The 143778-nt window shown below is 41.7% G+C and overlaps 2 protein-coding genes and 1 long non-coding RNA gene across 9 annotated transcripts; 2 read left to right on the forward strand and 1 right to left on the reverse strand.

Moving 5' to 3' along the window:
* Positions 1-1059: 1059 nt before the first annotated feature.
* Positions 1060-8146, reverse strand: LOC130150748 (uncharacterized). The gene is made up of 3 exons (XR_008822359.1): positions 6384-8146; positions 2750-2852; positions 1060-1364 (listed from the first exon to the last, which is right to left on the reverse strand). It is a non-coding gene; the product is annotated as an uncharacterized LOC130150748 (long non-coding RNA).
* A 317-nt stretch (positions 8147-8463) lies between these two features.
* On the forward strand, positions 8464-102027 carry OSBPL8 (oxysterol binding protein like 8). 7 transcript variants are annotated; one of them, XM_056341986.1, is made up of 25 exons: positions 8573-8605; positions 39169-39272; positions 50585-50722; positions 62849-62977; positions 63449-63691; positions 70161-70231; positions 74513-74593; positions 75361-75462; positions 76698-76901; positions 81479-81563; positions 82709-82880; positions 85262-85496; positions 86903-87087; positions 87820-87901; positions 88597-88695; positions 89153-89249; positions 89593-89691; positions 91100-91197; positions 92775-92864; positions 93446-93582; positions 93905-94090; positions 96662-96749; positions 97146-97248; positions 97858-97963; positions 98220-102027. In XM_056341986.1, exons 5-25 carry the CDS (start codon positions 63550-63552, stop codon positions 98353-98355), a joined length of 2598 nt encoding a protein of 865 aa, XP_056197961.1. In that variant the 5' UTR covers positions 8573-8605; positions 39169-39272; positions 50585-50722; positions 62849-62977; positions 63449-63549; the 3' UTR covers positions 98356-102027. The 7 variants fall into 7 exon arrangements, with proteins under 7 accessions (XP_056197958.1, XP_056197960.1, XP_056197961.1 ...); XM_056341983.1 differs by lacking the exons at positions 62849-62977; positions 63449-63691 and adding an exon at positions 44580-44616 and having other exon boundaries at positions 8464-8605; XM_056341985.1 differs by lacking the exons at positions 62849-62977; positions 63449-63691 and adding an exon at positions 44580-44616 and having other exon boundaries at positions 8464-8605; positions 50588-50722.
* Positions 102028-102606: 579 nt separating this feature from the next.
* On the forward strand, positions 102607-104867 carry BBS10 (Bardet-Biedl syndrome 10). The gene is made up of 2 exons (XM_056341990.1): positions 102607-102817; positions 102890-104867. The coding sequence occupies exons 1-2, from the start codon at positions 102633-102635 to the stop codon at positions 104835-104837; spliced, it is 2133 nt and encodes a 710-aa protein (XP_056197965.1). The 5' UTR covers positions 102607-102632; the 3' UTR covers positions 104838-104867.
* Positions 104868-143778: the final 38911 nt, after the last annotated feature.

Below are 143778 nucleotides of genomic sequence, written 5' to 3' on the forward strand. Positions count from 1 at the left end.
CTAGTCGTCACTTGAAAAGTAATTGCTGGACACAACTCTGAAAGCAATTGGTCTTATTAGTCACTGACAATCTCTCTTTGAGTAGAATAACACCTTTAATACCGAACACACTCAAAAGCAGTAGAAAAAAAAAATTACTAGATTCTAGCTTTTCTGTTTTCTCGAAGAAAGATTACCCATATAGGCAAGCCAGTTACCAAATGATAGAGACTGATACTCCTGATTAACACAGTATAAATATTACCCATTAGACCTACTCCTCTAATTAGCAGTAATAACAATTCAGCTAAGAAAGGTCAGTTTGGAACTATGACTGAGGGATTAAATCACCTTCCTGAATGCCTGATTTCCAGGTATCACCTTGAGACAAATCAATACTGAAATAACATTCATAAAGTAGGAGTTCCTTTCAGGAGGGAGCAATGTTTTTGGTCCTGTCAATACATTTTATGTATTGACACCTTAATAGCAAGAACATTTACCAGCTTCACTAGATTTTTGTATACTGTTGGAAACTTTCAAGGTTTTTTGGTTTATTTTTCTAGTTAGATGATTTGACTATGGATCCCCCTGCATTACACTTTTTGGAAAGACTCTCTGCTCAAGCTAAACAACAATTTTAATTTATGGCCTACACTTGGACTTCTATTTGTTCAAAAGTCTGTTTTTTCACAGCACACCTGCTCAGTGTGCTGCTTGTACAAGACTAACTTCTTTTCAGTTTGGATTTCCATACTTTAAATTTAACAATAGAGGAAAATTAAAGCCAGCATAACTACCACTACCAGAGAACCTTCATGTTCATTTCAATATAGAACATGGAATTAAGGATACTATCACGTTACCTTTAACCCTTTTCTAAAACCCACAGGAGCCACTGACAACTTTTCTGATTTTCCAACCAGAGTATTAAGGGTAGGCTATATCCTTACCTTACAGATGTTGTATTTAGACAGTATCTTCATATTTACTAAGGCATTACTAGATTTAAGATGTATCACACTGACCTCCTCCTATTCAGAAAGTTCCTCAGGTAGAAGAAATCAGGGTAAATTGACATGTTTTGTTCTGATTTATTGATGCCAGATGTTTCTCATTACCTTCTTATCTTCTAGTGCTTACACATAGATAATTTGTCTATTTCTAGGAAGGGAAAGTGGGCTAAATGTAATTCCTTTGGTTGTATTTGTCTTCCCTCCCATCCTTTCAAAGATGGACACCGTGATTTCCATTTTGCAGGACTCTAGAATTTCCCGCATCCTTGATGCTGTATATTCTCTTCTGCAAATAAATAAAGGGTTCAGGACTCCTGGGCTGTGGCTCACAGAGAAGTTCCATGACAACTGTACTTCCACAAATAAAACCTAAAAGGAAAAGACAGTTCAGATATTTCATGAGACAGAAATGCAGAGCTATCTGGGCAACCTCCAAACTAGATTTGCAGACAGCAAGGTTATAGCAGAGAGGAATGACAAGAAGTTTCCTGTAGCTGAGGCAATGGTGAGTATTCACGTCGTATTTCATTTGTGAAGTTTCTAGCTATTAAACATATGCCAAAACGAAGGGCATAGCTCTCAGCTTATCAAGACCAGCTTGTCGAGGTCCAGATGTGAGATACTGGCCTTTAACATATTAAGAGGGTAAAAAAAACATGGCGAAGAATGAAAAATAACATTGCATAACATGGAAAGGACTTAAAAACACATGGGTGAGTTGTTTTTACATAGTTTTCTATACATCAGGCTTTCTTATGACAGAAATAAAATGTCAGATACCACAGCAGCTGTGTGGTACAAGAGCTAAAATAGAGAAAATTGCCTGACTTGCCTTTCTCTGATTAGAAAAATTTTAATAAGCTTCTGACAGGCTGGAGAACACATAATCACAACACACATTTGCAGAGGTGGATGGAGTCTTGATTCAATTGCCCTACTGCTAAATAAAAAACTTAACAAGACTCTGAGAGATGCCTGTGCTTTGCACTGAATTAATGAGTGCTTGTCTGTGAGAGGAAAATGAAATGTGACAGTAAACTTTTTCTGACAAAATCCCCCAAGCATTGACTATATAACCACCTTGAACAGTGAATATGTAAGTTTTGTTTTCAGTAATTATGTGCTAGAGACCAAGCATTTACAAGCCAAGTGAACTTAGTTATTTACTGAGAAAATGAAGGAACTGAGACATGGTCAACCCTGCTTAAGGTTAAGATGAGGCCTGGAAATAGAATATGCTTTGAGGATTATGCACTAAGGACATACAACATAAAGATATAAAACCTACATACATTAAGGGTATGAATCAAGCTAACAATCAAGGGTCAGTCAGGAGGGAGGCTTACAGCCAGACATAGCCTTTAATTCACAATCTGCTAAGGATCAAATGCAGTTGCTCCTTCAACTAAAGCATTGATCTCAACAGCTAGTCACAAGGGGACCATATTCATAGCTGTCATGGTCTAGCTGAATGGGCTTGCTTAGCCAGCAATGGATAATAAGTCTGAGAAAAGGGAGGGCCTGGATACAATCTCAGTTAAAAGCACTTGATTTTGTCTAAGTTTGGGCCATAGAATGGTATTGCATCCAATATAGTAGATAGCTGTTGAAAAAATAAGGGGGAAAGAATCATTCCAGGGAATAAAAAGAACCACAAAAGGCATCTGAGGAGAGAGTCTTGATAAAAAGCCTATTATGGAGGGACCAGCAGACATTACCCACTGACTTGACAAGAGACCAGAAAGAAGCCTCACAGCTATAGAGGTCCCTTTGTCCCCCACAAGTAGGTTATCTCCTTTTGGAAGACAGGCTTATGACTTTGAGTATGTTTTCTTCCATTCTGTACAAGAGTCCACACTGAGGAGGAAAACACATGTTAGCAAAAAGCTCTGGAAAGGAAGGTTCAACCTGGAGTCGGCATGTGGTGAAGGAATTGTGCCAATGGATTAGCCCCAGCCAGCATCTCAACCCCGTGCAGCTGTTCGCTCACTCCCCCGCAATGGCACGGGGAGAAAATCAGAAGGGTAAAAGTGGGAAAACTCATGGGTTGAGATAAAGACAGTTTAATATGGAAAACGAAAGCCACACATACACACAAAGCAAAATAAGGCATTGGCAGGCAAGTGTTCAGCCATCTCCAGGAAAGAGGGCTCCATCATGTGTAACAGTTACTTGGGAAGACACATTCCATAACTCTGAACATCCTCCCTTTCTCCTTCTTCCCTGAGCTTTTATTGCTGAGCATGGTGCCATATGGTGCGGGATATCCACACGCTCTCCCGGTCAAAATCAGTACACAATGGTACTCCAGTAGTCTCACAGATCTCTGTAAAAGCTGCTGCCTTACACTCTTGACAAACCATGCAAATATGGAGTAAATGCTAGACCACTTACACTCCTTCCACTCTTACACCCCACCACTCAAAGTTAGGGTGTAGCAGGTGAGGGGCTTAATGGCAAGCTTTGAAAGAACAAATGTTGGGATCAGATGGGAGTCCCTGATTGCAGTATACATCTGAAAACAAAACACATGGATGGCAGCAGTTAGACAGGTGGGATAGCACGTGCAGAAGACTACCACCACATAGTCCCTCAGCTGTGATCCTGGCCATCAGCTTTGTAGCCATAGCTCATCATCTTTATGATGGAGTGGTGCTTCTGCAATAATGTTCTGTGAAGAAATCCAGTTGTGATGGCCCAGTCACTGTGATGTACCTCTAGGTCCTGGACAAGGAAAAGACTGGCATCACAAAGTCTTGATGTAAAAATACCCTTGGAAGTAGTGGAGATGACTTTGACCAAACACTCCACACGCATATGCAGCACCTGAAAGAATCCCATCCTCTCAGCATCAGCTAACAAGCTGAGAAGAACTTACTGGATTGATCTCAACCTTACAGTAGTCATGTTCAGCAACTCACTTTGGTTTTCTGTGATACCATTACAAGAACTAGAAGTTTCTCCCTCTGCAGTGAGTATGGTTTTACTTTTTTAGATGGGAGGTGTGTGTGATATTAATCATTTAACTATTTTTAGGCAGAGGAAGATTCATCTACATTTCCACCTAGGAAAAACTGCCAATGTGATGGTGCAGAACAAGCCCTATACTCTTCATCTGCAAAGTTCAGATCTAGATTCATTAACAACTGTGTACTCTTGGTCTGAACAGGTTTTGGTCAATATTGCTGTCAACCAGATATAACTGTATTCTAAGAAGTGTACTGGGGCCTTTCACCTTCTCCCCCTTCAAGACCCTGGACAGTCTGAACTTCCCAAAACAAAAATAAATGTTTCGCACCTAGGAAAGAGCTAGTCTGATGCTGCCACTTAAGCCTGATGCATCTGATATTGGTAGAGCGCCTTATAATGAAGAGGTATGAAGTTCATTATTGTCAAGGGTTATTTCAAACCCAGGAGAGAACTGACATTCTATGTAACCTGAATGTTTTACATCCTTTATGTACATTAACCCTTTAGTGCAAGAGTGGATACATTTTTGTTTTCTGTTACCTCACAATACCAAATACTAATACAAAGACTTCTGAGAAAGCTGACTGCAAAGGTATGCAAGCTAAGTGTCAGGTGCAACGGCTGCCTTAGGTCTCTCTGCTGCCAAGGATTATTGGATTAAAATCCTACTGATACAGCTAATTAGAATCTTATCAAGCTTAGTTCACTGTACAAGAGAAATGTGAGGTTCTCTATGTGAAAGTTGGAGGCTAAAAAGAGACACACAGGGAGAAGGAGCTTTTCCAAGAGAGCAGAGGAGCTGATACAGCAGATATTTAAAGAGAACTTGTAAGACAAGAGCATACTGAAAACTGCAAAATTGACAAACCAGATCAGGGCTAAGAATACGTGAATACTGGGATCCAAAAGAATAACAATATGCTGGTACTTGAAAAATGCCTGAGTTGAATTAAAAATCCTGTAACATCATGGCCTAAATAACTAAATATAATGCAGAAGAGCAGGACTGACATATTGCATAGAGACAAGCTTGGATCTAAAGGCAGGAGAAACATATGTAATGGCACTCTGGAGTGCCAATGCCTCTGACAGAATGAGTAGTTCTAGCATCTTACAAAATAAAAGTGTCACCTAATGGTGGAAAAATAAGTTTGAAAATTTTTTTATGTTAGTCCCATGAATGACTAGAGTAAATTATGGATTACTGTGGACAAAAGTCATTTCATAAGGATAGCATTAGTAACATTAGTGAGCAAACTGAAGACAATGAGAATTACTGTAATGTAAATTAGAAATACTCCAGATACCTGCAACACAGCTTTTAGGACCAAAGTTGAAAATCAGAAGGTCAAACCATTATTATGGTTTTATTTCATATATTACATATATTTTACGTCAGTAGTTCTAAGCTTCAGAACATTTATTCTAAGATAGCCATGCATTATCAAACTCCGTGATAAAAAGGCTACTACTAAACAGTCTTTATCATGAACAATGTACTCACAACAAAATAATAATACATTTTAATTAGAATTTTAATTTTATTAACGTCACAATGCAGATAATTTCTCCAAAACAGAACAAAGCAACCGTGACAAGTGTTCAGTGGCTGCAGAGCTGCCTGCTCCATAAGCAGCAGAGGGCAACGGAGCACCTCTGAAACTGGTTTTCTTTCCATAAAAGAGGCTAAAACCATTTAAAATGCACATTCAGCTAAAAAGTCTTCTGCTGCTCTGCCCAAGCCCAGCTGATTTTAATTATAACCAAGCTTTGTTAATTATAACTAAACCCAATTTTGACTTTTATTTTTAAAAACTTTTTCTTGAAGCTGAGAACAAAAGCCTCAGATCTCTTTGAGAGATGAGGGAAGCTGAAATTTCCAGGAAGAGCAAGGAAAGGTGAGCTTCCTGAAAACATAAAACTGCTGTATTTTTCATATTAACGTTCTTAACACAATATTTCTAGTTTATTTCCAGGTGTTGGTTGGGTTTTTTTTCTAGTTTTCAGAGCTGTTTGCACCTACAGATATAGCATGTAGTATGTGTTACCACTGGATAATAAGATAACACCTAGCAGAATTACAATGAATAATCCCCTAGTGACTGTGCAAGTATATTATCTGAGAATAATGCAGATTTTCTTATCTTCTTTTCTGAACAGAGCTTGCTTGTATTCCCATAGCATCTACCAGCTCTAACCATAGCCCACAAAGATATGCTCAACCACAAACCAAAACACTCTGCCTATTTGTCATTCCCTTTCAGCTCTAAAGTACTTTATCCTGTTTTCTGAACAGGCAGTAGACAACACGTGGACTTGGGAAGGAACTGTGATAAGCTCCCACACCCCAGGTGGACATCATTCTTGCCTGTGGCTGAGCCTCACATCTAGCATGCAGCATATAGCTCTTCTGCTTACCATTTCACCCTTTCTTTAGCAAAAGCTGAGTCAGGAATGAGCAGCCATAGGTAACTGGGGTGAAAGGCATTATTGCAAATTTTATCCTGTAAGGAATAAAGGAATTAGATGAACTCTTTGTGAGTCCTGAGTGCAGTAATAAGCCTTAATAGCTCTAAATAGCCCCACCTTCAGCTTCTACTCACACCCATGGGACCAGGAACTCTATTTAAGCTCAGCCCTGGGCCTTCAGTCCTTACTGGAGCTATGCAAGAAGAGTACTGCTTATCTAGTTCAGTTATCACAGACAGGAACACAAAACCTGCACAAAACCAGGAAAGCACTCTTAGGAATGAGTAACAGGAGTTTACTGATGACCTCCAGGAGAAGCAAAAAGCACTGTATGGGGTCACCTGGCATACTCATGAAGTGAAGCAATTCCAAGCTGCGGCTGCCTGGTGTCGTATACTTTGTGCATCTGAAACTGCACCTCGTTCGTGGGTGTTTAGCATGATTTGAAGAACTCTGTGTTTTTTATGGAGCTCTCAAAGTGTGGAATATGGTGCCCTTAAAAACAGCTTTAAAAGAATTGCTCTGTCATGGGGCAAGACATGAATGAGTCATGAATTGCACATGTGAGCAGGACTGCTTCCCAAAGGTAGGCTCTGTCCCTTTGCTAGACCACGACCAGCTTTGTGAATTAAAGCTCTACAATAAGAAACTCCATGGGTGTAACTCTTGTCGGAGTAAATGGTCTCATTCCAGGGCCCTCCTTTGGGGAGAAGTATTGTTTAATTATAGAAAGCTTTGTACAAAGAAACTTAATCTTGAAGAGAATATCTCAAGTTGGAAGGGACTGATAAGGAACATGAAGTCCAATGATGAAAACAGTACCGTTCTCTGTATTGTACAACATTTTATACCTCATTGCTAAGAAGAAAAAGCAATCTTCTGCAGTCAGGAGTATATGCATATCTTTCTACAGAAGTATTAAAAAGAAAAAAGTACTGAGGAAAGAATACTCAGCCTTTCAATTAACTTAGATTTTCCAGGGAACAGAATGAAAAGAGAAAAGACTGTGAGTGGAACATTAGCCCAAGATAATGGACTGCAGGCGACACTGCTACATAATTGAGGTACAGCAGATAATTCTATGAAAAATAGATTGAGCTAGAAGGCTTATTTCTAGAGTTGGAAACATGAATCCTTTGATGTTTCTGCGTCATTATTCAGCAGGTTAGCGCTGAAGGCGCCAGACATTTTCTGACAGTAATTTCCCTTGAAATAACTGGAAAGAAGACGCTCAGTGTTTCACAAGTTATGTCAAAAGGCAGGTGATGAAAACCTGAGGTACGCATTGATCTTAAGTATGGCAACATGTGTGAGCTGCTCACGGTCGTTTCGTTTTACCAAGGCTATGTTTAGAACTGCTAGGAGAGGACACATTCAGAGATGGAAAAAAAATTAAAATCCAATCCTGTTAGTATGTTGATGGGCAACCGTGTGTCTTGCTGATTTATAGGTATTGTTCAAAGCCTATTTAATTTCCACTGTTACTACTTTTTGCCACAGTTATTACTTAAAACCACACATGATGATTAATGCAATGCTGCAGTGCTATTTATGGCTGTACTTTTCCTAGCGCCCTGCACAGCTCACGGCTGCTACTGGAAGGCACAGTGCCGTGCGGCATCGCACCGTGAGCTGCCGCAGCTCCCTCACAGCTAGGCCCCCCTCCCTCCGAGCGCCACCCAAAACGTTTTGGCTTTGCCCGTCACATTATATTGTCCCTCCCGTTCCCTGAGGAACGACCTCAGGGCCCTCGTTCCCCCTCAGCCGCTCACGGACCCAACCCAGAGCCGTGAGGCTTCCGGCCGCCTCCGCCTTCCCCCGTTACCCCCCGTGAGCCCGGCACACGGCCCCGGGGACATCCCCCTCCCGCGGCCCCGGGTCCAGCTAACGGCCGCCCTCCGCGCGGGGCGCGCACGCGCTCACGGCCGCCGCCTGGCGGGGCGGGGCGGGGCGGGGCGGATGAGCGGATCAAGCGGCGACCGGGCGCCGCGCGGGGAGATCGGGGTGCGCGCGCGCGCGAAGGAGCGGTCGGTGCCGCGCGCAGCAGGCGGAGCCCGCGGCGGGGAGGGGAGGGGTCGCGGCCACCGCCCCCCCCCCGCCCGCCCCGGCCCCGTCCGTCCCGTCCCGCCCCTCCGTGCCGCGCCTCCCGCCGGACCTGGCTGCGGGGAGAGGTGAGAGCGCGGCGGGAGCTGCCCCCCTGCCGGTGGGGGGGCGGGGGTCCTCCGCCCCGTCGGGCCCTGAGCCGGCCCCTGCGCCCCAGCCGCAGCGGCGGGTCCGGGGCGCGGGGCAGCGCCGCAGCCGCCGCGGCTGGGGACGGGGAGGGGGGGGCGGTCGTGGTGCCACTCGAGTCCCCCGCCGTGGCAGGAGGAGGTGGCGTGGCGTCACGGAGCGTCGCCGTGTGCCGCCTCCCCGCGGGCAGCTGGGCGGGGGGAGCCTGGGAGCCCCGGGGTCCCCGCTACCGGCGTGGCCCTGAGCCCTGGCGGGGGGCGGTGGCTGCGGCACGCCGGGGCGGCTCCGCGCTGGCGCGCCCGGGGAGCTGCGGTGCCGCCCTGCGCGCCAGGGCCGGGGCGGTCGGGGTTTAGCGGTGCCGCGCAGCTGGGCTCGGTGTGAGAGCCTAAGGCGGCCCCGCGAAGCCGTGCCTCCCGGCGGAGGGCTTCCCAGTCCCCTCCTGGTCGACGTGCTTTGGTCGGTCGCCTGCCTTAAACCTTGGGCCCGCGACTTGAAAACCGTCGGGTTGAGTACCGAATGCGGCGACAATTTAGCTCCTTTGATTGCCGGTAACCTCCTTCCCCTCTCCGTGGGGAGGCATCTTCTGATTCAGCGATGCCCCGGGGGAGCGAATCCTAAATCCCTGTTATTGTCACTAGCCCCTTGTTGCTGCCAGCCGCTCCTCCGTGTCTTCATTAGCGGGCCTTATAAATGGCTCGCTTCCCAAAGAGCGCGTTCCCGTGTTGTCTGAAGGCGTTTGGCTTAGCCTACTCGGCGGCATTTCAGATGAGCTTCTTGAAATAATAGCCTTCCTAAGTTGTACGTTACAGAAATGCTGTGCAGAATGCCACTCCTGACAGGAGGAAGGCCATCGGTTCCTGCGTGCCACAAAGGCGTTTCTAACATGCGATATGGCTGGTTGCGATCTACTGTCCAAACAAAACAGAGTTCTTGGGACTGAGGATAGGAAACCTTTCAAAACTGCTCATTTTCAGCTGGAAGTTTTCTTAGCTGCAATCACTTCAACTAATCACAGGAAATACAGATCTACTTGATCCATTAAGTGGCAACACAGTTGAGGCCCTGCTGATGCTTGTTTAGTATCAACCTGACTGTTGAAGTTTTGAGAAGACAGCAGCTGATTCCGGGTTGTTAGTCCACAGCAGATGCCGTGGGCAGTAGAAATGTGTGTGGGGTGTTGCTTCCCGCTTGTCTTTGTCAGGTCTGTCGTCCAGCTACTGAGAGTTTAGAGTTGGTACCATCCTGGTCTTAAATTAAGAGGAGAAAAAGGAGAAGAATTTGATTTCACTTGCTGGCTATCAAGTAGCTGTGGAAGGGGCTGGTGGAATTCTCAGCGTGCTGTTTCATTCCAGAGTTCCCTGCAAGATTCTGAGGATGTTTGTTGTTTTAGACATGTACTAGTTTTTCATCAGAACTCCTCAGCTTTGAAGTTACTTGTTTTGCAAATAAATGACTTTCTACAACTCAGCTGTAGAACCTTCCTTTCTAGATGCTGATTTAATGCGGTCTGCTTCGAAATTGAAACTAGTTGAGATATGTGATTGTAGTTATTTGTGGGCTCTTCGGCTTCTTTTTTCTATTGTTGTGGAGTTCTGGAGGTGTAAGTAAACTGAATTTGTCAAGACTGATATAACTTAGACCAGGTGATGAATAGATCTTTTCCTACTTTAAGCATGGGTCAGGGAGAGAGCTCTTTTTAACCATGCTGCTCTGCCAAATTAGTTAAAACCTGACTTCTCAGTAAAGGGCTATCCAGCTCATATTCCTGCCAGAAGTGTGAATTTCTGGGGTGCTCCAAACTGTTTTATAAGTGCTTGTTAAAGTTTCTTAACTTTTACATCAGGAGGAATTTTCTGACAGGAGGAATCTGCAAGAAAAAACACGTTGGACTTGTACAAGTTTTACAGGGAACTGAGTTGGGACAAAGTCAGACTGATGTGCTCCCATTTTTTCATTAGTGCTTGCTGTATTATCTCAGTGTTTTACTCCAAAGGGAAAAAAAATGCTGAAATTAATAGAAAGCAATTTTTGGGGAAAAGAAGTTCATTGAAGATTGTTCTTTTTTTTTAGATTGCTTTTTTAAAATTCTGTTGAAGTGATCAAGAAGGGTCTCAGGTGATGCACTGCATCTTTTTTCGACTTTTTTTTTTTTGACTGCTCTTATGCTTTCAAAGAAATGTTTGTGCAAAGACCTAGTATAAGAAACTGTGCATGTGTTGTATTCTGTGAAGTTGTGTGCCAGCCCCCTCTCCATCCAATAAATCTTTGCATAGAGCACTCATCCAAGTTTTAATAAACTGTGTCAAGTCAGTTATTAGGCTTTTATCTCTTCACTGACTACTGTTTTACTACCTGTCCCCTTGCTGCATTTCCCACAACTTCTTTTCGTGAAGCATGCAGGGGAGTTTTCTAAGGGTTTTTTCTCCCATCTCCCTCCCCATGCTGTGCAAATTCTGTCACTTTAGGCTCTCTGTCAAACAATTTATCTGTTAGTCTCTTAGGCTTCTGTTTCAGAACAGGAAATTAAGTTTTTGCAGAAATTACATGGCATCATATAGTTAAAACTTCCCAATGGTGTACGCAGTGGGTTTTTGGTTGTTTCTTTCTTTCTTTTTAATAAACCTACATCAAGCTCTGAGCTACTCAAGAACAGAACTGGGTTGCAGAAGAACAACTTTTAGTGTTCAATGAACTAGAGAATTGTGAAGTAAGACAAGAAAGGCCTTCAGTGAAGAAATATTGACAGCTGTTTTCTGGGAAACAGGATAATCTTACTACCCTAAAAGTGTGGGGTTTTCTTCAGTACATGTAATGTGATAGAAGCAGTACAAATTCACAAGTTGGTGATCCTATTCCCCAAACTGTAATGTGGAAATCTAGGTCAGGTGAATTGTGGTTCGTAGTACAGTATGCTGTTAATGAAGATCTTGCTTCTGTGGCAGATGTACTGTTGGGGAGGAGGGGAGCAGTAGCTGAAAGCTTTTTGTGGTGGGTGTAGAGTCCCTGTTTTTACAGGAAATGAAACAGCATAGTTCCTCACCTAGGCTGTGTCAATGCATTGGTGAGGAAGTAAAAAATACTGCTTCTAAATGTCAGACAATTCTTTACCAGTGACCTGTCTTTTTTTTTTTTTTTTTAAACCCCTCCCATTTTGATGGGGTCATCAAGATGTTGAATCAAGAAAGCTTTTCCTATTTTGTTAGCCTTTACAATTAACTTTTGTTATAAGGAGTAGCTGATGCTTCTGATACAGTTCAGAAATCCATCTCTTGAGATACAGGAGGCGATGGGCGCAGTCTTGGTGTTTTTGTTTCTTTGTTTTTTTGTTTTTTAGACGAAACAGAAACCCCTCTACAACAACAACAAAAATTTTTTTTCTCAAACACTGTGATTCATTTTAGAGGACTGTTTCTGCATTTTGCTTGAGTAATTTCTTTTGCTGTTGTCTTGTGTTCTGGGTAAAATTGATAACCTGTGTTTAATTTCAGCCTGTCAATAGTTTCCTTCCTTGGCTCTGCTGCCTACAGCTCTTCCACAGAGAGTTTACAGCTGGAGCGATGTAAAGGGCTTTGTAAGTCTCTGGCTTCTGTTGAAAACGTCTGAGCATATATTGAGATTAGTGTGACTTGCACAAGTTTTCTAGGTGTTGGAAGGTCTAATTGTAACCAGGAAGCAGGGGCCGGAAAAAGTCGCTTTGAAAAAATTAGCACTTATGATACTGGGAATTAGTAGAGAAGATATATTGTTGCTGCTTTGTGGACTTTGACCCTGGACTTGAAGACTCTGTGTGGCTTTGGGGATGTTTTTATCAATTAACTCCTGATCAAGGAAATGGTTTCTCTGCCTAAGAAACTCCCATCAGTTTAGACACAGTAGAAGCAGCTCTTGTGTAGCTTTGTCTCAAAGGCAGCACTTGGCCAGCTTGTGGGAACAGCAAGTAGCATGCTTTTCTGGTAATTTGTCTCAATTAATTATTTTTTGTGATTACATACCATGGTAGAGAGACTTGTAGGAACTTGATGTTTTGAGACTGACATTGACTTTTAAAAGGGAGGAGTTACATGAGTGTTGACTGAGCAAGTGATGTTTAGGAAACAGTGCTCATAATAGGGCACTGATTAGCAGCAGATAAGTTACTCAGAAGTGTGTTATTCAGAGTAACTGGTTTGGGATTGTACACAGTTGAAATCTGGTGCAGTATTTCACTATGTTTGTTATAAAACAATGTTTTATTCCATCTGTATTCTACAAGAAGAAAATCTGTTGCAGATGTAACGTATATAGTAGCATAAGAAGCCTCTTGAGAGCAGCTAAAACTGTTTGACAGATGTTAAGAGGCATTTGGGAAGTGCGATTTTCATTTTGAGGAAGTAGCCTGGACTTCTTGCGTTAGGAGGGGAATAAATAAACCTAATTTTCTTCACACTCTTAATTATGGATGTGAGGTTTTATCTCAGCTTGTTCCCTCAGCACAGGATGCAGCACTGATCCTTTATCCACTAAAAATATTACATCTGTCTTTTTGGAAGTTCCTAAGGTTCTAGTGACTTTGACGCATTACAGGAGTGTGTGTATCTGATCTTTCTCTTTTTTTCATTCAACTGTTCATTCATTCATTTGAAAGTGTTCTCACTGCATCTAAGCTTGGGCTAGTTCGTACGCTATCTGTATGTTCATGTTTTCCAGTGCAATAATTCTGTTACTTTCTGTTTGTGTTGTAGTACTGCAGAAGCTGTTAATATGACTGTTCAACTGAGATAAGGCAAAACAGCTTGTTTCTTGCAGAATTATGTTTTGCTTGCCTGTAAACAGAAGCCACAGTATTCTAAACATTTATTTAAAAGACCAGCAGGTTGCTTTTTAAAAGGCTTGGATTTGGAAGTGCAGCTATATCATTTAAACATGTCAAAAATATTTTTATTGAATTTAGTGTTCTTGCACAACTTGGGGAGGCATGCATGTTGTAGGTGACTTTATTGATTGACAGTTTTAGCTATTTAAGAAATTACGCATCAGAAGAAAATAGGTTGGTTTTAATATTCTTGTGATTAAAGCTGATAGTAAGCAGATGGTGTATTAAACTGAGTTGGGTACTTGCCTGTGGCTTGGCTGTTACTTATCTAAGGAATGTTTTATTTATCTGAGGAATAGCTTTTAATAAATTGAAGGATACTTTTTACCTCTCCTTTCCCCTCCAAACTAGCGAATAACACCTGTAAATGATTTACTTGACTCTTCAAATAGCAGAAGCATCATTTCAAACCTGTCTTTGTCTCGTGTACAGTACAGAGGGCCTCACCTCAGTGGTTGGCATGTTTTTCTTCAAAAGGCTGTTCTTCAGATGTTGTATCTCTTATAGATGATTTGGAGAGTTAAGGCAAACAGCTTATTACTTATAACCAGGTGATGCTATCTGGAGCGTTACATTGTTGATACGATATTTGTATGGCAAATTATAGGTTGAGTTGGTGTCTAGTTCATGAATTACAAAAAGATTCCTGGCTGTATTCTAAAGGAGAAATGTGACATTTTAAGATTCTTGGAACGCTTAACTGCCAGATACACAGCAAGTTCCTTTGCTTGAAATTTTATGTGGATTTTTTTTCCCTAATTACTGTTAAGACATGTAGTAAAAAGAATACTTTTACATTACAGAAGTGAGTACTATTTTTAGGTAATGCATGGGCAATGTTTGCTTAAATATTGCATTGAGTGATCTCATTTTTAGTTAATATATTCAGATTTTATAGTCTTGCAGTCTTAGCAAGTTTAGAAAAAGTACAATGCTGTAAATCTATGATTAGATACTCCTCAAGCAGCACTGAATTAAGAAACGTTTACTTGAAAGCTTAGCTTCCCTTGTCTAGTTGTAGCACGGTGAAAGAGATCACTTGATATAAGGATATGTGATGGTGGATATAAGTGCTTTTCAGTACTAAATAGCATATTTTTTTTCTTTATTCTTGCATGTTTAATTCTGATGTCAATATTTGCTTAGGGGACACTGTTTTTTCTTTGAAGCAGGCCATAGCATGAGAGGCCCTCTGTGGTCTCTTTCTGCAGGTAACATGAATACATGGATGCCTGGAGTTAGGGAAAAATATTGCTTCTAGTCACACAAAGCTTTTGAAATAAATCCTGATGAGTTTGTCACGCCCTGCACAAGCTGTTCTTTCCAGACTGATCTCAGAGGTGGCAGCCCGAGAGATCTGCTGTGGTGTTCTCCTCGGTGTGCGGGGATGTGTGGTGGGGAGGAGGGAGGTAGGGGTCTTATTCCATGTGTGATAGGATGATGGTGCTGCCAAGAGAAGGAGGCAGTTTGTTTGCAGTGGAGGTTTTAGTGCAACTCATGAACCTTTATGCTGCATAAAGCAAATACTGTTCTTAAACACAGAAGGGATAGCTAGGATATTGTTAGGTATTAAATCAGTGAGTCTGCATAAACTGCAGTTCGTTGTTCTGCAACTGTGGGAGTCAAATCCTGCAGTGCCATACTGTACCAGGAGAGCGGGTTTACCATTGTTCGTTACTGGAGAATTGGTCTAAGAGAAGGACTACAGCCTGAAAACAAATATTTAACATCTAGAAGATCACTAGTCCCCTTCCTTTGTGTGTGACTTTACCTTTGTCTGATAAGAGCTCCATTGTAAGACTTTTGATGTAAGCAGTTTCTTGTGCATAACTGAGAGCTCTTTTGATATTTTAGTATTTTTTTCCAGTGGAAAACGATCACAAGAACAAGTTTTATTTGTGCCTCTGAACTGAAGTGAGCCAGTTTAGACATCCATTCAGAGTAGTGCCATCGACTGCATAATGCTTGGGAAATCATTGAATTGTTTAGGTTGGAAAAGACCTTTAAGATCATCAAGTCCAACCGTTAATGTAGCATTGCCAAGTCCACCGCAAAGCCATGTCCTTAAGTGCCACATCTTTGAAATCCCTTCAGGGGTGGTTACTCGAGCACTTCCCTGGGCAGCCTGTTCAAGTGCTTTGCAATGAATGTATTGCAACTTAATGCATATAGTGCAGTCTGTGTGACTTGGGCCTGACCCCTGAGTGTGAACCATTTCACTCTTTCTTCTTCCTCATCCCCAACCTCATATGTGTAGCATGAAAATGAGACCACTTATTTGCTTGATGGATTAATTTATTTGTTCTTTCTTAAGCAGTTTACCATTGGTTCATCTCCCAACTTGTAGGCAGGCACAGATAATCTTTGTGCTCCTTGTACGGGAAGATGGCAGCAGTGCCAGCTCCTTGCCTGTACTGCCACCTGCTCCCTGGCTGCTGAACTTGGAGCTGCATTTGTCGGTGTGCTTGACCGAATGCTGGCTCCATGGCGTTACAACTGGGAGCTAAACTAAATGTCATTTCTAGGAGTGGTGCTGGGTGGAAGTGAGGTGGATGCCTGGGGAGGCTTTGTTTTAGCTTTTGGTCACTTCTAGGTGAAGAGAGGCTGTGAAGTCAACCAAGCACTTTAGAAAGTGGATCTCTTTTCACCCTGAGTAGGCGGATCTATAATTTCATTTTTTTGGAAGAAGTCACGTGCGCTAGTATGACTAATGCCAGTGTTACCCTGTTTTTCCACAAGTCTTGGAAGCTGCTGCAGCGAGGGACTATCAGAAAGTCAAGATTACTGGCTGGTTTTTTTTAAGTTTTTTTTTTTTTTCGAAGAAGACTCCGTAACCTTAAAAAAAGATATGTACTTGAAATACTTGAAACACACTGATTTTGTTAATGCATCGTCCATGTATAAATGTGGAATACGGTATCCAAAGACATCAAGTTGGTAACTAAGGGAAGCGTTAACTTTTTCTAACATACTAGTCCTAGGAATATAGAAGTGGTCCTGAGTTGAAATACTAACGTGATGAAAATGGCAAGAGTTGAGAAAAAGTGGCACAGCTATAGCTCCTTTTACAAAACAGTCTTTGAGTAATTACTAATATGTTTAATCCAAGTCTAGAGGAAACAAATTTGTGTAGAAGCTGAAGCCAAGTTGAAAGTAAAAGAAAGCTCAAAAATTATTTGTTGAAGACCTCAAATAATGGCTAGTGTGATTGGGAGGAAAACTGCAGAGGAGAAGTTGTTTGGGCTTGGGTCAGAAACAAGCATCAGCTTGGTTTGAATTTGAATAGCTTGGTCTCTTTCCAGCTGACATTGGCACATGGAGATACCGTGTACCAGCTAAAATTTGTTAACGGTCCTTACAGTGTAAAACTGAGGTAAATGCAGTGAAGATTTGGCTTTGACTACTCTCTGTGCGTTTGTTACATGCACTATACAGCCAACACACGTTTATTCTGAGTATAGTGTACTGGATTCTGTCTCATATTGGATAACATGTTAAATTTTGCTAGTACGAGCTGTACAGTTGAGTAACAGTTATGCTGCAACAGAAGTAAATGCAGAAATGCTCTCTTCCCTTAACGCTCATCCTTCTTAATGCTTTCTTCCCCCTTTGGGAGGGGAAGAGATAGGTCTCTGCATCAGAAGCTGTCATTTAGGTCTTGTATTGGGGAGCCAAGATCCAAGGTCTACAAGAAGAAATTTCAGGATCAATAATAGTATTTAGACTTGAATGATTTCCAGCTCTCCAGACTCCTGACCATTACTAGTTCCCTAAATAAGATACATGCTCTTCTGCTATTTCCATTTCTTACGGGGAGAGCTTACAGTGCTCTCTGCTTTTTTGTGGTATTACACCCCCCCACCCCCTCACCGTACTCTTTTCAAGTTCAGGCGGTATCATGAAAGTGGTGGTGGTGTGGAGGAGGGGGCAGAAGGACGATTGAGAAAGGCTGTTGAATTCTTACCTGAAGCAGCAGCTAGGGTTAACTTAGTGTGACTGAACTTTGGCCATACTTGTAGCTGATGTCTAACATACTTCAGGTGGATGTAAGGTGCACATCACTAGGGGAGGAGTATCTTTTGTGAGTAAAGAAGACTTGCATTGCTTTTCGAACCTAGTGGCATCTACCCTGCCAATGTTGAGGCAGCCTTTTTGCTTCTCCTCCATCCATTCTTCTGTGTAAGTAAGATGGTGAGAGCCTTCTATTTGTTAGCTTTACTGAGGAAAAGATATCTGGGATTACTATTTTTTTCTTGCGAGGTATGACCTATCTGCTTTCTACGGTAATTCCAGCTACACTACCTGTTCCAGTTTCCTTGATTACTGACCATCTTTCCCCTACCTTGGTCTCTTACGTAGATAGCAGTTAAATTGCTGCAGGGAATTTTCTGTCTCATTTCTTGTAACTCCATCTGACTAGTCATGGCTTTAGCTGTTTTTTCAGAAGATTGTAGTTTTAGAAGAGGACATGATCATAATATTGTATTTCTTCCAGATTGCTCAGACACTGTGGAGGACTACTAGCTGGGGGAGGGGACTGATTTTTTTTGTGGGTTTTTTTTTTTTTTAAGCAATGTGCTTGCCTGTGTTATATAGACAGTGGTATGTGCTGTTTGTATGTGATACAGACAGTACCTATGTAGTATCTGCTTTACTGCAAGGGCTTGCTTACTCTGTAGAACATAATTTGCATGTATACATTTGTGCATATAAAAGAAGTGTACTAGTCATACATTAGAAGCAGATAACCTCCTGTAAACTACTAACTAGCAAACCTCAGCACGGGGCTCTTGGCTAGGTCTGCAGGCTAACACAACTGTAGGGGGTAGTGGGATGTGAAGTCTTTCATATTGTTTACAGTCTCCTTGAGAAAAAGCAGCTTTTGTATGGATAAGCAAAACAACTTTGATTAATCTGTATGATGCAAGTTGTAGACTTTGAAGGTACCTCTGCTTTGATTACTGTCTTTAAAAAAATATATTTCTAAATTGACTCTGCACAATACATGAGAAGAAGTTGCAATTCTAAGCCAGTAATTATGATTCAAAATTTTTACTAAAGATTTTGCTAGGCTGTCCATTATGACCAGTTGGAGGCTGAAAGATTCATGTAACAGTACATATTTCCTGTACTGAAATTACAATTTTGTGAAGTTTCTTTTGTGATTAAATGAAAATCTCATCAGTAATTAAATTGTAATCTTTGTGATTGTAGAGAGAAGTCAATGAGCTAACATTTGAATCTTCTCTTGTATGCAGGATTAAGGACCCCACACTAACCTAACGGTGAAGATTTGCTGCTTGCTGTTTTTAAAAACAGTATTTTGATTCTAGCCTGCAAGTAGCAATGTAGTTAACTGTCACTAACCTGTGCTGCCTTGGAAAGGACTGGATAAACCTTAATGCAATACCTTAAAATACCAGTGAGAGAGAAAGCATGAGCTCAAGAATTGTGATATTTACAAGCAAAAAGAAACTTCTGTCCAAATGCCAATTCTGTCTATTTGAATAATGCACAAAATTACTGAATGTGAGAAGAGGTTTTAAGATGGGTTTTTGAAGTCATTAACAAGAATGAATGTTCTCCGTTGATGAAAAAAGTTCTTCTTTCATTAAAAAAGAAAGCCTGTTGAGGCAAAGAAGCACAGAGTAGAAAGCTCATACATGCTAATCAAGGTAGAAAGCAGAACGGAGAGCAACAAGCTGCCCTATAAAATGAGGGAAAAACTGGTGAAAAATAAACCTGAGTGTGTGTGTAGATGGCTTTGTACCATGTCAGCTACTTGAATTAAATATTAACTATACACAATTACTGTCAGTCTTTTAAAGAACACTGCTCAATACCCCTCTCTGTGTTAACAAGAATATTTTCTTTTAAGTTCAATAATCAGTGCCTTTCAGTGTCATCAGCTCTGGTTCTCAGCTTGGAACAGGAAAACATGCTTGCGTTTAATGTAAACTAAAAGAAGGGGTTTAAGGAAATGAGGCCTGTGGTGTAAGAGGGTTTGTTTCTTGGTGGTTTTGCTTTGTTTTGTTGTTTAAGTTTAAACAGACCTCTGTTCTGGTCTCTATCAGATCACAGGTTACAAATCGTGCTACTTTGGTTTTCAGAGGCGTGTCCTTGTTGAATTAAAACAAGCTTTAGTACTTTTCCTCTGGTTTTGGTATATAAACAATATTTGTCTTAAGTGAACTTTAAAAAGTTGTCCTTATATATCTTATTGTTGACTTCTAATTTCTTCCCAAACAGAGCTTGATTTATATCAAAAAAGATTAAAAATCTGGTAGGTGGTTGTTATTTCCAAGGATAATAAATCAATTAATGTATGTTGTAGCATTTATTAAGTATAAATATTTTTTGTTAATAAAAAGTGACCAGAACAGAATTTTTATGCATAATTTTGGACTATGTGTTTTATTCATTATCGAATTTTAGATATTTGATCTCTTTATGAAATGAAGGAATCTGGTTGATTTTGCTTATCTTAAGCCACTGTCCTCTGTGACTGACATGTTTTTTGTAAATACAATCCACTTACGAACAGGACTTGTCTTATTTCAGTGTGTGTATATATATATATACATTACAAGATAACCTCCATTATATTGTCATTTAAGCAGCATAGACAGAATCAGGGCTTGAATAGAATAAGGTAAAAGTCAACACTGGACTATATTGTTTCAGTTGCTCTGTTCTGTGAATGGTTCAAAGTATCACCTGTAGTATTTCATTTGAAAAGAGAAGAAATTATTTATCTTTACAACCTATATAGATTAAATGTTTGCCAATAGGAAGCTGAGAAAAATAGTTTGCAGATGTTCTCTTTACCTTCCTGCATTGTAGTTCTTTTTTGTTGCACTACTCTGTTCCTTAATTATTCTGTGTAATAAATTGTGGAGTCCTCCTTCTTATTACAGGTACAAGAGTTCATTATGCCTCTGAAATTGTTACCAGCATGAGAATTCTCATGCTGTGAACAGTTAAGAATCATATCTTTCTATAATAATTAGTTATTTTTCAGCAGAACTCACAACAACCTATGCATCAGGTTACTGAAGATCCAGCAGAAAAATTACACTACTGCATTAGTCTGCTTTTGGAAAAGAGGACCAGTAACTCTTCAGTGACACTGTGGTCAAGCAGTATTGCTGAGTAGCAACAGGAGGCTCAAGTCTCTCACATCTCTGGCTCTTTTTGGTTTTGTTTTTAATTTTAAACTTCAGGAGGCTAAGGCATGTTGCATTTTAAGTAATTAGTGCAAAGTTTGATTGAGTATTGTGTGTGAGAACTATAGACAATAAATTGTTATTTTTTAAAAAAGCGGAATACAGAATGTTGTCTGGCAGTTCACCTTTTGTGAATTTAGTATGTGCAAAGGCATTTGTGCTGGCGGACGTGGTAGAGGAAAGGGAAACCAGAGTGACAAGAGACCTGATGTTACTCTCACTGTATAGTGTCCAGAAGCAGTAGCTGAAACATGTCTGAGGTACTGCACATAAGTTTGAACTATTAGCCATTGTAGGCATTTTTGTAGACATTTTTGTGGGTTTAAAAAAATGTGTTTTCAGTGTTAACAATCAATTTCCTTCAATCACTTTGGTGGCTTTTTTTTTTTTTTTTTTTTACTTAGTCTCTTGTAGATGATTAAATGTAAACTGCTTGCTGAGTGGATATTTCTTAAAAATGCAGACTTAAGAAGCTTGGGTTGTCTTTCTTGCAAGATGAGTAGCATCTGTAGTGATTCATACAGCTTTAAGGTGTTGGGGGAAGTAGAAGCAAGCTCTTGACTCGTGGAATGATTTTCCGAATATAGTTTAGTGCCTTGGTATTGAATTTGAGCCTCTGTGAATTCTTAGATGGAGGGAAGGAAGAGAGGTGTTAGGTTGGTTGGTTTTGGGTTTTGTTTTTTTTCCCCAGGATTTTTTTGTTTGTTTGTTTTTGGTTGTTTTTCCTGCTGAGGGAGCAGCTGGTGTTTTCATGACTTGTAACTTGCTGCAGCAGATCTCCTGCAGCCTGCGCTGTGTGTTCTGCAGCAGGGCAGTCCAGACAGTGGCAGTTCTAGAGTAGCAAAAATTAATTGCTGAACAAGTTTCATGTTGGTAAAAACTTGGAAAAAGACCAGAGTGAAGGAAGGCATGTGTGTGTTATTGGGGTTTGACCTTGCAATCTGAAATTGCACTGAATCCTCACCTGCTTCTCCAGTGTCAAGGGTCCCAAGAGCTGTCTTGGAGGAGGAGAGAAGAGATGATGAGGCTTTTCTGCTACCAGTTATGGGTGTAGTAGATAGAGTTTCCCAGCTTCACTCAGTATCTGCTGTCTTCTTCTGACACAATATTGCTGTTGCCATCTATAGTGGGTAACAGCCTGCTTGAGCTCTGGTGGGCTTATTCTCTATCCTGTTACAGGATCATGTTTGCTTGAGATTTATTCTATGTATTAAAAAAAAAAACAACAGGTTTTTTTTTTTTAAATTTCCATGTTTGTCCTGTTGTAGCCATCTTTTAGACAGTTGCTCTGTGTCATTATCAGTTTTAGTTATAATTGACACTTTAAAAAGCCTTTTCTCCATCTCCATTATCAGGTTTCTGCTTGGTTAACCATGTTTAGCATCACACACAGCTACCTTGTTTTACCATCTTCTTCCACGTCCGTAATAGTTTTCTCTTTAACCCCATGCACACCTTTTTTTATTCTTAAGCATATAGTAGCATATTTGTTTTTCTTCTTGGCTGCTGTCCTAGCTGTCTTAGCAACTCAGAAACCTAGGTGCGTTCTTCTCTCGTTCTTCTAGTTTTCTTTACTTTGTCTGAAGAAAAATACAGATATTCACTGGTTTAAGCTTGTCAACATACATACGTATTTGCTGTTGCGACATTTTAAATGTCTCTGCCTGAATCCTGTGCATGGCAATCTTTGCTGCTTAACTTGCAAAGATCGTGCTATTGTAACAGCGTGGGAGAAGAGAAGCTGCAGTGCAGGTGCTTTATGTCAGCGTCTCCTCCCTCCCCAGACAATTACAAGCATAAGCTGTACAAGCAAAAATAGTAACACTCCACTCCTCCCAGTACTGTGTCCAGGGAGGCTGTTCTCAGCATAAATTTGTTTACTAGGACCAGCCCTGGTAGGAGTCCTGCTGCTGATGCTCTGTTAGAATGCGGTGATATCAGTCTGCTCTCCATTGCAGCCTTGGACTTTGTGTTCTTAGACTGAATGGAGATGCTGTGTTACTGTGTCTTGGCTTCTGCTCTTCCTTCATCACCGTTTCTGATGTCTCATGCCTCTTGTATTTCCCAGCAAGCATTTTGTTGAGTAGCAAAGACAGTAATTTTGATCTTAAGAGAAGCAGGCTGTCCTTCCTCATAGGAAATGGAAATGCTAGTCTTTTATGAATTCTGATTTGTGAGCATTATGAAGAAAAGCTTGCATGCTCAGTGTCCTGGGAGAACCTGCTTGAGCTAGTGTTTATGTACTAGCTTGAGATGCATAGTGAAGCTGACAGCTAGGAGAAAGTCTTTAGCTGAGGGAGCATTGAAATTACTGTTGAGGTGGTTCCTAAAACTACTGACTTGCTAGTGATTGAGCTGCTTTTATACCCATTATGAAATAAACATGAACCCACCATGATGGCAGCATGGGTTTTTCATAGTTGTGCTCTTATTTTCAATCTGCTTCTGACATGTGTAGCAGAATCTATTAATAACAGAGTTGTAGCCATGGGATATAGCATGCTTGACTTTTCTCAAGGAATTCCAGGTAAAATTTTAGAAAGAAAGGGAGTTGGAAGTCAGGGCAGTATATACCTGAATGCATGTCACGTATGTGTTCCAGGAGTGAGCGTTGGTTCATTTTTGTGAAGCTCATGCCATGTGTGTCATGAAGTGGACAAAGTCACCTTTCAGGCAAAAGTAACTGTTTCTGGCAGGTTCCACATGGAAAGCATGTTGCTGACAGACTAGAACCACCTTAAAGGAGTTGGAGAGATTAGTGGGAAACTCGGATGTTTGCTGTGCTGGCCAGTATTTTCTGGGAAGTGTGCCCTGATTCCAGGTAAATTGGAAGCCCAGAGGATCCAGATGTACCCTCCTACATTAGAACAGCACTTTCTAGTCAGAAGTTGAGATTGTTACAGGAAAACATATTTTGATTTTGGTCATCTGAACTTAAAAGTCTGAGTGTGCTCAAATCCCACATGTAGGAACAGTTGATTGCGGGTCTCTATTTTAAGGATGTTATCACCTGCAGTATATTAAAATTTTTGTGTAATTGGCATTATGGTGCATGTCTTACAGTATATTCTAAACCTTACAGTATATTCTGTATGTTGCACTACTTAGCACCGGGTTGTGAGGTGAGTTGTGTAAAATAGTGCCATCTGCAGCACAACTATGAGCAATAGCTGTCAAGGGTAATGACACAATCAAGGTAACTTCTAGGAGTTAAAATGCTTGACACTATGTCTTAACTTGACATGAAGATGATTCTGACTTTTAGTCACCTCATAAAGGGGCCGTTTTCAAAACTGATAGCTAATTCAAGCTTGTCTAAATACCTGAACAGATGTGTATATTTTAAAAAGAATTTTAAAAATGCAGGGGAAAAAACCCCCTTGATGTCACTGTGAAGTCCAGTAGTGAATGAAGTTATACTAAGACATAACATGTAGCTCACTGGAAACAAAATTCTGATGTTAAAACTGAGTAGTAGCTCTAAAATGGTGGTAATCAGCTTAGATTCACTGGAGAAACAGAAATCACTTCACCTGTTTCTCCTGTTGAAAAAGAAAATTTGTATTTCTACCTAGTGTTTTAACTGGAAAAAAACCCCATGAATTTGTATGCGCTGACACTTAAACACTAATAATGATGATTAACATGAAGGAATAGATGCAACAAGAAATCATAAAGAACCAGATTTTTCATCCGTTGCCATGATGTGACAGCCTCCTATACAGAATTGCATGGAAAAATTGTAATGTTATTACAGGAGCAGAGTTTCATACTTTGCTTAAAATCTTTTAGTATAATATGAATTTCAAGCTCAAACTGGAAAGTGTGGAAACCAAGAATTATAGTAATCTATTTTTAAGCAAACCTACAGAATGTTTTTGGTCTGCATCTGTGACGATTTTCATGCAAAATAGCTCTTGTTCAGAGTCTAGATACTCTGAAAGGCTCTAGGATTCCTATCAGTTGTTATAGGTAAGCATGAAAAGGCAAAATCTAACTTCATAGCCCACCTAGCTCACCTTCATCCTTGGTTTCTGTGCCTAAACCTTCAGTGTTGGTAGGATAAAAGACTTCCCTTCATCAACCTTAAATATTCCAAGGTCTTCATGGAGAATGGAAGAATTTTTCATTCTTTTTGAAGTGTGTTTTATTTATGAATTATGATTTTTTATTAAAACAACTAACAGATAATTGATAGTGTCTGAGACAACTGGGTTTTTTTTTTTTTTTAATTGAATGCAGTATGCCATTCTCCAGTCCCAAAGTGGGTAGACTGCTTAGCATTTTAATTGGCTTTCAGGCTGAATTCAGCTTTAATGTTCAAGGCCAAAGAGAGGGTTAATGAAGGTTAATTATACTTATCAACACTTGGAGACAGTCGATTCTTATTGTATGTGAAGTGTTGGCACAGTGCTTTTCTCCTTGGGGGGAAATTGGCTTATTATTTCCTGATGTAACTGGAATACTTGTGTGCTTATCTTAGTTAGGTGGTTTTGATAGATAAGCTTCTCAGTTATTTTACAGTTTGGTGCTTTAAATGGCATTGAAATATCCAAGCGGCTATTACCTTAAAACCTGGATTTTATGAAGTTAATAGCATTTCTGGAGCCAGGTCTTAATTTCATATTCCATGTGTGTTAATGAATGTCACAGACTTGCTAAAAGCTATCATAGGAACGTAAAATGTGCCATTGCATTAGGAACTACCAGCTTACTGTATTTTTTTTCTCAAGTTGTGATCGTTAGGAGGAGAGGACAGATCATCCTGCTCTGAATTCTGTTGAGGGCTGCAAAACAAAGGAATGAAATCCTTTCTTATGAGAAAGATTATGCATGCATATGTGTTTTTGAGGTTAAGGGGCTTTGCACGCTTGTTTTCATTGAAATCAGTATTACATGTGCTTTTGCTTGACAATTTTGGAAAAAAAACACCCAACCAACACAACAAACACAGCAAACCTTTATTCTTCTACACATTCATTATGAGACTTCTTGGAGAGATCAGCTTTTAAAAGTTAAAGCCCCTAGTTTTAAGTACAGTATATCTGTAGAAGTTCACTGGTTTGTATCTGTAACCACTAGTTTTGGATACTGTCCGGGTACTCGGTTAATGCATTAAAAATGCAGGATGTGAGATTTCTCCAGTCACCCCTTTTAGCATAGCACATAGTTGGAAACATGTAGTGCCAGTTATAGCACTCCTGCAGGAAATCTGAACAGGTACACTCAGTTTTCCTCCTGACGTCTCAGTGGAGTGTGTGAAAATGAGCATCAAAGATGGGATGTGCCCCAGGATGCAGAGTCTTGGCTATGAGTAAGTTGGGACAGATGTTTCTGTTGAGTTACAGCTCTGAGACCTGTGCTGTTGCTGCCTAGGTTTATTTACGTCATAAAGCATGGAAATTAGTGTTTCATTCTTTCCCTAAAAGCTAGAAATGCATGCGTAAGCTGCCTTCAAGGGAATAAAATGTGTAATGTGATACTTTCAGGTGTAGTTAACTGCTGTGGCAGAGATACAGTGTATTGAATTGCTCTATGCTAGTATTATCTTGGTAGTTAAGCTCACATTATCTTGGTATTGTGTTTGATTTTAAATATGAAAGTAAACTATAAAATGCTATTAAACTGATAACTCTTGTCAGTTTTGGTGACAATATTGGAATGAGATAATGCTGTGAATGGAAAGATATAGTTTTTCCTCTTTCAAAAAACTAAATACAATCTCTCTTGGAAGTATTCTTTCCATTAATTATGGTAAAACCACAAGCATTGCAACCTTCCTTCCAGATGTTTATGTCTGTCTTCTGTTTGTCAGTGGGCACCCAAACTGCACAACATCTCTTGCATCACACCAGTTCTGATTTCCTTTGAGTAGTCAGGGGATGGATGGAGGGTGGTAGGGAAGCAGACTTCAAAACTTAGTATCACACAGTCCTGCGGGATTAAGCAGCTAAGAAGATAGCATTCACCTTAAATCACATGCTCAAGCGATCCGATGGCCCTGTTAACCCATTCTAAGGGAAAGAGAATTCCCAGTACTTGGGAAAGGCAGGAGAAGGTGCCTTGTTCTTTCAGTATTTCTTTGGCCTCAAATGGAATAATTGTCTGTCCAGGATGCTAGGGGTTTTTTTTCTTCTCTGAAGCATTTCTAGGAACTTCCAAAGAAGTGTCAGGACTTTGTTTTCCTGGCTGTGCTGTATGAAGTGACCTTGCAACCACTCCCTGGTTGTCAAAAGAATAGAACCCTATTATCCCATGACACGTATACCATGACATGTACTTTCTGTTCTGCTTAATGAATTTAATATCTTCTATATTGATCCCCACAGTATTAAATGTACCCTGATAATATGTGGTTCTTGCTACAAAGAATTTTGGTGTCTCTTTACAGTACCAGGAGCAAAAAGCATTCTGCTCTTCAGAAATGGGATGGCTTTGGGAACAAGTATGTTCAGCTCCTGTGCTTGAGGGCTGGCTTTGAGCTGTGAAAGGCTTGGCTTCTATTTTCAGCTCTTGCAAAATTTTTTTATATAAGTTGCCTGTTTATTGCTGCAAATAGTGTGAGCAGTTGCCTAACTTGGATTAGGCAGTGATCATGAGCTGATTTGAAGGCTGCAGACTGTAGGTAGGTTGTCAATTGATGATGTTTGTATCTCTTCCATAGCTGCTTGTTGTGGCAGGCCAGGTGCTTCTCACCATCCAAAGAAATGTTGTGAGGCAGGAATGTGTAACTTGTTGAATAGAAATGGGTAGGGAAACAAGAGGTCTAGTGCTAGGTCATCTGCCAAGTCTGTAATGTGACAGTATTTTACAGTTCATGTGGATCAGGTTATGTTATTTAAATGCTATTGGTTCATCCTGTTAAACTAAAAGCTATGTGAGACTCTTGCAGCAGTTCCAAATCAAAGTTAATCAGCAGTTACTCAGTAGCTTCAGAATATAAGCTTGGACGTTTGGTGCTAAAAGCACTGCTCCTTGTTAAGCCTGAGCAAAAGCTGTTTGAAATGGTTTGTGACTTAAAAAAAAACCCCACAAAACAAAGAAAAAAACAAAGAAAACTCCACTTCCCCCCCAAATACCACCCAAAAACTCTCAAACCAAAAAACATACACCCCCCCAAAACAAAACCAAAACCAAAAAAACCAACAATGAAATATCCTAATTGCAAACATGTAGAATAGCACTGACACCTAAAAAACCAGAAGTTAGGTTTATCAGCTCATTTTAATTAGGCAAGCAGTAAAGTGAAAAAACCCAAACACCTGAACTTGGCATAAACAATGGAAATCTGAATTAGAATTTCTAAATCTTTTTAATAAACCATGATGTGTAAGCCAGATACTATGGCTGCCTGTTTGAACCTGCTGCTACTTTAAGTTAGAATTTCTAGGGTTTTTCCTATTGCACTAGGCTTCTCTGACCTTTTGTTCTTAAATTCTCACACAGATATCCTGTATCATGAAATTGTGGAAACTACCTTATAGCACTAGCCAAAAGAAATCCAAATGAAGGCCATCTCTTGTGTCATCAACTCTATTTTAATATCAAGAAGAGACACTATTGCCAAGACAAGAAAACTAAATTGTACATGAGAATAAACATTAGGTTCCTGTTTGAAATATCCATGTTTAATCCTGCAGAAAGTCCATTTCATAAAAAACCTCTAAAACACAGTATACCTATACTGCAGCTAAGCACAGCTTGACTGAGACTTGTTTGTCAGGCTTAAGTCTTCTTTCATGCTTTTAATCCTAGAACTTGCATTGATTTTTCTATTTTATGTATCTCAGGTTAGAGCAGAAATTAGAACTGTAGTTACTCTCTTAGCTGAGCCCCTGTGAAGTGTGTTCATGGTTCTCGTTAGCAGGAACCAGAGAGGTTATCTCAGTTCTTACTTTGGTGAAACTAAGCCATCGTCATATAGAAAAGTGATTCTGTACTGGTAGATACAGGGGTGGGAGCTCTGGATGAGGAAAGGTGTTCTGGTTTATTCATTTCACATTAATACTATTCCTCAGCAATGCTCGCTAACAAAAAAACTATTGCCACTGTTATACCTGTGGGAAGCCTGTTATTTCTAAATGAGTGCAGTTAAATGGCATCACACTTGGAATTTGAATCATTGTGTTTTTCTTGGGTAGATCTTACTGAGTCACCTAAATGATATTTTGAGGTTGTGGTTTGTTGGGTTTTTGGTTTTTTTGTAGTGCATAGAACCAAGTGCCTCCCCCACCCTTATGAAACTTAGTGTCCTTTCAACAGGTATGAAAATTTATAAGAGCTCTTAAGGTGTATTTCACCTCTTTAAAATGAGTTAGCCATCCTTTTTAGTTCTGAGAAGCAGCAAAATGCACAGTGCAAAGGAAAGATTAAAAACCTAGTAGAACTGCCACTTGGAAAATGGGTCCTTTGCACTGACTCAGTTTTGGAGGTATATTATTCATTTTATGAATTTTGGGGTTTTTTTTGCTGTACACGTGCATTAAGATGATTCTCTTTCCCTTCAACTCTTTATTTAACAGTAACTGCTTACATTGCTTTGAATTTGAGAACCCTAGTCACATTTGGATCAAATTGAACTTGATAGCATACAAATACAGAACAAAAGGATAGCTTGTACTTCAGGGAGCTTACAGTCAAACACTGACAGTTACTGGTTGAGCTTTGAGATACACTAAGAAAAGTAAAGATTGGTATCTGCTTTGGTTAGTTATTGTAATTTCTGGGAAGGCTGTGGTGGAACCTCATGTGATACCAAAGATCTGATACTGTAGGTCACTTACAGTCACCTCCTTACACGTTTCTGATTTTTTGAAGGTGTATGGGTTTTGGTTTTTTTTTTTGGGGGTGGTGTTTTTTTCAGAGGGTACATATAGGCATGAATGTGGTTATTTGAATTTGCTTTAGTTGCTTTGGGTCTGTGTCTGTTGTCAAGGAACATACTGAGAAAGATTTGATCACTTTTGAGGACAGTCATCCTGTTTGTCCAGGTGTCTGTAACTCCTGCAAACATGAGGGAGAGACTGTAGGTGAGAAAAGTGAGTGGCTTTCCTCAAGCAGATGATTGTGTAGTCTTTTGGACACAGTCTTGGAAAAATGTTCTTGTCTATCCCCCAGCAACAGAGACTTTTAAAACATAAATGGTATTTTAACACAAGTAATACATGCTCTAATGCCCCAGATAGTTGCTTGGTGTTCATATTAAAACTGCAAATTGTTTGTAAACTCCTAGTAAGCAAAATGTTTTACAATGACTGTCTGACCAGGTACATACTCTGAAATTGTGACAAGCTGGAATCTTGCTTATTTTTGTTATTATTAAATTATCATTAAATATTTACTTAAGTCAGCTCAGAGAGAAGCGATGTAGAAAGTCAGGTGCAGTAGCTTTTGATGTGGCAATGAACTGCCTGTATGATGATGCGTATTTGTCCAAGCAAGATCACTGCAGATTCTGAGATGCAGAAACTTTACAGTAGTTTAAGCTAGCTTTTTACTTTATTTGCAATAGGTAAAGAGCACTCATCTAGTCACATGTCATTCATCTGGCAGTTAGTAATTCACTGATCTGCAATAGTATGATTACTTGCAATCACTTTATATATAATCTCAGAATAGCTCTGTGAAACTTTATTCCTTACAAAGTCAATTGTATTCTTGACCTGCACATGAGACTTAAAAACTTTTTGTATGATCACATTATAACCAAGATGTTTAGAGGGTTCCACCACTGAAGGTAGTATTCTGCATGATGTGTAGTATTAAAGTAGACCTTCAGCATCCCCTTATTGAGGCTTTTTCAGCACAATGAATGAGTTCTTATATGCTTAGTGTTCTTCATAGGCTTGAAATAGTAACTATCCTTTTTTTTTTTTTCCTTCCTTTTTAATGCTTTGACTCTGTATTTAACAGTAATGTCTGTCAAGGGGAAAAGAGAGAAATGTTCCTTTTAGGAAACACAAAGTTAGATTTTGTTTTGGAAAGTTCCTTACAGAGGAAATCCAGATCTATCTTGTTCCTCAGGATGGCAACTGATTCCACTGCGGCATCAGAAATGGAAGGACTTGTTCTGCCACCTATCCATCTTGTGTGTGGAAACATCTGTGCTGACTTATCTTACTTTTTCATTTCAGAAAAACTTTTAACAAAAACATTGCTTTTCCTTTTGACTTGGCTTGACTCCCATCATTTCCTGCAGTAGTTTCCAGTCTGTGTTGGGTGAGTCAGTAGCTGTAGACATAGTCCATGCTTTACACAGGCTATTATGGTTGGAATGGGGGGTGGGTTAAGAGGGGGCCCTCAGCTGTTTTTTACCACTGCCATGCCAGACCTGCAAGCAGAAAGGCAAGTTGCGAAGTCCCATGACCTAGCTTAGTTTAAATGATCTGTGTTTTGAGAGTGTCTGTTAAAAGAATTTGCAATAGTGGGGTTTCCTCTTGATGGAAGAGGGTTAGGGAGCACCTGCAGAGACAGGTCTGTGGGCAGGTCAGAAATGCAGCAGCTGCAGTACAGCAAGAGGTGGCAAGGACCAGGTGTGGAGGACTAGTGATCTCTTAACTCCCTTCAGCTGTGTCTAGAGCGTGTCACACTGCAACTTCATACAGCTGCCAAAATGAGAGATAAGAAACCACAGGGAGTACCAGCTAGTCTCTCATCACAGTGCAGAACAACTTTTTTTTTTACTCTGAGATATCAATAGGAGCATCTTTGCTTCTAATGCAAAACCTCTAGATGAACATGTGTTGACTAGTTAAAAGAGGTGTGTGTGTGTGAGGCTATTAGTAGTACCTTTACAGCTGTGGAAGAAAATTTCTAATGCTGTTAGAAGAAAGGCAGGATCCCTTGACTTTAAATTATTAAATGGTCATGTTGCTTTCTTAAACCCTTTTTAGCTTGTCAGGAAAAACGCAAGGCCCAAATACTGAATGTGCCCTTAAGTTGCACGGCAGAGTTGTGAAAGGAAAACAGTTTGCAATGCATCTAACCACTTACTCTGAGTGCATCTTTTTATTTCTTCAAAGGCATCATTGACCAGGTTAACCTTGTATAAGGTTCTGTAACATTTGTTTGGCGTCCACTTGGTAATTTTGCTGGTTGATATAACAGCATCTTGAAATGTAAAACTAAAATGCTAGATCTGGTGATGTAAGGTTTGATTAAATCTTTCCCTACTTTATCACAACAAAGAAAGAAAGTATCTTCTGAATATTTTGTGACGCTTCATAGGTTCTCTCTGGTTCAAGCTTAAATGCAAAAAAAAATAATAATGTTTTATTGCCTTTCTTGTGCTTATGCTCAAAAGCTAGATGGCCTGTGGAGGCCAAGTGGATAATGCTCCAGGTAGCTGGACACCTTTAGGTGAAGAAACAGGAATTTTTACCTTTAAGAGCAACAGTTGATTTGAATCGTGGGAACAGTCTTGCAAAATACACATTATGAAGACTGGGACATGTTGGGGAGCTTCGAAGCTCATTTCAGTGGCCAGAGGGCTCCAGAACACTTGGGACTCTAGGTTTTGTAGAGGATGTTGGGTTTTGGTACTTGGAGGTGACTCTTACCATCAGTTCTATATGCCTTCATTTTAATCAAGACAATTTTTTCTATGGGACACCTGTTTAAGGTAGTAATTATTAAAGTTGCAGTGGGTATTCAGAAGTTTGCTATATTCTTCTTGGCATTCATTGCCATCTATCACTCAAAAGATAGCTGAGGTTATTTAAGTTATGCTTCTAGTTTCCAAGTTTTTACTAGGTGAGAGATGTTTTCAAGTCTGTTCTTATGTGCTTCAACTTTCCTGGGGTTATTTTTTTGGTGGCTTGGTGTCCCCCCACGCCCTTCTGAAAACAGCAATACGAAAACAGAGGAAACAGCTTTCTTTGCACATGAACTGTTTAGTCAGGAAATGAGAAGGCAGGTGATGAAACTTAGGGTGGAAGGAAGTGTTTCATAAGGGTGGATTTAGTGGCTGGTAGCATCAAGAGATCACAGTATACTCAGGGGACATGTGTGAAGTCATTTTTGAATCTGGTGTGGTTATACTTGTAGCAGGCTTTTGAGCATTCAAACATTGCAATTCAGAGTTAACTTGACCGTACAGTTTGTGATCTGTGACCTCTTCTATATTACTACTGTTTTTGTGAAGCTCTCCTGTTTGGCCTGACTTTCACAGTAGAAGGAATTGAACCTAGAGATTTACTCAGCTCTCAAATTTCTCTTCTAGAATTGCAGAATAAAACCTCTTCCCAGTTTCTCCAAGTTCTTGTTAGTGTCTGTAAGATGCTTAGTTTGAGAGTTGAGGGAAACTTGTGATTTCTTTGTTTACCAGATCTTTTGCTGAATCGTTTGACCTTGTTGGCCCCACTCCATTTTTACCAGTAACTCAGCTTCAGTTTCTGCTTCTTGGAACTGGTCTCAACAAACACAGGGTCCTTGGCATGCAGTGACATTGTGTCATGTGCAAGAAGTTGGCCTGATCTGTAGCTTGTTGATGAAGTGTACTTGGTGCGTGTACTCATTAACTGAGAGGCACAATCTGTGGCCTTGCACTCCAGCCAGGGGACTGGCCTTCCTGTGCCGCGCTGGATTCAAAGAGCCTTGTAAGGAAAACATGTACCTTTATTACCTTCTGCGCTACTGCTGCTCCCCTGCAGCGAAGTGGAAGTGCTTGCACCCTACTATGGTTGCTGAGTGACACTTAGATTAGTTGAGAGTCTTGGTTTGATCACCTTAGTTACATTTAGAATGTAGATTTCTTTTAATCTCTTAAGACTAATCCTATTTCTATCAGCTCTTAATTTTTATGAAGCTTGTTGTTCCTTTTTTTTTTTTTTTTTTTTTTTAGCACTTAGATACCTTTCTCAAGAGTATTACCTTAAACTTCCTTGTGGACTTGACTAAACTGAATGTACTGATAACCACACCTGAGTTCTGCTTACCTAGGTGTCACCTGGTGATCCTGATGGTTAGCAAGTTGGACAGGAAGCAGCAATGTGCCCCTGCCACAAAGATAATGAATGGTATCCTTGTATGCATTAGACAAAGCATTGGCAGCAGGTCAAGGGTAATGATCCTCCACCTCTACTCAGCACTGGTGAGGCCACACTTTGAGTTCTGGGTCCAGTTCTGGGCTCCCCAGTACAAGAGAGACATGGACATACCGGCAAGAGTCCGGTGAAGGGCTACAAAGATGATCAAGGGGCTGGGTCATCTCTGATATGAAGGAAGGCTGAGAGAGCTGGGACTGTTTAGCCAGGAGAAGAGAAGGCGTGGGGGGGGTCTCATCAGTGTGTGTACGTTGTACCTGAAGGGAAGGCTTAAAGTGACAGAGCCAGGCTCTTTCCAGTTGTGCCTAGCAGTAGGACAGGAGGCAATGGGCACAAACTGAAACACAGGAGGTTCCCTTTCAACATCAAGAAACACTTATTTACTGTGAGGGTGGCCGAACACGGGCATAGGTTGCCCAGGGAGGTTGTGGTGTCCTCATCCTTGAAGATCTTCAAAAGCCGCCTAGATGCCCTCCCACGAAAGGGGGTTTGGACGAGATGACCTCCAGAGGTCCCTTCGTAACTCATGCATCCCATGATTCCCTGTGGAACAGCAGTTCTCTGGTACTGTTGTGACTCTGCTTTCCAGCAAGGACCTAGGTGAATTTTGACCCTTCTTGATGCCAACATAAACAACTAGGTTTCTCTTCTCCGAGTGTGCCTCACCCATGCTTGCTGCAGCATTGATGTTGGAAGTGAATGTATTATGCCTGTGTCATCTTAAAGAAATTTACAATATACTCTTATTTGATACCCAACTTGAGAAATTTAAGTGCGTTAACTTATTTTAGGCCTTAAGCAAAGAAAACGAGCATCCAGCAGAACTTAGCAGGTCAGTTGGGAGGTCAGAACCCTGCAGAACAGTTCTCCTTCGGAAAGGCTGGATCAGCATGCAGTGGCCATTTCACCGTGCACTTGACGCAGGTCACAGGTGAGGCTGTACCATGCCTATGAGGTATGACGCTGATGTGTAAGAGGGTACACTGATGCTGTAACAGATCACAAAACAGTATCACAGTGCGAATGCCTTATCTAAGGACTGTTGGTGATAGTACTTAGGGAGAAGGCTAAAATCTGCCTGTATAATACAGTATGCAGGTGTTCAAGTAATTTAGCCTTCTGATTAGACAGAAAATGTATTGATTCGGGGTCATCTCTACCACTTTCAGTTTGTGACTGCACCTTGGCTGAAATTTAGGAACTCATGGGGGGGTAGGGGGGGGCGGGGGGGGTGGAGCAGTGAGGATAAAGGTGGTAGCATAGCAAGCATCTCAGCCATGAGATCAGGCAAATTCTCCAAATTTAGTGAAATGTTTGAACCAAAGCCGATCTTCTGTGGGCAAAGGGGAAGAAGAAAATATTTTTGTAAATTCATTTATGTTTTTAATGTCAGAAACGCACCTCTGGTAGGGTATTACTGCCATTGAGTCAGGTCTAAACTCTAATATGCCTGGAACAAGTTACATATTTGGTGAGGAGCTTTTGTTATGCTGAAGGAAAAAAAGGGCTTGTCTTTCCTAATAACCCCTTTATTCAGTTAAATGAACATATACCTGCAATAAAAACTCGTATAATCTGGTTAACATATGGAACAAGTCAATACAGAAAATTGCCATATCCACTTCACCGACCTGTGAAGCTGTGAACGAAGGCTTGTGCCGCAGACTTCTGACACAGCCAAGGCACCTGACTTGCGCTGCATTTGTTCTGTGACCTGTGTAACTATACTTAAGAGAATGTCATGTAACTTTCTAGTACTGAGGCATACTTTTATGGCTTTTGAGATATATTTTGTTGTAGTGGTTGGGAGTTGTGAAGAGGTAAGAACTCGCCTAAGATACTTGAGTGTGCATGTGCGTAGGGAGTTGGAAAAGATCCTGTTCATGCAAAGCAGTAGCTTTCATTGATACATGTTGTCCTTTGCTTCCATGGGAGACCCAAGCAGGGTTTTCTTATTCTCAAGGTGCAACTAACTGAAAATCAGATTGTTACAAAAACTATCAATGGCTGAAGCAATCTGTTAAAATAAATTAAGATGAAATACAAGTGTTAACAGGACAGGTTGTTGATTATGTGTTAAGTGGGATGCATTTCCCTTCTGCTTTAAATATATGCTTCTGAGCTAATCACTGTAGATCTTCTTCACAGTTGGAGAGAAGGAGCTTATTTTGTGGCATGATTTGTTCAGTTGCTACAGCTGCTTTAAAATGAGCACCTAAGTGCCAGTTTGTATCTGTTGTCGATAAAAGAAACATAGGTGATTAGCTAGGATGCCATCATGTAATTCTTTTCAAATAATTTCAGTTTGTGTGTTCCCTTCTGAACATTTAAGCTCTTAAGGGTTGTGATTCTGAAGTAGGAACATCTGTTAATTAAAGCCTCAAACCAACCAAACTGGAAACACTTGTGAACATGGAAAGAGCAGTAGGGGCATGTCATAAATGTCCCCTAAAAGCTAAAAAGATGGAGATTTAAATTTGGAGTTGTGTCTTCAAATCTAATGGTTAGATTGGCTAAAGCATAATAGAGCTTGCTTGCTTGTTTGTGGAAACACACCTCATAATAACCTGGCTGCATTTACAAATAACTAAATTCTTTTTCCCTATATTGATAGGAAAGTTGTTTCAAAGCATTAGGGCTCAGATGATTGGAAGCATTCTGTAATTTGAAAATTACACAAGCAAATCTGTTCTCCAAGTTCATACTTATATGACTTTTTGGCAGTATCCTTTTGCTGAGAGATCCCTTTTCTTCCCTAGGTATTTATTTTGGCATATTGCAGAAACAATATTGTTCACTTTCAGCCTTCCTTTTGCCAAGAAAAATAAGCCAAGCTGGCTGTCTACTCATAATCTAAACAACATGGGGGAAGGTAGTTCTTAACCATTTCTGCACCTGCTCTACTCTGCATGTCTGTTCGAACGTGAGCAGGCAGAATTTTCTCCCTCCCTTTCCCAGATAACTTCTCTGCAGTTGTTGGGACCTGCCAGATGATGAGTTTCCTGGGGACCATGAGCAACCATGATTGCTAAGAATTACAAATTAGGTTACCTGTCTGAAGATACTACTCTTGAGTCTGAGATAAGGAAGGCTGTAGTGGCTGTGGTCACATGAACAATTGGAGGAGGAGAGTACACGAGGAGTGTTGACAATAAAAATTAAGAGTTTAAAAATGTCTGTTAAAAATAGAGATGGGTTTAAAACACTTTTAGGGCGAACATTTCTACTGTCAGGAAAGACCTGTTTATTTTGATAACTTGAGTATGGTTACATTGTATAATTACAAAAGCTGGCTAACTGCTCTAAATATCAGTGTATAGTTGGCAATGCCACTGACTTTTTGTTCTGTTTGAGTTCAGTATTTCCGTAAATTGAATATGTATGCAGCCTGGTGTTGCTAAATTGCCTGCTAATCATAGAACCCAAAATGGGAGAAGGGGTGTGTGAGGAAGAGATGACAACGAGCAGCCTCCAGTACTTACTACTCAGCTGTGCATCTCTCTGCTGGTGTATGGAAGGTGTGTGTTGCAGTGCCTGCTGCCCTGGGAAACAGAGCTGCTGGGGTGAATTCTTCTTTCTGTGGTAATGCCATCTTTCATTTTATTAATGCAAATTAATCACTCGTAGTCATCTCCCTTTAGGTGTCTACTATTTCTAATTTACATGAAACATCTAGCCATATGCTTCCCAGTTACGTTCCACCTCTGTAATTACTCAAGTATTTGAGTAAAATCCTCGTCGGTTCTTTGACTGAGTCATAGGGAACTATAAACTTTGTAGTTTCTTTAGCACACAGTCTTTTTGTTAAACTTTTTATTAATGCTTCCTTTTGTGTTTCAGTGGTATATGTTATGGTAACTTGCTGTAGTGTGTTAATACCGTATGTTCTTCCTAAGGGATTTTTAATTCAAATGTGCTTTATATAATACAACCCCCCAAATTATGATAATAAAAAACATTGAAAGCAGTTGAACAAATGGTTGTTCTTTATAGTGAGATTTTTTTTTTTTTATGAGTGTGTATTTCCTGAGGCAAGCTCTGAACCACAGGATTTTGTTGTGTGTTCACCTGGTCCTCTGCTTGCCCATCTCCTATCCTCCTGCACCCAGAGTGCTCCTCAGGCTCCCTGGAGCGGCTGTGATGCCTCCCCCCACCTCCACCTTCTTGCCCCTATGTCCTCAGTTAATGTTTCTACTAAAGCTTGAGCTGAAGCCATAGCTTGATGTATACCTTAACCACAATATGCTACCATTGTAGATTTAAAAAACAGTCACCATCGCCATGCTACCGCTGCTCTTACTCAAGTGTTGGTTTAGCAATCGGGTTGGTAATTTAGCTGCTTCCTGCGCAGTCACTCCACCCGAGACAAAAAGAAAGAAAGAAAGAAAAAAAAAAAAAAGTCCTTGGGCTAATGTCTGACCAAGCACTTGCTCTGGCTGGAGGGAAGGGCAGTGTGAGTATGGCTCCGTGGAGGGTGGGACTGCAGGATTTTTTTCCCTGTGGGACAGTGGCTTTACTGTTTTGAACAGGTCAGCTTACAGCCTTCTCATCTTGCTCGTGTCCTTTGCTGATCAGGGCCTTGGGGAGAGAAGCAGAACAGTGGACTGGAGACAGACATCTCTGTGGGCATCCCATTCTGGTCTGTTCCCCTCCTGAAACCCACTCAATGTATGAATGATTAAGGGGTGTTTTTTCTGCTGAGTTTTGCTTGATTCCAGACCGTTCTCTTGACTCACCGGTGACTTCAAATATGGTGTGAAACTAAGGTTTATTGTCGCTTTCATTCTCTAGGAAAAAAAAAAAAAGAAACGTCTAGAGAGCAAGGCATTGCATTCTGGCCTTGTGTGGTGACCACCAGCTGAGTGCTCGCTCTGCCACAGAGTGCTGGCTTGCACAAATGATTTAATTTCAGTGTCTTGGTTCCACAAAGCAAAACATAGCTGTTTCTGGAGTTATGCTGGGAAACCCTAAACTCTGATTCCTCAAGAACAGCTTTTATGTACCCAAACAGCTTGTGTGCACGTGCCTGCGAGGTGAGAAAGGTGTGCTGCTGGGGACTCTGGAACAAGGGGAAACACAGGGCAAAAACTGTGGGGTTGGGGTTTTGTTCCCTGCTTGTGTTCTTCCAGCATAACTCTTCCTTATTTGTAAAATTAAAGTTACCTCTGTGAGTAGCTTTTGTTTTGACCATTTAATTTGAAACTATCCTGTCCATTCTTAAAAAGTTGATTTTCATGGGTAATGTGCATGCTTTGCAAGGAACCGTTATGTGCAGTTTACACTAGGAGACTGTTTACTCTCTTAAAACACTGGGGAGAGAGAGTGTAGCTCTTTAGTGGATTTCAGCTATTGCAGTTGAATTACATTTTTCTTTCCTCCTCCAGGATCTCGAGTAGCAGGATGGAAGAAATCTAATTGACGGAGACAGACAACAGGCCCTTTCAGCATGGAGACCGTTCCAGTTGATGGGGAACTTGATAGAAATTCAGTGAGTAGCTCAAATGTGGCTTCATGTAATCATATGAACATGAAGATGCTTTTTCAGGGAGTGGGTTAAATGGCTTGAATCTGTTCTAGTTTGGTTTGAATCGATACTTTTCTGGTGAATGCATTTGGAATATCATGTATTATCACCCATAATTTACTAGACCCTTATGGCAAGAGGGCTGGATGTCAAGGAACATTTAGTTCTTCGATTTGATCCTTGGTGCTTATAAGAGTCCCAAAAGAAAAAGGTACTCCTCTCAGTCTTAATAATTGGCACTTTACTAGTTGGTGACTATGGACAAAAGAAAAAATAATGTATTTCTTGGTAGAATGAGGAGCAGAAAAGGTAGTAGTAGTGATAATATAGTCAGAGTTATTTCAGGTGTAAGAGTTGGTAATCTGCCAATTATAAAATTTCTGGGCTAGGTGAAAATACTAGTTCTTTCTTTCTAAGCACAATCTAAAACCAGGAAAGGCTAGTGGGAACTATGACAGTTAATTGACTATCATCATAATGTTGAAGTTATTTATGAATTTAATTCTTCCACAAGCTGTTATGTGGAAGCAGTCTGATAGCTGAAGCAGGAAATGTTTTTTTAGTTTCCAAAGCTGCTTTCTGCTACAAAGCACTGCCTCCCAAAGGCAAAAGAGGATGTTTTTTCCATAACTGAGGTGAAGCTGTAGTTTAACACCTCATTACTGACAAACTTTAGTTGTGATGGTTCAACTACTACATGGAGCTATTAATTTGATCAAGTGTTTTATTACTGTTTTTATCTTAAGTGATTAATTTGGAGGCAAGCTATTTTGCAGTGCATTAAGAAAATCCTTGGCTTTTTTTTCCTGTAATAAGCAAATCAATTGTTGCAGGACCAATGCATATATATCCCAGGTGCAACATACTATGAGTCATACTACCGTCACCTGTGCAGCAGGATATTTTGTCTTTTTTTTTAAATCCTGTCAATTCAGTTGCTGTGCTCCTTGTTTTTTTTTAAATAAACACATTATACCAGTTTACAAAAAACTTTAACTTGAAATAGTTTTCTTTTTGTCACATGCCTTCGCAATAGCATGATTTTAAGACAGTATCTTAAAACGAGGCTTTAGATGTTTTATGAACCCTTCTGTGCTTTTTGTATAAAGCACAGGAAGGAAACGGTAAGTGTAAGGATAGGTTTGCCTTTCATCCTGTGTGCTTAGGCACCTGAAGTGTTTTGTTTTGTTTTTTAACTGACGTTATACTATGATTTGCTACTCTAAGCATTTCTTATCAAAGTACCATCTAGTCAGGTAGTAGTAGTCCATCTTAATTGCCGTTACAATGTGAAGTTTTGTGTGTTGCACTACAGCTATTAAAAATATTTTTGAAAGCTTATCTGGGAGTCTAATATACTTGTTCTGGCGTATACCATAGTAAAAGATTGATAACGAAATATTAAAAATTAAAAGCATATATTTTAAGAGAAATTGTACTCAGTAATTTGTAAGACCTTGGGTATGTGCAAATCCTGACACACTAGAATTTTAAAATTTTTGAAGGGTTAAGTTTCAGATTTTTCTATATTCCAGACTTTTAGCTGCAACCTAATATTTTTTTTTCAGAGTTCCATTTGTCTAATTAAAACCTATGAAATACATGAGTTGTAAACATGCATGAAAAATACCGATCAACATCTTGCTACACGGTTTAAGTCCTTTGGGGAGTTTCTAGAAGGTACCTAAAAAAGCCCTATTTAGAGGTGTCAGCTTTCTAATGTATTTTTTGGCTTGTGTGCAGAAGAAAGAGGAGGAGATCACAGAACTTAATACTGCGGGCTTTTCTTTCCAGAATCAATCTAGGGAGAAAAGTATTACATGAATGTTTTTCCTGTCTAATAATTAGTTTGATATGTCCTTGAATCTGGACACAAATGTTATGACAGCTCAGCAAACTATCTGTAATCTGGCACCATTAAAGCAATGCAAAATACTAGATGCTTTGGTTTGAGTTCTTGTTTGAGAGCAGGTTTTGCCAATTTTTCTGTAAAATAGTCCTTTAATTTAAACAGACCTCACTGGCCCAGAATTTACACCAAACGTTCCCATGTAATATTCTAAACCATTTTTTTCTAAGTGATTTTTTTCTTTAGGAAGCTTTCTAGTCTGCTCTAATTTTTACCAAAACATAATATGCTGCCTTTGGTAAAACTTACATGGTCAGTCCTTCTATTTAAATACATCAGCAGCATAGAACAGAGATCCTTTTTACTTATCACCTCTGCAAGTTGGGTTAGTACTCCTGAATTTAATGTGATTATTATTAGTGGTTGACATATATTAGAGGCTGCCTTCAGGAAAAGTCTGTCTTCAGCAGAGTTAAAACTCTTAACTTGGCTTTAAAACGTGCATTTAAACTCTATTAAGAATTTAGCTGTAGATTTAGATTGTAGGTCTAGTAAGTATTTTTAAAAAAACTTATCTTTTTTGTAGTGTAAGATTAAGACATGCTAGCATTACATATGTTTTTGCTTTTACCCTAATCTTCAACAGGAAAAGGATTTTGTTTTGTAAGACAAGTTGAGAGAGATAATTTTAAGTGTAGCAGCAGTTGTTATAAGCTTATTTGAGAAATGAGTGTCTAAAAATAGCACTGTTCTGAAACACAGAGCTGCTTTTGTATGGAACCAGAGTTATGGCTGCTGTCTCATGTGATGGTTTATATTGCTGGCTTTATTCCTTAATCTTAATCTAAAACTTTATGGGGAGGAGAGCTACATTTCGTATGTTTTGGTAGCAGCATTTTTAAATGTGCCTGCGTGGAAGCTAAATCAATCTCATAGTGTTGAGAACCTCGCTTGTCAAAGGACTTGTTCGGTAGTATGTAGATGACTTAGATTCATCAATTAAATAAATGTGAAAATAAGGGTAGGCTATCTCTCTAGAAATAAGTGTACTTTTCTCTTAATTGTGTATATGTAGAATAAAAATTCTGGGAGGTGACAGAGAGGGCGTAAAACTGTCATGTTTTGTTCCCTTAGGGGTTTGACTCCCCAGTCATCAGTGCAGACGATAGAGGTACAGTAGGCTATTGGAAAATGAAGAGGTCTTTCTGGCCAAAATTTCAGTATCTTAACATCTTGCATGAATATTTAGGAATATGTATTCTGCAGGTTTTAGGTAAACACACAGGCCCATATAGCTCTAATGAAGAGAGGGGGTTGGCCAGCAACGGAGACAGTTTGATGTGTAAACAGAATGTCTGTTGGAGAAGATCAGGGACAGAGTTAGACAGGCTTGTGTTTCAGCCTCTGGCATAGGAGCTGTTTGTACCAGTTCATAGGATTAACCATGCAATGCTAAAATATTTACATAAAAAGCCCATGCATCGTCTCAGGTGACGGGTTGCCCTGCTCTGGTGTCATGTTGTATCTTGGTCAAGGCTGCTTGAGAGGCAGGCAGTGAGGCAGGACTTGCTGCCGTGCTTTTTCACACTGTTTCTTCAACATGTAAGTACGCACTGGGAGTGAACATGCTGTCTGAGTCGCAGAAACTTCTGATCCTTTATGTCTGGTAACAATTTATTTTCCAGTTCTCTTCTCTTGCTTTCCAACTCTTAGTGTAAAATAAAGCAGACTGGTGCTGATAGCGGCGTGCCCAGTTCTTCACTCGATCCCTGGATCTCTGTACAGTTACTGCAGACTTTTGTCTTGCTTTCTTGTCAGTTGCTGTTCTCTTGAATGTAAAACCACTGCGGGATAATAACAGCTTCAGTCCAAACACAGATTGTTTCCTAGGCTGTAGTGTGTTATCTGTACATTAAAAAGAAACACTTTGACTTGAAAACTGTTGAATTCTTGAATGCATTTCATGTACTGGTACCTAAACCTGTCTGGTAAATTCATGAGTTTCGCTTAGTAGTGTTTCACTCTTTGACCTAAACTTAGTCTCTGACAGGGATAGAAGGTTGTTTACCATGTGCACATACTATTAATTTCAGCTTCTCATTTGATCAAGTCCTTTTCCAGAAAGTGCAAATGTAGGAAAGAACGGTTCCCTTGCCTTTCCAATGATGTGTACTGCAGTTGCTGTATTCTCAGTGCTTTACATTTGCACGTTGCAGTGTCAATTTAACACCCCTAGGCAGCTGTGTGGGATAAAAAGCCATGTTTTGAGATCAGGAGTATAAGACAAGACTCCTGCTTGCTAAGATTTTTAGTTTTCTATTTTACATTTCTTACTGCTTGGTCCTGATAACAGAGAGGCAAGATTAGATCCTCTTCAAAGCAGAGCAAGGATTTCTCTCCTTTATGGAGCAGAATTTTGTTTGGGATGTAAAAGATAAAGCATGTTTGGATTTATTTTATTTTTAAGGAGGAAATGTTTGTGCTGATCTGTATGCTTGTTTTCTCCTCCTTTTCTGTTGTTCGTGGATTTCCAACACATTAAAACCTTTAAGACACAGATGGAACTTGCCTTACATCTGTACATAGCTAAGCACAGTGGGATCTTAGCCCCAGTGTGGCCTTGGGTAGCAATGATTTATAAAAGATTCCAGATCAAATGTCAAAAAGAGCACAGGCTATTACGGTGTAATTACTCTTCTGTAGTGCCTATGTTTGATGCATTCAGTGGGACAAATAATTTTTTTTATACAACTTGATTCTTTGGAAATACTTTAATATAAAATGCCCTCTTACATTTAAAACTGCACTGTTTATCTTGCATCCTAAGCAATTTAAAATGTTACCTCTGTTTGTAGATGAACTGAATCTGTCTTCTAAGTTCATGTTTATGTGCATAAAGCAATTAGGTTTGGATCTGGCATTAGTGGGTGCTTGCACATTACTGATGGCTTAGAAGTTTTTGCTTTCCAAAACACCTGTCTGAAAGTGGAGCAGTTTTGGGAAAAAAAATTGTGTTATTTCAGCTTTCTTCAGAGCTTTAGTCTTCTGAAAACATTCCAACTAAAAATTTCTTTAAATACAATGTGTATCTAGTCATGTGAGCACTAAATTGCTGATGGAGAGGTTCTACTCAGAATTACCAGTTGGGGCAGCTGCTGTTTACTAACCATATGTGATGATGGCTTCTAATAATGGCTTCTCTATAAGCAGATTTGTCAGGTTTTTTGCTTCAACTTTTCTGAATTGCTAAGTCTGTTGAAGTCTTACCTTTGGTATTGAGGTGCATGTTGTATTTTAGTTATGAACTAACACTGTTTTCATTGTCCTTCTTTCCCGCTGCTGCTGCTTTTGTGCACTTGCTTCTTCCTGGCCTGGATTTTTATGTTTGCTGTTCTTCATTCTTCAATTGTATGTGTACACAGCATCATGGTGATAACAGAGACTCTCATGGACCATCAAGTAAGTGACTCCCCTCTCCAACGGAATATTTTCACATATGTTCATAATAGTTAGCATGTATCTTTGCATATAGGCTGCTGGGCTAAATACTAGGTCTTTCTCTGCATTGTAATGGAGAAGCTGAATTACAATAAAAATTAACTGTTGGAAAAGTATTTTTACCTGGCATGTTACTTATCTAAATATTTCCCTACATTAACCTTTTTTTTTTTTTTTAAAAGTGGGAAAAGTTTATCCTTCACCTCTCCGAGTCATGGCTAGAAAAAAGTAAATCTCTGAAATTACTTATAAGGAAGAGAAAAAGATACATGTATCAGTTTGAAATGAAACTTGCCAATGTTACTGTAGTATAGATTAAAAAGACATGGAAATAACGGTTCAGAAACAGTTTTAGTTTTGAACTTGTCTGTTTACAGTGCTATATAGTTCACTTATTAAAATAACACCTTCAGAAATTATCAGGTGTATATACTGTAATACTTAAACAAGGATTGGATCTGGTGTGGTGATAGAGAAAACTTCAGTGTGTGTATATATGTGCATGCTTGCAGCTGGAGATTCATTAGCGGCATTGGTTCATGGGCATTAGTATGATTGTATGATTGGAGAATAATTTTGCATGGGATTAAAAGTTTACATATGTGGGGAAGGGAGAAGTACAGGCATGAATTCTTTCTTTTTGGTGAGAAATCCTTGCAGAAGTGTCGTGGTTTAACCCTGGCCGGCAACCAAGCCCCACGCAGCCACTTGCTCACTCCCCCTCATCCAGAGGGATGGGGAGGAGGATCAGAAAGGAAGGTAAAACTCAAGGGTTTAGATAAGAACAATGTAATAGGTGAAGCAAAACAAGGAATTCACTCACCACTTCCCATGGGCAGGCAGGTGTGCAGCCATCCCCAGGAAAGCTGGGCTGCATCACACGTTAACGGTTACTCGGGAAGACAAACGCCATAATGTCAGCTGTGCCCCCCTTCTTCTTCCCCCAATTTTTATACTCAGCATGACACCATATGCTATGGAATACCTCTTTGGTCAGTTGGGGTCATCTGTCCTGGCTGTGCTCCCTTCCAATTTTCCATGCCCCACCAGCCCTCTCACTGGCAGGGCCCAAGGAACCAGAAAGTCCTTAGTTTAGTATAAACATCAACCAGCAACAACTAACAACATCAGTGCCCTGTCAACAGTGTTCTCACATCACAGCCAAAACACAGCACTGTACTAGCTACTAAGAAAAAAACTAACTCTATCCCAGCTGAAACCAGGACAAGAAGCCATGGTCTTAGCTGGTATCGCTTATTATAGACATGAAAAAATAATGTGGAACTGAATTATAATAAACCTTTTCCTATATCTGATGTCCTTGTGCTATTTTCAAGAGTGTAGGCACTTCCACATTCTCATTATAGAAACAGAAGAACTGGAAATCTGCCGCTTAAGATTATTATTTTTTTCCCCATAGCTTTATCTGATTAAATAAATTGGCTGCAAAGACCCCAATTTGTGTGTGTTCTGATGTATGAATCATACTGACAAACTACATTTTAGTAATTTCATGGCCAGTATGAGCAAATTGAACAAAGCATGTACTATCAACTCTAATAGCTCTGTTGGTATTGAAATGTGTCCTCCAAAGAGTCATGAGGAGGCTTTGATACTAACTGATGTTTCTTCTCTAAAACAACCCTCAGCTCATCTTCAAGGAGATACATGGTATGGGTTTAAACTCAATCAGGTGAGGGAAGGGATGGACAGAAGTCATCTTTCTCTTGGATGAGTGAAAGTCTAAAAGTAAATCACCCTTTGAGGCCTTTGAGTGGAAGGAATCATTGGCAATGCTATTTATGTTGTCAGGCATGTTGAGCATATGCCTGACAAATCCATCTTGCAAGTTGAAGACATGGCATGTGAAACCGAAGAAGTACTAGAATCATAGAATATTTTGGGTTGAAAAGGAACCTTAAAGATCCTCTAGTCAACTCCCCCTGCTGCAGGGAGGAACACCTTCCACTAGACTAGGTTGCTCAAAGCCCCATCCAGCCTGGCCTGGAACACCTCCAGGGATGGGGCATCCACAGCTGCTCTGTGCAACCTGTGCCAGTGCCTCACCACCCTCATGGTAAAAATTTCTTTCCTATGTCTAATCTCAGTCTGTCCTTTTCCAGTCTGAAACTATTGCCCATTGTCCGGTTGCTAGAGGCTCTGGTAAAAACCTTTTTCTTTCTTATAAGCCCTCATTGTGTAACTGAAAGACTGCAGTAAGGTCTCCTTGGAGCCTTCTCTTTTCTAGGCTGAACAGCCCCAGCTCTCTCACCCTTCTTCACAAGAGACATGTTCCAGCCCCCTGATCATTTCCTTAGGTGAGGAGTTGCTCAGGAACATCTAAAAAATAAAAGTAAAAATATAATCATGTTTTGGTTGTCCTCACCAAAACTCACTAAAAATTGTGAGCACTTTGAAGCTCAGTCAGAAACTGAGTGTGTTTTTTGAGACCTAGAGCTTTTGATTGGTTTGCCAAGATTTCACTGCAGGTACATGGGGACACATGAGTCCAAACCTGTAAGTTTTGTTTTGGTATTTTGGACAAATAAGAAAATATATTTAACTAGAAACATCATTTATTCATTCATGCTAACTTTCCTTTCACAAGTGAGCAAGGTCACTAGAGTAAATGACCCTCTTTCAATATCACCGTTGGTTTTATTCTGTGAATGTATTGAAATTCCAGGATAAAATCATTCTGTGCTTCAGATTACTTCAAAATTAACTATAGGACCATCAAACATTGTCAGTAACTGGATGACTTAAGTATGTACCAGGCATTTTTATAGCGTTTATATAATCAATCCATCAGAAGCTATAAACAGCAGCAAAGGAGCCTCTACAAATTGCTGAATTATCTATTAATATGTACTAATTAAATATACTCTCTTAAAAAAATCTGCTTTTGACTGGTAGGTGTTTGATTTAATGGCATTTTGAAAACTCAGGTTTGTTATTAGCATAACTTTTCCCTTTCCTCTCTCCTTTCCAAGTACTCCTTTCTTTCCCTTATAATTGCTTGCTTTGTTTCCATCTCTTGTCTTTCAAGGTTTTAGGTGCTTAAAGCATATCTTTACAGAGATCGCTAATTGCATGAAGTCATGCGGATTTTACAGTTATGATTAGACAGGCACCTATAAAAATCAGGTCACTAGCCTTTTATAGGAAAAAGATGAAAGCCTCTTAATCACTATACCCTGCTCAAAGCAGTGGGTATGTTCTAGCTTGCCTTGTCTTCCCTCTTACCCTAAAGTAAATGTCTGAGCATCAGGATGAGGCATTTTGGAAGGAGGGGGACATCTTGTTAGTGGCTGCTACAGTGTAGATAGACATTTGTGTTCTTAACCTTTATAATGCTTTATATCAAAAGGAGATTTTAAAACTCTCCTGCTAATTATCTTTCAGCTTTATAGATTGAATTTCTCAAAAGTCCACCCTGAATCCCCAGGGACACAAAGTGCTTACCAGAAGATATTCTATGTCAGGTGTTACATACTGTATTTTGCAGGAAGGGAGCCTTTCTGACAGTGCTGGCAGTCTTTGCAGGACCTAAATTGAGTTTGCAGACTAACAAAGGAGCGTGAATTTAATAGTGAACTTGTAGCTTGTAACCCTGTGGGTATTACTGAGTTAACATCACTGAATTCGGTTCATGCTTTGGTAAAACTTGTATGCAGAGCTTGCTTACGCTCCAAATTACTGTTAGGTACTACATGAGAAATGATTGTGTCTTGACAGCTTGAAGAAACCTTTGGAATTCACAAAGCTTAAAGCTTTAAAAAAAGTTAGCAGTGCTGCTGCATGCTGCTGACTCAGAAACAAGCCTTCTGCACAAGTCACTTGAGAAAGGGTTGCTAGTGAAGCTCCTGCTGCAGAGCAGGTGCTCAACATAGCAGGCAAGGACCCCATGCAACGAGCTGGAGCACTGCCCGCTGCAGTGTCAGGGGACTGGCCAGGGGCACCCGCAGAACACGGCGGGCTGGGAGATCCTGTCCCCATGAAGCTAAGTGGCCAGTGGCTCTTTGAGAGCAGCTTTTGGCTAGTGATTGGAAGTTAGTGGTACCTCGGTGTACCTTAAACGCTTTTAAGACAAGTACAGCTCACTGCCCTTGCAGAGACCTGTTTTGTGTGAACCTGTGAGGCAGCTCTCTTCTACTCCCTATTTTATTTTCCATCTCAGATACTGGACTTCTTGTGGTACGTTCCCTTTTCAAGAATTCAGCAACTGCCCTGCTCCCCCCTTTGCCTTTACTTGTAACTGTAGGACAACAAAAAACTAGGTTTGTGGTACTACAAGAAGAAGGTCAGTCGCTACTTAGAAGTATTGACCTTCTGGCACTGACAGACTTGGACTCTGAACTGTTGAAATGAGCTTTTTACCTCCCTTGTCCATCTTCTCACATATTTTTCCTGAGCAGACATCTGTGTAGAGTATAGCTTGTCTGGAGCAGAACTTCAGATGGTTTGTCTGATGAGAATAATAGTACAGGTGGGTATCCTGGCATCCTTGCATTCCTTCGTTGGAAAACACCTGTAAGATCACAGAGTCCAACCATAAACCTATGCCAAGTCCACCACTAAACCATGCCCCCAAGTGCCACATCTAAATGTCTTTTAAATCCCTACAGGGATGGTGACTTGAGCACTTCCCTGGGTAGCCTGTTCCAGCACTTGACAACCCTTTTGGTGAAGAAATTTTTTCCTAATATCCATTCTAAACCTCCTTTGGGGCAACTTGAGGCTACTTTTTCTTGTCCTACCACTTGTTACTTGGGAAAAGAGACTGACCCCCACTTGGCTACAGCCTCCTGTCAGGCAGCTGTAGAGAGCGATAAGATCTCCCCTGAGCCGCCTTTTCTCCAGGCTAAACAACCCCAGCTCTCTGACCTGTGCCTTGTAGGACTTGCTCTATAGAGCCTTCACCAGCTCCATTGCCCTTCTCTGGACACACTTAAGCACCCTCCCCCCAACCCTGTAATGCCTTGTGTTCATTCTAGGCTTTGCTGAAAAAATGTTTCCACTAATGTAATAATAGTAGTGATAAAGCTAAGAAGATGGCCTCTCTACTTTGCAGAGTCCATCCAGAAAATGACACTTGTTTTTTGTCTAGACCTTCTGCTGAACCTTTAAAACTGTTTGGGGAAAGCTTGGGAACTCTTAAAGTGAGCAGCATTGTAAGTTCCAATCTTGTAAGCAGGATCTTCTTCAGTAAGCATCTATTGTTTCCCTCTGTGATCTCCTTTTGTCAGTGTATCTACTTCCACACAGTCAGCTGTTCTTCCACCATGGAAAAAAGGTACAGGTTTGTTTTGTACAGCTTACGGAAATGTACAGACTCCATAAATGGGTTGGCTGGCCAGGTGATCTTATAAATAGCTAGAAGATGTCATACAACTGATTCAGGCTGATTACGGTTCAAGAAAAGTTAACTCTTCTGCTTTAAGCCTTTGCCTTGACAGAGCGTATATGCGATTTTTATTAATAAGACTTGTTTCTTGTGATGTACAACCATTCCAAAGATGAAGATCTTAGATTTCTGGGATGATGGTACAGCTTGATCTGGCAAGCCATTTCCTGGGTTGACTGTGTTGTGGCTAGTTAAACCAAGAACTATCACAAAAGTGGTGAAGAAAGCAGGATTTCAGAAGTTAAGTAACAGCTCAGTGTTGTATCTGTATTCAGCAGCAGCCTTTCCTAACTCCTAGTTTTTGTCTTCATTTTCTGCCTTATGTCTTAGACCAGTCTTGTTGACTTCTTTCTGCTATCCCGTCCAAAGCAAATCTCTGATTTGAAATCCTCTTTTTCAAGGATGAAAAATTTTGCAAGACAGCATTTGAATACCAGTTTCATAAATAGCAGTGAAATTGTTAATAGAAATCTGTGCACAAGCACGTAACATCATTGAATGAGCATCCATTTTGTATTTCAGCAGTGGTAACAAACAGTGATGAATCACAGCTTTTAACTCCAGGAAAAATGAGCCAGCACCAGGGGAAAGAAGCCTATTTTACTCCAACCAAAGAGTTACTCCAACCGTCTATCAGCCCAGGAGCTGCCCATAGCCATGGTAAGACAAAGCTATTTTTTACAGAACTTAAATTTATTTTTAAAGAACTTAAATGTTGACGTTAATTATCTGTTCCAAATGTTGGTTCAAAAACACGGCCTTTCACAATAAAGAGATAAGGAAGAAAGTGTATTGAAATATTATATGTAATTCTTTGTATCCTTATGCGTTAATCTGAAAGAGAAAAATGCATTTGGTGGTGCGCTAGTATATTAAAGCATGCTATGATTTGTGGGAGAACAGTCCATGTGATGGTAAATCATTATCTGTGCGTAATCCTGTAACCAATGAACACATTAATGTCACAGATACTTAAGTTGTGTCTTTCTGCAGAAGTGTTACGATACACCACCTAAGCCTGGAACCTTTGTGTAAAGATCTTTTAACAATTACTACTACTGAAGGATTTTTACCTTTAGGAAAAGTGGAAAAAAACATCTCAGCTCTACTTTCTGCTAGCTTTCAAACAGTCCCTTTGCTGTGCTGAACCTCTTGAAAAAAAAACTCTCAGTGGATCCATGTGAAATGATTGGATGCAAAGTAAATCTCATCAGTAGCTCTGATGTGTTGATAGCCTGTTCAAAAAAACAAAACCCAAGCAATAGTAGTTCTCCTTGTGCTTCTTTGCATTTGAAACTGCTTGTGTTTTCTTATTGCCTAGGATATCATTAGACATGTTTGTTACGGTGTGTGGAGTCCTTAGTGAAAGCTTCAGACTTTTAAAATTAATATTCTCTCTCTCAGTTTTACTCACGGCAGCCATGCTAGTTATCTATGCTTCCTTTAGTTCTTGCCATGAGTAGTGTTCCTGAGATTTGATTTTTTTTTATATTTTTTTGGTGGTATGACCTTCCCTAACTCCCACAGCTTGATTTTTTCAGAGTAATGATGTTAGTCCATCAGAGTAATAAAGACAGTGTCTCAGGAATGTCCTGTTTTCAGGACTCAATGGAATCATTGTCCTGTTTTCCCTTCAGTACTGTTTAGATGAAAATAAAAAACTTGGAAACCAAAGATAGTTGTTACCATGTTGAACCTGGTAGTCTTTTAGTGTATTTTAAAAATTCTTAGGTAGAATTTTCAATGCTATGCACAGCTAGCTTGGGTATTTTCTAAAAGCTGCTGTTATCTCTCTGGAACAGCTTGATGTTCTCTGGGTTGCGTTGTGCTTAGTCTGCAAGTATGTTCTGTAGAAAGTACTTGTATAACTTGTTTTATTATATTTAAAGAAATTTTTGGTTATTCTCTCTATGTACTGTGTTGTATCACTTACTAGACAAATGTAGTAGTTACATAATTGTATTTGAATATTCTAGTAAATTCTTCCTTTTAGTGTTACTGTTCCCACTAATTTAGTCAGCCTGTTGTGCTTTTTTTAAGGGCTTTTCACTCATAGGAAAAATCATTAAAAGGGGCTTGAAAAGTACCAAGACTTGATCGTGCTACGTCAGACTCCTTGCAAATATTAAGTCCTACCTCCTGATCTTTTCCTCTGATTATTTTAGGGCTTATATAAGTGATTTTAAGCTGGTTAAATGTATCTGTGCCTTTTTTAGCATCAGTCATCACTGACTTAATCTTCCAGGAGTACTACTGGAAATGAGTCTGTAGTTTCATTAAACAAATGAAAAGTAGTGAAAAGGCATGGTATGGGGCTAGGCTTCATAAGCCTTTAATTACTACTAGCCTATATGCCATTTGGGAGATGTAGGTTTGATTTTTATGGAGGGAGCTGACCCACATTTAGAAGTTGGGTGATTATTCTGTTGTAGTTGTTCCTATGGGAAAATTACGGTGCAGATGAAAACGTGAGCTTATTACTTAGGGAAAAAGAGATGCCGTGCAAGCCTGAAAAATGTGAAGTAGAACAGTTTAAAGTGATGGAGTACTTGAAGCTGATTATTGTATCTGAAAAGACCTTTACAATATACCTGGGGTGTTGTAGGATGAGACTATGCAGAAATACAGGAAATGTTTACATACAGGATTTAAAAGCATGTACTATGTACTGAATGGGGATCCTTGTAGTCGCTGGCACCTGAGTGCATCCTTAGGAGATGGGTAATGTAAACAAACAACTCAAAAGCATGCTAGGCACAGGATAAAAGAGAATTGAAACAGAAAAATGTATGATACAATCTACAAAGAACTGATTAAATATGTATAGAGAGGAGCTGTGACATGGGTGCTTAGCTTTTGTCACTGGACAGTTGGATGTTGTTCGGTGCTATTTGGCCACCATTACCTAAGTTAGGTTCCCTGCTGCCTGAATAAAAGAACCTGTGTGGCAAAGCCAGTTTTGAATAGAGCTTGTGGTTAAAAATAAATGAGTTGGAATGAAACAAAACCTGTGAAGGGGCAGTTTGCAGAGCAGCTAGTACTAACTTCATTGTTACTGGGGAAACACTACCACATGTGCCAGATTCTTTGGCTGGCCAGCAGCAGGCCAGGGAGAGGCATGCTCAGTGCCCATCACTTGGAAAATCTACTGGAATAACTTAATTTGGGGTTTTGTGGGTGTTTTAAGTAATATCCTAATGACAAGTATTAAAAATATGATTAAAAGTATGTGAGTCTTAATATGAGGGAGTGGAGGTCGACATTTAATGTTAGTTTGGGCCATTGGCTTCCTATTTGGGACAAAGGGAACCATGTAACGTGTCAATGTGAAGTTGTAAGCTGTATACATTTCATGATTTTAAGTGCCCCTGTGTATAAATACTGAGTTTTCATTTATGCAACTCTATCTCTGGATTTCAGAAAGCTTCTGGTTTCTTCGTTTGAGAGACATGACTCCCTCCTCCCTCATTCTCATCACTTTTGTGAGATGGAACTTGCTATGTCATTTGAGCCAGAGATTGGGGTCTCTTTTTTGGAGTCCAACGCTGATCTGTTACAAACAAAGAGTACAGTTTTATCTGGCAGCATTGCCTAGTGATCATTCCGCAAAACACTATTTACACTATCATTGTTCTGTATAATCTTTGCATGAAAAAATTGCAGCTTCTTAGTTGACGTAATATTTTCAAGATCCTTGAATATATGCTGTCCTTTGTTCTGAGGCTGAAGACTAGCTTACCTTTGAGGCTACAGACTGGCACTTACAGCTGTGGAGATCAGACTTGCTTCCATAGAAAGCTTCAGTGAAGTTGTTTGACAGCAATGTATTTTAAAAATTGATGGTGGGGATTATGCTTATGTCATGTCAACCAGTTTATGTAGAAAGTTCAGTTTTAGTGGTGAATGGCTGACTCAGTCATATATATAGCATTGGTCCTGAGATGGGTTTCTAATTTTAATTCGTGGGCAAGCAGAAATAAATTAAATCCACAAGTGGTTAACTAGAGTGTCAGAGTAAGATAGTCCTGATTATGCTGCAATTGCAATTTTTTCTATAAAACAAATTTATTGAGCCTGGAAACATCAGTGCCTTCAAGGTGGAGAATACCAAAATCCAACTTCTATCTAGCAAAAACTGACACACTCCGGTATGTTGAGTTTTAAGAGACATCAAAACAAACCTTAGGAAACAGCTTTTTGCATTCATAGCATGCAAGGAAGGATTTAATAAAAGCACTAAGTTAGCTTAACTAGACAACTGTTTACATTCTGTGTGGTACCACCATTTGTAGAAAACCAGCAATACAGCTTGTCATAGGAGCTCCAAGCTCAACTACACAAAGGAAAGCTTTCCGATTATGGAGCTTCTCAGCGTCATAACTGAGAAACTGCTGGTGAAAGTGGCCTTGAGCAGCTCCACACTGGGTTGATCTTGAAAACTTTTACTGATTTCCCTCACTTTTCATTGTATATGTTTAAGAAAGCAGCTTCTAGACTGTTTCACTCAATGGCTCACTCACATGGATTACTTTGCTTCTCAAACCAAGGTGGGAAATGGTAAAACAGTAATAAAGATCTGGCAAGAATCTGCAAGATCAAACTTTCTGAAGTTTTTGTTTTCCCTCGCATAGTCTTCAATTATATACTTTTGAAGTCTTTGTTCTTAATTGTCCTTTCATAATACTTGCCAAGTTAGTCCTGTCTCTAACTTGTCAACGCCATATCTTATATGTGAATGTTGCCTTCCAATATGTTTTATGTTCAGATCATTGTTTTTCTTGAGTTATATGCTAGGTAGTGAAATCTTCCTAGTTCTCCATGCCTTGAACGTACTGAATGATCTTACTGTGGTTTTTTTGCTAAGTATTTTATTTAGAATTGTCAAAATTGGACCTAAATAATTAGTAGCCTTTTGATGGAAACTTTGATGGGTTTGGGGAGTTAGCTTTAGCTTTAAAGCTTTGTTTATGTTTGTGAAATGGTGTGGGTTTTAGGCTCTAGTGAGCTAGCATGGCCTTGCCAGCTCACCAAGGCCTCGTTTTTGTAAGTGTAGTGCATATAGATATTAGTACTGCTTAAACATCTTCCAGTTCTAGCAGCTGACACAATGTTAATTTAGCTCATTTTGTGCGTTTGCGTTTCTATGGTTGAAAATGTTATTAACATTTATAAATGTTTCCATTGTAAATGAGGAAAGAACTAAAATAGGTTAAAAAAAGTAAAAACCCCAAAATAAGCTTGATAAAAGTTTAAGTGTGACCAAAAGGAATCACTGACAAAACTAGTTTATTACAGTTAAAAAATGAACATGAAAAATACTGAATACAAGACTTTGTATTTTCAAAAGTGGTAAAGCTGTAAAGCAGAACTCTGCTTGCTGATGTAAGCTGTTTATGTTGTTATACAAATTATCCCTGGTAAATTGGATTCTTGTAAATCTTGTTAACTCAGACTTACATTGGGATACTGCTTTATTTGTTTGATAAAATAGATTAATATAGAAATAATGATCCCTTGAAACTTACAAAAAAATCTGAAGTCTCCTGAGAAAGTGCCTGATATGTTTTAACAGGCATTTGTAAGTTAAAAAATATTTCAAACTTTATGAAAACAGCATAGATGCTTGAATAATAATAAGCTGTACTTGCAGTAAAGATAGAAATCTAGTTAAGATAGTATTATTAAAAATTCTGTAATAGGATGTTTGAAAATGGCTGACTTGTCTGTATTTTTCCTGTCTTTATGCAAGGCATTGATGAGATGCATATGGGGTGAAAATGTGAGTAGTATCTGGGAAAAACATGTTAGCATGGTGAAGATTGAGGAGATATTTTACAATGATGTAAATCTTTGAGCTAAATTAACAGCTTCTTACTTTTTTCTTTTTAAGTCATATAAGGGTAAGCAGTGAAAGTGTGTGCCCAGAGGGTGTGTGAGCTAAGAAACTGGATCTGCCTCTCCTTGCCAGTAGAGGAGTAGTAGTTGTTAACTCAGTTTGCAATATGATGAACATGTGTTCTGTGTCACAGGACTGAGCAACAGAAGTGGCTTAGGTGGAGGGAGGTGGGTTGACAGTGGAAGCAGAATTATAGGTCTGATGATGATCACAATGAATAGAAAGGAGGAAGTGAACCTGATTTTGGGGGAGAGTAAAGGCATTTTTGGCTGTGCTGAGCTTGTACTGAAGTCTGTTTCAGAGTAAACATCTAAAGGACATGCTAGGATTTTAATCCATAGGACACTGCATTTGGGGAGAAAATAGCAAATTTATTTTTGCACGTGAGTGAAGGTGGAGTGAAAAATACATGCTTTCAAGCAGTAGGTCCTGGAGGACACTTATTACCCACTGAAGGGAGATGCCTTTGGAGCTGTAATGACCAATAATATACACGACTTGGACATTACTGTGTACCCGGGGCAGCTAACAAGTTCAAGGTGGTTTGTTGTACACTTGTAAAGCTTGCAGCTTTGAAAAAAATTTTGTTTCAGGTGTTTGGCTCAGTTGGCAGCAGCAGCGATGGCATGTTTTGTTTGACCAGACAGTAAGAAATGTCTGGAGCTCCTGACTCATCATCCCTGTTCTGGCTCACTGGTGGTCAGTCAGCATGCAAGAAGCTCTGGAAATGTAGTACACACCTCCTTTTACCAGCTCTCAGGGCAAGACAGATTACTGAGTCCAGTGGAAGGAAAGATACAGCCCTGTGTCAGTGAACTCAAAGCCTTTTCAAGGTATTAGCAGCTTTTCCTGAGATGGGCACTTGGATTCAGTGCTTTGGCCAGGTTTTTGCCAGGAGGTCATGAGAGCCGGCTCATACATGTGAATGCACAAGGCAGAAGCCACAGAAGAGAAGCACTGTGGTGGAGAGAGAGGGAGGGAAATCCTGCATGCTCTGGTTGTAGCAGATGCATGCATTGAGCACAGGGGAGGCTGTAACTCCATTGGTAGAATACTGATCACTGTTTAATTGCCACCTCCTGCTTTTCTTTCAACTAGCACTTTTTCACTGTGTTAATGTTTCTTTTTGATAATGGTATTTGGCTTGCAGATGGTGATATCTTGCTGATCTGTTTGGTTCCAAATCAAGCTGTTTCCTGGGTACCTGGGATTATATATATCTTTGATAATGATTTCTGGGTTTCTTCTCATGTTTACTTTGATTTTGCTGTCTACGTCTAGACAGACTTAGTCATGGAAGTAACTTCATGCAGTCTCCTGTTCCCTTCCACTGTATCTGTCCTCTGACTAGAGGATCTGAAGAATGGGTAAATAATTTAACATCTTGACACAGTGACAGCAAATTATTATGAAGCATGTGATGCTTTTTTACCTCACTTCATCTTTCCTTAGGTCTGTCTTACTGTCTTAGCACTAGAGAAGAAACTGCTGGAGGGCTTGTTGAGGCTCTCAGACAAGTTTATTTTTTAATGCTTCCATATTAACAGCGAATGCTTCTATGTTAACAGTGGATATTACTTCTGAAGTCAGGCACGTTCTCTGCAGACTTAGAAAAATGTTTTGCTTTCTCCTGCTGTGTGGGAATTCTGTCTAAAACCTTGCAAGCCCTTGCACTTGGAGAGTCTTGGTCTCTCTTGTTGTGTTCTTGGGGGAGGTGTTTTAGTTTGTCTTACCTTGTCTTTTGATAGAGGCAGTATGTTGTAATCGGCAGTGTATAGGAGCTATGTGGACGGGTTGTTCTTTAGGTCATTCTGGATTAGTATCTGTTGTACTGCTGCAGGGACCTGACCCCAGTGACATAGGGTCACTTTTAAGTTCTGTGGTGGGATGTGTACCTCACAGGAGTGAAGCCCCAGTTCAGCAAAATTTGTGACTTACTCAGAATAGCTTTAGTGATGCTTGTCTTCAACGGGATGTGAGTGAAGTTTTTGTCACAGTAATCAAGGAAGCAATTTGACCCCTAAATATGCTGGGTTTAGTTTATGTTACCAGTCTGAATTTCTTGTGAAATGTTTTAAGTTCTGCTGTATGTGGTTAGTTTCCTGAATCTATTGTCTTGACCTCCTGCTTTCTTGCTGTAATGCATACTCTGCCACATTCCTCTCTGCAAGTCATTGTGTGTTTATTAGAACTTGCAATGTCTGAAATGCTGCTCCACCCAGTATTTGTGGATTGGGTAAATTGCATGTGCTCCTTTCTGTGTGGGTTATAGCCTTATGCAAGCATGGTGCTGGGTTTGACAGACACCACAGGGCTCATTACTGTGAAACTTCTCGAGCAAGTTCTTTTTCTCCCTGACCATCTTTGCAGAGCTGGCCGACTTGAACCTGAACTGCGACAATTTCATAAGGGCTGAGGTGAAAACTGTTGAAACCTGAGCAGTGAGCAAGGCTGTTTGCTCTGGGTGGGAGGGGCTGAGCAGGAGTGTTGGCAAGCGAGGAGGTGCAGCAAAGTACAGTTGTCAACGGGGCGCTGAGCCTTGGTGCTCCTTCATAACCACGCTCAGGCGTGCCTCCGGAATTACTCCTCAGCTCAGCTGCCCTCGACTGGGGAACACCAGAGAACAGAAGATTATTTGGTGAAAGACACTTGCCACTGTAAACTACTGACACAACTGGTAGCCTCATGGTTCAGATGTCTTTTTTCTGAATTGAATATTGGTGTCTGAAGGCAAGTATATCTTTAAAAGCCTTTTTGTTAAATAGGAGAAAACCATTTCGACTTGAAGTCCATGTGCAAAAATCAGATGCTGGATAAAAGTAATTTATAGGTATGGTAGTCTGGTGTTTTCCTTTTTCTGTTTTCTGCGTGCTGCAAAGAGTTTGTTTGTACTGCATGTAGACAATTATTTGTGACCTTTTCTTTTGTTGGACTGGGGGTAGAATTCTAGTGGAGAACATAGCATTGTCGAGATGCCAGGGCAAATTATTGTTGGACTTGAAGGGCAAGTCTAAAAAGCTGCTGTCTTCTCTGCTATGTTCTCCATTCTCCTTCCCCCTTCTTCTCCCTCTAGCTTTCACAGACTTTGGTTTTAAGAAGGCTTTGGGTTTTCCTTGTATACCTCTAAAGGGAAAGGATACCTTTTTTTTTTTTTTTTTTTTTTTACTTTGTCTCACTAGATATATTCCTAGTTGTATTATTGCATCAGTATCAGTTTGTGTGATGTGTTCATTATTTTAAACTTCTAAAATCTACATAAAAAAGGATTTTGATATTTAAAATTCCTGTTGGATAGTGCAGAATATGTTTGATTTGAGTTCAGTTTCCATGCTTGAAATTCATACCTGTACAATTCAGAGAGGTCTTTTTTGAAAAGCCTGGTTTTTTCAGCTGTAAATATTTTGAATTGGAGAAATGTCTTAAAAATGAAATCAGGCTTTGTTACAAGTGTTCATGTACTGTTGGGATTGCATGTATCTTCTGTTTGCCTTTGCTTTGTATACGGAGATTTGAGTTTTGTCCCATGCAGTATCCTGGAAAAATGTCTTAAGCACAGGATTATGATTTGTTTTTCAGCCAGCACTTACTACTGAAGAAGCTCTGATTGAGTAGCTGAAATGAGAAATGCATTCTTCCCTTCAGAAAAATACATAAAACAGTTAAGTTTTCCTCCTCTAAAGAGATGTTCAACAGTTTGACTGAGAATGAGTTCTCCCCCTGCACTGAGATAGATGGACTAAATATTTCAGTCTTTTTTTTTTTTCTTTTCTTTTTTTCTTTTCTTCCTACTGATTTAGGTATTATATAAAACAGAGAAGCCAGGAGACTTTCTCTCACTTTGTGGCATATTTAGTCTAGTACCTGCTTTCATAAAGTACTTCTGTTCTGAGGAATCTTATTTTTTCATGTACAGGTACATGAGGTGTGTGCCACAGTGTATTTAGGCGAGAGTGCAGATACTTTACTGTTTATGTGGGCTTTTCAGCTTTGTCTGACTCTTGCAGTTGGACTTGGCTGTAGTTCTATTTGGGAATATTTTGAAACCATGTAAACTTCCAAGCTGTGTATGTTACTGCTTTTTCTAAGTCTATCAATTATTAAGGCACTGGGAACCGATATCAAAAGGATAGAAGCCTTCCTGGGACATTAGTGTAAGATCACATAATGGATGGTATTAATCCTAGTTTATGAGTAGATTGACCTATTCTGTCTGAATTGATTTTCAGGGAGGGGAGAAGAGGAAAAAGGATTATTATTTTTTTTGTGTGTGCATGGCTGATGTGGTAGCTAATAAAGTGCACTTTTCCATTTTCATGTACAGAACACGCAAATAAAAGCACTTCCAACTACTTAAAAGTTGTTGGGTTTTTTAAATTTTCTTTTTTTAAAATTTTTTTTTTTAAAAAAAGACACTTCCTCTGGGTCTTCAGGAATCAAATTTATTGTAAGGAATTGAAAGGGTTTCTAAGAGCTTTGGGCACTGAGTGTGCGGAGAGCAGAAACCCCTTTAATGTCGCAGGCAGACGCTCAAGAGTTACAATGAACTTCAGCTTAGGATCATGCCATGGAGAAGAATGCTCACTTTTATTAAATGTTACAGGTTCTTTTTGATCTAACAACCTTTTGGTTGCATGTCAGCTGTCTCTCCAACAACATATACTGCTTTGAAGTAGTTGAAACAATTGAGCATGTGTATACAAGTATTAGCAGGCATAATAAATCACAAGCTGTTGAAAAGTTGGAGAACTAGTGAATTTTTACAGCCAAACCATGTAATTAGCTGTTTTACCACTGTGGATTTAAGTAAAATATGAAGAGTTGTTGGGGGGAGGAAGATGAAGGAATCTTAGATTTTTTTTTATTTTTTTTTTTCTTTTCCCTCTCCCTTGAGGTGGTAAGACAGAGTCATATTTTGGCACAAGGCACAGAGTCTGCCTCTCCTGTATTGCTGTTGAGTTAAAGCAGAAGATACTTAGTCAGAATGCCCAGGTATCGGTTTCCTTGTTTGGGAGATAGCTTCAGAGGGGGGAAACGTAACAGTATCCATATTGAAATTCTTAATTTTATCTACCCAAAGATTTCAGTTTCGCTTCTAAATAAAGAAAAGGGCATAGGAAGGACAAAGAAGTTTATAATTCATTCTCATTTACAGTTTAGCTATGTGGGTTCTGCGAGGGCGTGGAGAGAAATAGGGGGAAGGCCTTCAGGATTAAGTTGTTCGATCAAACCACTGGATGTCTAGCCACTTTTTAGTAACTTGAACATAATGTGGCAGGGAAGACTATGTTGTGGAAGAACCTGGTAGGCTGGCAGGCAGTGGTGCTCAGTAGTGGCTCTAGAATAGGCTGGCACAGCAGCTGGACCCAGATGCAGGCAAAGCAATGCAGGTGGCTGATGGTGGAGCCTCCTGTTAGTCTGTGTGACCCTGCTGTTCTGGTACAAGGCATGGAAACGTCCTGATACCAGTGTCATCAGCAATGTTCCTGGGTAGGGTCATAGCCCTGACTCTGAAAGATGAGATAACAGGCCCATTAACTGGGCAAGATAGGTCTGTAATGAGAGGATAAAGTTCCTTCTCTGTCTAAGGGGAGTTTTTCTGTTGCAGCTTTTTCTTGATTTTAATTAGAAAAAAGAAAATGCATATTCTGTAGAGACTTGAACCGAGGTAGCTGGTATTTTGTAGCTAAGAAGATAGATTTGGAGAAGTGATGTGGAGCTGTGTAGTGTTCTGTTGTTTTTTTAATTATTATTTTTTTAGAAGCGGTGTTCTCCCTCTTTGCATTTCCTCCTCATTGACCCACCATTCCACTCCTCAAGTTTTTCAGTTGCTCTTTCTGTTCCTTCTGGGAATCTGACAGAAGGACTGCTTCAGCTGAGAGAAATATGAGAGACAGTAATGGATAAATGGAGGCAGGCCTGAATACATGACATACTCATCCAGTTTCTCCCCCTCCCTGTGCTCAAGTGAATAGAGTTTTTCAGTTCTTGTACTAAAGAAGTGAAAGTTACGTATTGAATATAATGGTTTCTATTGATGATTCACACTTGGGTTATTTGCTTGCATCTTTTTTCCATGCTACATATTGGGACATTAGTCTGTTGAGAGGCATGAAGAAATTGTTGTGATTAATAGCATCCTGGAATTTACTATGTTTCATAATCATATGTGTCTTAGTGTATGTATTTATAGGTAATAATGCATGTACACTCTGCACACTTAAAACCTTTTATAGGTGTTATAAAATACTTCAGTCTGCTGTATTATTCTTGAGCCAATGTGAGCTGAAATTACTGAGCTGCAAATAGTGAGTATGCTTCTTTGCATAAGCAGCTGGAGTAAGCAATATTATTTGAGGATTAATGCAATTCACAATATCATTGATTTAATTTGTGGGTTGTGCTTCACTTTGTAAGAAGAGGGGACCTATAGTATGGAGTAAGGGAGAATACAAGTTCTTATTTTCAAGCCATTTCTTTAGTGCCTTATTTTTCTGCTTTCCAGCAAACAGAGTAGGTTTCAAAATGTATTTTGTCAGAAATAAGGTGTGGTGCGGAACATGAGATCAGGAGAGAAGCATCAGATGGGAAGGAAGTCCCACAGATGGAAGAGGTTGGCCACGCAGGCTAGTCGGCAGGGCAAAGAAGCAGCCAGTCCAATGAGCAGTGGATGAAGGAGGTTAGGGAGAGCTTATTTGACTTTATTCTGGTAGCTATCAGCAAGAACAGTTTGGATCAGCTGATTTCTAGTCTTGAAGCACAGTTTACTGGGATTTTTTTGTGTTTAAAATTTTAGTTGGTTCCTTTAAGTGTTTTATTCATTGCATAAAGTATTTGGGACATTAATAATAAAAAACCCTTTTTGTGGAGCTTATTTGTTGCAATTCTTCCAGGAGGCAGGCTCATTTGTGTATATAAATATGGCACAGTCTTAGAGGAGAAAAAGCTATCACCTCACCGTTTAAATAAAAGTAAGAAATGAAGATGCAGAACCCACCAATCAGTTGATGAAAACTAGCTAGGTAAGTGCCTAACCAGGAAAGTTCAACATGGCTGTGTAATGCAAAACATTGGCTCCCTTTTCAGATTCTTGTAGCATACCACAGTATCAAATAGGGAAGCCTCATAGCTCACGAGTTGTGCTTTGTGCAATGTAAATTTGGGACTTGGAAGACTAACAGGAAAAAGAACTGATTTAAGGAATCCTTAAAACCTACATAATCGCCATTTTTGTGTGCTTAGAAAGTACAGATGAGTAGGACCACAAATGAGATTTGAAAAATGAGATGTGAAAAATGAGATGTGGTATTTGTTGTAAAGAGGAGCTGAAGCAAAGCCATTCTGCTTTAAGAGTCCTAATGGGTTTGACAAGAGGAGTATAGTATTGCTTGGCTTGCTGCTGCCTTGGCAGCCTCCTTCTCTTCACCGCATTTTTCATGTGTGCCCTTGGTTTGTTTCTTTTTTTTTTTCTCCTTTTGTATCTTACTCATCAGAATGTGAGGTAAAAGGCTGTTACTGCAACACCCTTGTTCCAAGCAGCTAATGCTAACCAGCTTTCACAGAGAACATAATCCTTACACAAACAGCTTAACTCATGAATGAAGAGGGTCCAGTGCGACGTAGGTTTTCTTCATGTGCTGGGATTTCATCTGTCTTTTCTCCAAGAGCTGATGGCCGAAAGCTCATCCGGAATGCTTCATTTGGAGGATATAATGAACTCTCTCCTGCTTTACCAGGTTTGTTTTGGTCTCGCGTTTCTTAAAATATACGGAAGAGAATATAATTTCTGTCTCAATTTTTTCAGCTTGAGTGAAAGTAACGTACTGAGATCTTGGTAGAAATCAGAAAGAACATTGATTGTATGTGTTTAGATAACAGCTCTTAGTAGTGGCAAGATGTGCAGATAGGCAAGCTGAGTAAGTTAGCTTACACCACAGCAAATCTCTCTTCAAAAGGCATTTGTGTATTTGGTACTGACTTCAATATTTATTTTGGTTGTTTGGGCTTTTATGACTGAAATTCTGTGATGTGGTTTCTAAATATGCCTTCCTCCCTTGTACTTTCCACTGCCTCCACACACAGTGGACTTGCTTTAAAATAGTAAGTGCAGCAGAAGGTTTTAATTTAGCTGTAACTACTGAAGAATCTACATACTTGTCATCGGTGGTTTGGCATAAAATGACAGGATAGAATGAGCTAGGGCTAAAAGCATAGCCTTGCTAAATTTTGGAGTGTAAGATTTTTAAGACATTTAACACCAGAAAGGGCTTGAATCTCCTTTTACTCAGTTTTGTTGTTTCCTGAAAATCAGTACTGGAATATTGAAATTAATTTCTAGAGTTTCATTGTCCATAATGTGCTCTTCTGATATAGGTACCTGAATTTCAGCCGTTTACTTCAGGAAACTTGGATGCTTGAAAATGTGTTACAAGGTCACCCCTTCCTGAAAGGGAACATTGTAGAAATTGTACATTCTTACCAGAATTACTCTGAATGTGTGATTTGTCTTTCGTGTGCGCACATACACACTTTGTTGCATAGTCCCATGGGGCCGCAGTGCTGGGGGCAGGGCAATAAAATATTTTTCACTTTTTATTGTATGCCTTCTGCAGAATAGCTCACTGAATTTGTAAACCCTGGCTCTGAAGCCTTGGAGAAGGTTTGGGGTGCATGGGGAGGGTTGCGGGCTGGCAGTTAGGGAATGCTCTGCATCACTGAGTGGTGCTAGCCGGCAGAATCACTGGAGCAGCATATTCAGGCTCAGATGGGTGGGGGCAGTTGCTTGGGACGCCATGTTCTATTAAACTTCGTGGTTTAACCTATAACACCTCCTTATACTCTACTTCATGAAATGGTTAGTCTTTACCAAAAATCTAACACTGAGTTTTATTCAAACTGCTCAGGAAATAAAGATCTCAAAGCTTGAAAGCGTGGAGTTGGCAACGGGGCATATCCTTCCTACCTTTAAAATAATAGTGTGTAGTCTGATAATTACTGAAACAAAAAGTGATTCATTTTCTGTTTGCTTCCTTCCCATATACAATTCTACATTAAAGCTGTTTGCTGTTTTTAAGTGGGCAATGAGTGACTTCTTAAAATGCAGAACAGATGGAAAACAGTTTTCACTTAAAAAAAAAAAAAAATCAAGTGGCAACATATAACTAAAAAATGTTTTATCTTTTGGAATCTTCCATATGTCTGAAGAGTTTAAACAATCTTAATATGTTGGAAGGTATACTTTTTCATTTTGGTTTAAGCAAGGAGTAGTTATTGCCTGTCTAAGAGATACTCAAGTATACAGTTACATGTTACAGTGAGGACAAGCTTTGGTTATTGCTTATTATTTTGTATGGTGGTTGCAAAAGCAAACATGACTGTGAGAAAATACGTAGAAGAACTTTGCTTGCTTTTCTGATTACATCAGTTTCAAAATCCATGGAGGATCTGAATTAGTTAATATGGGATTGTCTTAAAAACCGGTTGTCAGCAAGCTCTTGAAAATCAGTCAGTTAAAAAGACTATTGTTTCTTTTGAACTTGTTCGGTTCTTCAGAAAGAATTTTCCTTTTTCTTTTCTGTGTTTATTATATAACACCAGTATTGGTATCTCCTACTAAGTATAGCTCATAGTTCTTCTAGAAGCATTTAGTTTTTCAGCTCAATTATTCATTCTTCACAACTGCACATGCACGTCGCTAGTCAAATCAGACTGTTCCTTGCTTTTCGTTTGAAAGTCAGTTATATTGTTGCTTGGCTTGCTGTTTCCGATCTTTTCATGCATTGTATTGCTTTTTTAACTGGTTCTTCTGTTTGTTGGAAAACAAGCCTCCAGTGGATAGTAATTCTTTTTGGATAAAATAGATCTGACATGAAAAAGTAATACGTTTTTTCTGATGCATTTTTCTCAGGTATCCTAACTGCAGATGGTATTTGTTGAGAGGTACAAAACCGGTATTTGAGATGTAGGAGATGTTACGTGTTTGATTTTGGGTTTTCCTCTTCCCTCAGTCTTGAGTAAAGGGACAGATTGCAGGTGCAACTTTAAAGAATGATACCTGTGTTATGCTTCAAAATTGAAATATCTTTATTAAAGAGTTTTGTTTTAAAATGCACCCTTACCACAGACTTTAAGCTAGAAATTCTTTAATGCTAATCTTTCAATATATTTACTCCTCATCTTTTGTTGAAGACAATGTTTTGGAGGATTTTTTTTTTTCCTTTTGGTATTGACTGCGTATTCCAGCTCAGCCTCTAAAGAAGCACTGTTCAGTTTTTTTCTTTGACATCTTGCATGTATAGAGTTCTGGTTGATCCACTTGCATGCAAGTTGTCAAGCTCTCACATCTGCCTGAAAGCTTATAATGAGGTTTTATGTAGATTGCCACCTGCAAGTTCTGAAGTACTTGCCAAGTGCTCACTGTAGGAACATACTAATCGACAGTTTTGTTGGCTTCTAAGGTCATACCATGAACGGTGGCTGGCTGTACTGGAGTTGGGATCAGCTTTCAGAGCCTGTGGAGCCTCTGATGTTAAGACACGGAAAGTCACACTGGGAGAAAGTCTGTTAAGACATAGTGTTGCTCTGAACACAATCCCTGATGTCCAGAACTGCTTTAGAGGCTATGATAGTGGAGCTTGTGTTTAAAATAAAAATACTTTTAAAAATAAATAAATAAATCTGCAATTGCCTTAATACTGGGAGCTCAATCTGCAGCTCTGAAGGTTGATTCAAATGGCATTTGCTCGCTGTGTCCTTACTCTGAAGATTGCTTTCATGATTTTAGGTAGAAAATGATAGACAAATTCAAGAGATTTAATAGAGAGGAAGTTACAGAAAGAGGCTGCATCTTCAACACCTGAAATTCTACATTGTGAAGTGTGAGCTCAGGTTATTTTGTTGAAGAGTTCCTAGTTGAATTACAGGATGGGAAACAGCAAGTTAGCTAAAATACTAAGCCAAAATCCACTGCTGATAAACACTGAAAAACTTGTAACACATGATTGTTATTAAATCCTACCTCTAGTCTTTCATACCCTGGCAGTCTGTGCTCCAGACACTGTCCGATGGCTTTTTGTGGTGCAATTGTCAGTACCTCTGGAGTGAACAAAACTACCAAAGAACCAGCAACAACAAAGCATCATTTAGGGGCACAGCTTTCTTGGCTTTGCTGTTGTCTTTGTTGGAAATCCACAGAGAAATTTGTTCTTCATAACTGGTAGCAGGAAGGGAGAAAACAATATTTCTTATTGTTGATTCTGTGAATATAGTTTTTCTGTTGTTGTTTTCCTGACCAAGTATTTCCAAGGCAAAATGGATATTGTCCTCAGCTTGGGCCCATATATAGCTTTTTGTGATGTTTCAGTACAAATTTCCCTGCAGGTTTTAGTATCATACTGTTTTTGTTAGAAGAAGTAAGACTGTTTTATGGTATTGAGATCTCTCCATCTTAACAGAGGCTCCTTGGAAAATGCGTCCTTACAGTGGGGGAGGCTGTGTCTGGATCGGCACCTGAATAATGATTTATTTTTTAACATACATTTCAGCACGTGGGGAGAAAAGCTTTCTGTGTGTATTCTGAGTGAGCATAGCCATTCTACAGAGAGGGAGGTTACAAGTGGGGTGGGGTGGGATGTGAAGCTAAGTGGCTGGGTTTCCTCACAGACCCAGATGGAGCAGTGCAGAGGCGTTCCAGGGTCTGCAGTACCCTGATTTGGGTCGGCCAGCAAACCCCTCAAACAGCCCTTTGCTCTGCATGTGGGTAAGGAAGGGAACAGTGAGTATGGTGGCATGTTTATTTAATCAGCATGCACACCTCTCAGGCTCCAGATGCAGGAAGCAAGGAGGTGAAAATCATGGAAACAGGACTGAACTTTGGTATTTGTGTCTGATTCTCTGGGTCAGAGTAGTTCTTTCAGTTCTCATTTCTGCTTGCTGATATTGATGAAAAGTTTGGTTATGAAAATAAAGACTTATGTTTGTTAGATATAGATATGTAAAGCCCTTAAAAATGTTGTGCTTTAGATGTGAATTACAGCTTTCCCTTTTGTAACGGCAAGCCTGACTTAGTACTTCCTTGTTGATTCCCATCACTAAGTGTTCTGTATGTGCCTATAACTACATAAGTAAAAATGGGAAAGCCATTAGAAAATGCCTGCATTACTTTTTTGGTGGAACTGGGTTCCTAACATGGCATTTCTTTTGAGTATGAAGGTGAGGAGAAAACCTCATTACTGTGGTTCTGGTCTGTTTGACTGCCTGAGACTGGCATCAAATTTAGTAACTTTTTTGTTAACTGAGGCAGGTCTTGTCCTCTTAAGGCTTGAAGCAACCGTTGTTTTGTTTGAGCACCTGATGACTGGTACTGTAGAAAATGTACTATTGTATTTGATGTTATTTAGGAAATGTGGCTTCTGGCTTCTGGATCATGACATGCCTTTTGGATGGTTTTTTTTTCTGTATTCCCTAGTGCTACAGATCTTGTGCCTGTCTACCTACTTCTTCCCTCTGGTCAAATAGTCTTCTGCATTACAGGTTTTCATCAGCTGAACAAACCTATCACAGATGGGTTGGAAGAATTTCAAAAGGAAGGGTTTAATGAGCTATGCACATTAAGGCTTCTATAAAGACATATAAAAGTTTCTTTAAACACATTTAAGGTTTACATTCGGTAAACATGAACTTTAATTGTATTGCAATATATTTTTTTTTAAAATCTGGTCTGAAAAAAGGATCTCTGCAAAAGGTGATAAACATAAAAACCCAAAAGACTGATTACCCGATGAAAACTAAGAAGAATCTTGGATTTCTCATGTAACTGGAAGACCAACCTAATGCCTCTAACTCAGTGAAACTTCCCAAGATCCATATTTCTAATAGATGAATCAGTTCTGTGTTAGAGTTTCTGGGTATTGTAAGAGTGGAAGGGTGAATATACTAATTAAAAAAAAAAAATTAAAATCCTGCTCTGAACAAACTACTCGACACTGCTACAGAGTGCTAATAATTTTTTTGTTACAGTCATAGTTTCCCCACATATACACACACTCCCCAAAAGAATGTGAAATCAAACTGTTTCTCTGATAAATCTTCTTATTTTAGAGATCTGAGTACCATTTTCTGTTTCAAAGCATTCTGAATGCATGCAAAGGGAAGCTCAGAAGAGCTGTTGGTGTCCATTTATGCAATTTATCTGCTGATGTAGTGCCCTCTCATGGGCTAAAGCTCTAGGGTGCCGCTGTCAGAGACATGCAAGGCTTTTCAGCTGTGTGTATTATTACTGAAATTCATGTATGACTCGTATTTGTCTGCCTTCTACCTGGAGGGCACGCAAATGATGGCTTTTTTACTTACTCAGATAAATGCATTGCAGAATTTGTTTTACTTCTGTTTATGAAAGCTTTATGCTACCACCAGCTTCTTTAAAGAAAATGGATCACTGAGATGTTCTGTCTTGCAGCCAGAGTTGAGTATTTTTCCTTGAGAGGATGCTAGGTTCTCAGTATATGTTCAGTGGCACATAGCAGCTGCACAGCAGCACTAATGCCAGTTGTGACTCCCTTTTCCATTGGCACACTTATACTGGCTACAGCCATTGTCTCGCTTTGCTTTTTGGATACTGGGAAAGTGTGGCGTTTGTACTGTGAGTCATTCACAGAAGATAGATGTGGAATTTTGACGACTGTCTTAATATAAAGCCTTGTAGTTCTGCTTATGCAGTGTCAAGTTGAAAGTAAAAATTCAAGCTTAACATAAGTAACTTTTTTCATTCTCTTGCAAAAAATTGACTGGTGATCTTAATCAGTGTTTTAGATTGGTTTTCATGTAGGTGGTATTTAACAATTATTTCTAGCTACAGAAATGAACAAACCAAAAAAGGTTTGTTTTATTTAGTATTCTTCTCTGTGCATGCATGTATGCAGATAGTGAAGCATGAGAAGATCAAAGGACAAAAGTTTGCACGCCAGATTTACAGTTTGTTAGGCTATTGGATTGGGTGCAGCACCATCCAAATACAGGGGACTGTTCTTGCCTCTTAGTGGCTATTAAATTAGTTTATATTGTAGTTAGCTGGTATGTGTATGTTGTTTGATAATCTGATTTGCTTGCACTTCATGCTAAACAAAATTTGCAAATTTATTGCAAAGGCCATCTCATAAAATGTTAATGTCTTCAAATCATTTGCAACTATGTTGTGTTTTCTTTTAGGTTTTGACAAAGGGAAAGATGATGTGTCACAAAGTAAGGAGGATACAGCACATACTATGTCAAAAAGTAAGGTAAGGAAAGCAACCTTCTAATCTGGCTGGAAAATATCAGTGTGTAAAGGAGTTCTGCATTTTTTATTAAATGCAAATGCATGTAACTTGTATTCTTCAGATTCAGTAAGAGATAAAGATTACGTGAAAATCTGCAGTTCAAAATACTGAAAATGTAATGTGGAGTCTTCTCACTGTCATCTTGGGGTGGGAGGTTGCCTTGCCAAATGTAATGATGGGTGAAGGCCAACTCTTGCTACAGAACAGAATTTAAAATCCTTTTAAGCTGTCGGTGAAGAGGCTGTTCACTGAGCTGTAGTAAATCTGCTTATAAGAATGTTAAGGAAACTGTAATTGGAAAAGGTTCAGTTTATTGGCTTAAATTGCCAGAGTAAAACATAGCTAAGTGTACTGTTACCCTGTCTGTACCTCAGAATTCAAGTATAAGGGCCCATTTTGTTGAGGCAATGAGAGTGCAAAGGAAAGCATGCTTAGTAGAATATTAAACTAAGTGTAATTGCTATGCATGTTTATGCTTTGTGGTAGTCTTGATAATAGAAATGGAAAAGGCAGGAGCCAGGGAAATCCATAATCATCATTGTGTAGTCCCAAGAAGGAAAGAACTCACTGAGATGCAGTGAAAACTGAGAACGTCCAAAGTGGACTTGGGAGATGGACACTGCAGCCACCAAAACTGTATCACCTTGTGGTGGCTAAACTTTAAAAAGATAGAAAACATGAACTACCTGGGCAACCAAGAAGGCTCTTTTTATGTAGCAATCCCAGGTCTTTTTTCTCCAGAGCTGTGTTTTGTTCTGATCACAATTATTTACACAAGTAGTTTGCACTAGCGCTCTGACTGAGAATAAAATGTTCTTTTCTGATCGTGTTGAAATAGTAGGTGTGGGATCAGAATTTGTGTAAAAAAGTTATTGTAGTAGCATAGAGAAAAATCTACCATAGCTATCTTTTTCCTTTCCCAAATCCTTTGAAATTTGTAGGTTACAGTTATAGAACCTGTCAGTTTTAGGACATTGTATAGGCCACTCTGATGCAACCTTCTTTATTTGTTAGCCTATTGTAACTCTTTAAAGTGCTTGAACGTTTTGGTCAGCAGAAGTGCCTGGCATGTCAATGTACTGCATTTTTATCTGGCAATATTTATGTATTTAGAATGTGGAATTCCAGAAAAAAAGATTTTTTTCAATTCAGTGTTGTCATAAAACAGCTGTCTCTTTCTTTTTAACACATTAAAAATTAAAGAGAAGAGGGAAAGGCTGCATTTTGCAGAGGGGGGATGTTGTATATCATTTGATCGCTGAATGGAGTACCTAAGTTTACTGGTTTTATTTAGACATTGCAAAAGGGTAGAGTTGAAAGGCTTTAAATTACCCATCTGTGTGTTTCTTCTGTTTCCTGCTAGGATGTCTGCTGGTTTTTTTAGAGGCAAATATGGTAACAGGCACTTAAACAGATTGTCAGGGTGCAGCAGGCGTGAGCTCTCTACAGGAGGAGGCGAGGACCAGAGCTGAACACAGCTGACTGGCGAGGGGAATGGGGGAGAAGCCTGCTTCTTACCACTCTCGTGCACAGCTCTTGCAATAGCTCTGCTGCAAGGCTGGCACTGCTGTCTGTCAGAGCTGGCCTGGTGCAGGCAGCTGCACCCCTAGGAGACAGAGGGATTGCACTCGAAGTCTTGTCAAAATTTTTTCTGTGATGTTTCATGTGTCAGAGCCTTAGAGAAAAACATTAAAGAGATATTGAAGTTACTGAAAGTGACTTACAAGATTATAGCATCGTTTCCCTGTTTAAATGGTGTCATCAGAATTGCACTGGAGTGAGCAGATTAGTTTCTGCAGCTGATGCTGCAGTTTTGTGGTGTGTAGCTAAGCATTTCAAGCTCTTGGTGTCTTACATCTGACTTGGAATCAAAAAATTTTGAATCTTCCAGCTTTACTGCATCCTAGAGCCTCACTTCTCAGGGAGATCAAGGAAACTTTCTTTACCGTCCAGCTTGCTTCTGATAGAAATATTTATGTTGGCCCAGAAACCTCTAAATCCTTTTTTACTTGGAAATCAAGTTAATACTCTCTCTTTTAACTTGGATTTATTTCAGACTGTATTAATCATTTATCTTTGACTATCCCTTTTTTTTTTTTCTTTTCCTTATATGTAATTTTCTTGGTTCTTGCCTTTCCAGGATCATAAGTTTTTCTGTGCTTTGCTGTTGCTTTTCTGTCTTTCTACTGTGAAAGATGAGGCCAATATTCCTGCTTCTCATAATACATATTTTTCTTCATCTGTATTTTTGCAAATACCACATGTGGGGCTTAATAAGACTAGTGGTTCCTTTATAACCCACAAATAAACTTCAGGCTAATAGGAGGTGGTAACTGTCTGTCACAGCTAGTGGGGATGAAGTAGCAGCCCTTCTTTCTGTCTGGATGGAAAAAGCAGTGATGTGACTTGCCCCGGACATGGTACTGAATGTACCGCACTGGGAGTTGCAGTAGGTTCTCTTAAAATGTTGTCATCTTTCAAATTTTGATCCCATCCACTTCGTGTGGATGTAACACTGAGAAAGTTACTAGCTTAAACACATACAAATCACTCATCTGTCTCACAGTCTGCTGGACAGGTAAATGTGGACCTTGACTCAGTGTTAGGTTAGTGAGCTTTAAATCTGAGATACTGGGAAAATGAGGTTTTGTAACCTGCGATAGAGGTTTGGGGCTTTTATATGCATGACCTCTACTTTGCATTAGCTTTCTGTTAGTGAGCAACTAGAATATTCATGAACGTTTTGCTTAAGTTGCTCCATTATAGCTTGCATAACGAGTTCATTACCTCTTCTTATGTGACAGTGATAAGCATTTTTTCCTCTTCTGTTATTACATTTGAAGTACTGTATTGCCTTCAACTTCTAGACAGAGGAATTAAATTTCAGGCTTTACATTTATCTTAAAGCTAAATTTTGAGTGTTAAGAATGTATCTTTAACACAAAATGAAGAGGTTTCCTTCATTTTTTCGAGATGTATATGGAAGGTAGAGAATATTTGCTTATCGTTGAAACGATTTTGAGATAAAATTACTTTTTGCCAGTTATTGCACACATCTTTGGCACTACCTAAGTAAACTCCTGTAAAGTCTTAGTTCTGAACTAAAAGCATCAAAGTAGGATCAAAGTTAAATTGCTTTGTTCTTCTTGTAAATGTTTAATTTTTGTTTCTTTGACTTGAGCAACTTGTGTGTTAAGAGTGCTCAAGTGCACTGTTTTTATTACTGCAAGTAAATTTTCTCAAAAATTGCATATTTTTTACGGGCATTTTATAGTATTCCAAAATAAAAAAATTGGTGAAAGTCTATTGCATTGTGGTCTGAGATTTGAAATGACTGGTCACAAATGTTGAACAGCTAGAGAAGCAGTTTTCATAAACTGTCCTTGAATTTACACAGTTTAGAAGGTTGTATTGATTTTTTTTCCTCTTTTTTTTGACTAGGCAGGAACTTTGAGTCTATCAGGCTTATGTTTCAGTGCACAAAGAAATGCAACTCTGTAATTTATCTGAAGCTTGTATATAGTGGATACCTACTCAGTGTTGTCTTGCAGTAGGAATGACATAACTCTGTGATACTTTTTTTTTTTTTTTTTTTTTTAAAACCTCTGTATCCCAAGGTGAATATTTGGCGGCTTTAGTTCCCTTTCAACTAGTAGGCAACAGATGCCAAGTAATAAACTTTGAACCTTACAAGATGTGGGGAGAGGTAGGAGGGAGAAATCATGTGGTGCTGAGGCAGCATATTGTCCTGCCATGAGCAAGGACTTGGGTTTCATGAACAAAACTGAGTCTCATTACCCTGTCTGTCGCCACTGTGAGCTTCTCGAAGATGACTTGCGAAGTAATCAGAGTGTGGGATTAGGGAGGAAGGAGCAGAATGAGTGCCATCAGTGGTCGGTTGTACTCTGATGATTTATAGAGCACTGAATGCTAGATTGAAGAGGCTGTATTTTCCTTCATGGGCCACGGGGTAAGTGCCTCTGTAGCAATCCATTCAAAGAAGCTCCATGAAAACTCCATAAATAGGTGGTCAACAGCTCATGTTACCACTTGTGGTTTGTTTTTTGTGGGGCATGGTGGTGGTGATTTTTATTAAGTGGAGAAACAATAGAGAAGTGAGTGGGAATGGGAACCTTACAAACATAACTGTGTGCTTCAAACACTTTCTAAAGTGCCTGCAATAGTAACATATCCTTGCATCTGTCACTGTCATTTATTTATTATGTGTTTTGTGAATTTCAGTCTGAATCCAAGCTTTTCAATGGCTCTGAGAAGGACATCTCTTTATCTTCAAACAAACTTACGAAAAAAGAATCTCTCAAGGTGAATTAATTTCCATGTAACTTCTCATAGACTATAAATGCAGTCACATAGTTTTTTAACATATTCTCTAACAAGAAGACAAAAATGCCAACTAGTGATAAGACCTAAGTATTGTGAGAAGTTGTGGTGTTCATTCTTTTCAAATCTTATTGTGCTGTTTACTTGAGTATGGGCTTCTATAATGTGATCTTTAAGATGGCACAAGATTATAGGATAATTCAGGTTGGCAGTGTCCTCAGGACACCCACAGGCAATGAAATGACCAACTGAATGATCAGTTACAATTTGCAATCAGTACCTGTGGTTTTTCTACTGCCTTCTTTCCCCTGTGTTGTGACAAAATAACACTGCTGCAAATTTGTACTGTGGATGGAAAAGTATTGGTGGGTAAAGACTACTGATCAGATAATGTACCTATAAATCTTAATCTAGCCCATATACAGTTTTGTACTTTACACCACAAAAGGAAGCGGGGGAGAGGGTTTGGTTGATTTTTTCCGCCTGTGATTCTAACAGGATTTTAAAGTCCTCAGTAGCAAATTGCAGAAGAATTTGAAATTAGTTATGTCATAGCTGCTCTTGAAATAGACCATGAAAGAGTTCACACCTTGAAGTCAAATACTGTGTTTTAAAGCTGCTACTTTGTATCTGTATTGGAAATTGAATTTAGTAGGTTTTTCCTCAGGTTGTATTGATCAGTATCTTTTTGTGCTCTGATTGCTGGCTTATGGCTGTGGCATTGTAAATATTTTTATTATTATTTACAGGTTCAAAAGAAAAATTACAGAGAAGAAAAGAAGAGAGCTACAAAAGAGTTACTTAGCACTATCACAGACCCATCAGTTATTGTTATGGCTGACTGGTTGAAGGTCAGAATCCAAGTGTGAAACGCGAGTTGAAGGTGTAGCAGTTGCTTGCTGCTTTCTGACCAGAATAGAAAAGGCTCTGTCTTTTACTTGCTGTTAATGTTTTTCTACAAGCACAGCAGCCATTAATTGCATCCCAGGGTCTCTGTGCTCAAATCCTAGGGGAATAAGAGAGGAACCGAACTCACACTTACTGCAGTCACCGTAGTCATATGCATCTTGTGTGTATAGCCATTAACTGCAGACGACTTGGCTTTATGGTTCTTTTGCCCTTTTTATTTTACACTTTGAATTGAAGCTCTGTTACATCCATAACAATAGTGAAAATGGTTCAGTCATATTAGGTAATCGAATACAGATTTCTTTCTGTATTTCTGGTAATTTTCCTTTCCTCTCTTAAGAACTAACTGCCCTCTAATAATGGTACAAAAGGTGAGGAATTGATTTCTCAAAGACAGCAGTCCGTGTCATCAGCTTTAGTGTAGTTTATATATTTGTATATAATACCTTAAATTTGTAAGTATATTCCTTGGAAATTGTACAAGAAAAAAAGATCTGTTACCCATTTTTATAATTAGCTTCAAACAGTAGTTTGTCTGGAAAAAGTTTCTCCAGTTCTTGCAAAAATCAATGTAAATGGGCTAAAACATAGCTCAGAGGTCAAGTTGGCATTCAGTTCTATAGACACAGAAGTAATTAAAATATCCAGAGTTGACAGAATTGATGCAAGCCGTCTAATCAAATTTGCAAATCCAGGGACTTCAAAAGATCTTGTATTTCACATATGGGTGGAAGCTAACAGCTGTTATAAGAGATTTTGTCTAAGAAGTTCACATATATCTGAGTTATTTTGTGAATACCCAGTTTTTCTTATCAGATGTCCTGTTTTCAGAGGAGCTCTCTTTCCAAAGATTATCCTATTGTCATGCTAGTGATAAAATATATTTCAGATAGGAAAATTCATGAAGGTTTCAGATGAATTCTTATACTTCCCATGTCTGGATGTGTGTATACCCATTTTTAGAGTAAGTATTCTTCAAGAAAGAAAAAAAGGTTGAGCACTGAAATTGTACCTTAGGATTGTCTTTGATAAACCTGGATAAACTTTTGATAGACCTAATAAACTTTGCTTGAAATAAAGCCTTATAAATAATTTTAATTTTAATTTTCATTTTGTTAAGGAAGATGGTTTTGGTATTGGCTTTGCTGAGATACGACTGTAACTATTTATCTTCTAGATTCGTGGTACCTTGAAAAGCTGGACCAAGCTGTGGTGTGTACTGAAGCCAGGAGTGTTGCTTGTTTACAAAACCCCCAAAAATGGCCAGTGGGTAGGAACAGTGCTCCTGAATGCTTGTGAACTCATTGAGAGGCCTTCTAAAAAAGATGGCTTTTGCTTCAAACTTTTTCATCCTTTGGAGCAGTCCATATGGGCTATAAAGGTTAGTGGTAGCATATATGGTTCTTAATGGATGACTAGTGTTAGCCAACTATGAGTAAAGGCAACCTAAAACAGATGAACTGCATTTTCTGTTGTAACTTTAATGGTTTGTTTATTCTGAATATAAGCCTTTAACATCTAGTAGTCTTCATCACAAAAAGTATTCGATTTGTGCTGCTCTTTATACTTAAATAGCTTCAGAAGCGTGGTGTGCAGAGGGATGCCATTAAAGAGGTTAATGCCATCACTAGCAGTCATGTAAGCAGAAGGAATGAGTGTATAATGTTCTATTTTACATCAGTCAAATCTGGGAATTTAGGAGGGAAGTGATTTTCCAAAGTGAAAGAGTTGAGATGTGTTATAAACATTTATTGGCTTCCAACCCTATATTCATGTAATAAAATGTCAGCGTAACTCAATTTGCTTGTAAGAGTAGAAATCTGAATGACTTGCTTGTGCAGTAATAGCTTATATTGTAACTTGTTAGCCAATTGTGTTCCTTTTCAGCTACAGTTTTAGGAAGATAAATGTTTTCCTTCAATTCTGATGTCTGTTTGCTTTGTCATACGTGGCATAAGATTGTGAGTAGCTCTTATCTGCAAGTGTTGAAAAGCACAGTGTGTTCTGCACAGAAAAGGTTTATTTGTTTCTTTTAAGAATCTCTAATGTTTGCTCATTGTTTATAATCCAGTAAACAAACTATTGTAGTCCTTGTTTTGTGTTTGCATATGGAGAAGGGGGTGTGGAAGCACAGCACAAGTGAATGTAATTACCTCCTGAAATGACATCTTCCTTTAGATGAAATTACTGTACATTATTAGGACCCTTATCATAATAAATTAATTATACCCTCTGCAACATACATCTTAAGATAGCTACTAATTGTGAGATTGTATCTTCTGAATCTTAAATTGATATAGAGGTACTGTCACATGTATAGAAAATGCTGCATTGATTTTTGTCTTATCTCAGACTGGGAAGTCAGTCAGCTAGTATAATTCCTGATGTTTGTTTGTGGTCTTTCTGAGTTATCATCATTATTAATGTTACCTACATTTATCAAACTTAGATCAAATCTATTGTAGTTGCTTTGGAATGATTTAATATTGCTTAGGAGAACTTTTCACTAATTAGCGGTAATCACACATTTGCAGAACACAAACTTCATATCCTTTTTCAAAGCTCTACAGGGTTTGGTGTTAATGTGCTATAATTATGTATGATCATGTATACATAGATTGCAGAGTGGTGGCCTGTCTGCAGAAGATGACAAATCAGTCTTATATTTCTTTATTGCTTGGCAATGAGAAATGGATTTGTTTGTTTTTTTAACTAGATATTTAGAATTTAGAGGACATGCCCCACCAGATTTTTACTTTTTTAAGGTAGGTCAAATTTTGAACCTGAACAAGTTGATATTGTCCATTCTAAATGTGCTGAGAGCTGGAGTGGCGTTTGTTCATTTTGGTATGGCTATTTGCAGTTGAGAATTACTGAACTTATTTAGATGAAAGGCCTTGAAGTTTGAAACCTTTTTCTGCCTTTTTTTACCTAGTCAATTATAAAGTTTTAATTACAGATTTATTATCATGAGACAAACTTTCGTAAGTGTAATCGCAATTGACTGATTGACAGAGTAGATTTACCAGAACCAGCCAGGAGCCTAAGGCAAAATGAGCCTTGTTTGCAGTCAGTGCAGGAAGATGACATTGCAAGAAATGCTTACACGGGTATAAGTACTGCAGGAGATTTTCTCACTTGAGCATACTTCCCATAGTGTGCCCTTCTTACAGACTGCAAATTCCCTTCTGCAGTAGTTTGTGGCCAGTCACTTCACATGCTCCCTTAAGCCTGTTGCTGTGGTCTTTGATATTCCTCCTGCACTCTGAGGTAGCTGATGCACTGTACCCTGTTCTGTCCTCTTCATGTGCCTGGTCCTGATGCCATTTCAGTCTTCTGAAATCAATAGCTAAAAAAGTTACTGCAAATAATTTTTCATGAGTAAATTTAGTCAAGTGTGACTGCTTATCAGTCATTTATTGCTTTCTTTGAATGTTCATGGCATTTGAGTTTTATTGGCATGAATATTCTGCAGGAAGTGAACTTCAAAGGTTTTTTTAATCTAGTGGAATTTTTAACTTGCCCATTACCTTGTATTGGAGTAGCTGTACCATCATTCTGCAGGAACAGAGACAATTCAAATAAAGTCACCTAACAAATGGAAACTTGTGTCTCATGTACAGAACACTAAAATCTTGGGAATTGATTTTGAAACCACAATGGGTGATACCAAAGAAAAAACATTCAGTGCTTTTGGAACAGTAATCAATTAGAGGAAATGAAGATCTATGAGCTTGTTATAAGTTATTCCAAAACAAGTCAGCCTTCTTAAATATTAGCTGCAAATTATTCATTGTCTCAATCAATGTATTGTCAAAGCACCTACAGAAGTATAGCTTGCTTGCATTAAAAATAAAAAATAAAAATAAAAATCCCAAACACCAAAACTACACTTCATCTCTACTTTGTACCGAACAAGTATAATGTAGTGTGCCCTGTGTGCCCACAGTATAACCCTAAAGGGCAGATCTCCCGGGCAGAGGCCTGCCCTTAGTCTGTGTCCTGTGACCTGAGAGTTTCGAGGATTTGTGATGGCTGAGGCCTCTGCACTGCGCCGGTGCACCCATGGTGCCACAGTCCCCTCTGTGCCATGTCCCAGCACCTCTCCCACCCCTGCCTGGCGTGGCACTGTGCTGTGGTGCTCTCCCCTTCTCAGGGACCTGGTGAGATTGGAACCTTTTCCCTGCCTGCCCACCCTCAGGGCCAGGAGTGCATGGGGTTATCCCTCCTGGTCCTTGTTACCCGCTAACTCCTCATCCCCCATGACACTGCTTCACCAAAGACTTTTCGTAGGCACACCTTTCTGTCTCCGAGGGGGACTGAGGTTTGGAACCTTGTTTCTAACACCCAAGTTGCTGTTAGTCCATGCTGACTATTGAGGAGTTTCTAAACATCATTTACACTAGCTCTAGCTTGCCTGTATTGCTATTTAAGTGCCACCAAGACTCCTTGTTACCTGCCTCTTGCCCTCAGAAACGTTCTGGCTGTTTCATTGCTTGCTTCTAAAATATCTGCCTTTATCTGCTTTTGCTCAAAACTTCTGCTGGCTTTCCAGTTCCCTCTTCTAAGCCTTGTATTGGCTTTTCATTAGGCTGCTCTGGGGGAAATTGGTCAAGACCAAAATGTGTTAACTCATCAGTTAGGCAGGCTTAACTCAGCTTTCAACAATAGCTTCGAGTATGTTTAATACAGCCCTCTTTGCCTCTCAGTTGTCTTAAAGTTACCATAGGTAAACTTTTTTTGAAGGGGCTTTAAAATGGTTGTTTAGCATTTTATTCCAAAATGAAGCTTGACAGAAGTGGAAAGGTCTTTTGGATTTATTTTTTTTTTTTTCATTTGGAATGTGAAGAACTTCATAGTGAAAATTAAACGTTGGCATTTCACATACTCTGTGTGTCTTTTGGCCATATGTCATGGTGTTCTGCTGATACCCTTTATAGAGAGACTTAAGCATCTAAATGTCTTTTATGGACACGAGCATCATCTTGGGTTTTTTCTTATTTAAATGCCAAGCCTACAGTTAGGCACCTGAATATTTTTGTGGAATTTACTGTATCAGTGGAGAGGCTGAAGGGAAGAAGGAAGGGAGCAAAGGATGAGTGGTTTCTATAGCAATACATAGTGTTTGGGTGGGAGGAGTTATTTCTGTTTTATTTAAGTGCTGATGGACTCATCTGTCTTCTGAGGACAGGCAAAAATGGCAATTCTGGAGCATGGGATGCTGCTGAGACACCAAAGATTGTCACATAAAATAAGCGTGAAATGGATTGCTGACAAACGCCTCTCATTCCCTGCAAGGATTTGGCTTGCCCTTGTGTCTCTGTGCTATGAACTGTGGCTGGAATTGTAGGAATTGATAGGAACCTTTGCTCTCGTCGAGAACGAATGGGTCTGGAGGGGGAAGAGCAAGTTGCTGTGCAAAAATGAGGTCTTCCACGAGGCAGCATTTGTTGTAAATCAGGTCTCTCAAAGCACCCCACAGACGTCTTTCCTTTTGCTTGCTTTCAGCTGAAATACTTAGCTGAAGAGGAAAAGCTTGTCCCTTGTGATCTCTCTACACCCATCTGCAGGAATCACTGGACAGTGAGGGTGACTCCCCCATGACATTCCTCTTGATGCTTTTGTTTTCTTGCTATAAGTAGCATCAGCAGAACATTTCCAAGTTACTATGTCAAGTATTATTTACAAGAAAAAAAAAAAACAAACACAAAAATTATTTTAATCCCAAAGACCATTCTTTTTAAAGTGGGGTTGAATTGGGAGCTATACTTAGAATGAAGTCTTTGAAGAAGAAATCCAGTAAAAGAGGGCTGTCCACCTTCCCATTCATGTCTTCATTAGATGTTGCTGAGTGACAGTAAATAGCCCGGCAGTGTGTCAGCTTGTTATTATGTTGAATGATAAACTGTAAAAGTGAATAAAATATCTGATGCTTTTGCTTGTTTTGTGTATTTAAAGGGTCCCAAAGGTGAAGCAGTTGGTTCTATAACTCAGCCATTGCCCAGCAGTTATTTGATCATTCGAGCCGCTTCAGAATCAGATGGTAAATAGATATTTGTGCTTTTCTGCAGTGACAGCAGTTAGTTATTAGAAAGAGATGGTTTCAGTTGTCTTACCACATCTGTTGCAGCACTGTGATTGCAGTTTAATCATTGTTAAGGTTCTCCCTTAACTTAGTGCATTAAGCTATGTTGGTACTAGTAGTTTCTCATGGTTATTAAAGGAAAACTTTGACCTGCAGAAACTGTCTTTGAATTCCTTGCAGTTGTCTTGCACTGGCTGGGTAGAGAAGGGGGAAGGGGTTAGTTCAGATTTAACTATATTAATGTATGTCTAAATACTCAGACTAGTCCCTTTCTAAAGTGCTAATGTGGACATTCTTTCTAATGGAAGCACTTGTGTATTATAAAGTACAGCAGCTGCATACAGTTCCAGTAGTAAAAATTCCCTTAAAATATGGTTTTGTAACTCTCTTAATCACTGGGAAGGTGATGGTCACTATCAGTGCAACCATCTTCAAAGGTTACAACTGGAAACAAAATTTAAGACTGTAACATTTCTAGCAGCTGCTTTAGTTCTACTGGTTAATTAAGCATACTCCTGCCGTCTTTAAAAATAGGACTATAAAAAATTGCTTTCTGTATTGAAAAATGGATTAGATAAATGGAAAGGAAAAAATAAGGAATGGAAAGAACACATAAATTCATTTAGGTTTTGCAAAAAAAAAAAAAAGAATATCTGCTATTTTATATTGAGATGGCATTTATATGCTATCATAGATTATTTTCCACATTGTAATTGTACTACATAAGTAAATTTTACCAACTGATGCAGTTACTTAGTCTTCAAAATGACAGAAGGGCTGCAGGCAGCTTTGGAGGAATTCAACAGTCAGGGCCTGGGCAGAACCATACTTGCATTCAGGAAGAAATGCTGGAATATGCTGTAACAGAATCATGACTTACCTTGCTTATCCTACCCTGAAGCATCCATTGTACCAGAGCTGGGTAGTTGTGAGTTGTTTCTGCCTCCGTCAGATTATAAAATCCAGTGCATGTAACATGGAACAACTCTGAAATGTGTTTTCAAAGGCAATGTAAGCAGACCCAGGATTGTGAAATTAGGAAATTGAAGTTGTGTAGTTCAGTTAATTCTTATGTTTTAGTCTAACAATATATTTATCTTTAGGCAGGTGTTGGATGGATGCTTTGGAGCTGGCACTGAAATGCTCAAGTTTGCTTAAACGTACAATGATTAGAGAAGGTAAAGAACATGATTTGAACTCTTCAGCAGACAGTACTCATGTGTCTCTCTATGGTCTGCTTCGCGCTAACAACTTGCACAGTGGAGAAAACTTACCGTAAGTGAATGAATTGCTAAACCTGATTGTCCTTTTGGCAGAACTTTGTAGTTGTAACTTCTACACAGGGAGAATCTCTTTCTAAGGTTGCAGTTCTTCTTGCTCCTGAATTCTCTTTATATGTCTTATTTGCACTGTGGTTTATATTTTATGTGGATAAAACAAAAAACAACGCCTTTTTTCCAGCAAGGTGGATACAGAGGGAAGTTTGGCTCAAGGAACTCAAAGTTGAGTATCGTATCAGTAAGTTTAAGTACTCAGTTAAACTATTAAAGTTTTAATTCTTTGTATCTTGATCTCATATTAGCTTCACCTTAAAATAAGTAGTTTAGTACATGTGACAAAAGTCATTAGATGTGAACATAAGTTGCTATTCTTTGGTTAAAGAAATTAATAATCATATTTATTTAAATTGGTTTCAGCATGTCTCAGCTTTGAATCATCGGATGGTTGAATAATGATTCATTCACCCTACTATTATATAAAATGAAATGCACATAAGTTGAATTATCTGGTATCACTTGGTATGTAATATCTGAGTGCCCTTGAGTAACTCAGTTTATTTCAATAAATACTTTCAGCCGGATTTTGGGGAGCTTAAGCTTTTGTAGAAATACATTATTAAACAAGCACGGTGAACAAATGGTGTTTCCAAACATTCCAATTGTGGTACCAAAGTGTATTAGAAAATAGAAAAGATTTAGTCCATTACTTGAAATAACTGGATCTGAAGCCTGCACAGTTTCTCTCAGTAATCTTCTACCAATTTGATGCACTTTCAGGTGGTTGTAAATTTATTTCAGGTAAATTCTCCTAGCGGAGAACATTTAGCTGCCCATCTGCTTTTTCTGTGTGGGCAGGAATTTTGTACTGCTGTACAGAGTATGCTCCTGTATTTGAGATAAAGACCCAGACTGGGAGAAATGCAATTCTCTCTGACATAGATCATCTGAGAAAAGCACAGCAAAGGCAAGTCACTGCCCCGGGCCCAGATTCAAGGCCCTATACAGGTGACCAAGCAGGCTCTGCTACAGCTTTGCTCCTTCTTTTACCTCATGGAAACAGTGAAGCTGCTGCGTACAGTTCAGCTGGAGACCTGTACTCATGAATAGTAGCTTAATATCAGCAGCTGGCCCAGATTATAATTACAGCAGTTAGCCGCAACTGTTAAATTTAATTAAGACTAATGGTTTAATTAAGTAGATCTTTGGTCATAGTGTATTCTGAGAGTATTCAGTATGCTTAACTATCTAAGCAACAAAACCTGCAGACCTGGTTTAATGGTGTTGGCAGGAGTGCGAGAAGAAAGGTGAAAGCAATTTTCGCTTCAGCGGAGAGGTAGCTCAGAAGGGCAGGGCCAAGGGGCATGTAGTGAATGGGGCTACAACTGGCTGGCGACCAGTTGCCCGTGGTGTTCCTCAGGGCCCACTCCCAGGGCCTGTTCCGTTCAGTATTTTTGTTAGCAAGTTTGATGATAGTACGGAACTGGGAGGTGCTGTTAACTCTCTGAGGGGACAGGAGGCCTTGCAGAGGGATCCAGATAAATTAGAGCATTGGGCAATCATCGATGGCATGAAATTTAACAAGGCCAAATGCCAGCTTCTGCAGCTGGGACAGAGTAAGACTGGACACAGGTGTAAATTGGGAGAGGAGTGGTTGGAGACCCCAGCACTGCGTGGCTCTGGGGTGCACTGAATACACCTTGAGTGTGCTGTGTGCAGTTCTGGGCTCCGTAATTGTAAAAAGGCTGTGAAGGTCCTCGAATCAGTCCAGAGGAGGGCAGCAAAGCTGGTAAAAAGGCTGGAAGAAATGTCCTGTGAGGAGTGGCTAAAGGACTTAGGGTTTGTCTAGCTTGGAGAAAGAGGAGGCTGAGGGGCAACCTCACTGTTCTCTCCAGCTTCCTGAGGAGGGGAAGTGGAGAGGGAGGTGCTTCTCCCTGGTATCCGTTCCCAGGACTCGTGGGAATGGCTCAAAGCTGCATCAGGGGGTGTTCAGAATTGACGTTAGGAAATGTTTCTTTACTGAGAGGGTTCCTAGAGAGGTGGTTGATGCCCCAAGGCTGTCAGTATTTGAGACAGTTAGACAATGCCCTTAATAACATGCTTTAATTGTTGGTCAGTCCTGAAGAGCTGAGGCAGTTGGACTAGAAGACCGTTACAGGTCCCTTCCAATGGAACTATTCTAAACTTGCTGTGTTTGACAGTTCAGTGAGAGGAGTACATTTTATATGTTTGCAGCAAAGTGAATTTGATGTTGCTGCCATATCAGGCTCTATACTGGCAATTTTAGTGTGTATTTTACTAAGATCCTGGTTTGGAAACACGAAATTGTGTGAAGCTGAAGATTCATTTAGCTTTCTTTTTTTTTTTTTTTTTTGGTAGGTTAAATGACAGTGAAATTGAAAGGCATCACTTTAAAGATCAAGATATGTACTCTGACAAATCCGATAAGGAAAATGACCATGACCACGAGGAATCTGATAATGATGGATTGGGGAAAAGCGAAGAAAGTGATAGTGATACATCAGAGCGACAGGATGATTCTTACATTGATCCAGAACCAATTGATGTCAAGGAAACTACTTATTTAGAACAGAGTCATGAAGAACTTGGGGAGGTAAAAGTGCTGTTAATGCGGTGAACAAGCAGCTTCTTCAAATAGCAAGCTGATATTTTAGGGGTCAGACTATGCTTGAAAGCTGACTTGCAGGATTGTCTTTCACGTTTTCAGCAATAATGGGGGAGAAAGTTCTGTTTACCCATGTTACACTCTGCTTTTCCACCCTTGTGCTTGTGGTTTGTTTTTTTTTACATTTTTTTAGATTTTTACAAAGGTAATGAGACTGTCTGCAATAGCTCAGACAGAAGGTGCTCAGTTTGAAAGGGCCACCTGGAGCAGAAGTTGACCATGTCTACCTGTCTTTTTGTTTGGTTGATTGTTTTTTTTTTTTCAATTGACTTACTCCTGTTCTTTTCTTCAAGTAAAAATCTTCAAGTTGAAGATTGTAATTCAAGCTGACATGTCTTTTTCTACTGCAAGAGAGGAGTTAAGCAGCCATGGGGTCTCCAGAATTCAGTGGAAGGCTTGCTCTGTTTCTGATGTCACCTTGCTTGCTAATATGATGCCCTAGAGCTCCCATTCCACTTCTGCAGGTTATCTTATGTATCTTCACAGGGATTTGCATGTTTTACTTGCTATAAAGATAATTTCTGTTACTAAAGTTTTGGTTAAGATAATTTTTTTTTCATAAATCTCCCCTTTCTACAAGTGCTAACTATGAGATTTTTTTTTTAAATTTTTTTTTGTCTTTTTTTTTTATGTCTTTGGGGCATAAATACTTTGTGCTTTATTACTCTAGAAGAAACAGTAGTTTAGGGAAAGTTGAAGAGTTTAAGTTAACAATAAATTATTGAGTGTGTGTTAGAACTGTTCTGGAAAAAGGGATGGGTTTCCTACAATTTTTACTTTTGATTTCAGAAACTGTAAGGAAGAACATATCCCTTCTTGGACAGAAAGGAGCGTATTGGAGTGTGGCTGCTGGTTTTGCTCACTTACCCCTAAGTAGTGGTTTTCTTTATGGAAAACCACTCATACTGTTGACTGGTCATGGCAGTGAGAAGCATAAACATGGCAGCTTTCGTAGTGGGGAAAACGTGGTAGAATGAACAGCCCTTTGCTATATTAAATTCTGCACATGAGAACACAGGGTAACGTACTTGATGCCTAGGAAAGGACTAAGGGAGGATTTCTGAACAACATTCTACCTAAAATTTTTCTGGTTTATGGCCGATGAAAACAAATGTGTTTTTTAATGGTGAAGAGTGTATCTATCATACTTTGTTAAAGATGTAGCCTAATATTTAGATAAACTTGATTTTTCTCCCACAGTTGCTTCAGCTTCTCAGAGTCGTGCATTTTAAGTAGCTATTTTCTATTCTTGTTGCATCCTTAGAATATATTGACCTGTCTCCTGGAGGATATTGTTTTTTCCCTTTCTGTAATCAGTTTTTTGTTCATCCTAGGCAGGGGAGGCTGCTCAGACAGAAGTAGTGTCAGAAGAAAACAAAAGTCTGATCTGGACGCTACTGAAGCAAGTCCGGCCAGGAATGGACTTGTCCAAGGTTGTACTGCCTACATTTATCTTGGAACCTCGTTCTTTCCTGGACAAGCTGTCCGATTACTACTACCATGCCGACTTTCTGTCCGAGTGAGTCAATCCTATTTCTGGTTTTTCTTCTTTTCCTAGCTCAAATGGAGTCACAGTGTATACTAAAACATTTGATCCAGTCTACTTAAACAACATTGTAGACTGCTTAGAGTTTGAATGTTTGTCTGACAATTTATCAGTCATCAGATATCCTTGTTTTCTGAAAGCTAACTGCCAGAGAGCTTGAAGTCTGGCCACTCTTAGTACTTTAATAGCAATTGTCTTGCAGACATTTCTGCTTTAGCTTTTGGAGACTAGTTAGAAGACTTCTCCAAATTAGTTTATTTTTTTTTTTCTCTAGGAGGTGTTTCAATACAGTCTTAAGTTCTGTTCAGATTTATAGTTGCCTGCTCAAATATAGCTAATAAATTAAAGACTGTAAATTGGAATATTATTCAACTCCTGAGTTCATAATGTATGTAGGCCAGTTTTATAAAGTAGTATCTCATAAATGGAAGAACTTCAGTGGGGGTGGAACAGGATTTAATGTTACAAAGAACAAACTCAGTTATGAAAACACCATTTCTGATTTTTTTTTGTGTGTGATTTCCATTTTCAGACAACTGTTTGAAAACTTTGAATTTGATGCAGTCAGGCTGAAAGTTTTACAGTAAAGTCACAAAACTTTTGTTTTAGTTGGCTCCTAGATTGATGATATATCATAACGATTGATAGTGTGTTATAACTGAAACAATATTGATATTTGATCTGTGCATTCTGTTTGTTTCATAGAGCTGCTCTTGAAGAAAACGCTTACAACCGCATGAAAAAAGTAGTGAAGTGGTATTTGTCAGGATTCTACAAAAAGCCAAAGGTGTCCTCTCACATATTGTTTTGTCTTTACTTTAGTCGTGTCTAATTTGAGGGCTTAGGGATGTGCTGGAGTAAGTTTTTTTCTTTTTAAGTTACATTGTTACACATTTTTCAAAAGCAAAGTTAAGTTTTTGTTACTTGCACAAACGCATCAGGGACCTTTGTGGTCCCTAGCCATGCTTAAAATAGACTATGTATTGAATTGGGTTTTTTTCCCTTGGAGCAGAAGTTGAACTAAACATTTTGTTGAGCCAGTTCTGTGTGTACCATTCTCCAGTGATAACATGCTACCCTTGGAGGATTATTCTTTCCACTACTTCATTTAGCTTTACACTCTGTAATCTTTATAGTCATGTTGGTGGGAAACAGTTTTGAAAGAAGAGAACACTTATTGTCTAACTTCAGACAAAAGGTCTGTAATAATTCTCCTACCAAAAAAAAATCTTTTTTTTTTGTTTGTCCTTATTTGTATCCTGGAATAGGTCAGCAGATATACTAAATCTATGCCATTTTCCTTAGAATGAGGAATAGAGTAACTGAGCATAATATTCAAGTGATGAAATCAAGTACAATGTACTTTAGTATATACATTAAGACTATTTTTTGTGTGTGTGTCTTCAGTAGCAGCCTGATAAAGCATTTTGTGAGTTTCTGTACCTGCATTGTACAGCTACTGTCTGTTCTCTTTCTCTTTAGGGACTAAAAAAGCCATACAATCCTATACTTGGTGAGACTTTCCGCTGCATGTGGATTCATCCAAGGACGAATAGCAAGACTTTTTACATTGCTGAACAGGTAGCTGCAATAACCAGAACATATTTTTAAGAAAAATAAACTTGTTGCATTTTTGTGTTAGCCAAATGATGTAGTAGTTTCAGAAAAAGTATTAAAATGTTTGAACAGTAGCCTGAAAGCTCTCCAGGTGAGCATAGTCTTTTATAGGTGTCTCTTTTAAGTGTGTCTTCCTACTAGAGAGACAGAGGGAAAGGTGTTTTCAGCATTTCTGTTCCCTCTCCAATTAAAAGTCAGGTGCTAATTTCTTAACTCTCGAAATTTGCTGTTTGCTTGATCTCTATCTCTAAAGATTAAGATTATATGTAATATAATTATATATTAAATGTATTCTATTATGTGCAGCTTGAATTTTGCATTCGGTCATTATTAGCTCAAGTTTTATACTATATTGCATGTTTTTGATTTGATGGTTGTTTTAGGGTTGTTTTTTTTCAAATATGTGGATTTTTTTCAACAGGTATCACATCATCCTCCAATATCTGCCTTCTATGTTAGCAACCGCAAGGATGGTTTTTGCCTTAGTGGTAGCATTCTGGCCAAATCAAAATTTTATGGTAAATAATATTTTCTTTGCTTGTACCTTTATTAAGGAGTATTAAATTGGTACAAATGAGCTGTGTTTTGTGGATGAAAGAAGGCTATAGAAGAATCAAAGTTTTGATCATTGTATTATCCTTTCCTTAGAAAGTTTTTCCTATTGGTCTTTGGAATTTATATTTCTATTTTTGGAGTACTTTAATTTTTAATTGGAGACACTGTATTATAGTAGCTTCACTAGACAGGATAGATTGCAATGCTGAATGTACTGATGTTCTTAATTTTATTGCTCAGTTATTAGGAAAAGTTAACTGTTGTCTTGCAGAGTGAGAGATGTGACTTTTTATCTTTGAATTTCAGGGAATTCATTATCTGCCATACTGGAGGGAGAAGGACGGCTAACATTCCTAAATAGGGGAGAAGACTATGTAATGACAATGCCATACGCTCATTGTAAAGGTAGTGAGGGTTTTTTCATTCTCTAAATGGCAAATTTATGAGAACAGAAGTTTATTATTTCTAAATAGTATACTGTGTTGGTTTAGAGTTTGTCATCTGAGAAAAGTGTTCTGAGCTTTTGTAGCATATTTTATCAGAAGAAATGCATCTGTTTAAGCAATGATCTATTTTTTGGCACAGAAAGATTATTTTTTTCATAAATAGCAAAAGCATATATATGGCTGTCATTACCTGGCAGTAATTTTCTGTTTGAGTTGCTTTTTTTAAAGAACAGTGTTGAGCTTTTCCAGTATTTTCCTCTTGTAAACATAAAAGGCAATGTAGTATCTACACCTCACTGTGTGATTTGACTGTAAATCATGACCATTTACCTTTAGTTTCATTACAGGAAACTACACAGTAGTTTGTAAAATTTTCTGGAAGATCAGTAGTACAAAGGACATTGCAGAATTGCTGATTTTTAAGCTGTTACTTATTCAAGTTTATCTACTCTTGCCAGAATTCTTTTTCAGAAGCCTCATAGTCAGCAACTATAATATTTTCTTCATTTGAGATGTATGAAAATCAATTAGCAGTTAAAAAAAATTGGCATTAGTTTGGTAAGCTCCTCTTTTTACGTTTCATGGATATTTTTAATACTGGATTTTTTTTCATGGCTTTGGTGACAAAAATAATACTCAACAATTAAAAAGCACATAACATATATGTACATACATTCAAGTCAAAAGAGTAGGAGAACTAGTGTGACTAATAAAGCTGATGGAGAGGGAGAAAGGTAGAAGAACATGAGGAGAAGGAGAGTGTGCGCGGTGAAAAAAACATACATGCACATGCATCCACTGTGTGTAAAATCTATCCAGTGTTTCAAATGCTGGATTGCAGGGGGAAAGATAGTAATCATGGGAAAGAAGGTGTAGTCAGCATTGTCAGCTTTGTACTTCCAAAAGTCTTTAGGGAGGTGATCAGAGTTGTCTTACATTGGTTGTGCATGATTGTCTTTACCTGTGGTCTGATTGTACATACTGCTTCTGTTCAAGTGAAGTTTTTGTTTGCTCTCTTTGTCATAGAGTTATTTTCCTGTCTTAACCTCAAAAGCTTCTCTCCTCCAATCATCTCCAATCAAACTAAATACAACCCTTGCTAAAGCCAGCAGCATACACTACCAAAGATATGTCTTAAACCATTTTTCCTGCTTATCTGTAATTCACTTAGATCTTTTTGTTTCTGTTTGGATTATCTTACTTGGCAGAAGGATCATGCTTATCGTTAGGAAAGGTCATCTGAAAAGGTGATTTTTCCTTTGGCACAGACGTGTTTACTGTAGGAATTGTGCCCAAAGAACTTAGGCTTTTTGTCTGCTCAATTATAAATATTAACTTTAGTTGGCTTTTTTTTTTTTCTTTGGCAGGAATTCTATATGGCACAATGACCTTAGAGCTTGGGGGAACAGTCAACATCACCTGTGAGAAAACTGGCTACAGTGCAACAATTGAATTCAAACTGAAGGTTAGTGTGGTGATTTGACCTTGGTTGAATGCCAGGTGCCCACCAAAGCTGCTCTATCACTTCCCTCCTCAACCAGACAGGGGGCAAGAAAATGTAATGAAAGTCTTGTGGGTAGAGATAAGGACAGGGAGATCACTCAGCAATTACCATCATGGGCAAAACATACTCGACTTGGGGAAATTAGTTTAATTTATTACCATCTAAATAAGAAAAAACACCTTCCCCCCACCCCTCCCTTCTTCCCGGCCTCAGTTTTACTCCCGATTTCCCTCCCCGCTCCCCGCAGCGGTGCAGAGGACGGGCAGTGGGGGCTGCGGTCGGTCCATCCCACGCTGTCTCTGCTGCTCCTTCCTCCGCAGGGGGAGGCTCCTCACACTCTGCCCCTGCCCCAGCCTGGGCTCCCTCCCACGGGGCGCAGCCCTTCAGGCACAGGCTGCTCCAGCCTGGGTCCCCCGCGGGGTCACCAGCCCGGCCAGCAAACCTGCCCCAGCCGGGGCTCCTCTGCCCACGGGGCCACAGGTCCTGCCAGGAGCCGGCTCCAGCCTGGGCTTCCCATGGGTTTAGTGGGGAAAAAGCAGCAGTCTGTCTTCTCTCAAACAGTGGCAAAAGTGTGTGTCTAGGAAAGTTAAGAACAGGGGAAGTGTTTAGTGATATGATCAGTGGTTCAGGTATTTTGTGTGGTTGTTGTTACATACATTGTTGATTTTTAATTCTCTGAAAATGTTCGGGGTCTTTTTTAAACTCCTGGAAAGCCCTTGGAGGAGAGCTTAGCAGGTTCCCCTCTTCCATCCTGGGTAAATTTTAAATTGCTCGTGACACCTCGAGTAAAGATGATGCGTAAAGCTTTGGCTGACATTTATATCAGCCTAATGCCAGTGCTGTTTACATGGACTATTTTTAGCAGCTTGCATGCTGTAGGAGCACCTCCATTCTCACAAAAGCTAAACAAAGGTTTCTAAACTACTTATAGATGGCTTGCACTGCTCAAATAGGTTTGCCATCTTTAAGGCAGAAACTGATTTAAAGCTGAAAAAATAGTTAAGAAGTGTGCACGTGGAGAGGGAAACAGTATTCAGCTGAAATTATAGAAATTATAGGGGAAACATAAAAGTTAGGAGGCTGTGTTAGTTGGTATTTTGACTCATCCGCCCATAGGGTACATGTGCAGACTATCAAAAAGGCTGAAGAAAATTCTTGGCAATCATTTTTGTTCTGCCTTCTGCAAGAGTTAATCTCCAGTAACAAATGGTGCTTGGCAAAGTGATGAAATTAGTGTAGCAAATTATTGTGTCCTCCACTGTATCACTGTTTTCTGCAATATATTCAGTTTTCTTTCACACATTTCTTAGACAATGCTTTTGCTTAGCAAAACTTTTCAGAAAATACCATATTGGAGAACAACTTACGGTGGTATCAGACTTGTTTTGGGCATTAAATGACGTAAGTTATAATATTAAGAATCATCAAGGCTGTTTGCATCACATTTCATAAATACACTTTTCTCCTTAACACTGACATAAATGCAAAAATAATTTGCTATTAAAATAAACTTGAAAACATTTCTTTTTGTTTTGCAGCCTTTTTTGGGTAACAATGACAGCGTTAACCAAATATCAGGGAAAATTAAGCTTGGCAAAGAAGTTCTGGCTATTTTGGAGGGTCACTGGGTAAGTAGTGAGGGATGGTATTTTATAATTCTGGCTCATAGTTGAGACAGGTTAAAATAGCACTTAGTTACAAAAAGGACTCAAGTTTTTTTTAAAGGAAGTGTTAAGTACCACTTTTATAGAAAGTATCACTTCATAGTTAGACAGTTCTCAAGAAAGTATATAATCAACTTAGTCTTATTTGGAACTCCTAAAAGATAGAAAAGCTGTGTACGTTTGAGTAGTTCATGAAGAAGACGCATTTCAGTTTGCAAAATGTTTTTAGTGTATGTGTCAGTACTGTGAAGAACTGTTATGGCACCAGCATGAAATGTATAAACTTTTTCATTTCTGGTGAGTTGACACTGGCACTGCTGGGTTTTGAATGTGGTCATGGTTCCGCTGCACCTCTGTTCCAAGTTAGAACTAGCACAGCGTGCAGAAGTGGAATATGTAGCATATGTAATTATTCTTATCTACATACATCCAAAACAAAACAAAGTCTTGTTACAAAAAAAGAATTGCTTATTCCTCCCTAATGTGTTATTTTGGCACTCTCTGAGATTATTACAACTAAGGTAACTGAATTATGTATGTTACAGGACAGTGAAGTTACTATTAGTGACAAGAAGACAGATGTGTCGGAGACATTCTGGAATCCAACGTCTGATATCAAGCAGCGTAGATTACCTAGATACACAGTGAAGTTTGAGGAACAAGATGACTTTGAGTCAGAGAAGTAAGTTCACTTTAGAATCATGTATAATTACTTTGATAAAATAAAACTCATCTCCAAATTATGAACAAATTATCATTTCTTTCTTTTCCATGTGTGCTGATATTGACCTGTAAAACAAGAAAGTAGCACTGTTAAATACAATATAATTATTTACAAACCTCACAATCATGGGAGGTCTTGATGGAAATGTTGATAAAACATGTATTACAGCATAGTTATATTCTGTTTAAGGTTGGTCCATTTACTTAGCCTATAATTAAGGAAATGTTTGCAGTTATTTCTGTCAACGAGGTTGTAACTCTCTATACTGCTTGTTTGTCAGGCTTTGGCAGCAAGTGACAAAAGCAATAAATAATAAAGACCAAACAGAAGCTACTCAAGAGAAATACGTCCTGGAAGAAGCTCAGAGACGGAGTGCCAAAGAGAGGAAACTTAAGGGTGAAGAGTGGACGTGCAAGCTGTTTGATCAGGATTCAGTCACAGGAGAATGGCACTACAAATACGCTGAGTGAGTTCTGAAGTGCTTGTGACAAAAACTGCTTGTTAAGTGCTTGGTAGTGTTGCTGAGCCTCTTCCTGGTGTTTAAGAAGCAAAAGAACTTTGATATATAGCTGAGTTCAAACTCCTGAAATAAGCAATGCTACTTGATATTCTTGTTTATATATTTTAATTAAAACGCATAATTTTTTAGCTGAACTGAGTTGGCCCTTCTAGTGTTGAAAAGGCAGTGGTTGCTAATACAACAAACCATTTTTAATTTAACTATTGCAATGGAATTTTTCTTTTTTATCTTCATGGTTATGTGCCTCTACAAATCTGGCCTGTGTTCTAGTGTTTCTTGGGGATGGATTGTGCTCCTTTCCCCACCTCCCCAGCCTGACCAGAGCAGCTACACAGATTTTTCCAGACTGGAAAATATGGTACATATGAGCATACCAACTGGAAATCAGAAAATCTAGTGTCTGGAAATGGGAAAAGCCTGTGCTTAGGTGAACTGAGCTATTTAATGGTTTATTACATGTTAGAATAACTCTGTGAATAACAGGTTTACAGCAGTGGTTAATGCTGGGACCATGTGGCTCTGCTCGGCTGTCAAATATGCCCTGCACACCTGAGTGTGAATCGTTTTTTGTGATGATCTGAATCGGAAGATGGTAGATGTGGCCATCTTTCTGACTGCTGGGATGCATTCAGTGTTCTCACCAGTGCTTGCAAAAGTCAGCTTGGAGCTGAGCCCTTTACTATTGATGGTTTTTCACAGGACGTTCACATTCTGCCAATTCTTTTTCAATACCCAGCACACTTCTACATTGCAAGGATTGTAGAAGTAAAATATCCAAAGATGATACACTCGGAATTAAGCAACTTTGAAGCCTTGGATGCTGCAAGTATATTTCCATGGCTAAACCTGGGAACCCTTCACCTTTCTATACCAGAATAGCAATACTGGGGAAGTGACCTAAGCGTGTGTATAGCGAAGAGTACAAGAATCCAGAGTACTCTTCATATCCTCAGCAAATTTACAACTTGGAGGTTTCCTAGAACCAAGCGGGGATTCTGTGTATTTAGCAGCTCTCAACAGAATTATTTTCCATTAATTTCCTTGGTTTTCTTTTAAGTTTGCGCATACTTTCACCACCCAAAACATCCTGCAGCAGACAATTCCCCAACTAGACTAAATACTCTGTGAAACACCCTCTCTTGGTTTGAACCTTCTAGTGCTGTAGATGCCTGTTCCTTTGGGGAGAGTTGTGAGTAGTCCAGCTGAATTGACTGCCCATACTGGTGAACCCTGTGTTAAAACCATTCAGGGCAAGTACTGCACTTTAAATCTGTTGGGTTTTAAAGCTGCAAGGGGTAATCTGTCTTGTTAATATGCATTATTTCTTGTCTCCTTGAGGCCCTGTGGTTCAAGGATGTGCTGTGGAAATTTTACTATGTGCTAGAAAGCAGTCTGTGCTGTCAGCAGTCCCTGGAAGAAACTTCTGTCTCCTTCCGTATGATCCTTCATATGATGCTGGCTCACCACCCCGTCCATGTAGAGAGCAGCCTTTTACGCTTACTATGAAAGATGTGTTCAGTGAGCTGTGGCATTTGCTAACATATCTGGATTATGGATTTAGGCATCTGGATTACAAATACAGAAGACCTGGGAGAGCAATGCCTAGTTCTAAACCCGATTATCTTCAGTGACATTCAGTTCAAGTCAGGTTAAGCTAAAATGTAAATACAGGTCTATATTCTCTACATCTGAAATGGCTACAAACATGTTAAAAGGCATACAGGAGGAGGTGAAAGGAAATCCATGCTTAATCTGCTCTCGCTAGAGCTATGCATCAGGATGATCTTCATGCAGCTGACTTGCAGTTTCTATCTGAAAAAGCTGTAATTGGTGGGGATGTCAGTCTTTGCCTTTGGCTGCTTGTTGTTCTCCAGTGAGCTACGTGTCTTTTGGTTTGTTTTTTTTTTGTTGGTTTTTTTTTTTAATCTTAATTCTGTATCAACCTATACTTGGAAAAGCCTCTTAAAAAAATCAGAACAAGAAAACTGTGTGTAGCTCCTTAGTGCCTCTTGAAACCAGCCTTGATTACCATTAGCTACTTCGGGTTGAAAGCAGGTTTGAGGTACCTGATTGTTAAGCGGTTTCCTAGGCAACTTTTAAAAGAAAAAAAACCAACCAAAAAAGCAGTACAAAAATAATAGTAATTTTTAAAATCCCCTAATTTCCCTGTAGTTGTAAAATAGTAACTGTACGTTAAGCAGAAAACCTCTCCATGTTTGACAACTAAATATCACTAACCAGATAAATTCATAGTGATATTGTTAGTTAATACAACAGCTTGTACTCTTACCAGCTGGCTGAGGGTTTGAACTGGACGTAAAAGTTTATTTCTTTGGCTCTCTGGGCTCTTCAGGTTAGGACTGGGCTATAGCTGGAAGACAAGATCACTTATTCCATGTCTGACTTCTGCGTAGGAAGAGAGAGCTTTAACCTGTTCATGCTGAATAGCTTCTGAGCAGGAAAATATTTCTTTTTTAAATTGCTGTGGTATTAATCAATCATATTTACTTTGTCTAGTACCAGACCGTGGGACCCTTTGAATGATATGATCCAATTTGAAAAAGATGGCACCATCCAAACCAAAGTTCGACATCGGACACCAATGGTATGTTCCAGTTCTGTTAGCACATGCAGCAAGATCCAGGGACTGGTATATATGTTGTGTTGTGTGTGTAAAGGTCATCAAAGCATTGAGAGCAATGGGAAATGCTGCTGTTAGAAAAATGTAGTTTACTGAGTCCCATAGTCTTTCACTTCTGTGTTGCATCCTATGTGGTAGAGATGACTTGGATAGAAATATAAAATATGCAAACTTGAACTCAACAGTTTAATGTGTATTTTCCCTTAAATGGGAAGATGCACAAACTTCAGATTGCTTATACATCAAAAATTTCAACCTGGACTTGTATTAGATCTCATGCTTTTAACTATTTCTATTAGAACGTGCCACTTTGCTTCAGTCTGGTTATCTGGAAATAATTCCTAAGTTTGTCAATTGTAGGTTAGTGTTCCAAAAATGAAACGAAAGCCAGCCAGTCAGAAGAAAGGAGAGTGTGGTTTCTCATCCCCTGAGCCTGATAACCAGGATTCCTCTGGGAGTGAAGGTAGGAAAAGATGTATTTGGGTAGATGAATTTATTTGACAGTGAAACAGAGTTCTGTAGTCACACATACTTTTCTTATATCGATGTATGTATTATGAAATAATGCATGCTTGACACCACAGTTCTATCCAATGTGAAGCACATTCTGGAAAAACAAAGGAGCAGAATGGGTCATGGTTTTAATTGCAAACTTTCCTGTCCCCTTAAACATCAGTATGTAGCATAGGTAGGCTTAAGTGCTGCACATATTTAGTTGGGGGGGGGGGGGGGGGGGGGGGGGCGGGAAATGGTGTTTGTAAACTCTTTTCTTAAAACAACATAAATTATTTTAATTTGTAGATCAGTATGTTGCTAGAAGGCAGATTTTTGTTGTTGGTAATGCTTGCAGAAATTAAAGAATATAGTGACTGTTTTAAGACATTTCAAGCACTTGACTTGCTGTCCTGTGTTAGAGGTGACTCTGAAATAAAGCTTTAGTTTCCAGTAGAAGCTTAGTTAGCAAACTTTCTCCTCATTTTTGCAACTGGTTTAGTTTGTCATTAGTACTTTGTTCCTTTTTCGACTTAGCAGTCAATTCTGTGAATTACATCTGGCTTTTGTGTCTTCCTAGCACAACTTCTGAAGCATAATACAAGAATGAGGAAAAAAGGGGCAGACCTTGGTGAACTGCAGAGTGCCATTGAATCTATAAAGGAGACACAAGAAGACATTAAAAGGTAGCACTAAATAAAATGCTTTAAAATGGTTTAGGGAATACTAATTTTCTAGCTTTTTTTTTCCTCGGAGGCTGTTATGTATCTTTCTGTTTTAGAACCTTGATGTCTTTAAACTACCCTTCTTCCCAAATGTTGAGTGCTCATTGATGTTTCATAATTTCTCTCAAAAGCTGTCTTCTGTAGGGAGCCTGACCATGCTAGAAAATGCCAAATTGTCTAGGTTATCACTTACAGGATATTATTTTCTATCTTACAGGGACATTATGGCTCTACGAAACAGAGTCACTTCTAATTCACCACCTGTGGACTACCACTTCTTGCAGTTTAAGCACTATGTCTTCATTTTACTCGTGGTTCTGCTACAGCTTGTCATTAATTTCTTGTTCAAATAGGAAGCATGAACAAGGGCCTTTCTGAACTGGAATGATCAGACTGTTACTGGGGACCATATTTTAAGTTGGACATTAAATGATGCAATATTATCTAAAAGAGCCCTGTAGCAACAACTTACAGAACTTTGCCTCAGCATTCATGGTTCAGAATCATACTCCCATCTACCCAGTTGAAGTAAGAATTATGTAAGTGCCAGTACACTCTTGCTTCTGGTGTGTGCCTCTCTCTCGCAGACATATGACATCAGCCTTGTGTTTTATATTACATCATATGCTCTGCTGATGAATCTCCACCTTGGAATAGGTGAAGTTAAAAATTCAGAGGTCAGACCTTGTAGGTAGGATGTGATTCCTGTTATGGTAGAATGAGAAATGAGCATACTTTGTTACATTTAAACTTACCATTTTTGTAACAAAGGAACTTTCGAAGTAGCCAACAGTTTTTGTAAATGGCATTGGGTGTTTGGAAGTAAACTTTTGTTTAAGGTCAAACAAATACATTATTATACAACAATCGCGAGTGTTAGGAACTGGCAAGTAAAAAGCTGAAGTCTTTGGGAATTCTGCAATGTAATGTCTTTGTTTTGGAAATATGAGTTTTTATCTTGAAATACTATAGTGGCTTGTAAGCCAGATGGTTTTATTTTTATAGTTTTAAAACTTCAGATTCTTCATAAAAACATTCCTGCATCTGTTGTACAGAGCACATTTTTAACAGTACAGCACCCAGGAAGGTACTGTCTTGGTCCAATCTCTCTCATGAATTGCAAATGTCAAGGATTTATGGTATGTTTGTAAGTCTTGATAGATCTACAGCTTTGAATTTGCATTTGTGTATGGCCATGTCACAGTAAGTGGACAGACTGCTGATGCCAGGACTTTTCTTATTTTTGAAACAAATTGTGTGCAGAGGTGTGCTTACTATGTAGCTTGAGTTGAACCTCCCAAAAGAGAGACGATGTAGAACAGAATTCAAGCACCATAGTGAGTTCACTTGTAAACACACATTTTCATTTGCAAGAGGAAGGTGTTCAGAAACTGTGGGATGGCTAACAGCACACACACCAAAACAAAAGGGAGTGAAACCCTAAGTCTTTGTTAAATTCCTCCTTACTGCGATATATACTACCTAACAGAACACACACATGCATGTATTCATTATGCTGTAGCCATGCAGTTTAATGTGAAGCTTAAGTTTCAATTTAAAACCAGGGTTTCTTATGTTTTTATTTGAAGAAATATATGCATGTATAGAACTTGTAAAATTCCAGCAAAAAAAAAAAGTAGTGCCAGTGTTTACCTGGTGAATTCTGTGTGCCAGTCAAGCATACTAAGTCAAAAAAGGGGCTGTAGTATGCAAAAGTACTCTTGGTAACGCAGGTGAGACAGCGGGAGGATGAGCAGCACAATGCAAAGGGCAGCCAAGTTTGTTTTCAGAGGATTCTCTCAGAAATGAAATCCATTCTGGGCAGTGGAACAGTTCCAGGCTCGCATTTGGGTTTTTGCCATGGCCCGGTATTCCCTCTGCCTTGGGCAGCCTCCCTGACTCTCCAGGTGATCTACCTTTCTGTTCTACATCAGTCTTGCCAGTATTTTGTGAAAATACTGTTTACTTGTTCATCAGTCTAGCTTGTATATTGCTGTGGCTGATGCCTTCAAACACCTCCCCTTCTCTTTTTACATTTCCCCTTCTTTGGGCTTCAGCTATGTAGAAGTTTATCGCTTAAGCAGTCAACTTCAGCTTATTTCTTACAGCTTTCCATTAGCATCGTTTGGTCTTGAATCATTTTCTGGAATGTGGTATCTTAACCAGAGTGATTTTTGTATACGTAGGCAAGACCAGACTTGATTGGACTTCTGTTATATCTACAGCTGATGAGGTAAAACTTGTGAATGTAGAAAGTCCCCCTATTAAAAAAAAGAAACCAAACCCCAAGTTAAGTCTCCAAACAGACGCTGAAGTTGTTAGCCATGTATAAAATGGCATAAAGCAAGCAGAATATAGTATTTATTTAATATTCTCAGCCTGGGCTTTGGCCATTCCTTATTGCATTCAGATGTCAAAGCTTCACCTGTCTTAAAATCCATTACAAGCCTTTAAACATACTTGGTACATGAGAGTAATACAAGAGGAAATGAGTGAGAACTTGGGCAATAACTTCAATCCCCTAAAATAATACTCTGCTAAATATGTGGTGCTGAAACTCTTGACTGATAGTTACAAGTTTTTATCTCCCTGGTAAAGAGAGATATCCTTCTGTCCTTTTGTGTTGGGGGTTTTGGTTGGGGTTTTTTTGGTTTTGGTTTTTTTTTGATCACTTCTATTCAAGATCAGTTAATAACACAGTCTGCATGTATTTTTACGTGGACTGCATGGTAGTAAGTGGATTTGACCCAGCCAGTTGGCTGGCAGTGCTGTGTTGGACAATGTCAGATTAAACATATACTCCATATCTGAAATTCATACTCAGCTCAAGATGAGTAAAAGGCTTGAACGGAGGCAAAAGGCCTGTGCTTATTTATTTCCCTTTTCAACTTATTTTTTTGAGTTTAATTCTGTTGTCAAAGAGGTTTTAGGGAAGGTAAAGGATATATGGTGAAACTTTAAAAAGTAAAATCACAGACTTCTGCTTGACTGTGTAATACCTTAAATTTTGAAAAGTACATTGAAAACCTTGTCATTTCTGTTTTGCTGGGTTTTTTATGATGATCCCTCATGTGAATAGAACAAAGAAATTTCTTGCCTGATTTTTACAGTACAGCTGGTCACAGGCATGTGTGAAGCCTTTTCTTCAGCACAACACCATTGTCCTTTTGAGGCATGGTGTGTAGCTGATCTTGACTATTGCGTACGTAACACTGAGCTCTGCCTGCACGTAGTCATAAAAATTAATTGTACAGTTTGCAGGTGTTTGAGAGCTGTGACCTCCTACTAGTTTTTAAAGTTCAAAACAGCACTTGTTTTCACAGCTGATTTACAAATCTTGTTTGTTTTGTTTTGTTTTTTTTTTCTTGTACAGGAAATATTTTCAGAATTTGTTGCCACGTGGTTTTGTCCTTTTGGTTTGGTCTTGTTTTTTTCAAATGCACTCTAAGCCTTTAATTTGTCATTTAGGTACAGGTTGCCTAGTTAGGTAAAGAGGACCTAAGCTAAGAAAAAGTAAATACGCCATGTGAAATGTATTAAGTATCAGTTTCAGCACTAGATGACGATTCTTGCATTTCACATCTTGATTCCTTTTAAATAGTTGACGTTACTTAATGAGGGTATAGCCTGGTTGTTCCCCTGCTCAATTAAACCTCATAATTTATTTGAAGGGTCCCATAAAATGTAATGAAGGTGGTTTCTTCCTTTTTTTGTTTGTTTTTTGCTGCCCTCCTGTGCCTTTGGCAATTTTCTTTTTTGCTAGACTGTTTATAAAAACAGACTTTGGATTCAATGTTTCACATAGTTTCTTAAAGGCTGTTGCTTCACCACTGTTTGTGTAAATAACGTATAACAAGGATTCTGTACATCTGTAAGTTTTAATTATTGTTATTTCAAGGGTATCCTCAAATCACAGAAAATTTAGCAGATGTTCAAGTATTGTAAACAGTGCCTTCTTGATGGGTTTCTTGCTGTTCTGAGACATGTAAAGAGTTGTCAAAGTTTGTGCCATATGTAACATCTGACCTTTTGTGTGAGGGCTTTTGTGTGCGAAGACTGACTTTCCTGTCAGGCTCGGGGAGGGGGGCGGGAAATCACCTGCCGAAACACGCTGCATTTCTCCCTCTTCTGGCCGGTGAGCCAGGAGCGGGGCTGGTGTTTGACACATGGAGCTGTACTACACGTCGGTTGTGGCATTACGGAAACGGCCGCAGCCCCGCGGGCCGAGCGCTTCGACTCGCTGCCCTTCGGGGCAGGGCCCGGCCCGGTGCGGGCAGCGGCTCTCGCTTGGCCGGGGGGGAAGTGCCTGCACCGCACGGGGCCGGCCGCGCCACGCGTTCCCGCTCGGCCGCCGCCCTTCCCGCGCTCTCGAGGGCTTTTGAACTGCTACGGGGCGGCGGAGGCGGGCTGGGGCCGGGGCCGGGAGCCGGGCCCGGCGGTGCCGCCGCACCCAATGAAGACGTGTCGTGCCCGCGCCGCTGGGCTCTGTGCGCCGGTCGCTCGGGCCGGCTGCCCCCCGCCCGGCTGCCGCAGCCCGCACCCGCTCCCGGGGTCTCTCCCTCACGGCGCGGCGGCGTGGGGCGGTGCGCCCGTGCGCGCGCCGGGCGGAAGGGGCGGGGCGGCGGTCGCCATGGCGGCGCGGCCGGAGCTGGGGCGGCTGGCGCAGGAGGCGGCGGCGCTGGCGGGCGCGGTGCGCGGCGCCCTGGGGCCGCGGGGCGGGCGGGCGCTGCTGGTGCGGCCCGGCGGGGAGGCGCTGCTCACGCGGGACGGGCGGCGCCTGCTGGAGGCGCTCAGCCTGGAGCCGCCGACGGCCAGGTACCGCGGCGGGGCGGGCGGGGGCGGGCCGGGGCGGGGGGCGCGGCGCCCTAACCGCCCGTGTGCCCGCAGGATGATGGCGGCCTGCGCCTGCAGCCACCGCGCCGCGACGGGGGACGGCGCCAAGACGTTCGTGGTGCTGCTGGCCGGCGTGCTGGGCGGCCTGCGGGCGGCGGGCGGCGGCGGCCTGCGGCGGGCGCTGCGGGCCTTCGAGGCGCAGGTGCTGGAGCGGGCCGTGGCGCGGGGCCTGCGGCGGCACCTGCGGGCCCTGGGCGGGCGGCAGGCGGAGTGGGGCGCGCTGGAGGCGCTGCTGGAGGCCTACCTGGGCGGCCGGCTGGGGCCGGGCGAGCGGCGGCCGTTGGCGCGGCTCTGCAGCGAGTACTGCCGCCGCTGCGCCCCGGCCGCCGGCCCCCGCCCGCAGGTGCTGCGCCTCCTGGGCCGCCGCTTCGCGGAGCTGCACGCCGCCGTGGCCGGCCTCCCCGTGGCGAGCTCCAGGATCCTGCCCGGGCTCGTCCTCTGCAGGGACTTCGCGGCCTACTGCCCGGCGGGGGGGGAGCTGCGGGCCGTGCTGGTCACCGAGGCCCTCCGGCCCACCCTCTCGGCCCCCGGCACCGAGTTCGTCGTCGACTCCGAGGGCCAGTACCAGGCTTCCCTGTGCTGGATCACGCAGAGGACGGAAGCCTTAATGAAACGCTTGCAGCGCAATAGCATTAAGCTGTTACTGTCGAGTGTGAAGCAAGAGGAGGTCATTATCCACTATGCAAAATTATACGGTGTCTCAGTGGTAGAGTGCTTATCGTTGGAAGAAGTGGCCCTTATCTGTGAAATTACAGGAGTGTCGCCTTATATGCCTTTCAGTGATAACACAGATGGAGAAATCACTGAAACCGCAGTGGCAACGTTTTGCCAGCCCTTGCTGCTCGGATCAAAAAGGTGTGTTCACATTGGCTTCACCAGCGTGTGCGCCTTTCAGCCCCATTGCCTTATTCTTTGTGGGCCCGTTGAGGGTGTTAATGAGCAGCATGCTGCTGCTTTACAAGGGGCATTTACAATGTTGCAGCAGCTATTTAAAACAGTTGATCGGAGGGAGGAACACCAAGGAGAAGGTGAAAGCCAGATTGAAGCCTTAGATGTTTGCAGTTGGCATTCTTCAGCTATTCAGAAGCAACTCGTAATAGAAAATATTTCTTGTAACAGTAATCAGGTTTCTGAACACCAACTGAAAGCATATAGGGATGAAACAGAGACACAAATTGTCAACCCTGATTTGCAGGGAAGTGAATACCCAGCATGGGTGCAGACAGACTTGCAAATACCCTCAAATCTTATCTTGCACATCAAAGAATTCGATGTTGCCAGTCAAGGAGATGGCTCTTCAAGAAATGTACAGAAACAGCATGCAAAATGCGAACATACGAGCAACGTGCACGAGGACCATAGAAGTGATTCACCTGTAGTCGGTCAAAAGAACTGCAGCACGGCTGTATCGGCAACGCATAATGTTAATACAGTCACTGTGTGTGAATGCCTAGGTGTTGGCAAAGACCTAGAGAAAACAAGTTGCAATATAGTTCCATCTAAACATGAAAAGAGTTGTGTAAGTATTACACAGAATTATTCAGATGCCCTCATAGAAGCAGGATCAGTTTTGCCAGTCGGAGGTTACTTCGAAATTCTGTTACATTATTATATTCAGTACTATGCACAACAGGTTGAGCAGTCAGAGGTGGCAGTCATATCTAATGTAGTTGCCGATGCTTTGCTAAGTATTCCCAAGTGTTTGTACAACACAACAGAACAAAACAGCTTTACCAAATTCTATCTCAAAGCCATACATTCGCTCAGAAAAAATCAGCCACTGCCTGTGAATGAGAAAGGCTTAGAACTGGTGTATTGCAAATACCAGTTAGTCATTTCAGTTCTTCATTGTGTTACAGAGCTCCTCTCCATAGATTTAATAATTGGTATTAAGCGGCCGCTGCAAAAAATTGAGGATTATGACTCAGAAGATGACTTCTGAAATCATTAATAAAGAATGTTTAATTACGTATTTTCCTGTGTCGTCTTGTCAAATGGACATGTGTCAAAATTCATTGCTAGAGACTAAAAGGTACCTTTTTAGGCCCAAAGACCTGACATGTTTCTTTCCTCTTAGAAGAAAAGGAAGAAAAAGGCTAACCAGCTGAGGTTTGTGGAAAACTGGGTTGTGAACACCACAGACTTAAGTTTCAAACATGAGAAATGTAGCTGATTTCCACAGCAGATGATGTGCAATGCCATCTCCATCCACGTGCAGAGGATCCTCTGTACATTCTAGCCAGGGGTGAATTTTGCCTGGTTTTGGTGGTTTGAGTATTTATGCAAGCTAGATGTCGTTAGCTTTCCTGGCATTTTAAAAGTTGCCCGTGTGACATGAGCCGCTGAACTTGCAAGTTACAAGCAAGAGGTTTTTCTAGCCTTTATAGTAGGCTGGATTGAATGTTATTTTAAATAAAAATACTTTTGCATATGTTGTGGTTTCTTTCCCGGAAAGGGAAGATCATTTGCTCCAGGATTTTCACTCTAATATTTACTTTAAGTTCAGTATCACCTGGATGTCAACATACTCCCCTTTTTGCTGTGTCTTAAAAGCTACAGGTCTGGTGGGGGAGGTTTTTGAGTAACTGAACAGCTGCAGCTGATAATGATACCACATTGGTTCTCTGTGTGCCATTGCCAGTATTGCGTAATACTTGGAATAACTGGTTTTTTTAAAAAATATGCCATTAAATAAAATTTAGTGAGGATATTTAAAATCATAGGCATAAAACATATTTATCTACTATACCTGAGATGATGACAACTGGAAATCAGAACTGGTTCCTTCCCCCCCCCAATTAACTTATGCTGTTTCTTTCCCTTTTTCAGTTTCTTCAGGAGAGTCTATCTACCAAAGTTCTTTTAGCCATTTTGGCAGCAATGCTTTGTTTGACTATAACTTTCTGGTGAAAGTTTATGTATGTTCTTGGTAATGTAAAATATTGTAATCAATTTTTTTCTTGGCCAGTACACTCTTACAGACACCTGCATGTGAAAAACAGTGAAACTCAGTGTTCACTAGAGTGATTGCTTTAATGAAGGACTAGGGCCAGTAGCTCTCTTTTTTAGAATCATTTTTGCTGGGTGCAGAGGTGGGAGAGAATTAAGTATGGAGGAGAGAAAGGAAAATCACATTCTTGCCATTACCACATGCTCTCAGTAGCTGCTTAGTGAAAGGTCCAGTATGAACGAAGATGAATCTCTGTTGTGGACAAGCTGATGCTTTGGAGCCGGTGCCCTGCTTGCCCAGCCAGCCTCAGGGCCGCTCGGGAGCTTCCACCAGCCCTGGTGCTTCAGCAGGCACTTGGGTTCTGTAGTTCAACGTTGTAATGAGCTGCCAAGACAGTTTTGGTCTTGAACAAGTTTCTGCATACTGTCTTCCAACTGCTGACCAACTTGCTGGCCAAAAAATGAATGATTTGTTTCGTGGTAGTCTTAACAACTGCAGCTCAGGGCACCTGAAGCCTGGCAGCAGTGGGGGTTGTCTGCAGAAGCTGCTTTTGTATTCTGAAGCAAGGTGCTTGCTAAACACTGGTAAAATAAAGAGAATGCTGTATCACTTCACAGAATTGTATACCATGTGCATATCTGCACACTTTCAGATTTACTACAGTTTCTTGAAAAAAAGGTTAAACCAAAAATATTTTGTTATGTGAATGGCCTTCTGGCTGTTTGATGTAAATTGCATCATTCTTATTGAGAAGAAGAAAGTCCAAAAAATGTATCGTATACAAAACTTATTTTTGTATGCCAGAGATACGAGGGAGAATTTTGAAATGACGGTTGCATAAAACTTCCTTTTCTGACCTGCTTCTGGTGAAACCTCTCGAGTCTGAAGGTTCACTGAGTCAGAGACTGTATTTTTTTTATTCCCTGTCCTTTCAGATTTTGTGAATGATATGTTTTCCCTTTCAAACTACTAATTCCCTCCCTGTTTTGTGTAGAGAAGAGAACTTGGCACACCTTTTTCTTGGAGAAGGAGGTCCCTCCTTTGTCCTGGACTGCTGGGGTGGATGCTTGCTCAGGACATGGCTGTTCAGTTTCCAGTCCTGAAGTCTAAGCGCATTAGGAGATGTGCACCAGCTCAAGATAAAAAAAGGCATTAACTTAGTCTTTAGGGAGAAGAGCAGATTTACTTCTGGATTCAGCTCTTTCTTTAAGAGTCTTCTCCAGTAATTAGCCTGGAAGTGTAATCATGACCTAATCTTAGAAAATATTTTGGGTTCACTGCTGTCCCATCAACCCTTTAAGAGAAAGGCTGTTTGTAGCCCTGGGAAGAGGTACAGTCTGCGTTCTGGGCCACAGCTCAGGTGCTGTTGGTGCCATTTCTCCTCTGCTGACATTTCTGACCCACTTCAGCAGCTGCCCCCAACCACAGAGGCTGTGGTTAGCCAGTCACCCTCCTCACACTCTTACTGCTCGTTGGTGCCTAAGCCTTAGGTAGGCAATTATTCATGACATCTTGTGGCTATCCCACATTTTAAAACTATAAATGTAGCTTGCCCTTTGATAGGTCACATGGGGATGACTCTAAGAGTGATCTTTTGACATAGTGAAAGGGACAAAGCAGTTACCTGGGGCAGCTCGGGAGAATGTTTTCTCAGTCAAGTCACAGGGAGCAGTATGTTTGGGCATGCAGTAAGGCTGTACAAGCCTACAGGTTTTTCTTTTTTCTTCTTGCATTGTTTCCCAGAGTTAATTTCTGTTTTGTGCTATTATTCTATTATTTTTTCATTTCTGAGTATGGATTGGCCTCTACACAAAGTGAAAATCTGGTACCTGTGGACATGGGTGTGCGCTCAGGTCCAAACTGGAAATATGACGTAAAGTACAGGGTGTTAATAGCCTAAAATTAGAGGAATGGTTTTAAACCTAGATGTTTAACTGTCCTTTCCGCAGCCCTTAGCAAACCAATATTCTACCCCACATGAAATTCATCAGACTATTTTGAAAGTGCTCGCCTCTGCCACAGGGAGTGTAGATGTATTTTAAGCAAGGTAACCCCATTTGTCAGGTGGAAGATTCGCATCTACGGCGGGCAGGTAGTCTCCCCCCCCCACCCCCCCAAATTTAAACAAACCCAGGTCTTAAGATGCACGTGTAGTAATGTACGGTGAGACTAGATTGAAACTGCATCCTGCACACGGCTCCTGAGAATGGGAATAATCTCTTTACGTGACAAGAACACTGCAGTTTAATTTGTTGATTTGGGTGGGGGCTGAGTCTCAACAGGCTTTTGCAGGCGCTCGGACTGCAGCGAGACAGCCTCTGTTCCCCACTGCCTGACCCAGCAGCGTGCTGCTCAGCACCTTCCCGGGCCCTTCTCGTTGATCTCTGACAACACCAGCTCTCTGTTTGCCAAACAAGTACTGCTTAATTCCTTTAGTGGAAGTTATGCAACCTAAATATGGCCTTATATTTTCATCCATGCTTAGTTGATTACTGACCTTTAGCCTTTTTGGCACCTATATAGAGGGTACAGCTAATAGGAACCAGTCGCAACAAAGAATATTGTTGTGTCACAAATCCCACACTACTGAGTCACATTTGCAAGAGGGAGTAGGGGAATGCAATGTATTGTTCATGAGCATAACTGTATAGTGGCATAACTGGTAATTTTGTGTTATTTCTGTTATTATCTTTATAACGGTCACCTTCCGGAGTCCACAGGTGGGTGATTAATCATACCATGTGAGAAGATTAAGGAAGATTAAATTCTTCACTTGCATATATCTCCTGGACCTCACTAGAATTGCATTTATCTGAGCCTGTACTTAATTTGGTTTTTGTTATGCAACAAATCTGCTATTAGCAGTAAAGACTTCAATTTTTTTTATTACTAAATTTATTTTTATGCTTGTTTAGGTTAATCTGTTCCCTTGTGTATTTTTTGGCAAGGTTATTTTAAATCTCAAGAGAGAAACTATTTCAGTGTTTAGTTTCAAAAATCTCTTTGGTTTATCTTGAAAATTAAGCAACTTCTTTTTTTGTCACCAGCAAACACCAAAGCAAACCTGTTTTATTTACTATACTATTTATCACATGATAACTGTTAAGACTGAACACATGAAGAGAATAATGACTGAATTTATAAACAGTAGTTTTGGGAATACACTGGCTGTAATTAAATGATTGTAATTCTGCAGTAGCAATTTGTGTAAGGCATCATTTTAGACTAGAAATAGGTGTTTGGATCTGGAATTATACAAATTACTCCCCTCTGCAAATATGAAGCTAATATTTATTTCCAGGAATAAGAATTATAATTTTAGCATTCCAAAACTAAAAATAATGATAGCAAAAATGTAATAGATTCAATACATAGTAACTCCTTCTTAATTATGTGATTCAATATAAGATTAGACTTCAGAAGCGATGCTTATTCCTGTGATAGATAGAGCAGTGCACTCTTTTTAAAGAGTTCTGACAAAAAGAATACAAAGTAGTTTTCTCTAGGAAAACCATTCCTGCTGGTTCAGCAGACAGTTTATTTCTCATTAAATCAACAGCAGATAAAATAACTGTTACACTGAGGCTTTGGTTCAGTGCGGGATTAAGGGCACATTGGTAATATTGCTTCCTGTGTGTCTGTGTCCTAAGCCACCTACAGCAGAACTGACTATAAAAGATAATATTTCCGTTTAAGGTATTTTTACAAAGGTGGTGTTTTACCAAACAATCTCTAACCTGTTCTTAATTTGAGATTCCCAGTAAAACAGTCCAGCATGGTGATTGTTCTTTCGGTAATAATCATGACCTACTTTCAGTGGGTGTCTTAGTTTTCCAGGCTAAGCATCTGATTAAATATTACCATAAAATGTGAATGCAGAGTGAACACATGGCAGGGATTTCTCTGTGTATGTGGGGAAAAGGCAGCTCCAGATGAGAGTTACGTCCATTGAGATTTTGACGTGAGACTTGATACGTGTCTGGTATCATGTATGAGGATTACATTTAGGCTTTTGCAGCAATGAAAGTCATTGTAGAGACTGCTGGATTATATTCATAGGGCAAATAAACTGCATGGGTTCTGTTTCCTAAAACCAGAAATGCTCCAAGGCTCTTGATTACCGATACAGTACTGAAAAAAGAGAACATAATAATTACATTGTGCTGAAAAAAAAAAATAATCTGTTATCTGTGTTGACTCTATTGGAGATGTTTATTGGCATGAGGTGTATTTAATGTACTGCTCTTAGAAGCACAATCCTTGAGGATTAGTGCCCCACCGCAGGGCTCCTTCTGCCATGCTGGTGGTACTGGGGGTAGTTCTGCCCTTGCACTCCAGCAGTCATCTGTTGGCTCACTGTTAAGATTTTCTAGTACATGCAGCTTCAAGAAAGCTGTTGTTTCAGTGTGACTAGTGGATTTTTAATTCCTAGAACAAAGTAAAGGGCAGCTTATTTAATTTTGTGAGTGATGACTTTGTGCATGTGGAACCTTTCTTCATAACTTACATATCTAAAACGTTTAGAACTGCAGTGCTGAAAGACACTTTTTAGCAAGAAGTACCCAGCACTTCCCATTGTGAAAGTCAGGTTTTAGCATTCATAATTCAGCCTGAATGCTCTCACTCTACAAGGAGCTACTGCTTCCTGCTGATTTACATGGAAAATGTTCGCAAAGCAGTAAAATTGTTTCCAGAAATCGAATTAGAAAAGATACCTTGCTTTACCTTAGTTTTGCATGATTAATCTTTTATCTAAGATTCTTTGCAATCCCCTTGCTTCACTGCTGGAAGCACAGTTCTCTGCTTCTCTGCTAAGAGAGCTGGAAGGAGATATGAACCAGGGAGCAAAAAAAATCTGTACCTGTCCTGGATCTCCCAAATAACATGCTGCTGGGCTGCCTCCTTACCAGCTTTACTCTGGTGACACGTGCTGGAAAAAACGAAAGCTGCCCAGTCACATATGGGAGGGGTTCCTACTATGCCAAGCGTAGATGCGATACAGTTCAGCTTACTGTAATGTTTATGGATGAATTTTGGCAGCTCAGTAAACCTTGCAAGCTGTGATGTAGGTAAATGGAGGGGGTCTGTGGCATTGCCAAACAACCAGTGCTTATAATACAGCAAGTATTGGAAATTACGTGCCCTGTAATCTAAGACGTTTTTATCATCGTAGAGAATTTTTCAGTGGGACACTTTTTAAGCCTTGGTGGTTAATAGCAAGTATTATCAGCACCATTTCATTCTAGGAATCCTTTCTACTTCAAAAGTTTGCCACCTTGGCCATAATCAGTAAGTGTTGCAGAAGATACATGGCTTGGATCTATGACGAGGAACCAATCTGTAATCAAGCAGAAAGGAAGCTTGCTTCTGTTTCGTTGCTTCTGCTCTCTGCCTGACTGTAGGGCTCCTGAGAAAGTGTGATACAGTAATAACTCTGTGGTGTGGGGGTGGAGAGAAGGAGGGACAAGAATAAGAGAAGACAGGAGATAAGAAAGCCTAGTTCCAAAGGAAGAGAGGGGCAAAGATGAGGGTTGAATGATGAATAGACCCTAGAAAAAGGCTGTTGTGTAGAAGGAAGAATATAGAGTCTCAGGTACATGAATGGGAAGAAGCGGCCCCAGCTTCCACACGTCCCTCCCTGGAGATGCAGTAGCAAAGAGAGTATGTTAAGTTCTGCTCTGCCCTCAGAAGAGTGGCAAAAGACAGTTGACAAATGGGGAAAAAAAAATCCATGAAACTGATTTTTCTCCTGTGCTGGTGTGGGAGAGTAGCTACCTCGGAAAGCATTAGGAGCCATGGAGACAGCCTGTGTGCGGATCCCAAGGCAGTGTGGGCTGTAAACTTGCAACAGCCTGAGACAACGATTCGCATTTCTGTTCCTGAAGCTCAAAGAGTCTAGGGGTGGCAGCCGAAATTACTGCGTGTGGATTACATTTATTTAGATAGCACATCTTGCCCTGACTGGCTTGAGCCTCTGGAATGTGCTTTGATCCTTAGGTACTTCCAAGATACAGGCTGGAGTCATCAGTAACACTGTGTTTGGTTCCCCAGCCTCAGCGGCGAGGGGTTCTGGGCTTGAGCTTGTGTGGTTACTTGTGCCTGGGGAATACTGCCCACATTCATGTTACAGGTCATGCAGTGAATAGTGCGGGATTGCAATGGGAAGCTGCTGGGTTTACTGCTTTGAGAACAATTGTGCAGACTCTTATTGAAGTCATAAATCATTATCTTTATATATATTTATATAAATTTGCCATCTGCTAGGCCTTAGATAATTAATCTAAATTTACTTACATTAAATCAAAGAAAGCCTGTCTAGGACCTCTAATATTTCATATTGAAATATAACAGGAGTTCAGTGCTTTTAGCCTCCTTATTGAATTGTAGGAAAAATTAATTTTCTTGATAGTTCTGACTTCTCATAAGACTGAAAAGTTTCAAGAGAAACAATTATTCTAAAAATCTTAGATTTGCAACATCTCAAATACCAATCTCTTATTGACAGTGTCGTCTTTGTTTAATACCCAGTGCTCATGGGCGTAGAAGAGGTCTGTCCTCACTGAAAACAGCAGGTTACTACTTCTGCATATTCAGACCTCAAACTTCTAATTCAAATTTATTCAAGTGATCATAAACAGAAGATACCAAATTTGCAGAGTACTAAATCAGTAAAATTAATTACCTAGTACTTGGAGCAGAAGGTGATAATTCCAGTTTTTTTCTAATTAATAATTCTTATTGGTTTTCCCTCCGAAAAAAATATGATTGAAATAAATGTACGAACGAGATCATAGATTGTTCTCTTGCTATTGTATTTAACATATTTGAGTTTCAACCATTCATTCTGTGGTGTCTGGGGGGGTTTGTAAATATGATTAACACCTGATTTTAAGAACTTTTTATTGATTCAGTAACTGCCTGACTTTGGCTGTTAACATTTTAACTACAAAGATCAAATTATAAGAAAACTGTGGCAGACATCTCTGAATATCTTGGAAATCTATTGCAGTGAACCATTAGTTCACTGCAATTAGAAAAAACAGTGAATTTTGCTTTCCGGAGTTTTATACCAATGTATGCCTGGGGTTAGGACTCGGTCCTGAACCAACAGCATCTGCAAACTGTGTTTAGCATCTCGTAAATTGTATAGCTTTTTAACAGTTTTACCTTTACATTTTGGGATCACCCAGGTTTATAACAGTCTGAATCTATATGAAACTGCAGAGAAATAAATTTCTCATCATTATTCCCTCTGGATTCCTGTTGTGAGAATGAGTGGGTGTTCATGTCAGAAAGTAGAATAAATGTTACTGCCTTGAAATGCTGCCTCTGCAGCTCCTAATGTTTTTGCACTTGTCATTGTGAGCTTTCTAAATGCTCCAGTTTCAAACTTGGAATAAATTTGTTCCACTCGTAAAAACACCCACATCTGTAGGAAGAAATGTGTGTGTGTACCTTTCTTTAGTTTCCATAATGTGGCATGTTTTTCCCCTTGCTCATTTTCCCTTCTTGTACTGTTTTGGTGTGGCGTGTGACACTGGACATAATTTATGCATTTTTTTTCCTTCAGGATTGGAGTTGTCATATTAAAATCTCAGATGACAGAATTTCTCTTGACTTACTACTTATCTGATCGCATATATTGTAATCACCCTGTTCAAAAATTATTTTAATATAAGTCATCGAGTAATTCAATGGAGAATAGAAAATATGAATATTACATTTAAAGAAGGCAAATGCTGAGGACTTTTCAAAATTTTCACAGTAATGAACAGCACAGGATTAATATCTTAGAGTTGATGATAACTGGATTCTCCTAAAATGGTTTTTGTTTAACAGAAATTTCCAGGATGGCTTTATAGTTGGACAGCATCACCATATAATTAGTTTGCTGCTGTTGGTGTAATTAGTCAGTGCAACAGTGATACAGCAATCTACATTTATTGTAGATTATGTGTATTAAAAAAAGTATTTAAAAATACTATATGTATAAAAAATATGTAGATTTATGTATAAAAAAAACAACTAACCAACAATTGGTCTTCTGCAGTAATAGCTCTTAAGTATCATGGGGCAAAGATGTCAGCTGGAGGACGCGGCAGAGGTTAAGACCGCAGCGTTTTATCGTCACTGGCACTGATTTACTGCAAAACCTGGAGTAAGTCACTTAATGCCCATGTGATTAATTTTTCATCATGGGATAGTAGTGGGTTTCATATTCATAAAGGTTTCAGGCCGTGCTTTTAGTCTCTGGGAATCTGAAGATGGATGCAGATGCAATCATTGCATGTTAAAAAAAAAAATGCAATGTATTGGACATCTTCTCAGTCTCTTAATTATCTTTGTATAAAGTGTTGAAAACTGTTTCTACCAAGGCTGCAGCTACTGTGTCTTTCATTGTATTACCCATGACTGCTGTAGGAAAACTGAGAAGTTAATGAGAAAGCAGGCACCATTTCCTGTGTTCCTTTCCCTTCAAAAACAAGAAAAATATCACATATTGGGGATTTCCACATGCAGTAAGGTGAAATGTTTAAAATGCAATGGTTTTAACAAGCCCGTCCCTTTCCCTTGATGCAGTCCCATATTTGTTCCTGTGTTTTCCTGGGGCATTGCCCACGATTTGAACTCGAGGCAGCTTGGAACAAGTGGTAACCAGGATATCTGGCATAGCCCAACCAGGACAGGTGGCGGGGACTTCCAAAAGGTGCGAAGAGAAGCCCCAGGTCCTCCAGCTGAGCCAGCCTTCAAGGGCCTCGCCTCCAGAGCTGGCTGGAGGAGGGAGATGCTTCATCTTTCTCCGTATGTGTGCTGTAGACACCCTCCCCTGTGATTATTGATGTACTCCAAGCACTGGGGTACAAGAAATTCCTCAGGCTTCTGAAAAGAAATACAGGCAGAACATATTACCTATCTATGGAATTTTGCTTCTGCCTCCTTAGGTACTGGAGATCACATTTTTTAAATGACTAGAAACTTTGTGTTTACACAAATAACAGGTCCAACCCAAACCTCTAGGTCAAAGTAAGATACTTACCTGGGATTGTGATCCACAGTTTATCAATTTCAATGCATCAGCCCTAATATACCCAGGAGAAAGAAGCAATTCTGCTCAGATTTTGTCCCACTGGACCAAAAGCAACCTTATTCTTTTGGGTATGAGAGATGATTTGGGTTGCTTGGGAGACAGCTGTATAACACCTAATTCACAGGATGCTATTTCTATAGCAATTCTTGTACTCTGAATGCATAGAATATTAGACGTTTTCACAGACCTGGGTATATTAGTTGCAGTGAGGTTGTTACGATGCTCCGACTTTGAACTTCGATTTCCACAGGTACCTTGATAGAGCATCCTAGCAGCAAGGAAAAGGACGGAGAGGTATGACTGTATTAAAAAGCTGACTAATCCTGAAGGTTATATTGGAAAGTAAGAGAGAACTGAATCATGTGCCATTAGCAATTGAACCCCCAATTTTCTGTTAAAAAAAAAAAGGGTTGATGCATATTGTTGCTCATAAAATAAGCAAAAAATTTTGGTTAAAATCTGACTGCTGCTGCAACGGAGATTGACTGGAGAACCACAACAAAATCAGTGTGCGGGTGATATTAAATGTCAGAGCACTGATGGAACTGGGAAGGAGGGGAAGATATTTTTTTTGGCTTTTCCATGCCCAGGAGGGACAGATTGGTCTCATACCCTGGGTTGTGCATAGCTGGAAAGCTGCCTTGACTACTGCCTCACAGTGATTTGTCCCAATACATAAAAATCAAATTCCAGAGTACAAATGGAAAAGATACAGAGCGTACAGTCCTGGAGCTTGAAATCCCTTGCTCATTTGGTAAAATGGAGGCCTTTTAGGTTTTAAGTTTTATTAACTTATTTCCTAAATTCAAGGTACTCCACAAAAATTCAAGGTTCCCACAGGATGGGAGTTCAAAGGGTTCAGGTTTATGAGGCAAGGAATAGCTGGGAAGGGTGGATCCTGAGCTCAGCAGAGCTGATGAAATACTTGCATTGACTCCACAAATTTGAATTCAGACTGCAAGTGATGCAAAATGGCAATAGAGTCGGGGATTGGACTGGGGGGGCTTATTTGCATTTATCTCCGGTTTCATTGAGAGCACCGTGCCTATTTAACAAGCCAAGGATATCTGCTGTCTGCAAGGCAATGACTCCCAGTTCCCGCTGAGCTGCCAGAGCTGCAGGAGCCAGAACTGGCTGTCTTCCAGAGGCAAGATACCAATGCTCCCCATGATGTGGCAGCCTCCCGTGCTGAGGTTGGCAGGCTCTCTCTGGCTGCTGTGCACAGCTTGGAAAACCTTCCAAAGAAGAGAATTTTAAAAAAGAAACAATGTATTAGCAACAAGAACAGATGTTGACCTCAGATGCCTCCATCTGCTTCAGGTGTCCTGGATGCTCTTCGATGCCTTATGCAAAAGTAGTTTAGGCACATTTATACCAGAGGAACCTAGCTCCCCTCTGCCTCTCTGCTACCCCAAATGAAGGGAAGCCTTTCTTTTCTCTTTCCCTGGAGGCCCTTTTTCCTATCCCAGACACTGCATCGCAACGTGTGAGACTAGGTAAACGTGCGTGCTTCCCATGTTGGTCTGCTTGAAATGTGACCACATGATGATGGAGGAACCAGGAGTCCCGAGAGGCTTTGCAGGCATTTATCTGGGAGGGATCAACCAACAGGGCAAGGGCTGGAGAGCCCCTTGGGCTGAGATAGTAGTGCTGCTGTTATCTTTTGGTGCCCTTCTTCCTGTCCTCTTCCTTCTTTATTGTTAATACACTTTTGTAAACTGTTCACCAGCAGCTCTCACTGAAAGCATCTGGTCTCCTCCAGGCTGCTTCTTGCTCCTAGTTCCTTCAGTTCTTTGAGACCGAGAGGAAAACCAGCTCCAAAGGGTGCAATAACATGGCATTTTTGGTGACGGACAGTTTGGATTTTCAGGTTTTTTAATCCCTGCTTGTCTTCAGATTTTAGATGGGAGGGTATGTGCCCCCTGGGTTTGTCTTCGGCCAGCTGGGTCAGAAGGAGCCATGAACTCTCCCTATTGCTCATTACTGTTGTGCACTAATCTACATTTTGGATGTAAGAGAGTGTCAGGCTGCAGGGCTCAGTGTTTCATAGCTGTCTAGGCAGGCTGCCTTTCAGTTCACATTAGCTCCCTGCAAGATGGACTGGCACAGCTCTGTTTACAGCTAATATCACTGATGGGATGGGGTGGGAGGGAGAAGAGCATGTCACACAGTCAGAAATCTGCCTAACACTCCCTAGATACAAGCCAAGAAAGGCTCGTCTTCCTGATGATCGCATAGCAGGCAATCGCACATAAATGCACACTGTTGAAATTCATATCTGTGTATAATAAGTTGTGTCCCCCACTGACTTTGTCCGCTTTTCTACTTAGTCCCTGTACAGCATCTGTTTAGTGTTTTTTACTAAATGGTGGCCTCAGTGCAGTTGGCAGTCACAAGAAACAGCAGAGGAGAAAGTTCCTTCCATAGGAAAGCCACGGATTAAAAATAATGACTCTCCTGGAAGAGGCAGTAGTTGGCACTGAAACGTTCCAACTCTCGTCATTGGCTAATGTTGTAAAAGTTGGCAGCTCTTTAAATTGGTGATGGCCCTCCAAATTCATCAAGGTTTTTTGTGTGGTTTTTTTTGTTGGTTTTTTTTTTTAAATAAGTAATCCATCAGAACAACAAAGTACCTTTGGAAAGAAGAGCATTGTGATTTTAAGTTTATGTAGAATTTACAAAGAAAAACACAAGCCTATCTGTTAATTGTTTTACTTCAATGCCTTTTGCTGGTATTGAGAGCTTAGAGGAGTTCAACAGTGATTTCAATTACTTGGGTATAAATCCAGAAAATGACAGTGGAGCTGGTCCAGATTTACATAAGTATAAATGAGATTTTAAGAAATGTCTGTGTAGTTTCCTTTCAGGCTTTAGATCTAATTATCTTAATTAGCCTTTCAATTCAAGGGTCTAATTTCCACCATGGTTAATGAATTGCACTTATACTTGGTGACTGAATTATCTTGCTTTTTTTTTAAGGGAATATTCTGAAGACTCCTAATGAGAAAAATAGCCTCAAAGTTCTCCAGCTTTGTTTTTTCAAGTATAAAGACTAAATATAGTATGTGTTCTCCAGAAAATGTGAGTGACAGGGATTAGTAATTAATGAACAACGTGGCCCATTTACAGTCCTACCGGCACGGAATTCACTGTGGCATGGAGAACATCAAACAACTTGGTTGACTTTCATGCATTTAAAACAATGAGGAATAAAGGCTTAATCCTGAGTAAAACTGCAAATGCTCCCTAGGTTTGGTTAACACTGATGAAAATATTGAATAATAGCTAAGAAGTAAGCTGAAAACTGAATTTTAAAAGGCTGAAAAATGATAAATAAAAGCCCCAGAGTATTAAAAGTTGTAGCTGAAAATGAGATTGTGCTCTGAGAAGGCTGTCATTTGCTCAAACAAGTCTTTTAGAAAGTCCTCCCGAAACCCATGGCTTGTATTTGTCAGTGTTTTAAATTGCTGCCAGCCCGTTTTGAGAGGCAGTACGCTGTCGCCATGAGCAGCCCTTCGAGCCTACGGTATGTATTAGCCGTTGGTGATCATTTTCACATGGTGTCCTTTTAAACAGATCTCGGTGCTGGGCTGCAAGGTCCCCAGTTCCTCAAGTCTCGTTTAGGAAGGGATGCCTTTGCATTTTAAGCTTGATGCCCTGGGTGGGGCTGAAAGGAGAGCAGCGTGATACTCCTAAGCAAGGTGACTGTATCCCGTGTGTTATCGGTGGAAGGAGGTGGGCTGGTGCAGCAGCTGCCAGAGGGGCTCTAGGCTGTCGAGGTGATGGCAGTGGTTCTGAGCAAGGATGGCAGAGCATGCTCCTCCCCCCGTGAGGAGTAGGCAAATGCTACCATGTCATGCAGCACTCAAGTGCTGCGACTGCCTTCACCTTGCTGTCTGTGTAGCGCTCCTGCAGTGCCAGCAAAGGAGCAGCAAGCTTCCAATGTCCTGAAATTATCAGATGAACTGCTGGATTGAATAACCTTTACATGATTGGCATATCTCCAGTTCTTGAGATGCATGCTACATGCCTGTTTTTTTGCTGCATTGTCATAAAGTAACACGGTAGCTTGAGCAGGAATTACTGTCCTTCCCAGCAGAGGTAATGTGAATTATCCAACAAAAGCACTCCTACTCACCATCTTGAAATACTGCATATTGTATCCTCAGAACTGGCCCTTTCCCTAATTACCGCCTCGTTTTGTTCTCCCCAACCTGTTTCTTAGAGCACAACCTGCTATTTAAGCCTGCCTGGGTGCATGAATTCAACCCCATCTTTTTCTAATATCATGCTTCCGCAAAAGGTGGCCCAGCTGCACCCCCAGTAGCTGTGAATGGGAGAAGGTTATTTGTTTGGTGGTTTCTATTCCCTTATAGAAATAATCCAAGTCATTCTTGGAGCAGATTTGCAACAGTGCTTTTGAGTTCCATTGTGTACTTCTGCTTTGCTCCGGGTATAAATCAGCCACAGCAGGCATTTGCTGCCTGCTATACTACAAAACATCAGATACTATCTGTAAGCGCTGCACACAATTTTGCCGCAGTTCAGTAAACAGCATATATGGCTGCTGTGCTGCGAGTGAGTCAGAGTCCTAGAAATGAGCTGTTACTAAATGGCAGGGTACAAACTAGGCCTTTTTTTTACTCAGCCAAAGCTTATAAAGCAACCTATTGCTGGAAATATTTCTCTCGCTGACCTTTTCTTCACTGAAAAAAGAAGTACGTTCCTAACAGCTGTTTGAGATCCAAACTGCAAATGTATTAAAATACATTTGCCTTTGTTGTAGCATCTTAATCCGCTAGCTCCTGTGATGCTAATACAAGTGAAAAAGGCACCTTTCCCATGCACGGTTTTGTTCTAGATGTATCCAGTGGTGCAGCTTTATCTTTGGAAAACTCCAAAGCCATTTTTTTGCATTTTTTTTTAATTTATTAGGAAAAAAAATCTTCATGTCTCTTGTGCTAGAATCTGCTAATAATCCTCTTGTCTGTATGCCCCGCTGTAGAAAGTGGCATAAGATGGAAACCTTGCCTGGACTTGGCTGCCTTCAGGATCAGGGCCTGGAGGAGGAATTAGGCTGGCAACCTGGCCACCAGTCCCCACTGGCACAGCTGGCTCCAGCCAGGGGCTGACCCTGGCTCCCCCTCTGTGGGCTGATGAGAAAGCAGCTGGCATGAAGGGTGCTGGATTTGTTGCTGTGCCGCAGTAACCCTTGGCACCGGAGAAGCATGAGGATAGGTTTGCTGCTGAAATCTCCAGTCTTTCCTCTGGTTTAATCTTGGATTAAGCAGTAGAAGCCTCCTCCGGTATGTGTGAATGGTGCAATCAATGGAAAGTGGATTCCAACTGCATTTTTGATGGCTGACAGCAGAAGCCTCACTGTGCCTCACCTTCCCACCTGATCGTCTCTCCTGACATTTCTGTCTCCCCTGCCCAGCACACCGCTGGATTACCCCCCACCACCACCACCTTGCCCCCACAGCCCACCACTCGAGCCCTCCCAGCCTCCTTTCGGAGCCCCTGAAGGAGAACATCACTGGTCCTACATGTTCTTGTCACTACTCAAAGCTTTGAAATCAGGAGGTCGGCTTCCCCCACACCACAAAAACAATATTCTTCCAGACTTTAGCCCCACCTGCCATTTGCCTCCTGTTTTCCTTTGGAGATTGAAGGGCTACAGTAACGGCAAGAAGACGGCTTCTAGTCGTTGTCCTTAATGTAGCTCTGTCTCTTGTGTCCCACCTCAGTCTGGGGAGGCACAGACAAGCTGGGCAGTCCTGGCAGCCCCAGCCGCTACCAGCCCATGCCCTGCAGTACACCTGCAGACAGAGGGGAGGCTGCCTGTGCAGCCCGTTCTTTTTGCTGGAAAATGAGAAACAAAACTAAATCCTCAAGGGAGGGAGCCAGGGAGGGCAGAAGGGGAAACCTGAGATCGCTCACCCGTGTGAGACTCCCCTAAGAGCTGGTTAGCCACAGACGAGCCCGCAGTGCCGGCCGGCGTGGCTCTTGTGTGCTGCTCTGCCTTGTCACCTGCTGATGCACTGATCCTGCCGGGATGCTGGGCACTCCGATAATTGGGGAGTTGCCGGGGAGGTTTCACATCAGGGGATGTAGCCTAGGGAGGGGTAGGTCCAGGGAGGCTGCTGATGAAAAAGCTGCAGAAACACTGAGTTGTTTGTATGCTTGCTCATATTGAAGCCTCAGAACTTCCTGAGTTGAGGATCAATGGCCCTTGTCATTCCCTTCTTCTGCTGGAGACCCTGTTCATCCTGGACGTCAGTGTCTTCTGTGTCTCTCTGGTACCTCTCCCTAACCCAGCATGCAGCAGCTGGATTTTTTGGTAATAATCACACTTTTTAAAAAATTACAATTACTTATTTTTTTCCAGGCTTTTTGTCTGTTCCTCCTAACTGTCATGAACAGGAATTTGCAGGCACTTGTTCTCCTCTCCACCATCTAATGAAAGACATCTGTAGGGCCACTTTCTCACCATGGCTAAGAAGGGTTTTTCCTTTTTGCATTATTTTTAATTGCTACCACTGCCTTACCCCAGGTGAACCTGTCTACTTGAGTTTTGAACCAAGATCAAACCCCTTGGGTTTTGCCCTCTAAGGCAACATGTTTATAGTGCAGTGATGGGCTGAGTGAGGACCCACCTCCTCTGTTTTACATTAACCCAAGTAGCAGGTCACTTTCTGTGTATCCCTTCTAGGGGCAATAGGGATTTCATAGACCTCATACCCCTTGCTCTCCTTCCTTTCTCATTTCTAAGACCCTAGTCTTTGTTATACAAAGCCTTTCTACGTCTCTACGTTCATCCCCCTCACCTTTTTCTTTATATTTTCTATTCCTTCTATATAGGTACATATATGCATGTAAAAGAACGGATCGGAAGTGTATGATACCTAAGGCATGCGTGTGCCCAGGCTTGTTACAGCCACAGAATGGTATTTCCTCTCCTCTTTGCCCCTAACACTGCTTCCCTTGTGACCCTCCCTTACCTCGGAGCTGGCATTTGGTGATTCCCAGTGCCTTTGAGGTGTCAGTCCTGAGTGCCCACAGCTGGCCCGGTGCCAGCGCTGTGGATGGGGAGCTGTGCCCACACGCGGCCGGCGGTGGGGCCGGCACTGTGCATGCACTGCTGAACTTGAGCTCTGCCTCGCTACCCAGCCTGACGCCACGGGGCTGTGATCTGCAGCTCTTCCCGGGCAGCAGCATCAGACTGGTCCTTGCTGTGCCCGAGCAAGCCCCTTGTCAGGACCTACTCTGTGTTGTGCCCTCGAAGGCTGGGCATCAGCTGCCAAGGGCAGATGCCAGTGAGTGGCTGGAGAATTCAGAGAAGATGACATCTGCTATTATCCAGCTGCGCTGGCAGGCAGTCCTGGCGTTTGGATGTTTTATCACCTTCCAGAGAGGAAGGAACAAAAATGTCACACATGGTCCCTCACCCTTGTGCTGTCTGGGAGGAGCACAGGCCAGAAGAGCTTGTGACATGGCAGTGAAGCCCCTGTGGTCCATATGGGAAATGGAGATGTGTGATCTGGGCAGGAGCCAACTAGTGCTGCTGGTCCCAGCTCTTTGATCACATCTTGGAATGATTACAATGCTGAGGGAAAACTGATAGCTGCCGACAAGCGGTGCATAATTACGCAGCCCGGCTCGGCCTGGTGGGCTGTGCAGGTGGGAACAACTGCTCCTCCAAACCCCGAGCGGCAGGCGCTGCCCATGTGCCTGAGGAGCATCGCATCTGTGCTCACAGGCTGGCTTCTTCCCACCTAATCCATGAAGTCGATACAGTAAACACACCCCAGCTAACAGGACAAACCAAGACCAGCTCAGTGACAAGAATTTGTCATTGCTGTAGTACCAAGCTAGCAGCCAAACTGTTGCAGTGCAATTTGTTTTGCAGGAACAGCCAGCGTGTGCTTGTGGAGCTAGTAAGGTGAGAGCTGAGCCAACGTGGTGCCTGTCCTCCGAGCCTCTGTGCCTCCAGACTTCTGGGTTTACGGTGGTAATTACAACTTGTACAAATCTCTTAGTTAAAGGGACTGTATTTTCCCCAGCCCACCCCTTCAACCAAGCCCTCTCTGAGCGTCTTTGGGACACCTTGACTCCTACTAAATGCTGCCACTTCACGTGTTTCAAGAAGGCTCTGCCATGAAGGTCTGGGTTGCCCTTGGCTCCTCCAACCACCCCTGGGGTGAGAGAGACGCCTCTGAAGGGTGGCTCTGTCCCCCGGAGCTGAATTATTCCTTGAGGTATCTTGCTCTTTCCCCCACCCAGGGAGGTTCTGAAATCCTCCCTGCTGCGTGTCTGATGCCTAGTAGTAGGTGGGATGAATTCGGGCTCTTTCCGAGTGCCAGAGAGAGAAGTGTCCCAAGCCTTTTGGCGCAAGGCCAAGCACTGGATTCTTCCAGAGGAAAATAAATCTTCAGGGCCAATTAATAGCTCCCTTACACCAGCACAGATCTGCCAGAGTCATTAGAACAAAGTAGCAAATTGAAAGGACAGTCGCTCATCTTATTCTGAGGGAGGAGAAAGTCTCCGGAGAATATTTTTTTCTTAATTTTGATTCTTTCCCTTTTGGTCTTAATTTAATCCTTTTCTCAATAAATAAATGAAGGCTTCCAAATAAAATTTGTTGTGCATGAATGAATCAGTCATGCTTTTTCTCCCTTGCCTTTAAGAAACGTTATAGGATGAACAAAGTTGCCTGTGTCGAATAAATAGAAAATAATGAAGAGAACAAAGTGAAGGAAGCAAATCTCGCTACCATTTTCAGTTGAGATGACTGTAAGGCAGAGGTGGAGTCATGAGCTATCAGCTGTGTGTGGTCTGCAACTAAAGTCTTACCGAAAAGCAGGAGCAAGCTTCACACGCTTCACCTGTGAGCAGGCAGCAGACATACCAGACACAAAGCCTGAGGATTTATAAGATGTTAAATCAGACAAGAGGAGAAAATGGAGATTCATTTTCCTTGCCATGGAGGTAGCTGCTGGCATGGCTGCTGCAGGGGCATCATGCAAAGCTGAGCAGTAAGGAAAACTCCAGGAAAACTCTGAGCTTATCACTTAGCTAACTCCCACATGAGCAACTGGCATCAGACTGGCAAGATGTCAGCTGTGAGAGAGGAATGGCAGATTGACTGGCTTAATTCTGGGGGGGTTTGTTTGGGGTTTTTTGTGGGGTTTTTTTGGTTTTTGTTTTCATCTCAGCTGCTCACGCTTTTTTTCCTCTTTTCCCTTTTGTCTGCCCTGTGTGCCTACAGCTCTTTTCCTCTCTCCTCCTTTCCTTACCTCACCTGTCCCTGTGACTGCAAGCAGATGTTGTGCTCTTGACAGCTCATCTGCTGCAACATTTTTTTCATCCCATGAAATTGAGCCCAGAATAAAGCTTTGGGAGAGCTGACCTCAGAGGAGTGGATCCACAGAGTCCACGCAGGGATGGTGTCTGGAGGAAAGCAGCTTCAGCAGGACCTAACTCCCCTCGAATCCTCTCCTGAATCACCTCTGCCTCTACCTCCTAGCGCTCAGGTGGGGTTAGACCGTTCAGTCACAGCCTGCCTGCCAGCACGTTTGGGCTGCAATAAACCCACGGCAATTGTGCGTTAGGCAGGCAGCACTCGCCTTCGCCTTCGCAAGGGGCCGTTGTGCCCATAATGGAGAGGATGGGGCCACCAGCCCAGCTGTCAGACCAGGCTGCCTGCTCACTTGTTTCCCCTCCTGAGGTGTCTCCACACTCTGTGTGCCCCAAAGCGACAGCGTTGGTCTCAAAGGTCAGGGTGCAGACCCCCGGCGGTGGCCTCCTCCAGCCTGCCGGCACCTCTCACACCAGGTCTCCCGAGAAGGGCTGCTGCAGCCACTGGGAAACCTGCTCTAGCTGGATTCAAATAAACATTGTCCTTCGCACATGGGAAGGGCAACTGCAAAGGACATCTCGCATTGCAGTTTCTTGCAGCAAACCCCTTCATCTCCCTTTTTTCTTTCTGCATGGCTGCAGATCAATCCTACCCTGTGTTTGCATCAGTTTTTACATCTGTACCCACCCGCACATAATAAAAGCATCCATTCCCCAAGACAACTTCTGAAGGTCATGTATGAATTCATTGAAATGTAGATGTGGGGTTTGCTTCAATGTACTATGCAGATTTACTTTCCTGTTTGCTAACTAGGGCCACAGTGATGACACAAACATCAGTCCTCAGACAGAAATCGCTTCACAGCTCATAGGTGCTTGATCCATACATGCTCCTGGCTTGTTTGCCTCCCCTAGCACGGACCTGATGGTCGGTGTGCTTCAGGCAAGCTCTAGCGGACCTCTGCCCACCAGTCCTGCCTGCATGGTCCCTGCAGCAGGGCTCTGGGGTGTCCGGTCACACAGCTGAACATCCAGCTTGGTGCTTTCTTCGGCTTATGTTTGCCTTCCAGGAGGGATGCCCCATCCCTGGAAGTGTTCCAGGCCAGGCTGGATGGGGCTTTGAACAGCCTGGTCTAGCGGAAGGTGTCCCTGCCCACGGCAGGGGGGTTGGAATGGGATGATCTTTAAGGTCCTTTCTGACCCCAACCATTCCGTGATTCTATAATTCTGTGAGCGAAAGCTGCTTTCTGCTGTGTCACCTCAGCGCTGGCTGCCGGCGCAGGCCTGGCAGCGAGGCAGGACACGCTGCGCTCCGGCAGGCAGCCAGCTGCCACCAGCTGCCAGCTCGGGCTCACTCGTGGGCAGCGCGGTCATCCTGGGACACCGCAGCAGGTCCAAGGCAGCTCGGGTGGGCTGTGCCGTCACGGTCGGACCGGGCGCTGCTGAAGGACTCCATGCTTTGACTCCCGGGCACAACAGGCACGTCACCTGCTGTCCCCAGGGATGTGGCACCGGGACTTGGACCTGTTCACCCAGAGCAAGGAGAGGGGCCTTGTGGGGGTGTGGGCTCGTTCGCCGGCAGCTGCCCACTGGGGCCCTGCCTGCTGTTTCCACGCTGGGCGCTGCACCGGGAGCAGCTGCCACGCGGCTCTGTGCCACAGCTCTCCCACCTCTGCGCTGCTGCTGGCAGGAGAGAGGCTCAGCACCCGTCCGGGTCTGACGGCACCGGTGCCAGCGGCGTGTGTGCATAAAGCCACCTGCCTCTGGGCACGAGCTTCTCTGCTAGCTGTGGGCTCCATGCGGGAAGAGTGTGTGTGTGTACCTGTATATATGTCTGTATACATGCGCATGTATGTATGTATATCTATAGATATGTGTAATAGCAGTCCAAACTGGCTGTGTAGCTCATTCTCGAACAACTGCCCCTTCTGCACAGGGTCAGGGCTTGGGAGAAGACTGGTACCTGGTCGAAGACGTGGGGATGCAGAGGTGGAAGGTCACCATAGGAGGGCATTCGGCACGGGCCGCGCAGGCGTTACGGAGACCTGTGCTAGGCTAATGACCCGTTTGGGACAGAAAGCAAACACCAGGAATGCCAGGGTATTGAAGGAGAGCTGCACGGCCATTTCAATATCGTTAATCTCTCATTTCCCGTTACCAGTCAGCTGGGGGCTAGAAACTAGCGGTGGGAAAGTGATTTGGGAGGTAAGGTCTGCTGTGTGGGGAATGTCCATCTTGCATCTTCTTTAGATGAGGGCACATAGGTGATCAAAGGAGATTTGACTCACACAGGCTCCTTTAATTCCCTTTTTGCTGTGTTAGCAAGGGATATCACTGCACCCTGGTAGTTGTGAAGCCCCAGAAAGACCCAGCATTGCTGACTCCAGTTAGGGAAGCTTTGACTAACAGCAGCTTTGACTAACCAAGAGAGTGTCCAGCTGGCCCTCGAGGAACTGCCCAAGGGATATGGATTGAATGTCCAAGTGGAGGCACTTGGCAGTTCATCACTTGCCTGGGAGGCTGGTCCAGGAGAAATAACACCAAACCTCTGGCTGCCTCTCGTGCTGTGACAGTGTGCCTGTGCTGGCCTGAGAGCAGTCACTCAGCCTTCTCCAAACCTTTTGCCTCTAGCCTCTGTTTCCTACACCTGGTTCATACTGAGAGCTGGGCTTGTGGACCTTGACAGCTGAGACCAGCAGCCTAGGCTGGCATCAGAGACTGCATAAACCAAAGTCACAGCTTAGCAAAAGAAGCAGCTGCCCCATCTGTCCTGAGACCCAGATGACTTTTGCTTTGCTTTGTCCAGATGTTCTACCAATGGTGTTTGCCATTGCTCATATTTCTTTGCCTCTTTCTCTTCCTTATCTCTAAAGAATTACTCTTGTGCCATTGCTGTTGGCCAACTGCTTTGTAGTCACCTTGAGGACCTCATTATTACCTTGTAAAGAAGACCCCAAAGGACTTCAGTTTCCTTTCAGCCCCAACCATGCCAGCTGGAAGCAGCTGCCCAGGCTGCTGGTGCTTTGCAAGGGCTCAGCTGTCCAGATGTGTGTTTCCTCCAGAGTCTGAAAAAGGGGAATGTCACACTGGGCTTGCTATGTCTTTCGGGCTTTCGGGAGGAATATGGATCTTCTGCATCAGCTGGCTTATTTTTTGACCTCACAGCCTCGTGCTCTGATGGTTTTGATGCAGCATCAGATCCCAAAGGGCTGTCTGCCCTGATGCTGGGTGTGTAGCCCCAAGCCTCAGCTCTGCTGCTGCTCCCCATGCACGTGCCCTCAACCGGTCTGAGTCCTCTCCATCAGGGCAAGCGACCACCTCCTCCAGCACGCAGCCTCCTCTCCCAGCGCAGTGGCTCCAGGGGCTTGCAGTGGTGTGGCTGGCATGGCTTGCAGCCATCTGCCCAGGGCTAGAGGTCCACCCTGAGCACTGCATAGCACCACCCACGGCAAGGGGCAGTGGCCACAGGTGCAGAAATGGCCTGTCATGCTCTCGGAGAGGGTGAGTCACTCACAGTCATTCTCATTTTACCCCTCTGAAGATCAATCCAGACTGTGGCTCCTAAAAATAAGTGTATCTGGAGGGCAGGCTCCTGGGGGACATCTGGCTGGGATCGGAGGTTACTGAGGCAGCTGCATCTCCTGACTGACTGCCTGAGTGCTGATGATTTTAGTGCTGCTCTCAGGACCTCTGGAGCAGAGTCATGCTGCAGTATAGATTACCTGGCACACACCAGCCCTGCAGATATGGCCTTCGTTAAGCAGAGACACTGTTTATCCAGGGAGAGGAAAGCCGGCTGAGCCATGTCTACCGGCACATGGTGATCCCTGCCAGACCCTCTGCTTCCAGAAAGATGAGCTGCTGGTATCGATCCAGTGCGAGACAAGCAAAAGCCAACCAAACAAGCTCACACACCAAGATGCTAATCCACCTCCAAAAATATCCCCCGGCTATGAGAGGACAGACTCAGGGGTTTGTTGGCTGCCTGCTTAGCTTTAGCCTGGGAAAAGGAAAAAGCATAAACCTCGCGGAGGTGAGGCTGGTTGTATGTGGGGGGCTTCTGGGCTCCCCCTGGGGCAAGGTGTGATGGTGAGCAGTCCTGAGATGAAAGCAGAGCTGTGTCCCAGCACTTGGGTTTCACTGCAGGGTGGTTTGCCAAGGCCACCCTCTGTCCTTGCCAGTGCTTGTCCTTGTCCTTGGTGCATGTCTCCTCCCAGACTGCTTATGCTGGCTTTTCCCTCTCAGGCTGAAAAAAAAGAAAAAGATAAATCCATTTCTTTCTGTCTAGCAGTCCTCTGCAGTTTCCTTATCTTTATTGAGATTTGGGGCTGAGGCAGATGTCATGTATTAACAGAAACAGCCAAATGGGTTTCCAGAATTCAGACTACTCGGGGTGGGGGGTGGGGGTGCATTTGCATAATTTTGATGAAATACTGAGTCAGAGCCCCAAGACTGCACAACACCACAGGTGACCACAGGTGAAAGGAAATGCTCACACGTGGGTGTGAAAATTGAATGCACAAAAGAAGCTGCCTTGTCACCTGTGTCCCCTGCTGCCTGGCCAGGGACCCAGATGGCTGCATTCGAGGGAAGGGAGCTTGCAGGGGAGTGGCTGGTACAGCCACTGCCTCCAAAGAGCAATGTGAGTACAAGAGCAAGCAAACTCTTTCCCTGTTTTTACCCTCTTTTGATACTTCTGCAAAACAGAAATCAGTCAGAAATTGCAGCAGGCTTATTCTGGTGAGCTATTTAATTCTGGCTCAGGGAAACCCGCATTTTCAGCAGTGGCTGCCCCACAGTGTGTCAGCACTTGCTGCTCTCTCCTGCTGAGCTGTGATCATTTACCTTTGGGGCAGAAGGAGAAATTACTCTTGTCTTAGTGCTCACGCACCAGCCGCAGCGCCCAGGCTCCCAGGGACCTGGAAAGCATGAGGCGGGATACTGTCCCATCCCTTGCGTCCCCTGCACCCAGCTGCTCCTGGCTGGCAGCCCCTCTCCCCGAGGCAGTGAGCAGCCTCGTGCCTCCCCGGGGGGCTCCGGCTTCACAGAGCCCCTCGCTGCCCGAGGGGGCACCCAGCCAAGGGACCCCCTGCCCGTGCTCAGCAGGGCCGGCTTGGCCTGCACAGCCCAAAGCGAGAGAGCTCCCGGGCAGAAAAGCCCCAGCACCCTGCAGAGCTTGCCCCCTGCGCTTAAGCCAGCCATGTACGGAGCACTTTTCCAGCCCAGCGGCGCAAGTGTGATGCCTGGGACCTGCCCGTCCTTGCTCCCTGAGCTGGTGTGGCTGGCTGGTGGGGATGAAGGCTGGGGGTGTGTTTCCCACAGCACGTCACTAAATCATACGGTGCTTCCCTGCTCTGGAAGGCATTTGGAGACATTTAGCCGACCGGGTGGCTCAGTGCACCCCAATAACGCATCTGGCCGCACAAAGGGCTGCTTTGCACAGCAGGGAGGCCTCCTCAGCTTGGGGGCTCTGGGTGTGCGCCCACCAAAGCATGTGGGAAGGCTCCCACAGGGTTGCTGAACACAGGGGCAAAGCACCCCGTGGTCTCTACACTCGCCAAAAAGGTTAGGGCAAAGAGAGCATCCCTTGGCATCAGGAGACAGGCTCTGTCAGGACTGCTCGTAGCTTTTATTAGACCATCAGACACAGGCGGGAGAGAAAAGCCAGCAAGTTTTGGGGCACATAGGTGTTCCTGTTTTTTCCAAGCGTACCATTACTTCTAATAAAAAACATGATCCCTCCCTGCAAATCTTGCCTCTCCTCTGACTTTAGACCATGGCGGTGGCAGTAGCCTACGTCGTATCGTGTGGTTCTTCACAGAAATGTAGCAGTAAACATGAAAATGGTGGGCAAACACACCCACCGAGTACCCCAGAGAGGGCAAGACAAGGTGGAGAGGAAACACCGTTGCAAGTAATTAAAAATGAATAAAATCCCACTTGTCTGTGTCTTCCCCACCGCTTCTCAGGGGCGAGGCAGCAGAGGAGAAAGGCACTGGCTGTGCTCTGAGCCTGCTTCTGAAGGCTCACAAGAACAACTGGCGTTTATTTTTGTCCGTAATAACAATTCTGGTCCTGCTCTGAACTAAGCAGTGTTAAGCCCAAACAACTGGGATGTCCTCGCTCAAGACTGTGGCATTTTGTTCTCATTGACTCATATCACTGTTAAGCAGCTATTGTTGTTCAAAGACATGTAGGTAATGTTTGCTAGCTACCGTTAGGCACCGAGATGTATTTTTAAGTCGGCAACCTCTATAAACAGAATTATTGAGCTGGTGGTGGGACACACCGAATGCTGCTGGCAGCGTTTTCACTTCACCTTATTCTTTGCACACACAGACCATGGGCTGCAACCTGTCCCCTTGCGCTGGGCACAGGTGGTCCCTCCCCAGCCACAGAAACTGGTGTGCACTGTTTCCATCTCTCCTCTTCCATCCCCGCTGAAACTCTGAGGGGCCGTTTCCTTTTCTCGCACAGCTTCTCAGGCTCTCCGCCTGTGGTTGGGCAGTGCTGGGAAGTGGAGCCTGAGCTGAGGCAGAGTGAGCCACTGGGATTTAAGGTCAGTGTTTAAGGGGCTGGGTTTCTCAATGCAATTGAGAAATTCCTCAATGCAATTCCTCAATGAGGAATTGCATGGGAAAGGATCCACTTTAAAAACACAGCATCTATTTAATCAGGATGGGGAAAACCAGCCTGACCTCCTTCCTGCTGTGACAGGCGGGTGGGTATGGAAGGGGTGAGCGGGGCTGGGGAGTGGTGGGGGCCACCTCCCCCCTTTTTTTAGGCTACCATCAGCCCTGGGGGTGATGGTGGCTTGCAGCAGGGTGGCATTGCTTGAGTAGCTTCTGCAATTCAAAGCGTTTTGCGGTGATTGTCGCCTCCCTCTCCTTAGGGCCGATGCTTTTGTGGTGTGTGAGCTACAACCCCCACAGCAGCCCAGGCACCCGGCTGCCAAGGTGAGCGGGCACAACCTGCGGCTGCTGGCCCAGCCCCACCTTGCATGTCCCTGGGGTCTGCTGCCGTCCTACCCAACTCCTCCTGTAGCCTAGCCCCGGCTAATGGTTTACACAGGTATCCATAGGTTACGTATACCTGAGGGAATACATTAGCACATGCACATCGTTGTACACACCACCTGAGTATCTGCTTTGATCTACAGCAAGCAAAACCCCATGCAAATAGCCGGTTAAAATGGTCAGACTCTGGGTTTGACCCTGTGCTCCCCCTACTATGTAAGTGGTGCTCTCAGAAATTTCTCCAAGCGTGTTTTCCTGATCATTGCCACAGAAAACAGGATGAACATGCCCACATTGTAGCTTGTGAGGAGCCTCTGCATGGTGGCTTGGCTTCACAAGCATCTAGTATGGAAGGCCCTTTGGGCTGGACACATCATACCTTCGTCAACAAACTTGGCTGGAGAAATCAGTTCAGATGATTAAGATTTCCAGTTAGCTAAGCATTTGTCAGAGGAATTAATACTTCACTTGAGTGAACAGAGGTTTTCCCCCCTTCAGTGAGATAGCTTTGGATCGGGACCATATTTACTAGCGACTAATTTTCCAGTACCCATTGAAACTGAAGTGCAGTTAAATGTTGCCTTATAAAAGAAATGCATTTGTCACTTGAATGTATTTTCAATGCACGATGTTAATCTTTCTCATTGTTCACATGGCAACTCTTAAGTAAATTACTGCTAATTAAAATAATTTTCTAGACAAAGAAGTTTGTTACACTTCCCTTGCTCAGGTGAGGCTCAGAAATGACACAGCATATAACCTGAAGCACAGAAGGAAGGAGAACAGCCTGTTGGGAGAGGCATCCGGGGGGAGACAGTGATGAGCAGAGGCTGAACCAACAAACCCCTCAACTGACACACAAAGAGAGGCTTTACAGTGTCCCTACAGAGCTCCAGGGGCAAAATCTCACTCGCCTTTGGCTGAAATTTTCCCCCACGTCACCACAAACCCACAGCCCACGGAGATGTCGCACATGGTGCCCCTGCCCTTTTCCCCCCTGAATTCATGGGTTTCCCAGGAGGAAGACTGGGGAAAGCATCCAGACTTTGTTTCTGCTTTTTTGACTGGCTACTCTGTTTTTTGGAAGATTGAAAAATATATTTATTTAGCGTGGGTTTTGCACCAGGGAATGTTTTCCCATTTGCTAGCTGGCCACAGCCCTTCTGGAGCTCGCTAGTGTCTCTGAGCACATCTGGAACTGATATCTGATGAAGAGTGTTATGCAAATATTAAAATAAAAATAGAGGCTTTTGCTGCACTCCTGTGTGTTTGCTGGAAAGCTCTCAGACAAAGCAGGTTGAATACTGGAAATTTTCCAGCAGCGATTTCAGCACTTTCTTGACATGAAAGTGATGCGAAACAAAGTATTTTCAAGGACACTTGAGCTAAGTGCATCAGTCTGTGTCATCTTTCCAGTTGAAAGTCCCCAAATGGAATAATTTAAGGCTTTTTCACACAGCTTGATGACTGCCAGAAGTCTCTGTACATCAGCTTTGCAGAAAGTTATGGATATTCTCTCAAAATATGTATATAAAATGGGTCAGACCATGTTCAGTTCACGCTAACCTCTAGAAGAATAAATGCCTGTTTTGCAGAGTGTTTTGCCACAAAATAACAAGCAAGCACTAGTATGTAATACAGAGGATCAGCAACCTGACAAAAAAGCAGGAAACATCACTAATGTGACATTCAGAAAATATGTTCTGGCTAAAGACTACAGAACAGCTGCTGCAGCACCTGCATTTGCATACCACAAATTAAAATAATAATAAAAAAACCCAACCAAAACCCAAACCCTGAGCTATCATCTGCTCTCAGTAACAGAGCACGGCCTTGCCGTTTCCTCTGTGCTTGAGGTAGGCTGCCACGATTGTGTGACACGGCTTTTGACAGGCGGAAAAAGTTTTAGCTGGCACAAGCCACCCTGACCTCCTCCACCATCAGGCACTGCTAGTGAGTTGCTGGGTGGGCACAAGCTGCAAATGCCCCCGGACAATGCTTTTGAACAGCAGCAGTGGGCAGAAACACGGATCTAAGGAGGTGTTATTCCCAACAGGATCTTTCTGTCTAGGACCAGCATCAATCAATTTTTCCTCCAGCTACACAAAAGCACAGTTTTATTAGTAATATACTAGTTGGCTTATCTGTTTTGCTGTTACCTGCTTGCCTGCAGTGCCTGACCACTGTGCCCTGTTTGGCACAAGGGCTGATGCATCCTGAGCCCTGCAAAGGCTTTTTGGGCAGCCTCTCACCTTACTGAAGCCCAGACGGAGTAAGCAATTTATTCATTGATTTGTCATACATGGAGAGCTTGTTCTGTGGAACAAGCAAGATCTCAGCCAAATTCAGGGCCAGATGTACAAACACCTCTTTGGAAGCAGCTCATGGCCCAAAGGGGCTAGTGGAAGCAAACCAGCCAGACAAAGCGTAGGGACAGTGACATTTTTGGAGGGTTCATCTCCCTTTTGCAACTAAAGAGTTTATATAACTCCCTGCAGGGAGCACAGGAAACATTTGGCAAGGCTGGGCTTTGAATTTATTTTGCTTGAACCTTGCTCTAACTTCATCACAAAGGCCCCCTACAAATCTGAAGTGATAATGAGCACAGGGATAAAACCAGCTTGTTTGTTGCCCAGTGCTGTTGCACGCCACGGCACACCTCCGGGCACCAGCATCAGGTGCTGGGTCGCACTGCAGCAGGAAAGCGAGCGCTCGGCCACTTGTACAGCACCGGCAATGGCGAAGCAATAAATCTCTCAAGACATAAATTGCCATTCACGGTCATAAAATGAGAAGAGTCGGCCATAAAATAAAGAGCCCTTATTTATGATGGATGTGACTCAAGCAGAGCTTCCTGCTGCTTGCAAATCAGAGCGTTTGGATACTTTAAAAGAAAAACCCCAGCTGGGTATGGAAGGGTCCCATTTAGGGTAACTATAGGGCTCTGTTGCTAGAGAAGAATTGCCTAGCATGTGATTTGGCCCTGTTGCTCACCAGGCATGGGGCAAAAGCTACCTGGTCACCCATATTGGTGACACCAACCACTGCTTTGTCAAAGTCACCTCTGCTGTGGAAGATCCATGTCACACAGGACAGCTCACGAAGGCTGGTCCCAGCCTAGCTTTGACATGTCACCAGTGCATGTGCTGAAGCAACCCCCGGCCATCCAGCTGGGGTGTCCCCAGCATTCAGATCTGGGGCCTGAGGACCCCATACCTCTGAGCGTCTCAGCCTTTGTGTCACGGTCCTGGAGGCACCAGCCTGACAGGGACATTTGTTCTGGTCCTCCTCTGTGGCACTGAGATGCTCAGCTGCACTGTCAACACAGCCAGCAACAGAGCCCGGCGTGGCTTTACTCATCTTGCTCCTACATGCAGAACAGTAGCCCTCCATACATCAAAGTTCTGTAGCTACTTCTCCAACGTTTCCAGCGTTGGCCATGCACAGCTGTTTGTATCAGGCTTCTGCAGGATGAGGGCTCTCCGAGGGACGTTTGCAGTCACCAAGGGACTTTGATTTGCTGGACTTGGGGGCTACAGCCTTGGCAATGGCCTTTCCTGCATGCCGGGCTGTAAACAGGCTCTTTGTATTAGGATGGGATTTTACTTCAGGCTGGTGCTAACTGTTGCTATAAGCAAAATTATTGGAACATCTCTGTTGGATGATTTTTCTGTCCAGATTTAATAAGAATATACAGTTACGAGGCTTAAGCAACACCTTTCAGTGTGTGTCTTGAAAGCAAGTCACTCACACAGTTTGCACAGCATCCAGTACAAGTGTGTTGCTAGCCCAGCCTCCAGCTGAGCAAGGTCTCTCTCCCACTGCAGTTTTGGTTTGGCATCTGAGGGGGAATGGTTTTGTGAACCAGGTTTCAAGCCTGGTTGGACTTAATGTGTTGTTTTTTCCTCTTTCTCTGTCAGATGCTGAAATCCATGGAGGACTCCAGCCTGGGTTTTTGCAGAGTGCCAATTTCACCCTTGTGATCCCACCCTCATCTTTTTTCCTCCTTCTCACTGATAGAGGTTGCAAAGGTACTGGGTTTGTCCTTCCTCGCTCCTTCCCAACCAGAGAAGTCCAGCAATGACTTCAAGGAAAATCAGAAAGGCCCCAGGCAGCTTTTCTTCATTAGTTCTGGCTCCAACTGTGGCAAACTGGGCACAGAGCCGAGTTGCCATCTGGAGCTCCTACTGCCCGACCAGGAGCTGCCTCCCCCGGGCTCCGTCTGCAGGGCATGCAGCACTGATGCTATGGCTGCAGCAGCGAGGTTGGGATGGGGCTGGACCAGATTTGCCTCTTTATTGATGTGATAGCATGATTAGCCAAAACAAGGTCCTGCTGGCAGCTGTGGGGGACGCCTGGGCTTACACCCCTTGTTTCTTCTTCCTTGCAGCAAGGGCAAGGTCTGCTGCTGCCTGGATTGAGGGCTGGGCTGAGCACAGCACTGGGCTGCACGAGTGAAGCACACTGAGGCTGAGCGTAAGTTCTCTCTTTGCAGGGCACCAGGGCTTTAAAAATTCATCTGTTTCATTGCGTGTTCAGGACCTCTATATGCAATAGCTGCATTCAGTGCAGCCTAAAATGTCTCTTTAAAAGGTGTGGGATCTGTCAGTTTAATCTAGTTCAAAATAAAAGGACTAAAAGGGGAATTTTTGAAGCAGCTGCAGCAGAATGTAAAACATATCACCAATTTTGCACCAGCGCTGCCTGTGCTAGTACCGTTCTTTCCTCGGTAGCAACTCCATCCAGCGAGCAGCATGCCCATGTTGACTGTGAGCTAGCTCTCTAGTTCTTACAGGCAATGGATCATCAATGGCATGGGAGACTTTTCTAAAATTGGTTCAGACTATTAAAGGAAGGGCAGAGGCAGAGAGAGAAATGAAAAAGTGACAAGCTGGTGACACGTTCATTCAGCCCCTTTTTCTCTACAAATGAACATGTGTGTAAATGAACTTGAAAGGGACTACTAAAAAAAGGCATGTGGAGACTGTTAATAATGAATTACCCAAGGAGATAAGAATCCAGCTACAAACTTTTCAGAGAATGAATATCTCCAGTCCCAACCATACCGAGGCTCTGCCCCAGCGATGATCCCCACCCCAAGGAGTTTTGCATTTGAGGTAGGAAAATCAGATGAGGAGTGGGGAGACGTCCACATTGCCTTTTCCTTGCTCTGCTGGTGCACCGACCCTGATGTTGGCAGGCTGCTTTGCTCCACAAAGCGAGCAGAGCCCCTGCACCCAGCGCTGCGCGGGGGCTCACCAGGCAGCTGTCCCGGCACGGCTACGGTGCCATTGCAGTGCTGCACTGCCTGCAAAAAGGGTGCCAGCATCCCTGGAGAAGCTGACCCACAATGTCGGATTCCCGTTGACTTTGGCTCAGTGTGTGCAGGAGATGGCTGCTCCCTGGGGAGCCAGGCGCTTGGGAGGTACAGAAGAGACATTTTGTTCCTGCCCAGCAACTTGCAAACGTCCGAGCTCTCTCTGTCCAGCCACAAATGCCACTTGTGCTGCAAAGAAACAAAACATTACAGGCAGCATTTTGCAAAAATTGTGGGTTTCCATGTTAAATTAAAACCGCTGCTGTCTCCTGGCCTGTTGCTCGCCTCTGATGTGCAGCACATACTGCTTGAGCTGCTTGGGGTTTGGACTTAGGAGCTCCTGCCACAAGCCCCGTCTGCCCCTTCCCTCCCAACGGCCTCTTGCTTGCCCTCCCCAAGCCCTCCTGCCTGCTGCCTCCTTCTTGGCAGTTATTTATCAAACTGCAAACTGAGTTGCCAAATGAGAATTAATAAATGTTAACACTAGAATATTTTCTAGCCCTTAAGGCTCTGATCTGCCGTTTTCATTGACATGAAGGCAGTGGGAGCACTCGTGTTTGGGATCGGTGGGAGGGGGCCAGCGAGTGCTGTGCCCCCCTTTCGTTGCTGTGCAGAGGCACAAAAAGGCACATAGCAATCGTCTGGCCGCGGAGCATTATCGCTCAGCCCTGCAAAGAAAGTCTGTAAAGGGATTATTTTAATGGTGGGTCAGGCTGTGCAGTGTGTTTTGGCCAGGCACTAGGAACGTGGAAGTGACAACTGAGAGGATCAGAAAACTAGACTATAGGGTATATTAAAGTATAGAGTACATATTGATATGATTATAAAATCAAAAGGGTAAAGAGATTGTGAGGAGGTGGCAGAGAAGAGCTCTGCCCCTGCGTGTGAGGTGGGGGAAGAGCCTGAGTACTCGCTCTTGTTCCTTTTTGTCACATCATTTATTCATCATAAAGTGCTCTTCAGTGTCTGTCTCTTTGGTTTGGGGGAATTACTTTACGGCATCTTCAAACCATTTAAGTAATGCTCATTTCCAGATGAAAGACGGCAAGGAACTGGAGGTGGATGCAACGCCGCACAGCATGTGCAGTGACCTGCTAGGGAGGACACTCGTGGGGAAAAGACCTTATTCACACTTTGCCCTTATGTCTCCCTGTGCTGACCTTCACAGCACTATCTCCACCTGTGTCCCAAAGGCACATCCCCCACTGACCCCTGCCAGCACCACTGCACCTGCAAAAAGGCCTGCTGCCCACGTGGCTGGGACTGCAGGCTGGCTTGGGCAAACAGGCTCTGCAGGTGGGGCATGCTCTAGCACTGTACACACGGGTTTGCAGCTCCACATCTCTGCCCTGGGATGGTGACCCTGCGCAGAGGACATCCAGCATAGCTGGCAGAGCCTCTGTGGCATCCTGTCATCCCAGTTATCATTCCTCCCTTTGCACAAACTCACACGTGCTGGGGCATTGCAAGCAATGCATCCCCTTGCCTGGGGTCTGATTTATTAATTCATAACTCCAATGAGAAGGTGCTCCTTGTGCCTTCCCTGGCTCGGTCCCCTCTGCCACAGGGTGCTGGTCTTTGCAGCACTACGTGCCCTCTCCTTCTCACTGTCTTCACAGGCTCCAAGAAGACACGCACCTTCTCACCCCCCCCCCCGGGAAAGCCCTGGCCTTACTGACATACAAGGGCCAACAGCTCGTGTATGAATGTCTCCCTTCGCTTTCTCTGTTTCTGAGGTGGCGTTGTACTTCTTCACCATCAGTTAAATCCTGCAGCAGTGCTGGCTTCCCTTTTGCAGTGATCCCAAGGAGTAGCCTCGTGGCACAAAGGTATCCCTGCAAAAACTTCCAGTGTATTATCCTAATCCTCAGCAAAATATACCAGATTTGGGAATATGGACCAAGATGTCACTGACCCAGAGGCCAGGATAGAATCACAGAATAGTTTGGGTTAGAAGGGACCTTTAAATGTCATCTGGTCCAACGCCTCCCTGCAATGAGGATGACCCCAGGCACCAGATCATACAGGAGTGCATAAACTGTAGCACCAGAATTTGCCAAATGTCTTCAGCAGTGAACTATTTCTAAAGCCACAGAAGACAAAAAAGGAAACAACCCCCATACTGTAATGTACTCGAGATAGTGGTACATATCTATATGGCATCAGGATGCACTTCTTCCTGATCCCAGCTGGCAATTACATTACGGAGATAAAAACACATTGGGCTTTTATGATTATAACACTATGACGGAACTTGGGAAAATATAGCAGATACTTTTACAGACTTGGAAAATTCATTCCTTGGTTGAAATGCTCATTATAAAACTTATGGATTGAAGTGCAGTTCTCCTGCTCCAAAATGAAAAAAACAAAGGCATTAAATGCACTGCAAAATTTTGCAAGATAGCTGTCATAGAATGAACTCCACCAGAGAAGAGCTTCCAGCTTAGTAAGGTTTCACAAGCTAATGGAGTTGTATGGACCCAAAATGTGGTCAAAAGCCATCAATTCAGTGAGGTATTTCATGCCCCCCTGGACTGAGAAAGGCTTTACATTCAATCTCAAGTCCCGTCATACACTTGCACACAGGTCCTCTCCCGGCACGTGTGTTGACCCCTGAAATGTGAAATGGGGTGGAGCTGACGGGAGTGGATGAATCCCTGTCCCTCTCCTGCCAGTCCCCACTTTCCCCAGAGAGGCTGGCTGTGGGACAGGGGCTCCTGACATCCCCTGCCAGCCAGCCTCATCACCTCGCCATCCCGGAGGCTAGCCGTCAGCGGGGCCCGCGCTCTGAGATCACACCTGCCAAGGCTGCTCCCAGAGCCAGGAGAGAAACTGGAAATGCAGCCACAGCAAATAACTTCTGCAAACTACAGAGTTGGCAGATATGTCAAAAACATTTTGGTATTGAACTCTCACTTGAAATCAATGATCCAAATGGGACTCAACTTGTTCCTTATTAAGGGCTAAGGGCAAACCTAGTATTTCGGTATTCATTCACACGAGTTGGATGGACGTTATGAGTAATTGCTGTGTGCAGCACTTTTCTGAATCATGCATTATTAAAATCCCACAACCAGAGGAACAAAAGTGGATTGGGCTTGCTTACCCATTCTCATCCAGCACCACAGCAGGAGGGCTGACCTCCGTATCTCCACGCCTTTGTCCCACACTAAGCACCTGCTCCCCTGCCCTGGACTCTCCTGGGTGAAATCCCAGAGTCTGTCCCCTTATTCTTTTGTGCTTTATTGATGACATGAAAGAAGAGAGCCCAGTTTTCACTCCTGGAGAGAGTCTGAGGGAAGGTTAGGAGGAAGCCAGGAGCACCCAAGTCACAGGTGGTGTTTTTCCTGCCACCTGCTTTGAAGAAAGTCCTTCAAAACCAAAGATAACTGTGTGGACCCGCCTGTCGAAAGGGGAGCTTGCCAGAAGGCATTTCTCCTTCTGGATGCTGCTCATTCCAAGGGTGAACCAGCAAGAGCAGACCTGGCTCCTGCTTTTCCTGCCGCTTGCACGGGAGACCACTGTGTCATTGCCCTGCAAAGAGGTAGTGAGGCATACAGGCTTCACCTACAGGTTTTGCCTGTGCAGTCAGCAAGGTGCCAGGGCTAGAAAATCAGCCTTGGGAGCTGTGTGTTTCATGTAATTGAGCTGCTATATTACAGCCCAGCAAGGCTACACTGCTGCCCCTGCCTGCTGGGTAGGTCGTTGGCAGGGGACCACGCACAGTGTATGAAACGTCTTGGAAGTCCTTTAGAGAAGGCTGTGGCAGTGTCACTTCTGGCACTGCAGACCCCAGGTCGGTACAAAGACTAGTCTGGGAAACCGGGAAAAGCCTTGGGATTTAAAAGCACCACGCACACCGAGCAGGGTATAAAATGAATGTGACCCCAAGAGCGGCCTGTTGGTCAAAATTCATGATCTGCATTGAACAACAACAGCAACACTGCAGGAATAAGTGCTGCTCCACTTCACTAAGCTACATGGGTCCTTTGCTCTTCTGGAGTGGGTGGGTGCAGCTCCACAGAAAACTCAGCGTCATGCCAGTGTGCACCAAGGTTACACGCTTCTTCCAAAGTAAAAGATTCAAGCATGGACCATGGCAGATGTGGCCACTAAAAGGCTGCTGAAAGGTGATGTCCATCACAGCCCCGGTCAAAACATCACGTGTTAAACAGTCATAAGGGAAACCGTGCAGCTGGTGAGCCGTTCACAGGGAGTGCGTTTTCAAGGAGATAAAAGTAATGTTGATGTATATTGATATTGTGGAGCTTTTTGTGTTTCTGACAATTGGGTGGACAAGCAATCTCCTAAGTCCATTGCACCACCCCTTGTGAGGCTGTGGATGGGCCATTTCACAAGGCATCAGTGAAACAAGGCACTTGAAGTGGTGCAGTGGTGCAAGGGCAGATGGGGGGACAAGGACAAGGACAAGGAGCTTGGTTCCCTTGCGACACCAGGGAAAGGTGCAGCACTGAAGGTGCCTCTCCGCTTTCATGCCTCAGCGACCAAGCCACTGCTGCACCAGACCTGCCACTCCAGGCACCCCATATGCACTCACCACTTCTGAAAAGACCCTCAAAAAGAATCAAAATGAGTTAAAAATACCAAGGTCAAACAGCAGCCTGCAAATGCCTGGATGTTCAGAGGAGGGGTGAAAGCTCCTGCAGGTGGACACCATCTCCTTTTGCTCCCAGGCACTAAGCTTGCAGCTCTGGTGCTGGCCCCCTAGACTTTCTGTGGTGGATAATGCCCTTTCTGCCCCGTGCCCTCTCCTCAGTAAAGTGGGCTTTTGCAGCAGGCACCCCAGTTCCACCTTGGTGTCCGGTCCTGGCTGACCAGGGCTGAACACAGCCCTACCTGCAGCATCCAGTGGCTCTTCAGAGAGCATCTCTCAACTCATCACGTTGACCTCACTCACACACACCCACAAGAGCAGCTAGCAGCCCACCTAGACCTCACAAAGAACTGCATGCAAACAACATACCCACTAATTATGAACAAACCAGCTCTGAGACCTCTGGGCCATCCCAAGTCTTATCTGAAGCCCCAACATCCCGGTTCCTCAGCGTTATGGGATCATCCCCAGGGCACCCTTATCCGGGGCATGAACACCCTGTTGGTCCTCACCATCCAACACCTTCCTTCCGTACATCACCTTTCCTCTCACCTTCTCGAGCCCCTTGCAGCTGTGCTTGCCTGCCAGGCTGGCTGTGCTGGTACCAGAAACAGCAGGGATTGTGATGCAAGAGGGCCTCGGCAAGGGCTCGCTCCAGAACAATAAAAAGCTGGAACATATGCATGGTTTTGCCCAGTTGTTGCTCAGAAAGGCCTGTTCTAGCTCCCTGGGCTCTTCTGGATGCACAACAAGCCTTAGCAATTTATCAGTAACTTTGTTCATCTAAGACCAGTATAAAATAGATCTGGTGCTTTCCTTAGACTTCTCAACACCTTAGGGAAATCAAAGGAATCAAACTAAACTAAATTGAAAGGCCCAGATTCAACTTTTTAACACCTTTTCCTGTAGCTCCTTTGAATGAACATCCTCATGCCTTTGAAAAAAGTTCCATTTACATTGGAAACTTTCCTATATAGCCATAACCAGGTCTGGGAATGTGCCACCTTGGCCTTTCAGTGCTAACTGTTGTGACAATTTTTTTGCAGGGTTGTGTCCCATCATCCAGAGTTACATTCCTGGTATTATTGTAGCCCACCAGATCTGTCTCTACCCAGGGCAGTGGCTAACAATATACTTTTGTTGGGGGTGGGGGAGGGTACCTTTCTTCCTTACAATCACCGGTGACTGAACCACTCTGGTGGCTCTCCCTAGTGATGCCAAAGGGATGCACCTTTGCAGTCTTGTGGCTAAGAAATGGTACGATTCCTCTGACTGAATGCTGGCATCTCCTTTGGGATGAGATGAATCGTGCCCTAGAAACACCTGTAGTCCATCCAATGATTTCCACACCGAGATCCTACACCCTCCTGTGTTGTCACTGTAACACAAAGTGGGTTTTACCCACTTCTGCTCCTCCTGGCTTTTCTTTCTGCCCCAATACCACTTGAAGTTATTGGGGATAACTTGAAGTTATTGAAGATACCTTTTGATTTCATGTTGGTCCCTCGCTTTTTTGGGACATCTCGTGGCTTGCAGCTGTGTGTGTGCATCTCAGTTATGGTCATTGCCTTTCAGCTCCGTCTCTAGGTCTCTCCCTAGTGCTGAGGGCTTTGCACCACCCCACGGTGCCAGCACACAAGCTGTTTCAGACACTCCAAGCCCAGGCCAGGATGATGCTTTTGTCTGGCACATTCTACTCAGAAGCCCACAAGTTTATTCTGGGCTGTCCCCACATCTGTGCGAGCATTTTGTCCCAGCCCTCCATCACCACTGGCTAGACTTTCAGTACAGTTTTATGTTTTCTGGGGTGCTTCAGCACTGATGTGCCTTTCATTAAGTCCTTCCAGCTGGGGTGGAGGGGATAGTCTACAATTTGTACAGGAGAATAGTGTCCTTTTTGGAGTGTTCTCCCATTTTCTACTGTTCTTGTGCACCCACAGCAGAGGTGAAGCTGGTGCACCACAATTTGCTGGAAGTATTTCTGCCCTTCCAGGCAATTTCTACCTGCAGGTACCTGTCGTAGAGATGCAAGAAGCCACATGTTGCATCTTGTGCAGCAGGTCACCAGATATTAGCTGTCATTTCATTGTCATTGACAAATACATTATGAAATAATATCTGGAAGAGCACTAGAGGCAGAAATTGTTCATGCTGGCTAGAGGTGCTTATTTTGCCATCAGCCAGGTTCCCCTATGTTAAGGAGATGTGGAGCTAAAAATAAATGCATGGCCCATTAACCTTCAAGTGCCTTGCAGCAATTGCCTGGGGAAAAAAGACAGGAGAAATGGGTGAAGTGTGAAACAATAATTAACACTGAATAGACACTGAAAGAAAAACATGGATGAGGTGGGAATTACAGAAAAAGTCTTTTCCCAGGGGAGCTCTGCTCTTCTCATGCTGAAGCTCACTTGCACCTCCCTGGCAGGGGCTTGCAGTGGGACAGTTTTCCGGGGAAAGGTCTTTCTGGAGAAAGAGCTCTTCTTTACTTTTTGGATTTGAGAGTGGGTACTTGCTGTGTTTTTGCTGCCAGGCTGGCT

Source organism: Falco biarmicus, chromosome 5 (genome assembly GCF_023638135.1).
Source record: "Falco biarmicus isolate bFalBia1 chromosome 5, bFalBia1.pri, whole genome shotgun sequence".
In the NCBI taxonomy this organism is placed as follows: Eukaryota; Metazoa; Chordata; class Aves; order Falconiformes; family Falconidae; genus Falco; species Falco biarmicus.

Bases quoted from the DNA above. Each gene is read 5' to 3' on its own strand.
- OSBPL8 (XM_056341983.1), top strand. From the start codon at position 39,231: ATGGAGACCGTTCCAGTTGATGGGGAACTTGATAGAAATTCA. The intron at 89,692-91,099 runs GTAGTGAGGGTT...TTTCTTTGGCAG, and splicing joins GCCATACGCTCATTGTAAAG to GAATTCTATATGGCACAATG. The intron at 93,583-93,904 runs GTAAGTTCACTT...CTTGTTTGTCAG, and splicing joins GATGACTTTGAGTCAGAGAA to GCTTTGGCAGCAAGTGACAA.
- BBS10 (XM_056341990.1), top strand. From the start codon at position 102,633: ATGGCGGCGCGGCCGGAGCTGGGGCGGCTGGCGCAGGAGGCGGCGGCG. The intron at 102,818-102,889 runs GTACCGCGGCGG...GTGTGCCCGCAG, and splicing joins CTGGAGCCGCCGACGGCCAG to GATGATGGCGGCCTGCGCCT.